At 36.6% G+C, this 106,285-nt stretch overlaps 1 protein-coding gene across 2 annotated transcripts; it reads left to right on the forward strand.

The window, feature by feature from the left end:
* The first annotated feature begins 499 nt into the window (after positions 1-499).
* LOC134552179 (sodium channel protein type 2 subunit alpha-like) lies at positions 500-66,977 on the forward strand. 2 transcript variants are annotated; one of them, XM_063400573.1, is made up of 27 exons: positions 500-636; positions 19,149-19,472; positions 21,166-21,284; positions 23,163-23,252; positions 24,152-24,280; positions 24,752-24,843; positions 25,885-26,121; positions 29,513-29,576; positions 30,776-30,917; positions 31,720-31,926; positions 32,656-32,943; positions 33,593-33,973; positions 35,461-35,593; positions 36,400-36,638; positions 38,450-38,623; positions 39,518-39,874; positions 41,776-42,225; positions 48,588-48,705; positions 50,475-50,629; positions 51,771-51,944; positions 54,961-55,083; positions 55,358-55,639; positions 58,408-58,461; positions 59,280-59,417; positions 62,030-62,134; positions 62,531-62,801; positions 63,174-66,977. In XM_063400573.1, the coding sequence occupies exons 2-27, from the start codon at positions 19,200-19,202 to the stop codon at positions 64,355-64,357; spliced, it is 5,979 nt and encodes a 1,992-aa protein (XP_063256643.1). In that variant the 5' UTR covers positions 500-636; positions 19,149-19,199; the 3' UTR covers positions 64,358-66,977. The 2 variants fall into 2 exon arrangements, with proteins under 2 accessions (XP_063256643.1, XP_063256642.1); XM_063400572.1 differs by lacking the exons at positions 500-636; positions 19,149-19,472; positions 21,166-21,284; positions 24,752-24,843 and adding an exon at positions 24,924-25,015 and having other exon boundaries at positions 23,168-23,252; positions 63,174-66,938.
* The last annotated feature ends 39,308 nt before the right edge of the window (positions 66,978-106,285 follow it).

Genomic DNA, 106,285 nt, shown 5'->3' on the forward strand with positions numbered 1-106,285 from the left:
AGGCAAATGTATTACGTTACTGCCTTGAATTGCGGCCAAGGATGCCATGACTTCCTCTCGGAACCCCTTTTAGCGCTGGACGTGAATGAACAGCAGAGGGAAGTGTGCCTTTCTGCCCTTACTGGGACGGACGCACGGGCGCCACGGGCAGGGGCGCCGGGAGCGGGGCCCGGGGCCGGCCCTCGCTCTCCATCGTCCCGACCCTGCCCCGCCCCGGCTCCCGCTGCCGGCGCGCCCCGGCTCTGCCGCCTCCGCCTGTCCCGGGCGGCGCCGCGTCACCCGCACCCCCGGCGGCAGGACCCCGCTCTGGCTCGCCGCGGACGGGAGGTCGGCGCGGGGGCCGGGGGTGGCTGCCCGGGGGACGGACACGCCTTCTCCCCCTCATGGTTCTGCCCGGCCTGCGGCCGCTCCCCGCGCGCTCCGCGAGGGGCGCTGCGGCGGCCGCTGCGGGCGGGGCCGGGCGGGGCTCCCGGGCCGGGGAGCGGAGCGGAGCCGGGACCGCACCTACCTGTGGCATGGCAGAGGTGAGTGGGGCTTTCCGCCCCTTTCCGCCCGCGGGTTGGCGGGGTCCTGCCCGGACGTGGGTCTAAGATGCCTGGGCTCTCCCTGGAGGTCGGCTGGAGCACTTGAGTAAAAGTAGGTGGGGTATTCTTTTAAGCCTCTTGTCTTCGCTTTTCTTTTCCCATCCCCGCAGTGTCGGAGATTTTTTTTTTTTTTTTTTTCCTTTCCTTATATTTATTTACATATTTATTTACCTGGCGTTAGCATTTGGGCAGCTGCTTTACCGACAAGTTTCGGGTTCTCCTGCAGCTTGTTAAGTTCTCTCCTGTGCACCCGCCGAGGAAAGAAAACCCGTCTCACATGAAGCTGCGTGTGAGGTCCCACTTGGTACCTGTGCGGTGACAAAGATAACAGATTCCTCCTAATTTGCTGTGAAATGTAGTTAGCTGCTCTGTAGGTGGAGCAGGGTAAGGTCTAGATGGAGGATTTTCCACCGTGTCATCATATCCCCTTGGTTGCTAAGCAGTGGTGACCACATCTGTGGAAAGATGGAAGAAGCACAGAGGAGAGAGCATCAGGAGAAGCCAGGAAGAACAGCAGAATTTCCTCTCGGGCAGCCTTATCTGCTGGGTATTCTTGTAGAGAGTTAACAGCAATGTATTAATCCTTCTTATGCACCTGTTTCCTTTAAACTTCTGGTATTCCAGTTTATAGTTCAGGTGCAGCAAATTTATTTTGTTCAACCAAATTGATTTGTCATAACTTTTATTCAAAGAGAAGACTTTTATACGAAGAGAATTTGTTTATAGGAGTGTGCTTTGTGCTTCCCATAATTGGCACTGCTTCAACCTCAATAAATAAAAACAAAAAAGTCTTGGTAGGAAAACAAATGATGGGAACAATCCTTACACAAAAGTGTGTGGTGATTTATGAAAAGGAAGCTTTTAGTCACAAGAAAAGCTTTTCCCCTTCTCCCCTCCTTTTGTAAAATCAGATTTTGCTGTTTAACTTGAGGACACCACTGTATTTAATGTTTCTTTGTTCACCAAAATATCTCACAGCTTCTGGATTATAAAAAAAACCCTTCTCATCTGAGTGGAATGCAAAAAGTGAAATTAAGTTGTGCAAGGGTAGATTTAATGTTATTTTTCCCAATTGAACTTGTTGAGCTTGAGCAAATATGTGCATATGATTTATTAACAAAAAAAACCCAAACCAAAACAAAAAACCCCCTCCAAATCTAAAAAAGAACAGCAAAGAAAACCCCAAAAGCCCCAAACCAAAACAAAACTAGTGAACAACCCCCCCCATTACTGTTGCTGTATGACGTGTTTACAAGGTGATGCGCAGCACCACAGCACCGTTAAGGTGTGAATTTTCATACACAATGGAAGGCAGTTCTGACACTGCCATTTGCATGTTAGCTGTGTGTGTGTCTAAACATTTTTCAGCTTTTAAGTGGACTGAAATTTTGCTTTTATTAGACTCTGATCTGTTGCTGTGTTGTTGCCACTGTTTGCCAAACAGGTGTTGTAGGCAAATAGGAGGACTCGGTCCTGTATGCTGGCTCTGATCTCACCGTGGGGAGCACAGCAGCCCTGGCTGGTCCTGCTGGCACAGGGTGTGTCAGGGTGGGAAGGCAGAGCTCTGTGTGTGCATCGCACCGAGATTCGGGATGGTCAGAGGTGTGAACAAGGTGCTGCAACATTTGCCAAGGACCCTGTTGGCCATTAGCCAGTCCAAGGGCTTGGATGTCACCCACCACTTTACCCCCACTCCGTCCCTGCCATTTCTCTGTGTTGGGGATTCAAGAGGATAGTTTCATGTAGGCTCTTGTTTTATTCTTTGTTACCTATATTTAAAAATACTGTGGTTTTTAACTGGCCATCTAAAGGTATGTTTAGCTAAGGTTTATATAAGTGCAGACTTCATGAAAATACAAGTTCTGTGTAAATCTTAAGCATTGATAATTTTATATTATTCCTAAGAGACACAAAAGCAAACATTGCCCTTTCCATATTTAAAACATTATTCAGTGTTTGCAGATGAAGTTCAAAAGAGATAAATGGAAGTGGGTAAAACAGGTTGTTGATTTTAAAACTGCACTTGTTAAAAGAAATGCTAAGTGCAGATAAATAGTATAAGATGTGAACAATTTTGTGGGCTTTTAAACAGATTTTGGTAGCCTAAGGTTTTATTGCCAGCAGTACAATATTGATATTGACAGCTTTTGCCTACAATATTTTATCATAGAACTTGTTTCTCTTATTTGAGGCAAGGATGAAGCTTTGGGGTAATGTTGAAAACCACTTTTTCTTCCTATAAGTAAATATAATTTATTGTTAATACATACTCATGTATGTATTATTAATACATACTCATAAGCAATGATAGCATGTGGAAGACATTCCATCTTATTCCAGTCCACAGAAAAATACTGTACCTGTATCTAATCCTTCAAGAATATGTGTGTTCATTTAATTATTTATAGGGACACTGAGTTGGGTGCCTTCTGCAGCATGTCCTTTGGGGCTGCACAAGTCCACGTAATCCAGAACACATAGCAACAGAACTGGCATAATTTAATCTTCGAAAATGTTTTCCTTTCCTGTTGAAATAAATTGTAAACTCAGCCCAGGACAAGGATGTATTTATCAATAATAATCACAGATGTCATGCTCCTTAGAGAGGGTTGAGTCATCCTCAATGATGAGTGATTGCACTGGTTGAAGCACTTGTGTTCAAAGCACACTGTCTGCTAGCAGAGATGATTTTCCATTAATTGTCTTTTTCCTCTTGTTAAGGTTTCTGTCACCATTAACTAGTTGATTTCTAGACAGGAGACTAACTCTTTCTCAAAATTTTAAGTTCAAGTTGTATTTTCCCTTGTGATTTAATAAGTTCAGTATAAATTTCCTAAAGGTGTGGAAGAAATCCATTCTAAAAGTTTAGTATCAAAGCAGAAGTTTAAAGTAAAAATTGTATAAATTATAATTTATACAAGATATAAATATATCTTGTATAATTATAAATTATCTTGACATACTAGAGAAGTCCCTCCCCCCCCCGAGAAATTTGAATATATTTTCCTATAAAAAAAAGATAGATTTAATACAGTTATTTCCATAGAAGTTCTGTCACGTTTTCTGTGAGGACTGGGCGCTCTCTTTGAAAATCTCGTCATGAAATTTTCTTGTCTGCAATTCAACAAGTTAAGTAAGGAAAAACAGCAACAATGCTCCAGCAAACCCTATTTGTGCACTTTTGTGATGTATTTGTGACATATATTAAGTGGAAATCACTTCTGTATCTAAAGTTTTAATTGAATCTTAGGTTATTACTATCTTGATGAAACCAGTGATGCATAGATCTAGGCTGTTTGGTTTTTTTTTTCTTTGAAACTACAGCTTTCTCAGCTGATGCATTTGCAGAATCATTATCTGGTGTTATCCTGTATGTTTAGACTTAAAATTCTTGTTTGAAGTTGCTGTATCTTAGTGGGGCCTGAGTGGCCAAGAGACCTGAAGTGTCTCTGTGTCCCTTGCAGTGTCACCTTCTGCAGCAGAGGGGTCTGAGCAGTGTTCTCCACTGTCCCCTGTGTGCCTGCAGGCGTGGGCAGTGCTGGGGTCCCTCAGGACTGGAACTGTGCCCAGGTACTTGCAGGTACAGAGAGATGATGCCATTTATGCTGCACCCAAAGCAGGAGCTGGCAGGTCATCTCTAATTTTTTTCTGTCTTGGGTGTTCCCGAGACTCCACCAAGTTCTGGGAACAACAACAGGCAACCCCTTTGTGTTTGACTCCCTCTTTTGGCTTTGTGTCTGGACAGCTGTGATTCACTGAACACATTATCCTGGTATGAAAATGAGTAGATAATCAGTGATGATATGCTGCAGAGGAAAGATAACCAAATACAAGCATAATCTTGACACTCGGATTTCATTTCAAAGTGCATGTAACTTTACAATGCTTTTATAGCTACTGATTTACCTTGCTATGCTATCATTGATAAGGGGTTTTTCTGTGCCTTAAGTGTGAAATATAAAATCTTACTGTGTTCATTACTGTATCTCTGGGACTATTTACAACATCCCTGGGAAGTCTTTTGCCCAACTATTTTTACTGTGTATAAAAAGCTTATATACCAGGGGTTAAGCTATTACAGACTATATAAAGGTCGCATCTTTCTTTTCCTCCTGCATTTGCTGTATTCCTTTCCTTTCCACAATTCCTTTATTAATTCTGGACTGTTTCACACTTCACCTCCCTTACCATAGCCACCCTTTCGTTCTGATGTCACCCCCCCTACCCCCAGCTGCCTCTACCCACTGCACTGGTTTCCCCCCAGGTGAGACACAATTCTGTTCTCATGCTGCATGTGTAGAGGAAATGTTTGATACTTGATCACACAGCAGCCAGGAAGGAGCTTTTTGTTTCTAGTACCCAAATAATGAATGTGAATATACTTCTTGACCACCTGGTTTGCTCAGCTACCATGCAAATTCTTTATAATAATGAGAAATGTGCCTCCTGAGCAGCTGGCCAGGCACCGAGGAAATGTTTATTTTGAAGGTGTGCCACCTAGTAGGGACCTGTGCTTATTTTCCCCTAATCCATCAGTGGCTTCTCTGGGACCTGCTGCCTGGGAGCTGCACATTTGCTTAGCATTGAGCTTGTGTTTGTTCATCAGGGGCTGTTGGATCTCCTGGTCTGTCTCAGAGGATATAAGAGAGCAGCTTGCTTGGCCTCTCCCTGCAGGCAGTCCTGTTAGGTCCAATAGTCTTGATCAATACAGCCTGGATTTCTTCCACAGCCTACACAAGAGATTTCCAGGCGTGTAAATACAGGACACAGCAGACTACTCTGTTAGATAATTTCGAGTTCTGTATTGTATACTACTTCTATTAAGAAAATATACATTAATTAACTTACATTTGGATTCAGATCCTATTTCTTGGAAGCTTATTTTTCTATTTGCAGGTTAACTGACACATTTTTAAGGAATTACTACACTTTCCCTTGTTAAAAAAATGATATGGATCTTTTTATAAGCAGAGCCCTTGACTTCTCTCAAGTTATTCACGTCATTAATAATATGACCCTCAGTTTTGGTGGGGAAATGTACTTTAAAATTGGAGTGATGCCTTGCATGACTTTTAAAGAATTTGTAAGGAAGTAAAACCAATGAGAATTTTTGTGATAATTTTCCTTTACAATCTTAAGGATTCAAGTCTTACTTTATGTCTTTCAAGTGATGTATCAATCATCAGGTTTTTTTAGACAGTCTGCCATAGGCAAGAACATGTTTAAGATGTTTCAGGGATAATATTTGATAATATTTTTATAGAAGCTTCTGTGGCCTAATAAAGATTATTTTTAAAATTAGATTAAATAAACTGAATGAAAGAAGAGTCCTTTTGTCTCAAGCACCTAACAGCCATGATCACCTATTTTGTCTTTCTTTCTTTCATTCTCTTTCCATCTGGTCACTGGAGGCATATTTTATTTTTTTATCTTGTTATAATTTTGTCCTTTCACTAAATTCAGTCAAAGTTCTCTCCTTCTTTGTAGTGAAGATACTACTTCATGAATGATGAAAAAGAATAAAATTACAGCCTTCAGAAAATAATAAGGATGATGTTCAAGTTTTCCTGTTAAGAATCTGTTCTCAGTCAGATTGAGGACAATGTTCTCCCATCTTTGGACAGATGTGTCAAATGATAGTACTTTGCAAGAAATTTAAGAGATGTAAATGTTTTTACCAGCACATCAGCTACCCACAAAATCCTTTTCCATGGTTTTTGCATCACATGTGCTCGCTGGTATCTTTTAGATATGGGTGTTTAATTGAAGAAGTCTCCAGTAACTGTTTTTCCAAAAATGGTGTTTTAGTGCCTTTCCTTTAGTTTCTTTCATATTGTGAACTTTCTGGCTCTTTTCTAAAAGCTGTAACATTATGTTTGTAATGGGTATGTATTCCCTTCTAGTTTTAGAAAGTTGTATGTGAATTTGCAAATACTAATTTCTTTTTTTTCTTAAACTCGTAGAGATATTTTTTTAGCTTAGCTAAAAAGAATGATGTACACTTCTGGAAATCTAGGAGATGCAAAGAAGCAAGGGGGAAGGAATGCAGACACAGACTAATAGGATATTCCCTTCTCCTGATGAATACTTGATTAAATTATTTATTCCTACTCTATGACTGGGAAGGAAGAAGCAGAAGGTTTTGAAGCTGAATGTCATTCTGCAGTGCTGACAAAGTACAGTGGCTCTGGTGGTCTGGACTGAAACAGCTGTTTTCTTTTTGTCTGAGATAGAAAATGGCAGCATACTATGTAAAAAAAAAAAAGAAAATTACTTTTTTTTAAACCAACTGCTGCACGTAAAACCCTGCTCTTTTAATGACTGTTCTCTCTGAAAGCCTTGCAATTCTTTTTATATTGCACAACCACAATATAGTCAATCGCTGCTTTCTGCAGCAAGACAGCAGTTCAGGCAAGGACTCCCTTGTAACAGGGAACTGTGTACTATTGCATGTGTATTGAGAATAGTTGTGTTCCTACAGCGAGGAACAAGATTAGAGTTAGGTTTTTTTGGGTTTTATTGGGTTTGGGGGTGGGGGAGGATTTTTTCACTCTCTGTCCCCTATATGCTAATGACTACTTTTAGTTACTGTTGCTGTAGGTATATTTTCAAACATCTGTCTGTAGATTGCCCATACTCACCTGGTGCTTGGTTGTGCAAAGTAAATGATTATCAAGTGTCATTTCTGGAAGTATTCCTAATGGCTCTAGATTTTATGGTGAGCAAACACTGATAACTGTCAGGCCATCTTTGGATGTTTCCTGTGCTGATCTTGCAGTAGTAATGAAGTGGGACTCTTATCAAGTGTGTTCATGTGTGGGAGGTGGGCCTTTAATGGTCAAAAGGGCATTTTACTCTGTACTGGGGACAGGGCCAGGCCTGTCATCAGGGGCACGCAGGGACATCTTTCACCCCGGCAGGTTGCCCAAAGCCCTATCCAGCCTGATGTGTTGAGCCACACCAAGGGTCCAGCTGGGTTTGTTCAGAAGGGTTATGGATCTCTGAGTTCAAGGCCGGTGATTCCAACCAATAGATGGTTCTGTGACTTCTGAATAAGCATTATTGGCAGACTCATTTCCATGCAGTTTTTTCCTTCTACCAAGTGGCACACCCTGATAAGGGAGTGTGAACTTGGCAGATTTGGTTTTTTTAGTCCTGCTGCTAATAAAATGACTGCAAACAATTTGAAAATTTCAAAATTTACAAAACCCGGGTCATTAAAACTACCCACTTTGTCTCCTTAGTCTTAATCATTGTGTTTTTAAGCACGCTTCTGGAAAATACAGATATCTGGCATTCTAACCTGAGGTGAAAAAGAAATTTTTTCAATTCTTTATATGTTGTCAATGACCAGAAGAGGTGATTGAACCAGAACACTACATTTATCTTTGTCTAAAGATTATAATGAAAAAGCTCATAAAAGTCTATCCTTTTCTTTCTGATCTTCAAGAATCTTTTATACGTAATTGCTGAACATTACTTCTCATTGTACAAGCAGTGACATCCTTTAAAATGGATTTTCAGGTAAAATTGGTTGTAGAATGTATTTCCCTGGCTAGATTCTAGTACTATTAATGGTAATGTGCCATTAATAATTGTCAATATTTCAGTATTTTTCAATAATCCAATGTGATATAGTGTTTTACTGCCTCTTATTCATTTTTCCACTGGCAATTTGTATCAGCCAGTGCAGTCTTGATTTTGAAACTCTAAATTCAAATGTAGAGGGTAAAATATGTTCAGTGAGGAAAATCAACCCAAATATTAAATTAGATTAATTCAGAAATGTCTTTCCTTTTCATTCAGCAGGTTTTGTTTCATTTTAGAGAATACTGTCATATCTGTTTGTTCATCATTTCCTCTGCAGGCATATGAGTAGCAATAACTTGGGGGTTTTGTTTTATAATAGCTTAATCTAATCCAGTTCACTTTTCTTGTCCATAATTTTTGTTTGCACAATCTAGAACAGGAGTGATTTTCAAAAGCAAGTAAATACAGAAAGTAAATGGGAACATAAGATGTGTTTCCAGCTGTCCTTTGGTCTCCAGTGGTGAGGATTTTGTATGACAAAGTCGCCTGTTGTATTCTTGCCAGCTGGATGTAGTGTCAAGAGACTACAAATACATTTGAATGCAGACCTATCTCACAATATAAAGCCAAGAATAAAAAAGAATGAAGGAGGACAAATACTTGAGAAAATGTTAAGACTTTGGATTCAAACCCCAGAGAAAACTACTGCCAAATTTGCCTTGAATTCCTTTGTTCTGGCTTATGATCACATGAATGTCTGAAAATGACTGATAAAGACTAAGAGAATTACCATTGTTTATAGGAAAGACTCAGTGCTCATAAGAAAAAATTTCCTTTTAAAAATAGTTACACCCCTGAACAAAACCAAGCAAAACAGACAGTGTAGTAAGTCCAGGGCTTATTTTTTTGTGAAAGAGGTCTGTGGTTATCAAACTAGTTTCACCTTGACGCTTTCTAACACTTGAAATTCAAGTAACCTGTTTTCCAAGTTTGTTTCACAATCTCTCAATCTCTTTTGCATTTGTCTTCCACTTGTGATAGGAAGCAATTCTGTATTAAACTAGTTCTGATTGTTAGAACATGGAGGAAAACCAAAGGAAATGTTCTCTAGCTCTTTACTTCAGCCACTGGCATAGTTGTGGATTTAGTTTGGTTAACAGTTGGCTTAAAAATGACGATGATGATGATGATGATGAGGGTGCCCGGTCTGTTTGGGTTTTTTTTTGTCATGAGCTTGGCATGAGGAAAAGGTCTACCCATGCTTCCCCTAATTCTGTTATGTCCACTCTAAGTGCTGTGCTGTTTGTAATTTTACCATGTTCTGCATGTTTCTACATTGCTGTTAAGATGTACATATTTTGTGTATATATCTTCTGCTTCAGCTAGAGGAGTTTCTTGCAATCTCTGAAACATTTTGATTTGTCTGTACCCTTCTGGCACCTTTGCTTGATGGGTATTCCTGTGGCTATTCTGTAACTCCTGTGTTAAAGGGAAGACATGATCTTACATTAGTTTTCATTTTTATAAAAACCTGTGGGTTTTGTAAACTCACAGAAATGCACATTAAGTGAATTTTTAATATTAAGTGAATTTTTAATATTAATTTGCCATATAATTTGAATTGGTTAGGACAGAATATGCAGATGACAACTAACCAGGTATAAACTAGTAACATACTATGGAACACAAGTCACAGGAGGTAAGGACCAGAGCAGACATGTAAGAGAAGCTTCATTCTGTGACAAAGCCTTGACAATGGACTTCCATTTAAAAGTTCTGTCAATAGGAATGAGATATTTTGGAGTGATGCTAATGCCACTATTTATACTGCACCCAATCCAGAAACACAGAATGGGTCAGGTTGGTCAACTGGTCAGTGGGTCAGGAAATGGTCAGTGGGTCAACTGGTCCAACCTCCCTGCTCAAGCAGGGTCATCCCAGAGCACATGGCCATCTGTACAAAAAAGAAGCCTTTACTTTCTAAGTTATTGAATCTCCACTAAAAGAGAAAAAAAACCAACCAAAAAGTGAACAAATGCAGTTTTAAATGCCATCATGGTGTCAAGTGCTCTAGGACATCCTCACTTTCTTTCTCATGCTCTCATGTTTGTTGGGAAGCAGACAGTGATCTTTGTCAGTGAGGCTGACAGCCTGGGAGTCTCTGGTACCAACACAGCACCGTGTTTCAGGCTGTTGAACTGAACAGAATAATTGGTATTGAACTCTCATTTCAGCTTTACAGCCTTATTCTGCTCTGTGGCTTTTCTAATGGATGTCATTAGTAAATAATATTTTCTGATACATACAAAAAATCAGTAATATACTGGAAGGAGCAAAATCCTTTTTGAACCTAACAGGTGAACTTTTTCAAGAACATCCTGCCATACATTTCAGTGTTGATGTATGCTGATGCCATTTTCCACTTTCAGTGTGTTTGCAGGAAGCTCTAGAATGGATGTGGGAATTTTGCCCCCACATTGCTATAAAATTGAGCCAGGTTTTTCCAGTCATCCTAGCCTGTATCCATTTGCAGAACAGTAGCTGAGTCTTTCTAGGAAATTAGACCAGCACAGAAAGTAGACTCAGATTACACTAATGAGACCATTAAATGAGATATAGGGAGCCTGTCTGGCCAGAAAGAGGAATGGAAAGAGGTCTGGCTGTACTCCTTGCTTTATGTCTTTTACATTCTGCAGGCTGTTTTCACATTCTCTGTGTTTACTTTGGTGGGAGAGTTGCTTTCTTCTTCCCCCTGCCCCCCCCCCCCCCCCCCCAATTTTTCCTGTGGTCTCTTATTTGCCAAAAGGAAAAAAAATCTTTTCAAAAATTTGAGGGAGAAGATCTGACATAAGTGGTGTTTGCAGGCTAAAAAGTTCATGACAAAGCACTAACAAAGCACATTGGCTTTTTAAAGTCTTTGAAATTACATGTCTGTTCAGTCATGCTCTCTGAACATTTTACAGAGTTCTTCATTTTCTTAGTGGAAATCAAAGTGCAATGAAATGGCTAAGTTTACAAATAGTTGTTAGAAACATCTAATAAAATTCCATCATGTTTATTAGGTCATAAAACAAATGTTACCCATAGCAGCAAATAAAGATTCCTTCAGAATTTTAGCAGTTTTCTGTTAATGGAAAAATTATTTTCTGTTATAGGTAGGTATGTTCTTTTCTGCTGTGCTCTAAATGATAATTTTTGGAGCTTTCTGGTAGATGAAAATCAGACAGTGTACATTTTAAGGATTCAAGAACATTTTTTACTGTTTCAAATCTAGTGAAACATAGGTTTCTGCTCTGTAGTATGTTACTAATTTATATCTTTTTGGTTTATTATTATTCAAGAGGACTTTTCAAATATAAAAAAAAATTTAAGGTTGTTAAACTTTGATTTGGGGAATCTTAAAAAGCTCGTTCAATTGAAATTCCGAATTCACTTTTGTTGATGGGGAGAAGCTTTCAGCAGCATTTTTTTTGAGCTGTACTGGGTTTACATCATTTGTTGCTTTGCAGTGGTGGCTTGTGTTAGTGGTGGCCCAGTATTGACGCAGAACACAAAAAGGAGAATGACATTTTGATAACAGGCAAGCAATAACCTACAGCAGTTATTCCAGAGCTCCACCTGCAGGAATATGAGCCAGAAAGTTGGTGCTGAAGGCTGACAGACAGCTGGTGTAAGAAGCCTGGGCTCCTGCAGGAGGAGCAGGTTGGAAGACCCAGTGCAAGAGTGTGGGGTAGCAACCTCAAACACATCCCTTGAACATACTTGTACTTATTGTAGATTATGTAAGGTAACCTTAGCCTCCTTTTGAGCTGGATTTTGAACTATCTACCTTGAAAAGCTGCCTACTAAGCTATATTTTCCTGTGATATCTACAATTTTATTTTACTTAAGTTATTATGAGTTCAACACCCAAACTTTTATTTGAATTTTGCTTTCTTTTCTTTCCTCTAGCTGCCGTTGATACAAACTATGCATTTCTACTTCAGACATGACTTACACTTTCCTTTTGTGGAAAAAACAAACAGGATGTTTTCTTCTAACTTTCATGGAATTGGTCATAAATCAGAATAATACTGCATTAATGAAAGTTATTTCTGTAACCACAGTGTTAGTACAGCCATAGGGATCTCAATACGTTAATCTGATAGAGGTAAGGCATCCAAGATAATTTTAATTTAAAATAAATTTTACAGTGAAGTTATTGGAATGATGACCAAACACAACCATTTCTCAATCTAGTCTAAAAAATTTATCGTGAGTTCACCTGCATAAGTTAGAATAAATGACTTAGAGGTGGTATCATGTACAAACTTTGAGTGATTTACTTGGAGCATTCTGGTAGATGTGGCTCAACAGATGACACCTCTAACAGTCAAAGTAATGAAAAATCCCGTGTACGTGGATGTGTGCAGTTTCTTTGCTGTGTGCAATGTTTGGGTCCTTTTTAATATAATTGCTTTTGATTTATTTAGTACTGTATTAATAATTCATTAATGCAAACTTACGAGGTCTGAACAAGTTGTGCAGCAATTCTGATTTGCTGCCGAGGCAGTCACTCTGGGGAGTAAATGAACTTTCAGGGGAAATGTTTTAATGGTTCAGCAGTGGATTCCCTGAGAAAATTCTAGCACCTAGCTATAATAAAATGAAAGACACTCTCAATTTCTTTCCATGTTCCCAGAACTACAGTTTTGGGAATCTGACTGTTACATCCTAATGAGTTCAAATAGCTAAAACAAATGGTGTACTCTGTTTTGTAACTAACAATTATTGGGTAATAAGAACTCTGTGTGAAGAAAATGAACTTATCCTTTGTGATGATTGACCTTCCTTCATGCTCTCTTTCAGGTAAGGAATGCAAGGAAAATAAACACTGCACAAGTACCATGATTATTTGAAAATACAAGTAGAGAGTATTGTTTCACAGCTTTATCACTAAGCAGCCACTTTGTTATTATGTAGTATCCATTGGGATATTTCTTTTTTCTGTTTGTCTTTTAAGCATCAAAACAAGGAGTTAGAGACATGCTCATTTCAGTCACAGATAGAAGTAATATTTAAAAGATTTTATGGTTGTCTTTGCTATGAATTTATACAGAAAGATTATCCAGACTTATAAAGATAAAGGTCCTAATGTAATTAACTTGATGTTATCATCTTTGGTGTCATAAGTGTTTTGGAGCAAAGGTCACAAAGCACACATTATCAAGTCTTTGTGATGGAAACTATGTAAAGTCTTGTTTTGTATTAAATTTGTTAAATGACACGTAAATAACAGCAGACAATTGAAGAAGGAATCTGGAGAAATGAGGAGGAAAAAACCCAACACATGGATAATGAAACCTTGCAAGGCTGAACACCAAGATTTACAAAAACAAATCCACAATATAACAAACACAAAAAATGTAAAACCAACTTTCAGTGACAGCTATCATTTATGTGACTCACAGAAAAGATTCACTGAACATATGTCACCAGGTGAAAATATTGAAGGAAGAATTTTTACTATAAATACATGAAAGTAAGAAACACTGATGGGCTATTGAAGTGAATAAATAACAGCCTAAATGTAGAAGCAAATCTGATATAAACTTGTCTTTAGATTGTAAGAGGAGTTAACAGGCTGAGGAAGCTTTAAATTAGGCTTATTATGCAGAGAATTGGCTGCATGACTTACTTGGACCTAACTAGAAGCAGGGTCTTGATGTTTTGAGCAATGTTTCTGTGGTCTGGAAAAATGTCCAAGTAGTCATGCAAATAACAGAAATATCATCCTTGCAAGAATAAAAAAAAATGTGTATATCACATTTCTGGCAATGTATCATGTTTTTCACAGTTTCTCTGCCTTGCCAGTAGTAAAAAACTCTTACAGTTTTTTATGTGCTGTGTTGGCTCTATTCCAAGTTGGCTGCTTGATACATGGGGATTGAATTGCTTGTTTGTGAGGACTGAATTTCCTAGATCTGCACCCAGTGAAAGCATTTTCTGACGTAAAGAAATGCCAAACTGATCTGCCTCTAAGTGGCTGAAGATTCTAAAAATGGATTTATATTAGAGAATTCTTATTTTTTAAGATCAGCTGAAGCGTACTCTATTTTTAAAAGATTTTTAATTCCTACAGTATTAATATTTTTGATGTCTTCTTTGTATTACCATAAGTTCATGAATTGAAATCAGAAGCTATTAAATTGAAAATAGCTAGTTTAGAATACCTTTGGAACTGATACAGGTCATGTAAGGCAAGTTTCATATAAGGAGTAGAATCCATTAAACTGAACAGAAATGCATTTTGTCTTCCATAAGCATTTATTTTGGTTTTAAAAACTGTTTTTATGGAAAAGCTATAGAGAATGAAATTACTTACAAAAGAATGACATGGTAAAATATTTTCTTTAAAAATCAGCTGTCCCACTGAGTGCTATTGCATTGGCACAATCTTTTGTTGGGAATTATCAGGGGTGAAATGTTGCATGGGTCTAATCTATTCAGTCTCAAAGCAATAAATAATTCAGAAACCTTTTAGTTCTTATTGATGTTTAGGAGCAGATACTGTCTAGATTAAACCACTGTCCAAAGAATTTTCTGGATTTGTCTAATAGCCTCCTGCTTGTTTTGCAGACAGTCACAGAATTGTGAAATTGATGTAGCAGTAATAAACCCAGCTTATTTTCTGTAGAAACTGAAGTCTGCATCACTGCTCAATGAAAATATATTAGTTAAAAGGGTCTTCATTTATATTATAGAATTAAATATCCATGGGAAAAAACCCTTATTTTTTTATATACAGAAACACATGAAAAGAGCAAAGTAAAGGAAATACCTGTGAATTTGTTCATGACTCGTCAGATTTGATCACTTGCCTAAATGAAGTTCACTGAACATCTTTACCTGACTGTCATGATGGTAGCTTGTTATTTTTAATGAAATTTCATACATGTGAGACTTAGATTTTTTTTGAGATGTAGTAATTTCAGTAGTATAGCTTCTTTAGCACACTGAAAGCTTTATTCAAGTGGCTCAAATAACACTGTGCAATATACCATAGCATAGAGAACATCAGAAACAATACTGTAAAAATTCATCATTATATTGTAGAATATATAACAGGAAGAGAAGATGTGTTATTCCACGTCTAAAAAATGTTAAGTTAAAACTATGTTAGGGAAACACATTTTGAGGGTTTGTTGCTGACTGGTTTGCATTTAAGCTGACCATTATTTTTGCAAATATTATAATAAATATAGAAACAAATACATTTATATATATATTTATATATATATATATATATGGAAACAATGAAAACTATATAGTCATGCTTTTTTTCATAGCCTGATGGACTCAAGCTTAAAGCCTCAAACTTAATATAAATGACCCTGATGCTTTTCTTTATATACCTATTAAAAATATTTTCTAAAAGATCCTTTAAAAATTATTCTTGTTCACTCAGCCATACTCCACAAGAATATATTTATGGTGACATAAGTATCAGGTTGTTATCTGGCTCGTTTCTGCTCCGGGAGTTTCCTCCTAGTATTGTGCTACTACATGGTCTGTGGTATACACCAGTTTTCTGTAATCTTCCATTTGTAATTTGAATTTTCTGTCCTGCTTAATGGACAGAGTCTTCAATCAGGCTTACATGCACAACATAGTCATAAAAGACTAGAAGCCTGTTTCTTAACAGTAAGCTGAGAAAATGGGGATTAATGTGTTGGGTTTTGTTTTTTACTGATGATGGATTTTTTAATGTTGGGTTTTCAGAAGGACCTCTGTGGGATTTTTTGGATGGAAGGGTAATAGTTGCTTCAGGATTCACATGAAGTATTGTTTTCTGGTTTGATTTACTACCTCTTAGTTTGTAATACAAACGCCATCAGAATTGCAGAGAAGACACACATTTAAGTCATTAAACCAATGCATCCTGCTTTATCTTTTTTTTTTTTTAATTAATCCATTTCTTTCTTGGGTACAGTGATTTCCATGAGATAACAGCATAAGCAGCATCACTTTTCCTCCACAGTGTTAGAACATTTTTATATTTGTAGTACTTTAAAAAAAGTCACGACAAGGAAACAGTCACTGAACTGTAACTCAAGAAGTGTTTAATAGGTGTGGGGTTTTTTCCCAATCAGGGGCTGTGATTAGGCTGCTAGAATAAGGCATTTATTGAAGAGATTTGTCATGTAGTGGAAAATAACTTTTTTTTTTGTTTTGTGTTAACACTGAGAATTGTGCTGCTGTTGTTGGCTGTGGTGTCTCTAGAGAGAAATGCTGGAGTTCATCTCAGCCCTAAGGGTGCCGCTTCAGCCTTGCTGAATAAACCAGCGGAATACGAACATCCAAGCAGAAAGATTGGTTTTCATTCTGATAACAACTGCAATAACTCAGAAAAACTGCCATAAGGCCAAAGTGGTATTTGGTAAAATGAACAGTCATGAACTTTTAGTTTTAAACATTATGGACCTCTAGAGTAAATTTAGCCAAAATGCATAGACAGACATAACAGTTAGTGACATTTTCAAGCACATTTTTGATAACAGTTTCTGTGGACATCATATTTGTCACTTTCCAAGTGTATATGCCTAACATTGACCAGAAAACTATTTTTAAAGTTTTGTAGAGTCTTTATCCAAGTAATGAAGACATCCTCTAAAAGGCTGGCTGAATGTTATGGTATATATTTGCATTCTCATCCAGTATCACCCTTTTTTTTTGTTTGGTTGTTTTTGTTGTTGACATGCTTGTTTCTGAAGATAATCATTGAAACACAAAGTTGCCTAGTTAATTTTCCCTCTCTTTTTGTGTCTATTGTGGTATGTGCCAAAGGCTTGGAGCCTGTTGTGGCTCCGCTCAGGGATTTGAAGCCTGCCCATAACCCCAGCTGACTAATTTTGAGGAAGAGATAGCTTGCATAATGGATTGTCTGTCCATGGCAATCCAGTGCCTGCTGTAAAATTGTTAAAAATAGAACATTTCCTCAACTAACATTAAGCTGACCTAAAAGTTGACATAGAAGAGGCAGCTATCTGGGATTCACTGTGTCATGGGTTATTTGACTTTGCAGATGTTACACTTCATGAAAAAGTCTGCCATCAGTGTTTTTCCTTCCCAATGCATCCTCACTGCACACACTGGGGTCAGGAGAACTGGCTCCCCCTGTGAATTCTGTGGTGGCAGGAGCCTAGAGCATTTGGCATTGCCTAAATCTGCTTTTTTCGTGTTGACACAGTGAGGCGTGTGGTCACTCTGGGCAGTGGTCGCGGTGTGTCAGGCTGAGGGGCTGCCGGGCAGGCTCCGTGTGGAGAGCCCAGGGCGGGCCTGGGCACAGCTCAGCCGGGATGGCAGTGCCTCAGGGAAAACACCTCTGGAGAAGAGCAAAAGGCCACAGGTCGATGTGAGAACACTCCGTCAGTGTGTGAGAAACAGCTCCGACTCCAGTGTCAGGGGAACAGGAAGGAGGGCTGCAGGTGTTGGAGCAGGTACTTCCCTGCAGTCCACAGAGCCGGCGGAGATACCCAGCCTGCAGCCCCGGGGGACTCCCACTGGAGATGAGAATATTCCGTGAGGGAGAGGCACGTGCAAAGCCCACATGGCAGCAAGCTTATCCTGAAGCTTCACAGCCTGTGTGAGGGACTCATGCTGGAGCAAGGGAAAAACTGGAGGGAGGAGTGACAAAGACGAATTACAATGACCTGACCCCAGCCCCCATTCCCCACCTTCCCATGCCTCTTGGGGAGGGAGGACATATAAGAGCTGAGAGCGAAACAGTAAAGCTGAGCCTGGAGCAAAAAGGCAAAGGGAATATGCTTTTAGGATTTATATTTTTTATCTTCCAATTCTGTTTTAATTGGTAGTAAGTTATTTTTCCCTAAGTGAGTCTGTTTTGCCCATGACAGCAATTTGTAAATGATCTGCTTGTCTTTATTTTAATACCTAGGCTTTTTCACTTCATTCTCCCCTGTGCAGTTCCTTCTGTGGAGCATGAGCAGGAGAGCAGCCAGCCAAGGTCAACTCGCCACAATGTACTGTTGACAAAGGCTACAACACTTAATGACTGTCAGCAAGTGGGACTGGATTCCATTTTGTATCTGTTCAAAAAATTGGTTTATTCTGAAGAGACTGCACCCATAGGTGTTAACTGTACACTCACTGTGGAAAATATTATCTAGAAAGAAATGATCAATTAATGATTGTTGTAATTTAATGGATTTATTATTTTTAAGTATTTTGAAAATACGCTTGGTTTCCATGAGAGTACTGAAATTTTGATTATGCAGTGCTTTTTGTATAAATCTAAAATACTTCATCCATCATAGCTCCCTTAATTAGAGATAGTGCCATCAAAGTTCCAGTTGAAAATCAGGCAGATACGAAACTGAAAGCCTAAAGGGGAAAGACTAAACTTCAGGTCAGTTGCCTTCTGCCTGTGAATATGGATTTAAATATACAATGTGTGTGTGTAGTACCTGGTAATGTAATATAATATAAACATTAGTTTGGCAATCATAGTACAAGCCACCAGATGGAGTAATGTTGCCATCAGAAATTGAGAGTAATAAAAATAGCATGTTTTTTCTTTCTATTTTGTAATATAAATGCAAGGGGTTTTAAGGTGGTGTGCCAAAAATGTATAAATCTGTATATTAGAGGTTGTAACCATTGACTGCAGTACGTAGCTGTGCTAAAACATTTTTTACTTTTTCACAATAAGGTAACTTAATGTTAGGCTAGGGAAAATGAGAAGGCTTTTCCTTTTTTTGTTGTAGGGTATTAACCTGAGTTGAGAAACTGTAAGAAAATTTGATCTCTTTTTTTCTTTCATTACTTTTTTCTTTACTTCTTAACTTCTATCTCTTTGCCATGAGTAGCCAATTTTCTATTAAATATCTGTCTGTTAATTGAAATACTTCTTGCTACAGGGCTTTATAAAAAGAAAAGAGGCAGATGCTGACTATGCCAAAAGGTTGTATTCGGGAACTTTGTTGGTGGTCTGACCTTCTGTTTCTACTTTCTTTTTCGTACATGCCCTCCTAGGATCTTCTTGCACAAGCATTTAAAAGCATTTAAAATCTGCAGAATGAAAAGATGGCACGGGCAATGCTGGTACCCCCAGGACCTGACAGCTTCTTCTACTTCACCAAAGAATCTCTTGCAGCTATTGAAAAACGTATTGCTGATGAAAAATTCCCTTGTGACCAAGATGAGCCTACAGACGAATCTGGTCATGAAGACAATCACCCAAACCCAAATAATGACTTAGAGGCAGGAAAGACACTGCCATTTATTTATGGTGATATTCCTCCAGAAATGATGTGTGAACCCCTGGAGGACCTGGACCCATATTACATCAATAAAAAAGTAAGTATTTTGCATTAAGAGTGTAATTAGAGCACTCCTGTTTAACTATAACCTGATAAATGCTCTGCTGGGGAGTTGGTCAGAAGAACTGTTTGAAAGTATTATGCAGCAGGTGCTATCATGTTAATTATTTTGATTTCACTATAAAGACAACTGTAACTATTGCTTCAGTTGCCTTTTTTTTTTTCTTTTTAAAAAGGGACGCTTTTCTTTTAATGTCTAATGTTATTGTATTTTAGTTAATGGATTTTGTATTAACTGTCCTGTAATCTCTTCGGATCTGATTTAATGCTGAATCATTTGAAAACTTCCCATCTCTCTGGCTACTCTCTGTTTTTTTTTAAGAAACATGATACCTGAAATCTAGTTCATTACAGAAGTCCTTAGAAAAGTTGTTTATTCAGCCATATGACAGAACAATTACTGTCGAACATTCCTGAAAATATAATAAAAAATACTTATTTCACAAAATTAAAAAAATATGTAAAGATTTAACCAATTGTTTTGTTTTGGTATTAGGTCTGTTATAGGCCCAATACAAACCTGAAGACAAACTCTAAACTGACATTTTCTGATTCAGTTTCATTTATAGATATAAAAAAGGAAGAAAAGAGCAAGATGTTTACTTTGGCAAGTACAGATGAGGAAAGTTACTTTTATATAGGCATGTGAAGTGAAATTATGTCAAGAAAGAAAACAGAACTTTACATTAAAAATGCAGAGTTTACATTAAAATACAGTACAAAATAAGCAGCAAGTAGTTATTTTATTGTGTAATCAATAAAATGCTTGTTGAATTAAAAGCAGAGAACAGGTTCTTGAAATTAAGTACTGGATAATCAACAAATAGTATCTTGCAAGATAAGAATTTTACCAAAGAGCTGGATTATTTCTGAAATAAGCAGTCCAATTATAACAGTGGTTTTTCTAGTATAAAATGTTGAAGACCAATAATCAAATGTAGATTTTTTTTTAGTTATTTTAGGTTTTGTTCTCTTAACTTCACAAACACTATTGACAAATGACCTATTTCTTTTATGGTAAAATGTCATTGGAAAACAATCATTCAGTGTTATAACCTGCTTATTTCCAGATATTAGATTTTGGGAGAATAATCATTAAATGTAGATTGAATTAAGATTTCATTAATGATATTTTCATTGTGTCTTCTATTCAAAATCAAAAATGGTTACGTTGATGGTACCAGTGACAACTGCACAAGCAATAAAGGCAGTAAAGCCAAGGATTTTAAAAGTCAAAGATGTCTCACCCCAAAAGCAGTTTTAACATGGTGAAATGGTTAAATAGTTCCTTGTGAGGTCCCGAAAATGGTTACTTAGGTGCTTTGTTTTGCATTGCCAACTTTGTTCTAAATGCAAGTAAAAGAGCTGCATTAAATGTAAATGTAAAAAAAATCACGTTTTTAATTATCGTTTTAATGGAATTACTTAATCCTAGAAAATGAAATCCGAAATGCAGATTTGAAGAGCACAGAAGCAAAGAATGTGTGATGTAGCATTTTCATTGCTCATGTGAAAATTTAGAATCTTTTATTTCCTTCCATATTCTACCGAAAATAAATTTTGTCTACTTAGATATGTGTAAGCAGCTTCTATTATGGCAAGATTAATAAAATGTAACCTTAATTTCCTAACCTCACTACCCCCATGCCCTTTCTGTCTATTTTTTAAAGACATTTATAGTACTGGATAAAGCGAAGACAATCTACAGGTTCAGTGCCACACCTGCCTTGTACCTTTTATCTCCTTTCAGTATCACTAGAAGACTAGCTATTAAGATTTTGGTTCATTCATATCCTTTTCAAGTGATTTTTTAAAAACTGTTATTGATCAATATTACTAATGTTAACACTAGGAGTTTTGATTTAGTGTTTGAATGTGTTCCTGCCTTTAATTCTTTCAAAATCATTCTAAGCTAAGCTTAGTCACTTATCCTGCTGATTAAATTCAGAAGAAGATGAGTCGTTAGTGGCGTTCCCTAAGGTGCAGTATTGAACCCGACTGTTGCAGTGTGGTTTTGTCCCCATGGTTTGCTCCTTTTCCCCCCTTGGATTGTTGGTGAGATGCTGTGGTATGTTCTGTTATTAATGGCTTGTTCTGTATCCTCCTGTGTTGTTGGTTCATCCCGAGATTGTGTCCTCCCACTGAGCTGTCAGTCTTACCCTGCTCCTGCCCCTTGTTCCCAGATGTTCCTTGTCAATTTTCTCTCAGGGCAGCCCCCTGCCTGGACCACCCCTTTTGGAAATCCTCTACTCTTCGATGCCCCATTGGTCCATGTGACCTATTCTCCTCTTTTGTTCCTCATTGGTTTATGTATTGTAAATGCCTCCTTATGTTCCTCCTCTGTCCTCCCATGATTGGATCCCTAACGCTGAGGTCCACCCTTATCCTTTCCCTTAAAACCCACTGCCCAGCCTTTGTTCTGGATCCGTGCCTCTGGTCAGCCTTTGAGTTAGTAAGTCCTCAGATTTCCAAGCAAGGCCTGTCTCGCCTGTCATATACAGTGACAGACCTGACCTGTGGTTAGTGATTGGGGATTGCAGGGCCCCGGGGGAGTGTTGCCCCTGGTTAAAGCACGTCGTTAGGGTGCTGCGACACCCAGCCTTGTCTAAAATCTTTATGGATGATCTAGATGAAGGGAGTGACTGTACCCTTGGTAAGTTTGTGGATATCACCAAATTGTGTGGGAGTGTTGATCTACTGGAGGGCAGGAAGGCCCTGCGGAGGGACCTGGACAGGCTGGGTCAATGGGCCAGACCAAGAGCAGGAGGTTCAACATGACCAACTGCTGGGTCCTACACTGGGGATACAATAACCCCATGCAGTGCTACAGGCTGGGGGCAAAGTGGAAAGGACCTGGGGGTGCTGGTCAGCAGCAGTTGAACACAAGCCAGTGTGTGCCCAGGTGGCCAAGAAGGCCGGCAGCATCCTGGCCTGTATCAGAAACAGTGTGGCCAACGGGGCCAGGATGATGACGGTCCCCTGTACTCGCCACTGGTGAGCTCACACCTCAAGTTCTGGGTCCCTCAGTTCAGGAAGGACATTGAGGTGCTGGAGTGTGTCCAGAGGGAGCTGGCAAAGTTGGTGAAGAGTCTAGAATGTTGAGTCCTGGGAGGAGCAGCTGAGGGAGCTGGGAGTGTTTAGCCTGGAGAAGAGAAGGCTTGGAGGGACCTCATCACTCTCTACAACTCCCTGGAAGGAGGGTGTAGCCAGGGGGTCAGGCTCTTCTCCCATGTAACCAGCAACAGGACAAGAGGAAATGGCCTCGAGCTGCACCAGGGGAAGTACAGGTTGGACATCAGGAGGAACTTCCTCACAAAAAATGTTGTCAAGCATTGGAGTGGACTGCCTAGGGAAGTGGTAGAGTGAATATCCCTGGAGGTGTTCAGGAAATGACTGGATGTGGCACCTAGTGCCATGGTCTAGTTGACAAGAGTCAAAAGTTGAACTTCGTGCTTTCAGCGGTCTTTCCCAACCTAAATGATTCTGTGATAGGTATATGCTCATCATTCTTGAGAAATATTTTTGCATTATTTATGGCATTGCTAGTGATAGTAAACTGATTTGTGTTGTATATGTTGTCAGTATTCGGTGTCCTGATCACTTCCTTGTATTTTGTGTTATGCAAATTTGACTTTTAAAAGGGGTATGTTCCTTAACTATGGTCAACATGGTTCAGCAAGGTCATTATGCTCACTATTTTGGCAAATTGTGTATTTATGACATGGAGGAAAATTCCAGAATGGGCGAAGAATGTAGAGTAAGTATACTTAAATAGACTAATAATTTTTAAAGTGCTTTAAAACTGAAAAGCAGATTAAGAACTAGATCATGCAGTTTTATTTATTTGTGTAATAGCAGTATTATCCTTTTTCCTGTTTGGAGTTTGATCCTAGCTGCAACCCAAAGCAGCACAGTCCTGCAAGCTCTGTGAAGGAGAGAAGCTGTGGCACTGTTAACCTTTTTCTCTGAACAAAATGCTGATAAATACTTTTCATCAGAATGTTCGTGCAAGCAATGTTTTCATGCATTCTCCCTCTTCAGCTGTTTTTTATTATTAAACAAAGAGAAAAGAAAATGATCATTCAACCCAAAGCTGCTGCTTTTCAGTGTGGAAGACACTTTCTATTGCTCCTCTGAAACACCTTCATGCAGCAATATCTAATTATGGGACACACCCACTCTTTAAAGGAGATACCTCTGCTGAGGATCATTGTTTATCATTCTTAAGTCTACCTGGTCAGCCATCAAGTGCCTTCAGTAAATACTAGGTTTTACTTACCCATAGACTTTATTTCTGATGTGGCAACTATGCTCAAATCTTATTTGAACAATTTTTTTTGTGTCATTCATGATTATTAGTGCTGGAATTAAAAAAAATCTTATGTACTAGGAACTGCAAAAATCTATTTCAGACAAAGAAAAAATTAATTAATATTTAATAATTAATAATTAACAATTATAATTAACAATTAATTTAATAATATTTAATAATTAATTATTTCACAAAATAATGGCGGGAAAAGAGTTATACTTTGTTTGAGTTTATAACTGCTGTTCAGTGCCTGTTCTAATTACTGGGTTTGAGTTATTTTCTTGTATGCTCATGATGTATCACCGAACAACACAACAGTCCTTTGCTTGAATGTTTTCTCGTAGGCACATTTTCACTGGGATTTATACTTTTGAATTTCTAGTAAAAGTCCTTGCAAGAGGTTTCTGTATAAATGATTTTACTTGCCTTCGTGATCCCTGGAACTGGCTTGATTTTGTTGTCATTTGCTTTGCGTAAGTATATTTTTTTAAGTAAAATAACAGAATTTTTTTTGAACCTGTAATAGTTTGTTTGGCTTCTATTAGTTCATGTGAAATTAATAGTAGCTGAATTGTGTTTCAAGTTTTTTCCACTTGAATATTTTACACATAGCAGAATGTAGCTATAGCAGAATTTTATGAAGCACACAGCAGAATTAGTGGACTATTCCACAGTGCAGAAGATACCACTGAACAATCAATTTAAAATAATATTTTAAAAACAAAAGCAGGTCTATAGGTTTCGTTTTAAATTTGCAGTTAATGGAAAATCTTAAGGTTGAATTTCTTAGACCAAACTTAATTGAAACAGGAAAATACGAATGCAAGTCTTTAATTTAAATGTATTCCTTGAAAAATAATAGAAAAAGGATTTCCGGATTTCAGGTTCAGGTAAGTAGTATAAACTCTGCCTCAATTCTGAATAACTGTGATTTAATCCTACAGGTATGTAACAGAATTTGCAAGCGTAGGCAGTCTTTCAGCTCTTCGAGCTTTCAGAGTATTGAGAGCTTTGAAAACTATTTCTGTAATTCCAGGTAAGAAGTAACTCTACATCACCTCCTTTTAATTTTGTGTGTGCTGTCATTGTGTTTGTGTGTGAACTCCCCCATTACAGATATGTGACAGAGTTTGTGGATCTGGGCAATGTCTCAGCACTGAGAACATTCAGTGTTCTCCGAGCTTTGAAAACAGTGTCAGTCATTCCAGGTGAGAATGAGGTTAAGCACTGAGGCTGACTGAAACTGCACAGAATCTGAACTGATATTTTTAACAGAAACAACCAGGTTTTTGTCTTAATTTCAATTTCATTTGCTTTCTAATTCTTTAAAACAGTCAGCCTCAGAGTTTCAGTCAATTGCATGAAGAACTCATTTACATAGCCTGTATATTCCTCCATTTAATTACGTCAAATTTTCTCTCCCACATTAAGGATCAAAATTAGGTCTTTTTAATGTGAAAGTTACATACATATATTTACAAAAGAAATTTGGGATTGAAAGTTTTAGTGTTTTGTAACAGTTGAATCCTTGAAAGAGGAACAGGATAATAATGAGGAGCATAGGAATTGCATAAAGTAGTTACTAGCTTATGATGCCTATCTTCACCAAACCCCACATCTAAGATGATCTAAGATGATGCATCAGAATGGAGACATTAAAATTACTACTGAAATAAAATAGTGGTCTATTTTTGTTTACTGTTACAGTACCAAGTGTTGTGTATTGGAATAGAATACTGGTAAAGGTTTGGAGCAAGAGGCATCAAAAAGAAAATAAAATTAACTATTTTCTTTAGATGTAGTGTACATGTATAGAGAGCATGAATTGAAAGCTCTTCATTTGAGGAGCAGTGCTTTGGAATGTATGCCATTCATTCCCGTTCATATTTTCAAATTATTTTTCAGGAATGATGAAACTTATTGGTAGCTTTTCCTTTGGAAAATGCTTTAAGACTGTGTTTTTGTGGTTTTTTTTGAAGCTGTGCACAGTATTTAGTAGTGTGTTGGAGATGTTTACATTGCATTTTAGCTTAGTTAATTATTTAATATTATAATAAAAATCTGCCTCTGTTTGCAGGCTTGAAGACAATTGTTGGCGCCTTAATCCAGTCTGTGAAGAAGCTCTCAGATGTGATGATCCTGACTGTATTTTGCCTGAGTGTATTTGCACTGATAGGACTGCAGCTGTTCATGGGCAACTTGAAGAATAAATGCCTGTTCTTGCCATCAGAAAATACAACAGCTTTTGAAAAATATGTACTTCCATACTTTAATGGTACAGAATTTGACTGGGCAGCGTACATTAATGAAGAAAGTAAGAAACACTGTTGTAACTTGGTAAAATTTTTGTATATAAACCAACACACAATCACAAGATAACTGTTTTATACTGCAGAATAAAGATAAAAAACCAATTAAATTGGATGGCAAAGAATGAGAATTTGTATATATTACATCCCAAACTCATGCTGATGTGATTTCTCCTTCCGTTAACTGCACTTAGAAATGTATGTAGAGGCTTAGATTAGTTTTAGAATGACAGAATCATGCAGGTTGGACAGGATCTCCACAGTCCAGACCAACTGCTGCTGAGCTGTAGGTTCAGTTAGAGCAGACTGCTCAATCCCTTTGTTCCAGTCAAGTTTTTAGTCTCTCTAAGGATTGACATGCCACAGGTTTGTCTGGGCAGCACGTGCCAGCATTTGACCAGTCTCAGAGAAACTTTCTGGAATAACATTTCAGAATTTCCTATGCACAAACTTCTATTAGTTTTCTCTTATCTTTCCAGAGTACACTCCTGAGATGAGTCAGGCTCCATCTTCATTACAGTCTTTCTTGTCATACTTGTAGGTAGAGTGAAGATGTTCATGCATCCCTCCCTCCCAGCCTACTCCCTTCCTAGTCTTCTCAAGACCAAACAAAACCAATTCTTTTAGGCTCTTTTTGTGTCTGTAGGGCATAAAGAAGACAGAGAAGCACTAGATAATTATGAGAGCCTAGTTAAGATGTGCTTTTATTGTTAGTAGAAGTAACAAACCAATTAGTTTCACTTATAATACAACTCCCCAGGCAGGCTGAGATCCTAGTAGGAAAAGAGATGGTATTCAGCTTTAGGATTTCTTGCTTGAGACTGAAAAATAAATTTTTATCCAGATATTTTCCAGCAGGCTTAATTCTGTAAACTGAAGAGACAACATCCAGGCTGGTTCAGAAACATGCAGATGCTTATGTGTTATATTTCTGTCTTTTTAAGTGATAGCATGAGTAATGTTATAATACACAATGAGCTGTGAGATGCAGTATAATAACCTCTCTAATTACCAAAAATCGGTTTTCCTGTGTGGGTTTGTACTAGAAGTGGATTTACAGGGCACTGCTTATTGATTAATTGTAAAAGTAGTGTATATAAGTAAAAACAAATTTATAGGATAATGGATGCTAACTTTCCTCCTCAGTGACTCTCACAAAAAGTAAAGGAATATAAAGTTATAGGCTGAGTTTTGATGAACCAGATTTTCTCCTATTTTTAACCCTGGACATTAAAGTTGTTTGCTGTTTTCTGCATTTTTGGATTATTATTCTATAGGTCTGAATTGTTGAAATTCTGTGACCGTGTTTTCTGTGAAATGTATCATTTTAGCTAGTTTATGTACCTAAAAAGGGATGGAGTGAAAATGGATTGGTGAGGTGGGGCTTTTGGGCAATTTTGGTTGGTAGTTTACATGCTGCAGAACATTTGTGAATTCTCACTTCAGATACAGATTACACAGTACATAGATTCTCTATTTCCAGTTTACACTAGGTGGCAGTCTCAAAGAAATAAAAATTCCCAGAGTATCAGTTGCATTTCGTGCTACATGTTTTGTCTTTTTTGGGAGTCTACAGAGTGCTGATGCAGACAAGGCTGTTTGGTCTGGTTGTGTTCGTATTCCTCCTTTCTTATATAACTATTCTTAATCATTTGTATCATGAATTGTCAGCTGCAGTATAAATACTCAGTTTGAATGGTAGATTTTGGCATCACTGTATTTAAATGCTCAGTTTAGAATCCTCCTATGTTCAGATATTATGGGCTATTTCTGACTATTTAAATACAGTAGGTTTTTACCCTATGAAAACCAAAACCTTTTTCAGCTTGGAAGGTACATCGAGATCATCAGGTGAGAATGACAACAGATTGATTTAGTTGAGATAAGAGTACTTTTCCAGATTTTTGTCTCTTTTCCAGATCTCAGTGCCCAGCTAGCTTCATGGTAAAAGGTTTCTCCTTATATCTAGTCAGAACCTCTCTTGTTGTAATTATGCCTGCTATCTGTCATTCTTCTGCCATGCACAGTTGAGAGGAACCTGTCTCTGTCCCCTCGATAACTTCCTTGTAGTTACTGGATGCTTTCTGCCAACTCCCCCCAGTGCCTTCGCTTTGCCGGGCTGAACATGTGCAGGTTCCTTGTCCTCTCAGCACATGGGGAGTGCTCCAGCCCCCTCATGACCTTGGTGACCCAGTGCCCCACTTTATCCATGTCTGCTGGCACTGTGGTGCCCAGCCTGGACTCAGTACTCTGGGTGTGGTCTAATGAGTGCACAGCTGAGGGGGCAGTCACTTCCCTCACTCTGTGAGCTGGCTTTCTGTTCCTGCTGCCCTTCTTGAGTGCCGGGGCACTGCTGACAGCCTCTCCTGGCTCTCTGTCCTGCCAAATTCCCAGTACATTTTCTGCAGAGCTGTTGTCAGCCAGTCAGTTCCCAGCCTGTCTCACTGCAAGGGCCTCTTCCTTCCCAGATACACAGCTGCCTTTGTCTTTGCTGAATTTTACATGTCTCCTGTCAGCCTGTTTCTCCAGTTTGCTTAGGTCCCACTGAATGGGGTCTACCCTCACTCTTATAAACTTCTTCAGTAATTCATTATTATCTTTCTCACTGTATTATTTTTCTATTTTTATTTTTATTTTAAGGATGGCACAATTGTTAATCATTAATAACAATATGTATTTCTCTTTTTTTGAAGGCTACCACTGTGTAATTAAAAGAACAATTCTGTGGAGTAGTTTATAGTACAACAGCTGGTAGAACATTGTAATTGGAACACCTGTCTTCTTTTTAAATGCTGCCTTCATATTTTCCCAGGATGTGAAATAGTCACAGGATGTGCTCTGACTTCAAAACTGCCAGAAAGCCATTATAATAAGTTCCATTTAAAGGGAGATAGGCTTTGTCTGATTCCAATGTACTTACTGAATAAGAGTTTAAGTTTTGTATTTTTTATCTCTTATCTATTTTGGAAAGGTATTCAGTGTGCAGTGACTCAAGAAAAGAATATATGATTTATGTTCTAATCAGTGTTCTAGGATTTTATTTTTGCAATGTGTTTTTATTTTGTTGCCCAGAGAGATTGTGGATGCCACATCCCTGGAAGCGTTCAAGGCCAGGTTGCATGGGGCCCCAATCTATTAAATGGCATTCCTGCCCATGGCAGGGGTTTTGGAAACAGATGATCTTTGAGGTCACTTCCAATCCAAGAAATTGTATGATTCTGCCAGTATTTGAACCCACTGTTGGGAAAGCATTAATGGGAGATTATCAACATTCAAAACAAGATGACTTGAACATAGGTTCATCCTCACCAAAATAAACCCAGACAAAACTCCTTTCATTTGTAAATATTACTTCATTACTTCTTTTTCCTTTTTTTTTTTTTTTTTTCCCTTTAGGTCATTTCTATCGCTTAGAAGGAGCACAGGATTTTCTGCTTTGTGGCAATAGCTCAGATGCAGGGTAAGGTACACTGAAAATTACATACTATCTGTCTAAACAACATGTCAGAGATATCAATCTAAACTTTAAAAAGCTAATCGGGTTACCTAACATCACAGTCAATAACAATATGGTCATTGTTCTTAGTAGCTAGACACTTATATGAGTAAAAATATTAAACGACAAAATACTTTGCTGGAAATTTCTTCAAAAGTTCATATGTAGCTAGAAAATTCCATTTAGCAGGTAGACCTTGTGTTATCAATGACATAACATTATTTATCATGTGTTCCCTGCCATTTCTCAACCCTAAGGAAGGCATGAAGCACTGAGACTCATGATCAGATTTTGGGAAGACATCTTTAGGCTTCCTCTATCTGGCAGCTGCATGGCAGTGTCTTGCTCTCTTTCTATGACTGCTTTTGTAATAAAATCACATAATTCTGTTTGCTTATGAATTATCAGTCCATCCCTTGGTTTTGGTTGGTAACAGCTTTAAAACACACATAGTCAAACTATTTTTGTAAACATTTATATGTAACTGTGTAATTTTTGTAAACTTATATATGTAACTGTGAGATAATTTTATGTATGTGTATGAATGCACATCAAATAGACATACATGAAAAGAAATCTTCTAATTGAAACAGTGTGTTTACACTTGAAATCAAGATTGTGTCACCTGCTCTCAAAAACAGTATGAAAAAATTTCACAAGATAAAAATAGCCTTGTGCTGGTATTTGCTCTTGAAAAATTGATAGAATTTCCTAGTTAGGCTCACAGATGTGAAGAAGCCAAGAAATCTGGTAGCCAAACTCAATGACAGACAAAGTTCAGCATAAAATGTGTGCTATCTCTTTTCTGCATGGAAATATCCACCTATTGAAATCTCTCTGTTAAGTACATATATTATTTTCATTTAGGAGATAGCTGCAGAGGTAATATCAAACTGTTGATAATGAACTTTATTTTGTTTAAAATTGTGAAAGGAAATAGGAAATATTGGAATTACTTGTTTGCTCTCTCTGGATTGCTCTTTATATAACACACTTTTAATTTCCTCACTAATTTTTGGATTGTTTTAAGCCATGAATAGCAGCACACACTCCACAGATGAAGCTTCATAAGAAGCTCAAGAAATAATAACTTAAAAAAAGAGATGTTATATGAAATTTGTGTATGGATTTTTTTGCCTCTTTTTATTTTTTCCTTCTCCTAGTAAATGCCCAGAAGAGTTTGTCTGTGTGAAAGCTGGTAAAAACCCCAACTATGGATATACTAGCTTTGATACGTTCAGTTGGGCTTTCTTGTCACTGTTTCGACTGATGACACAGGACTATTGGGAAAATCTTTATCAGTTGGTGAGTATATTTCAAAAATCGTGGTTAGTGTATTACTGGCCCCAAATCAATAATGGAAAGGCCATTCTTATTTATATTACATACTGTTGCTATTAGCTATTAAAATTTATCAAAGGAAGCAAATTCAGTTGAAAAACTAAGCAGACATGGACACTTCATACAGATTCTCCCATGATTTCTAAAGAGGCACATAAGGGGTTTTCTGATCCTTAATTTAATTTTTACTAGCCTCATGCTAGTTTCAAAAACGTCAATATTGAGTTTAAATTGTAAAAAGACTTCATAACAGCAAAACCTGAACCTTAATTTCAGTATCCTTAATCCTATTTTTTATAACTTAGAATGCATGACTTGATATAAATTAACTTTCTTACAGTAGTTTTTCATTATATGGTGTGTGCGAATATTTTAATTATAATAAATACTATCTTCTAATTATCTAATCAATTGTGCCATTTTTAATTAATTTGATTATTTCAAAGGGAAAGCGTGCTAATACATGGTAAGCATTCTAAGCCTCCAACCTGTGATATGTGACTTCATTAATAACTCTGATCCCACATATTTTTCAAGATTATTAGGCATTGAAAGAGATTTGTCACAAAGCAGAATGATCCTTAGGCATGTTTTTCACATACAAGAATGCCCCTTTTTTTTATTAATTTGTAATTCAGAAAACTTGTATGATTTTACTACAGGAGGAAAACCAACAAAGTATTTTGCACTTTTCAAAGTCGTTAATGCTTATGAACTGTAGAACTGATGCATTTCTTCACCAACTGGTTGATTTCTCCTCTTATAGACACTACGGGCTGCTGGAAAATCGTACATGATATTTTTTGTTGTGGTGATTTTTCTGGGTTCCTTCTATTTGATTAACTTGATTTTGGCTGTGGTTGCCATGGCCTATGAAGAGCAAAATCAGGCAACTATTGTTGAAGCAGAGCAGAGGGAGGCAGACCTTAAGCTAAAGCTTGAACAACTGCGGAAGCAGCAAGAAGAAGCTCAGGTATTTTCTAGCCTTAGTGGGCTCCTTTGCATGTTAAAAGAAAACAATTGAATTCACATATTTTAAAAAATCCATTCTTTAAAGTACCTCAAAAATACTTTAGACTGCTTTTTCTATGCTTCTTTATTACGAAGTGTTAATGAATGTCTGAACTGAGAACAAAGAGTAATCTCCAAATCAGAATAACAATTTTAAATAAATCTCTCATATCTTGGAGTAGTATCTAGTAAACTGTCATGATGATTTTTCTCCCCTTAGAAATAATTTCAATACTTTTCAAACCATGATTAGAGTGGAAAATACTGGCATCTATAGATTTCTGATTCATTTTTTACTAGTTGTGCAGCTACCAGTGAACCAAAGACTGGAGGAAGCTACTTAAAATAAAAGTTAGGATTAGTTTATTAAATTAATACAGACTGAAGTGTGACTTTGTTTAGCTCTTTTGTTTGCTGTTGTGTTCAGTCTAATTAATAAATCCATTAATTTTCAAATATTTTCTAATGTACTTTGTGGCTTCAGAAGATGCGGGCTGACTTCATGATACGGATGCAAAATAGAAGTCAATTCGAATTCCATTCATATACAGAATTTCATTTGTAGTTTTGCACAAATCCAACTATGCTATTTACTAGAAGTAATTTGATACAAATCTTAGTAATAAGGGCTATATCCTTCTTAAAAATGATGTGATTTATAAAGCATCTTGTTAAATAATTGCTGTGGCAGGCAATAGCAGCAGCAGCAGAGATGACTGAGTACAGCTGTGAAAGTGGGAATGCTGCACCCTCAGATAGTTCTTCAGATGCATCCAAGCTTAGCTCAAAAAGTGCCAAAGAAAGGAGAAATAGAAGGAAGAAAAGAAGGCAGAGAGAGCTCTCTGGAGAAGAGGATGACATGAAAGATGAGAAGCTTCCAAAATCTGAATCAGATGGCAGTATCAAAAGGAAAGACTTCCATTTTTCTTTTGATGGAAACAAACTAACTTATGGGAAGCCACTTACATCACCCCACCAGGTACTGTGAGTAATTCAATTGCCATTTTCAGATTTTGTGAGATTACTGTCCTATCCAATAAACTTCACTGCAACTTTGTGATGTAAGGTAACAAAGGAAGAATAGTGTAGCATTCTCTTAAATACCAACTTACTATTGGTATTATTTTCTAGAGTGTACCTTAAAAAAGTGTTTTGTTCTCTCTCACTTTATTAATTGGGACCTTAACATGCGCAGCAGCATTGCATTTTCCTAGTTAATCTGAAATAGAAATGCCTTCTTAATTCATAAAAGCAAAATTTTAAGTATAATGTATGAAACTTAGAAGACTAAAGGTACTGATAGCTTTTAATGTAATGCATGGTCTATGTGGATCATTTGAGTTCATGGAAATCTTGGGTTTTCTCTTTAAAGCAGAGATTGAAACTTCTATGGGTTTATACATGTTATTTTTTTTCTCTCCAGTTATTGGTTTAGGTGCACTGTAAATTTACCCATTCAGTTCATTTTCACCTACAATGCATCTTTGAGATCAGCCCAAGGCAGTGTGTTAAAGATAACACTGATAAATTCCTGGGGAATATAAATCATTATTGTTTTTCTTATACACTGACATGCATTTTGTATACTTATAATCTTCAGACTATCGTTTTTTATGTTTCCTTTGCAGTCTTTGCTGAGTGTTCATGGCTCCCTGTTTTCTCCCAGGCCTAGTAGCAGATCAAGTTTTTTCAATTTTAGAGACTACAGAAGAGAGAGAGGATCTGAAAATGACTTTGCTGACGATGAGCACAGCACGTTTGAGGATAATTTGAGCAGAAGAGGTTCTCTGTTTCTGCCGCGCAGGCACGGGGAACGGCGCAGCAGTAACATTAGCCAGGGCAGTAGGTCATCCAGGATGCTGACAGTCTTCCCAATCAATGGGAAGATGCACAGTACTGTGGATTGCAATGGAGTGGTTTCCTTGGTGGATGGACCTCCAGGTCTGTTGACCCCTACTGGACAACTTCTGCCAGAGGTGATAATAGATAAACCAACGACTGATGGCAGTGTAAGAAAGTTATAAATTACTCCAGGTTTCATGACCTTTATTTATTGCGTAGAAAATGTTTCGATGAAATTATTCCTTTGAAAATGGACGGGAAGTTGTGAATGCTTTTGCAGATCTTACTGTAATGAAATGGGTTTGAATTGATTTGGTCAAAAGTGAGAGGCTAAAGCATGAAAGAGAAGGAAGTAGCAAGGGTTTACATACCTGAAAGCAAGGATATGCATACATCTGCTTAATGAATCAGATTAGTAATGTTCCATGGCTGTTTTAGAGCCCAGAATAGGATGTTCAACTCTTCAGCTTCCTGTACATTATTAGATTACTTAATTTTTTTTCTTTATGGTTTTAGCCTCCTTTTAAGCGTATTTTCTGATTCTCTGTCAGTAATATGTTCATTTTGCTTTTCTCCCTTGTTCACACATTGGGTATTGTGCAAATATAGCATAGTCTTTAAGATTATGTTGATATTTTAAAAGTTCTGAAAGCATTTATTCCTCCTGGGTTTCAAAGACTATCTGAGTTGCTCACAGCCTGGGATCAGGGTATAATTAAAAAACCACAAAACCCCCAAAACAGCAAAACATAATAATTCTGCTTGGTTTTTCTTTTTGCCTCAGTCTGCTTCAGGAATGGAGCAGAGAAATCTGCATGTTTTTTCGTAAAAATGTCATTTTACTGAAACAGAAATTTCTATATGGGTCACAGCACATGCAAGTACATCAGCCAGCTTTCTTGCAGTTATCAGCCGGATGCCTTCCAGTTATAATCTTCTTGCAGTTTATTATACTTTTATTTTCATGCATTTATTTAATGTATTTTTAAAAAATCTACCCATCCTTATGCATTCAAAACTTCTTCATAAGTCAGGTGTGCTCAGTACTAAAGTTATAACACAGCTTTCATTTTTAAAAATAAAATCATGTAAAACAAGCATTCATTCGTGGGATCAGTAAAGTCAGTAAATAACCGATGCTGTTTCTTCAGTTGAAATGCATAAAATAAATGAGAGTTGATAACAATTCAATTTACAATATATAATTTAAATGAGTTTTGAATGAGTATAGAGATCAAAACTATTCTTTGAAACTTACTTTTATGGAATAGTTATTGCTGCAGAATCTTCCTACCATTAATCACTTGTTAGAAGTATCTTGTGAACGAAATAGTTTAGAACGGAAATATTGGTACACAAAGTATAGAACTGAGAACGGGAAAATTTTTTTACCCAACTTCTGCTGGTCTTGCTTTGTTTTCTTGGCTGTAGCCCCCTGCAGAATTTCTTGGTTTCTGAAGTGGAGTTATGTTATTTGAGTATAATTCCATGGAAATATGGGAACTAAGTATCCAAATGTTTTTGTTAATGTTTTATAAGTATTAATAGTATTAGGAGGTATATGTTGAAAATAATAATTTTAAAAACATCACAGTATTTCTAAAGTTGAATTTAATACACATACCTTTTTTTTCTTTCTTTGTTTTTTTTATAGAGCACTACCACAGAAATAGAAATAAGAAACAGACGTACAAGCTCGTATCAAATACCAATGGAGCTGCTGGAGGGTCCCGATTTAAGGGAAAGGGCCATGAGTCTAGCTGATGTTATCACAAATAGAATGGAAGGTGTGCTATCACTGTAGATATTTGAACTTTCTTTCTTTACATAGTTTTAGACTTGCTTTAAGCTATTATATCACAGTGCAAATACAGAAGAGAAAAAATACGTATCCATTTCAAATACATAAATTGAGTAACAAGAAAAAAATGCGTGTACATAGTGAAAAAAGAAAAGAAGGAATCTAATAAGCAGGCTGATGTAAAAAACTCATTATAATTAAAACAGATAATATGTATGTGTTTTATGCTAGTTATTTATGCTTAACAATGCAGTTATTGGAAGAAATGCCTTGTGATACATTTTGTACTAACTATACCATAAAAATATTGGAGAAAATTAAAGGCCAGGCTTTAATTAATAAGGAGAAGAAAATTTGTACAAGGATTCCTTGGAACAGTGGAATGACTACTAGTGAAAATCATGAAAAAAAGCTTGAATAATTTTCAAAACCCTATTAATGTTATTTTTTCCTGAAAATAAGTATTTAGACATTTAAGAGGACTTTGAAGTAAAGTTTTACTGATCCCTAATCATAAGCATAGTTTTTATGGCTTCTTTGGGTTTGTTTAAACAAGACCATTATTAAAAATAGACAAGTTTTTAAATTAGTTGCTCAGAACACCTGAGGTTTTCCTTTTGGTCTTCTAAAACGTTTTATGTCAGAAACAATAAATTAAGTTCCTGGAAATCTGAGGATGTTCCTCCAAGTGTCCTTAGTGGTTCTAGGTGTAAAGATTAAAACCTGAAAAAGCAGATAAAAAATTATCTTCACTTTCTCCAAAACTTGCTAGAAATTTCTCTTTTTCTCCAGAACTTGAAGGATCCAGACGAAAATGTCCACCGTGCTGGGATAAGTTTGCCCGCACTTTCTTAATTTGGGATTGTTGTGAGCCCTGGTTAAAAGTGAAGAGTGTAGTTGAATTTATTGTAATGGATCCATTTGTTGATCTGGCTGTCACTGTTTGCATAGTTTTAAACACACTATTTATGGCCATGGAACATTATCCAATGACGAAACATTTTGAAACTGTACTTACAGTAGGAAATCTGGTAAGTCCTTTAATCTATAACATTTTATACAGTTGGAACCTGGTTTCTCTTTCGAATAGAATTGCTTTTATTGTTTTTATTGTCCTCCTAGAACATAAATGTTAAAGGTTTAATTGTACTAAAAATAGTCTAAAATACCATTTGGAATATGTTGTATATAAAAGTATTTGAGAGATGTTGTATCTTAAAATTTGATTTTTGTATTACAACTTCTTCCATAGAGTTTCCAAAAAACCAGCACTTGAATTACATGAAAGAAATCTGACTTGTTTTTGGTTAGTATTACAAAAAGAAGTAGGAGCTGAATTAGATCCTTTTTAGTGTAGTGTAGTATAGTGTTTATTGATAACCCAACAAAAGAGCTGAATGCTATTTTGGATTATTATTTTTCACTGCTATTTCTGTGTGTAGATTTTTTATTTCCTTAAAGACCATTTATTTGATTAGACCATAAGAATTTGGAATGTGTGACCTATTCTGAATCTCTTGATTCAGCTGAGTTTTGTTCCTTAGTGATCACAGTCTGTGGGTCGAGTTTGGTGAGGTAGCTTTGTTTGGTTTATAACAGCAATAATACAGATATGTTATTCTTCTTAACCTATGCTTATTCTAAGTAGTTATTCTGGTGATTATGATGTAGAAAAATAATAAAACAATTTGATTATTAGACTATGTGAAATTCTAATGCAAGTTGGTAACATACTCAGACTTAAGTACAGAGTTAATGTGTCAACATTTAAATTGTATGCTGGTATTTTCAGTCAACACAGATACAGTTCAGTGTTTTCACCTCAACCTGGAATTAGCGATCATTATCTGTGGCAGATAAATATCTCATGTTGCTGCTTAAAATATATGTAGGATGTTTTTGAGGAAGAGATAGGGAAGACAGGTGAGGATCAGAGGTTGTGTCAGAGGGCTGTCTTGTGATCACGTGTGTATGGACACAATGCTTTTTTCCCAGGAAACTCCCATTTCTACCTTTCCTATGTAAGGGAGTAATTTAGGATGTGTGAGTGTAAGTGTTCCTTCATGCCAAGAATTTGTGTGTGCTCCCAGTCAGCCAATATGCCACTATGCCACTGGTATACTTTCAGCACTTGCTTTCTTCCTTTTTGGACTCTAGCCCTACTTTTTAAAGACTGTAAAATGGTTCTGATTTTCTTGAACTCTTTTTCATCTTTCTTGTAAAAGGTAGTAATTTATGCAGTTTTATAGATACTGGTTATCATATATCAGTAAATACAATGAATTTATTTCAGAGGTGTTTTTTGCCTTCTGCTTCAGATGATGTCAGAGGCATTCAGAGTCAGAAAGGAGTTTACTTCAAATGCAAGCCTTGTCACAATTGACCTTTTTTTTGGCAGTTAGAGAAGATAAGCTTACTTGTGAGTTCTTATATAGACTTCATTAATAGTACATCACTCCAATTTATGACCAATCCATGTTTTCCCGCACACCTTTGTTGAAGCAGCTTCCATTCTAACAAGAGCAAGTGTATTATCTTGGTGGGGAAAGTTCCTGGAATTGGATGGATGGTAGATATAAGGAGGAAGCAAGGCCTGTTAGCAATAGCTTATTCTTCAGTAGACACTAAATGTATCTTAGCTTTAACTGATGTTACATATTTATGCTACAGCTCATTTTGATGTTGCCACTTACCTTCTCTGTGAGGTTCAACCTGTGATAATTTTGCTTACTAACAATCCTGCTGTAAGAGGGATATTATTTCTTACTACAGTTGTTCCTTATCTGCTAGTTTGACTTCTTCATATTCATCCATAAAGTAACAATAAATTTTTTTTCTTCAGGTTTTCACTGGAATTTTTGCAGCAGAAATGGTTCTCAAGATAATTGCCATGCATCCTTTCTATTATTTCCAAGTTGGCTGGAATATTTTTGATAGTTTTATAGTTACTCTTAGTTTGGTGGAGCTTTTTTTGTCAAAAGTGGATGGATTATCCGTTCTCCGATCATTCAGATTGGTAAACAATATGTCTGCATTAATTAATGAATTATGTTTGTATTTCAACTCTATCCATATAAATAAGACACCTTCTAGCATTAGGTATACTTTTTAGTAAGTAATACAGGATATTTCTGCAGGCATGTCTTAAAAATTATTTATCATTGAATACTGTGTGCCATTTTATTGTTCAGAAGCAAATATTCTTTCAAGAAAAAGAGCTGTAATTTTACTGTAATTGTTTAAACATTAATGGGTAAAGCTCAGTGAAATGTAAAATATGTTTAGTGTATATTGAGAAGAAGAAAACATTTGTAGTCTTGCTGACTTTCATATCTGGAAATAGCAAGAAGGGTAGAGGTGTTCTTTTAAAGTGGAGGAATTATAAAATTCATGGGTTTAATAAATTTTAAGAAGATTGATTTTTCTTTTCCCCTTAGCAAAAAAAAAAATCTTTATTTTATTAGAAAAATATTTTTATTTTAATTTGTTTCTACATGTAATGTCCAAAGTGTATAACATGTTCAGAATCCACTGTGAACAAATACAACCAGTGTGCTGTTTCTTTCATGTGGAAAAGAATAAATGTGCTAAAAAAACTGAACAAAAAAAGGCCAAAACCCCAAAAATAACCCAAAACAAAAACATACACATACACACACACACACACACACAAAAAAAAAAAAAAAAAAAAAAAAAAAAAAAAAAAAAAAAAAAAAAAAGGAGGAAAATCTAAAATTTATGTTTTAAAAGTGTGGGTTTCATGAAATGTTGTGAAAGTCATGGTTGTTGGAATCATGTTGAGGTTTCTTCGTTTTGCTGTTGCTGAGAGTCACTAGTTTGTAATACACTGTCATGTTTACAGCATTTTTGTAACTACTGCAAATAATGCCTGTATATTTTTTTTTTCCAGTTGCGAGTTTTCAAATTGGCAAAATCTTGGCCAACACTAAATATGCTGATGAAGATTATTGGCAACTCCGTGGGGGCTCTGGGGAACCTGACCCTGGTGCTGGCCATCATTGTGTTCATTTTTGCTGTGGTTGGGATGCAGCTGTTTGGGAAAAGCTACAAGGAATGCGTCTGCAAGATCTCCAGTAACTGTGAACTTCCTCGCTGGCACATGCATGACTTCTTCCACTCTTTCCTGATTGTATTCCGAGTGCTGTGTGGAGAATGGATAGAAACCATGTGGGAGTGCATGGAGGTTGCTGGCCAAACCATGTGCCTTATTGTTTTCATGATGGTCATGGTGATTGGAAACCTAGTGGTATGTAACCAAAATAATTTTACAGTTAATTTAGAATATGAAAGGTAAGAGACCCACTAATTAATTATAAAAGTATTACTAGATGTGATTTTTAAATATAATTTTTATTATGTTGGATTTTTTTTATGAGTATGGGTTTTGAAATGGAGTTTTCTGTTTGTTAGATTTCAAATCCTATCTAGAGTCCTCAGCTTGGAGGATGACCCCCCTCAGGGCCCACAGTGCAGTTCAGAGGATGTGGATGAGATCGTGCCACACCGAGTGTTCAGGGTATTGTGGACTACTCCTGGTTACCTGGAGAGGGAGAGAAGAGCAAAGGCACCCCCAGTGTTGGACTTCCAGGGTGGAAGTTTCCTATTTGCAGAAGAGGCTGTAGCAGGGCCATTTCTCCCTAACCAATTAAGTCATTGCTTCCAGTCACACATAGGCAGGTTATCAGGCCTTTTTAAAAAACTTTTTCTGATCTCTCCTGTCTAAATGCCTGCAATTGCACTCTTAAGACTCTGAAATGTATGCCATTTTGAGACCTGCTTGCTGCACAGCCAGCATTTTACACAAATGGAGTAAGGAAACTTGAATTAGAAGGAAGTTTTTATGCAGAAAAAAAACCAGATCCAATTACTTCAGTTTTTCTTTTGCTTCTTCACATTTTTGCTTCCTATTTTGTAAATAATAAGCATCTTTCTATAGATGCTTCTAACATGGCCTGTATTATATCTGCTTTTTTCTTTTTCAGAGGAAAGCATCAGGTTTGTGCTAGTTTGTATGAGTATAAAATTCTCTTTTAAATGTTTTATGTCTTTTAACTCGCCAGTATTTAAGACATTCATTGCTCTGCCTATTGCTCTGCTTTTCTCATTCCTTCTGTTGTTCTACATCTCTGCTTTAAAGAACTGTCAGTAGCAGGAGATTTTAAATTAGCCACCTTGGAAGTGTTCTTTAGGAATAAAGTTTCTAGAGAAGACTAAGGTAAGTATCTTTAAACCAAGCCAGCACTGCTTCTAGTTGCACAGCCACTTGCTTCAGGATTTTCTATAAATCTATTGTCTTACAGTGAGGAGATTTTCTATAAATCTATTGTCTTACAGTGAGGAGAACTGTGAAGTTGTTTGATTAAACACCATAACTAGTTTTCTAAACCAGGAGATTGAACATTGTGCAATGAAGTATCTACCTATGTGAATATTTCCACAGTGTTTACTATATTCTGATTTTATTCCATAGCTCCAGGAAAACTTTTTATGTGAGAAGACATCCCTGCTGTATGTTCAGGGCTGTTTTATCCATTTGTCTTTCTGTGTTCCCAACACTTTTTTTTTTTATTTTATTTAATTTTTTTTTATTTTAATATCATCCAAGCTGATAGAAGAGCTGATCTGAAGATTTTAAGAGCTGGTACTCTGCTGCTTTGGCATTTGAGTTCCTGGTAACCTCTGGGCTTTTATAACTGATATGTTTTATGTTTCCTCTTGCTGTGGGAAAAGGATGACTTGGGGTTAAAAGACAGGGTGCATTCCTCATTTTTTATGTCACATACAAAAAAATGTTTGTGTGAGTTTGGACCAGCACATAGAAAATGTGTTTTCTCCACAGATCAAAGTGCTTCAGTTTGCCTGAAAAGTAAACATGTTGAATCTGTTCAGACAGTACCAAAGAATCATTAATTTCTGACCTTCTACAAACATAAGCAATGTAAAGCCACAAAATCTCCTTTGCTGAGGTGTAGGGAAGGCCTTGTGCTTAAATTGCATTTGCATTTTATTTACTGTGTACTTCCAGAATCGTATAGTGTAAATGCAAACACAAAGCTTGTGTTCATAATGGGCTCCTAAGAAGCAAGTGAATGAAAAATGAAAAAAAAATCAGCTCTGTTTTCTTTGCTTTTTTTTTTTTTTAATTAGGTACTGAATCTTTTTCTGGCCTTGCTGCTGAGTTCATTTAGTTCAGACAACCTTGCTGCTACAGAAGATAATAATGAAATGAACAACTTGCAGATTGCTGTTGCAAGAATTCAGAAGGGAATAGATTATGTGAAGAAAAGAGCAGGTGAATGTGTCCGAAAGTCTTGTTTGGGAAAACAAACTGCTATAAATCAAAGGACAGCAACAGATCAGTTGAATGATGAGAGAAATCGCATTTCCAACTGTACTGTCACTGAACCAAGGATAGATACGAACTATGACAAAAACGAAAATGGAATGGCCACTGTTGTAGGTGGCAATGATTATACATCATTCATAAACAACCCAAGCCTTACTGTCACAGTACCAATAGCTGCTGGAGAATCTGATTTTGAACATCTGAATACAGAAGAGTTTAGCAGTGACTCAGATTTGGATGACAGCAAGGAGGTAAAATTTAAATATTTTATATTTTGAATGAACGAATTATACTAACTGTGTTGTTTCATGGTGTAATTCTTCCTGCTTAGAAATGCAATTGTAACTCAAGATTCTTGGACTGTACAGAGAGTCAATAATCTGAAGTAGGAAAGTGGAGTTCTAGAGAGTAAGAAATCCTGGAAGAACTGTGTAAATTTATGTGAACCCATTTATAAAGATGTTTGAAAAGCAAACTTTACCAAATTGTTAGTTGAATAGAGAAATAAGTATGTATGTACAGAATAAACAGTGTGAAAAGACTGGGGTTTTTGTAATTGTAATGTTTCTGTGAACTACGAACGTGAGTAAACTGCTATTTAAAAAAATTAGAGAAGATATTAATAAAGAATATTAATACTCTTTAAGGAAAATCAGCATTACTTTTACTGGATAAACTTAACAGAGGTGCTGACTCAAGCTAATAAGAGCAGTAACAACAGTTTTCATGTTCTGAAGTGAAAATGATGGGAGAAAGCCAAGGACCAATGTTTGTATTATAAGGTGAATGTATCAACTAAAAATTCAGGGAAAAAAAATAGAACTATTGAATGAAAAAATATTAATTTCTTACTTGTTTTTGGGAGTTTTAAACCAGTCACTTCTAAGACAACTGCTGGATTTTAAACTGGGTCAGCTCTAGGACTGTAGTCATTTGTCAGCAGCTTCAGTCTGAGGGGAAATGCAAAATCATGGATTTCGGCAGGATTTTGAAAGAGACTAAAAATTCAGATTGCAATCTGTGGCTCGAGCCGACTGTGTCTGGTATCACCACCTCTGGCACCTGAAGACACGAGGACATAAATAGAATATCTTCGCTTGTGCAGACAGCTGTACTCCAGTCTGGATTGCTTTGGTTTTTGGGGGGCGGGTTGTGTGTGCTTGGTTTTGGGGCATTCAGTTGATGAATCTGAGACATTTCTGATTGATTGTGGGCTTTTTAGGTTTTCAGGTGTTTTGTTTCGAACTGGCAGTTAATTTGCCAGTATTACTTCCAAAGTTTAGAAAGTAAGTTTCTTCCAGTGAGGTGTAGTGGAATTTAGAAAGGTGTGAAAACATACTCTTTGTGTGTTCCTTTTATTGCAGAGTACAGTAGTATTACACTTATTTTTGTTATTTCAATAGCTTGTTTCCTGATCCTTGATTTGTTCCATGATTTTACTTTTTGAAGATTGTGTTACTGCAGATACTACATTGACCACTCAATTGAGAAGACTGTAGATTCGTTGAGAAGCTTCTTTAAAGCAAATCAAACAGTATTAGTAACCTGTTTAAAATATTAACTGCTTTATCTAATGAAGCTATAATGTTTGTTGAATAGCTACTACAACTTTTGCATATTATTAACCTGACTGAAGGATACTGGATTTCCTAGTGTTTTAATAAAATTTGGTTTTGTGGAAGGAATATTTAATAAATCCGGGTAATTTAATTTTAAATCTACCACTTGCCTGGAAATTAGCCTTCAGCTGAAGACATCTATTCTTCAGTATTGTATATTTTAGAATTGAGTGACAGAATCTGTGCCTTCTTACCTCTGATATTCAAGATGATACATAAGCACTAGCTGTTTATAAGATACTGTTAACTAATATCATTTTTGACTTGCTCAGGTATGGAAAACTGGCAACCACAGGAGATACATAAGCTAACACAACCCAGCATCCCCCCCTACCAATTTTACGTACACTTGTTCAAAGTCAGTAGGGAAATTGTCTTTCATCTTGTAGATTAGTTCAGCTCTTCGCTTCAGACTTCCCCTTTAAATGGAGCAGTTGATGTTGGAGTTGTTACATGGCTACATTGTTTGATGAATCCTTGACATTGCTAAGAAGTGAAATCAGATTTATACCAGAAGACAATTGACAAATGAACCTTACAGGTTTATTACTAAGCATGAGGTTTTGGTTTTTATTGCTATGTCTGCTACAATCCATAATGCACCTTAAACTATATGAATTTAAAAAAAAAAATCATTCAGTTAAATATTCAAAGATGCTGGGAAAAAATTTCTTATGCAGAAATTTCTGTGTTTAACATGGTATGATTTACTTTTTGTTTTGCCTGCAGCTTTTTCCTAAAAGAAAGAACCTAGATGTGTCTTATTTATCGTCTAGTGAAGACCATGAATAACCTTGAAAATGAAATGCAAGGAGAAATATATTTCTGTTATTTTAAATGTTTAGTTAATACCACTTAAATGATACCTAAGCTGAAATACCCACACTGTGGGTGTCACTGTATGTCTTTTTTGTTTGGGTCTTTCTTTTCTTTTTTTCTTTTTCTGAGGAGGATTTGAGGGTGAAGGAATTTTTGGTGGTGGTTTGGTTGTTTGTTTGTGGGGTGTTATTTATATTCAGGCCCAAGTTCAGTATACATCTATGAACTGCAGGTGTTCTGCCGATCTTACCTTTTCCGTTATATATTTGGCTATGCTTAAAGCTCTAATCCACACCTAAAATGCTATGTTTTACAAATGTGTGACATATCTAGAGAACACATATTTTACGTAAGTAGGAATCCACGCTTCTGTTTCCAGTACTCAAACAATTTCAAGGGTACCATATTTTAATTTCATTGCGTACCATTCTTCTCACAGGACTAAAATCCAGCTGGATCAGTCAAGACTGGTGCTTTTAAACCAGGCAGAGCAACGTGTCAGCATGTTTACACAGGTTACCTAAACAAATCATACATATTTGATCACTTCTGAGATTGGTTGGCCTGCATGCTATACTCAGCTACAATACCTTTTTTCCCATATGTTGCAATGTAGTGGGAACACGCGCAGCCGCTCTGTAAGCTGAGTCCCATGACTCACATCACAGCATGACTCAGGGCAACACCAACATGTTCTTCTCTCCTTGTTACATCTTTGGTATTTTCTGTACTATTTTGTGGCATAACCTGCATGCTTTGTAAGTTTTATTATTGTTAACTGAATGATTAGGCGTCAGCACTTATCAAGATTAGAAGAGGTGAACAACCTATGATTTTATAACAGTGGAAAGGTTGTCCTCTCTCAATATTTTCTGTTCATCTGTTGTACCATGTTTTTAGCTGTCATGTAATTATGAACATTTTCTGATCACATTCATTTGACCAATGCCTCTGTAATATTACATATATACAGTTACTTCTATGCTAAAATGTTTATATCTTTGATATAAATTGTTTTGTGTTTGTTCACAACATTTTTGTAATTCACATTTCAGTTTTTCCATAGAAGAGAAGCTAAAATATAGTATGAAAGATACATGCCTAGGAACAATCAAATCTAGTTTTTATGCATATGCATAGTTTCTTTGAATATGGATGTACATATGTTACATTATGTCACATATATGTTACATTTTAGTCATGAAGTTTATACATGTCTACAAAGTTGGATATAGGGAATCATTTATGTAAGTTTTGTTCTTCATCATAAATAATTGTTTCTTAGTGAACTTAATCCATTTGCTTTATTTTTATAAAGACAAACATAAAGCATTAATCAAAATTTCTATGCAGGTGTCTAAATAAATCTGGATGGTTTAAAACGATATAAACAATGATGTTCAAACAAGAAAGTAATATCAAATAGGAAAACTCGGATAAGGGTAAAATTAAGTCAATTTTTTTAAAGACAAAATAGGAACTACTACACTGCCAAACCTCTAAATTCAGAAACTCTAGAACCCTAAAACTCACAAAGTTTTTTATTTAGCTAAATTGTACCAAGCTATGCATTTTTTATTCCTGATGATCTCTTGTCAGTGGTTTGATAGTTCTACTCTTTACTGTTTAGGAATCATTGAGATAATGCTTTTACAAATACAATTTTTTTTGTATGGTTGGTGTGGAATCTTGCATTATAGTCCATGTAGTCTTTTGCACTGTATTATATATTGAAAGTATTTAGGTCTTTTTTTGTGTCCGAGGGCACGGTAAACTGTTAAAAAGGAATAGAAAAATATCTTTCTAGAGATTTTTTGAAGCTATTTTTGAAAAGGCACTTTGGTAGGAAAGAGTGGAATGTGGTAAAATCCCATCCTAGTGGTCCCAGTTATGAGGGAGTGAGTCTTATTTGAGGGATAATCATTATGTGACACTGCTCCTAACTCAGGCTTCTGCTTGCATGAGTCTGGACAAGCGAAGAGCAGCGTGCAAACCAGTAAACTGGGAGCTTCCAATTGTTTGACTGAAAAATGCACCAATCTTTTTCATTTGGATGCCACTTCATCTTACTTCCCTCCCCTGCATAATAAGGCAATGCTTTTTTTTAATGCATTTAATGCAGTTAATGCATTTAATCCAGTGCTTAGTGTACATACAGCGTGGCCTTCTTACCTCTGTTTAGTGAACTGAACAGCAGCTAAGGGCCCTGCAACTTGAAAGATGAGCATTTCTGTCTTTCCTAAGAGTCCTCTTCCTGGAGTGATTCCCCAGATCAGTTACACTTCTGCAAAGACTTCTGTTGGAAATAGCAAAGAAACTAGCTTGCTAATGTTTAATTAGAGGGAGAAACTCTTCTATGCATATTGATTTTTTATGAACACTTTTTATGTTGTTGTTGTTTGACACCTGCATCTTAGTGAAAAGTATGAGCCCCTCACATAAAAAAGAGAACCAATGTTTAATTAAATGTGTAACTCTTCAAGCAGTAGGATTATCCTCTACACCATCTGTGGAAGAAAGAGGAAACCAGACCACCTCATTTATATCAAAATAGTTTATGGAATCTCTAGTTTTATTTCTAGTGTAAAGAAAATTGACTTTTGTAATTAAAAATAAGTTTTAAAAAGCTCTAATCTCAGATTCTTCTACCATGAAATATATAACTTCATTCTAAACACATTAATTCTTTTCAGTTCCTTTTGTGTTTGTGGTTGTTCATCTTTTATACTTTCATTTGAATTAGTGTCGTCTGCCCAAACGGTGTACTTAGCTTACAGTTCAGATTACTCAGGGTACTTCACATTGCTTTAAATTTTTATTAGTAATATGACACAAAACTTCTTTATTCTTAAAATGTATATATTTTAAAACTAATGATTTGACTTACTTAATTTCATATTTTAGTTTACTCACCACCACTGCAACATTTTGCAATATATATGCTATGTCATGGAATGATGAAAGCAACATAATAATGGAATTGTGGAGGGCATATTGTGCTATCCCTGGGTTAAGTAGAAGTAATGATAGGAAAAGTTGTTTTCTGTGAATATTGCTATTTTAAAATTATGTTGCTGAAAAAGAAGAGACATGTTTACTGTTAACATGAGTAATATGGGAGCTCTACTCCAGATAATCAGTTTGTAAAGTAATAGCAAAGTAAGAAATGTAACAAAACCATTTTAATGAAAGTTAATGCAGAATGCTAGGTTACTTATTGTTATCATATTGTCTGTCTTCTTTCACAAACACAAAAAAAAAAAAACTTGTCCTTTTAGAGTTTACAATTGAGGTGTAAATACAACTTGGATAGTAATTTGTCTGCATTTCTCTCTCTGAAATATCTCTTAATCATAAAAATTTAACTAAATTAGTAAAAGTGGTGTCGATTTGACAAAACCAAGGGTTTTTTATAAAACGTGCTTACATCATTCCCTACAGACATTTACTTGTGTGACTTCATTACTGATGTTATATACTTCTTGATAGTAACACTGTAAAATGTCAGAGAATGCTGTGACCAAAACTACTCTGATTTAGTTTGGTACTCATACCTAATTAAAGTGTACAGGACACCACATCTTCCATTAAAATCTCCAGATCTCTGCCATACACAGGCTGATTAAAAAATAGTATATTAAGGCTTATTCTTGTATTGGATGGGGGGTTTTGTGTGTGTGTGTGTGTTTGCTTTTATGTTTGGGGATCGTTTTAATAATGTGACTTATGTAATATTAATTATTTTTTAAAAAACCCAAAATTTATTTCTGGGTGTTGACTGTACAGGTATGTGTACCAGAGTAATGGGTAGTTTCAGAATGCACAATGTACTACATATGTGCATTGGCAAAAAAGAATGCAAATTAATGCCAGTTGAAATGTATAAGAAAGTAATGGTAGAAAGCAAAATAAATAGAATATATATCAGCAAATCAACTTGCTAACAGTTAACTTTCTACAAATTCTGAAATTCCATGCTCTGCAATCTCTAGATAGAAGGTGGACGATTTATGCACATTTCAACAGCATTGACTGCTACATGTGGGTGTTTTTTTGTATTTTTGGTGAAAATTATTGTTCTTATTACTTGCACATGGTGTTGCATGTTTAGTTCATTACACTTCTAACAATATAAATATTAATAAAGTAAAAATGTAATTGAATTTTGTTTTCAGAAGCTAGATTTTTCCAGCTCATCAGAAGGAAGTACAGTTAATTTAGCTGTTTTTGGAGAAGAAAAAAGTGAAACTGAATCAGAAAAAGCATCAGAACTACAGGCATGCTTTACAGAAGGTATGGAAATGAAATTTGGATCTAGCAATTACATTTTGCTTGTTTACAATAAACATTGGCAGTTCAAGGGAGGTATTTGCTACAGCAGTCCTGGATCCTAGTTCATCGAGTCTTAGGGTATGATAATTTTACCTGTTGTATATAGCAATACTGATATCTAGGAAGTACTGTTTGTTAAAGCAAAGTTCAGTATGTGTGTATTTTATAATTTATAATATTTTAAAATAATCACTAGGCACAATTCTAGAAACTTATTCTCAGCAGACAGTAATTCTGTTGATTTAAATTACTTTGTCAGTTTTAAAATCTGCAAGATCAAACCCTACACTTGGCTCACTTCACTGAGAAATTTAAAATGGAATCATGGGATTATTCATGGTCGCTTCCTAGTGCAAGAAAGCAATCCAGTGGATGATTCAGGTCATCCACCATCATTCAATGGAAATTTTGACTCAAACAATAAACTTGCTGTGTTGACTTTACACCATTAATGGGGGGAGAGACTATATAAATATTCTGTGGGTTAAAATTTGCATGTCCTTAAATGTTTTGATTTATTTTAGTTCTGTATAGCTGTGTCTTCTAGGGGAATACTGAATTTTACTATGTAGGAAAGAATTTCTGGTTTTCTGTGATGTTACAGATCTTAATTTCCTTTTAAATAATGAGTAAAATAATTCAGAACAGAATATGGTCCAGGATCAACTCTCCTATCCTGTCCATGCTTTTTAATTTACTGTTTTGCAGACATCTTTGATTTAGGCTAGGACTTTTGTCCTTTGCCAAAAAATCCAACAAAAAAATGTACCTTTCTCAAGTGATTTGACAATATATTATAATTCTTCCTTATCCTTGTGTTATGTGATACTAATTCATTCTTGGGTATAAGATTCATTTTTTCATAATGTGAACATTTTGAGTGGTTGAAGGTAAGGTAGTTCATGTTCTTCACAGTGGCAGCGGTTTCATCTGAGATACTGAAATATAGTGTAACTTACTTGTAACATACGAACTTAGTGACACTTAACAGGAAAACTAGAATGCCTTTGGGACCCCTTAAGGTGATGTCAACTTGGATTTGTTTCTCTAGGATTAATAATTTTTAAAGAATTAAGGAGGCTACTCTTGGCTAGGCAGATACTGAGGTTCATTGCTAACAATGCCTTGAGGCCTCATGATAAAATGAGGAGGTCTCCAACGTGAGGCAAATTTCTGTGGACAGTTGCCACAAATCTATCTCACATTGGAAAAGCTCTCATAATCTCCTGTTAAAACATTTGTTTATGTAAAGAGGTATCCTTAGTCAGCCCCTGGAGCATTGGTTGTTCCTCAGTATAGTAAAAATAGTATTTATGTCTGATTTATTTATTGCCTTTTCTAAAAGGCAAAAGTTCTTTTAAAAGAAGAAGATTCTGTATTTTTAAACAAGTTCAAGTGAAAGTTGCTATGTGTGCTCTTTGTTTCTACTCCCTGACAATTTGCATATGTTCTTTAATTATCTGTATATAAACAGAATAATATAGATTTTTAAATGTGTTTGTAAATGAAAATTAGCTCAATTAGATGACTGTCCTTTACTAATAGCTTGTACTTACTCAGAGTAGAGAAAAAATCATGTACACTCAAGTTTTCCTATATCTGAAGTATAAAATTGAAAAGATAAGTAGCAGGAAGTAGCTTGATCTGCATGGAACAGGAGCTAGCTAAGAATGATTTGATTTTTCAGGATAATGACAATTTCAACTGTTTCTTAAATTTTATGCTATTAGGCTGTGTACAGAAATTTAAATGCTGTAAAGGCAATAGGGAGAGCACAAAAGGAAGAATCTGGTGGAACCTTCGAAAAACCTGTTACAAGATAGTAGAGCACAACTGGTTTGAATCATTCATTGTCTTCATGATCCTTCTCAGCAGTGGTGCTCTGGTAAGTAGAGCTAGCACCCATAGAAACAGTACCTATAAAAATGTTCTATCAAAGTTAATGTTATAACACGTGTAATCATTAAGAATAAACACAAAGTTGTCTTTGAAAAGAACTTGGAATTAAATTCCCAGAATATTTTGGGTATTACATTTAATTTACATTACATTAAAATTCTGATGAATTCAAGGTGATGTGTGTGTTTATGAAAAGGATTATGCTAAAAATCTTGTTTAAGAAATTATAAAAATCATGAAAAAGGAAATGTATGCATGAAAAAATTATTCTACTTCAAATAAAAATTGTCCTCAAAAGTAGATACTGAATTCATCACGTTCTGAGTTAATTTTTTGCTACAGTTTTAGTTGCAGTATTTCTGGACTGTTACATAAGAATCCTTGAATTTCTTTATACTGTTCTTAGTGACATTTAGTGCTTCACATATTTGGGTTCATTTTGGTTGCTGATTGACATAGGATTTGCTGTATAACGTCTTGGTCTCTGCTCCAAGCACCATGTACTTCCCTTCCTTCTCTGACCTTGGTGTGTGCAGGGTAGTTTCTCTCATGTTTTTCCTTCAGTACTCGTTCTGGCATGCAGTGTTTTGTCCTTAAATATGTTTTCCCAGAGGCACTATCAGCTTCATTGTTGTGCTTGGCTGTTTCCTGTGTGGGATCGATTGTGGAGCTGGCACAAAGCAGTCCCCCGGTCTCTTCTCACAGTGGCTGCATCTACAGCCTCCCACTACTAAAACCTTGCCATCAGCACCTACGACTGAAATTCACTAGAGATCATTAACATAATATTGGTCTCGTTTGTTAATTGAAGTTGATGTGATAATGAGGCTGCCTTCTGACAGAACCTGGCTGGGCTTTTCAGGCTGAAAAATTGTAATTCTGTGTTGACTATTATTGCAATTTCTAAAAACGTTTTTGACAACCTCAGACTTGATATTGTAATTCCAATTTCATACAATAATAAAACTAAAATGCAGGAAGAAGGTAATTGTAATTTCTGTTACTTTGGTTTTTCAAGGTAAAACATCTAGAGCTGAATGATTTTGCTGTTTTCCTTTTGTTCTGGCTTAATTTGTAATTTTCAAGGACTTTTCAATAGCTGATTCTATGTAACCCGTTCTTTACAGGCTTTTGAAGATATATATATTGAACAGCGCAAGACTATAAAAATCGTGCTGGACTATGCTGATAAAATCTTTACTTACATCTTTATTCTGGAAATGGTGCTAAAATGGGTGGCCTATGGTTTTCAGACTTACTTCACTAATGCTTGGTGCTGGCTGGACTTCCTGATTGTTGATGTAAGTACCATGCTTTCTAAGCAGTCTGTTTCTGTTGTTTAGGGAGGTCATTTTGTGTAACTTCAGTCTGATAGAGATACATGCAGTGAATAATATAAATTTGGTTTAAAAACCAGAAAATTACATACTGTTGAACAAGATCCTGCTGCAATTGTCCAGTGTGTAACTAAATCTGCCTTTGTGTTGTCATTGACACCATGTGTTCTGTGTTTTACTGTGTGGGGTCCTAGCTGGTGAGGGAGCAGGGTTTACTGGTTTGACTTCAGTCTGCTGGATGTGGCAACAGAGAGCGAGGAGGATGCAGACATAAGGAAAGGAAGGGAAATTTAAGTGAGCACATGGAGTAGGACATTTGGTTCTGGGCTTAATGAGGCACTGACAAAGAACTGCAGGGGAGAATTTTTTTTCAACAATAACATTAAAAACTAGTGTTGATATTGCACTCCAAAGAAACTAAATTAGTGACATTGCATTTGCATTTAAATGAGTTCTTTCTTTTTGTGAAGATGTTCAACAAATGGACAAAAGAAAACTCTGTTGATTGGTTGGTATCTGAAATCTTGGGCAGAATCTAGGACATAAGCTACTACTAGAATTCAAACTTACCTAAGGCTCTTTTTAAAGTACATTTTTTGGAGGGAAAGGCACAAGTGGTATTTGTTATTTGTCTTCCTCATTTACCTGTGCTTCTCTTTTCAGTGAATCCCCATTCTTAGCAAGTGGACTAACTCAGTGACATGAGATAAAATGTGATACAGCTTTTCTGGGATATGCATTTTCCTGCTTTTTACTTTCATGCCTCTCCATTTCTTCTGTTGTGAACTCCCGGTCTATACTTACACCAAGTATAAAGTCAGCATATATCCCAGAACAGATGTACTGACCTGTAGGGAACTTAGCAAGTATAAGGGTCCTCCCCTAAGATTAAATTTTCCAAAACAAGATAACCTCAGCACACAAAAGGAAAAAAAGTTGAGACTGTCTCTGAGTAAGGCAGAATGTATAATTTTTGTATATTTGCTGTCTTTGTGGATACTATAGAATTCTAATTTTTCTTTATTATAACTTAAGTGGTAGGTGAAAAATTATGACAGCTTTATAATTGATAGGAAATCAGCAGCAATCATCTAGATAGATTCTGTCACCTTTGCATAAAATTGTTGATACCATGTTTTAGACACTTTTCATATTATGAATAACCAGACAGTATGTTTCCAGAACCTTGTGATACTTAAATTTGGATTTTTTTCCCATTACAATGGTCATTGGTAAAAAAGAAAGAAAACTAAACAGAAACAAATAAATAAATCTAATACTATTTAAGGAGTATTCACAATTAGTGTCTCTGTATGAGCCTGTACTGGGAAAAGTTGATCTTGAATTGAGTTTTAAGAGCAATTCTTCTGATTAGGCATAGCATACATCCATGTGGATAGGTATGGGCTCTTCATTTTTCAGTGGTTTCAGTGCTTTCATGTAGCCATCTTAATCTTTTGTTTAGAGTATCTACATTTCGTGGCCCTATAGCAGCAGATTTTGTAACAATTCATGTAAGGAGACACCATTGGAGGTGTTCAATTAGCTCTTAACCTCAAGATTAGATTAGACAGCTCAGGCTGATATGAGTGGAGTATGCCTTACTTAGCCATCAATTTCCAGTGTTTGACCTCCTGTATTGTAAACCCACTCCTTCCCACCCCTAAAGTCATGGTGGTCTGCTTAGTTTATTCTGACATTATTGCCAGACATACTTGTTATTGTTTTCAGCCAGTAACAAGGAATTTTAATTCTTTCTCTTCCTGCTGCCGTTTTATCTGCTGGTTTAGCATGTGGGTGCTGCCCTCAACTGCTTAAATAGATCTTTGTTTTATCTTTCTGTCCTATGCCTTTATCCAGCTAAACATTGAACAATTTGCCATACCAGCACCAATCAAGTTAAATTATCACCGTGAGACATTTTACAGAATCTTTTCAGTCGAACTCTTCTGCACCTATCAGCCTACACTCTCCAGCTGTTCCCTGTTTGGGAAAGAACTTACAGTATACAGAGAGAAGTTCTTACCCATTGTGATGTTTACAGCTATTTCAGCAACAGATAATAAGATCTGAAACCAATAAAAAATGCTTTTTTTTGCTCAGCTTTCCATGTGCAAGTAAAAATGGTATCACAGAAAAGAGCAAAGATGGGATTGTACAGTATTTGGCAGCTTGCTTGAGCTACCCTTAGAGGAAGGAAATCTGCAGAAGACTTCCTCATGTAAATACAACAGGAGACAGGAAGAGGGAGAGGGAGGCTCACTGAGGACAAAAGTCATTGACTTTTGTTGGAAAATAGCAGGAGAATCAACTTCTGAGGTCTTAATCCAGCTGTACTGAAGGTTTCAAGAGTTCTTGTGGATTTCTTTCTTCCACAAAAGTAATAATGTTAAAAGGCAAACTCTCAAGGCACATTAATTGTCCAAAATACAAACCATTTTAAAAATTCAGCTTATGATAACAATGTGCTGCTTTTCTGCAATTATACTGTTTAGTAGTTACAAGAACAGAAAGTTGAAATAAGGGTGAGGTTGGGATTCTGTCTCATGTGCATCATTGCAGGGTGTTTTGTAATATTTCCCACTCTTTTTTAGCAGTACACCTTTTGAATTTTCTAATTTTATATTTAAAATTTATATTCTTATATGTAGAAGTGAGTTTATAGCTGGTATCACAGGTTGTCCAAACCACAATCAAACACACGGAGGGAGAGGAAATTTTTTTTTTAAATAAAGATGCACACACACACATATCCACAGATAGTCTTATGGATTAAGGTATGTTTTGTTCAAACTGTTCTGAAATTTACATGCAATATTAGACTAATTTTTTCCTTTTCCTTTTCCTTTTCCCTGAAAGACGAGGGACCTTATGAAATTTTTTCTCGATATCCAGATCAAAATTTTACCCCTCAAGGCGTTTATATTTTGAAGCCACTTTAAAAAGAAAAGTACTTTTGTTCTGTTTTGTTTTCCTCTAGGTCTCGTTGGTTAGTTTAGTAGCTACTGCCCTTGGCTTCTCAGAATTTGGTGCAATTAAATCCCTCCGAACATTAAGAGCTTTGAGACCTCTAAGAGCTTTGTCACGCTTTGAAGGCATGAGGGTAAGGAAAAAAAAAGGAAATAATGTGTAAAATAAATCCTTAAAAATATGCCAAATTATAAAATCATGGAAGAAGACTAATTGCATGTCTTTTAACAAGGCCAACAGTAGCATAATGCATGTCATATTACCAACTGTTTGGTAATATGACATGCATTATTCCTTTTCTATTTGCATTACTTCAGTCTAATATAATGTTTTACATTAAATTATCTTCTAGATTTTTTAAAAAATAACCCTTTTTTTTTTTTTTTTTTTCTGTGTTTATTGACTAGGTGGTTGTGAATGCTCTTACTGGAGCAATCCCTTCCATTATGAATGTACTTCTGGTTTGTCTTACGTTCTGGCTAATTTTCAGCATTATGGGAGTAAATTTGTTTGCTGGCAAGTTCTATCACTGTGTTAACACCACAAATGATAAGGTGTTCACACCACAGGAAGTCAGCAATAAAAGCATGTGTGAAAATATGAATAGGACTACTGGAGAAGTTCGGTGGAAAAATGTGAAAGTAAACTTTGATAATGTTGCAATTGGTTATCTTTCTCTGCTTCAAGTGGTAAGTGCATAAATTTTCTAGCTTTAATTTTAGTAGAAGTATCATTTAATTCCATTATTTTCAGTGTTACTTTAAAATAAATGAATGGATATGGATTTGACTTTATAGTCAATTCTGTTTTGTTCATTCAGTTTTGTTCTGTTGAGCTAATTGTTGCTTATGGTAAAGATGTGATACATTCTCCGGTCATTTTGGGAGAGGAGAAGTATCTGATATTTACCTAATGGATATAAAGTTGCTTGGCACCCAACTGCTAGTACTTTTCAAGTGCTACAGAAATACAGTATATAGTTAAAATATCTGGTTAAAAACTGCAGCTAGGTTTCATTTTCTTTTATTTTTTTTATCTTTTAAGGCACATTGACTAATACTCTTGCCATGGTTGTCATAGATACCTTCTAGGACTTACCTGATCTTCAGACAAGAAGAGAGCTACATTTCTAGGCAGGAGCCTTTGTTTAGAGCAAGTGTCTGTAACTGCCAATAAGACAAACATATATTCATAATCAGGTTCATCTGACAAATTGCTTTTGGGGATTATTTGTACTCATAAGCAGTCGGTAATTAGGGTGTTTTTAAAAATTTCCAACAAGTGGAGTTTAGTAGTTCGTATTGTGCTAGCAGGCTACCCTCTGATTGCTTCAGGGAGTAACAGTAGCTCTTGCTAAACAGTACTGGCAATTGCATAAATGACCAGCTTAGAGAGTGCTATTAGCATTTGTATCATGTCTTGCACCTACAGTTCACCTGTGTAATGGTTGCAATAAACATATCATTCACAACTTTCATATCCTCAGTATCAACCAGAGCAAGTTTGCTGAGGGCCCTCTAGAGGGATAAGAAATTTGTTGGATGGCTGTGTTGAAAGACTTACTGTCAGTGCCTTAGTGTCCAAGAGGAAACCAGTTCCAAGTGGTGCTCTCAAGGATTTGCTCTAGGACCAGTACTGTCCAACAGCTCCACCAAAGACATCGATAACGGAATTGAGATGACACCAAGCTGAGCTTTGTGGTAGGCTTAGAGGGGATGCCACCTGAGGGACTTCACCCAGCTGAAGGTTGAACTCCATGAACATCACACAGGTCACACATGCAAGGTCCTGCACCTGGTTCAGGGCAGTCCCTAGTATCAGTACAGACTGGAAAACAAATGGATTGAGGTCACTCCCACAGATGTGGTCTTGGAATACTGGTGGAAAAAAATTTGACATGAGCCTGCAATGTGCGCTTGCATGTAATTGCACAGGATTTGGGTGCAAAGTCAGTCATATCCTGGGCTGGCCAGCAAGAAGTGTGGCCAACAGATAGAGAGGTGATTCTCCCTATGCACTCCATTCTCATGAGACCTGATCAGAACAAGAGGATGTGGACCTCTTAGAGGTCCAGAAGACAGCCAAGGAAAAGATCAGAGGACTGGAACAATTTTCCTTTGAAGAAATGCTGAAAGAGTTGGGGTTGTTCAGCCTGGAGAAGAGAAGGCTCCAGGGAGACTATATATAGTGTTCTTCCAGTGTTTAAAGAGGACTTGTAAGAAAGACTGAGGGAAATTTTTTCCCCAGGGCCTGTAGTGACAAGACGAATGGCAATGTTTTTTAATTGAAAAAAGATAGGTTCATATTGGATATAAGGAAGATTTACTTATTTTTTTAGTCATAATGCATTGAGACATTCAGGTTGCCCAGAGAATGTGGATGGCCCATCATTGGAAATTTTTGATGTAGTGAAAGATGTCCCTGCCCGTGGCAGAGGGTTTAAACTAGATAATTTCTGAAGGTCACTTGCAAGCCAAACCATTCTGTGATTCCATTATTTTCTTAAGATTTCAGGGGACGACTTACTTACCTTTTAGAGTTTCTTCTAGGACTATTTCTTTATTCTTTCTGAACAATGCCAATAGATGATGGCTAATTTTTTTTCGTGGAGAAGTCCTCCAGGTTTTAGTAGTCAGAAAGTTAGCACTGAAAGCCTTATTATAACACCTTGAGGAGAACCAAGCAGTGTTTGGGAATAGCTGGTGTTGACACTGTGTGCTGCACTCAGGGCAGAGGAATGGTGCCGTTCAGATTGGTTCCATCAATAATGCAGTTACAGGGATGCCAGAGAGCTGGAATGTGCAGGGGAGGTCCTGGAGGAGCGGATCCAGGCTGGGTTCTGCTCAGGAAGGTGCACAGAGCTGCGTGTGGTCCGTGGCCCACCGTGGCCCCCGTGGACACCATGGCATGCGGTGGACACTGTGGCACACACTGGAAGGATGGATGAGCTTCTGAACCCTTGGGCAGCTTCACTCAGTCTCTTCTTGGAGCTCCTGCTTTCTGCTGCATTTGAACTAGATGCCATCCCAGTGCAGCTGGACTAGCTGGTGGTGTAGGTTCCCTGTATCCTGCCATCAGGGACTTGGCCTTGCTGGGATGCCAAACAGCACAGTGCCTCTCCTCTCCTGTTGAGGTAGTGCTTTTCAGGTGGCAACCAGCACATCACATTTCCCTGGGACATAAATTGCTGTCTATCTGGTATGGTGATACTGATTGCAACTCATCACACAGAGAGTTTATATGAATTTCCATGGAGATTAGTATGTATTCACTATTTTAAGTATTAGGGGGAAATATTCCACAGTAATGAACTTCCTGCGTATGCTTCACTTGTAACTCTCCAGACTTTTAATATTCTCTTTATTGTTATGAATAGAAATACCTTGCAGAATACAGTTCTATTTAGAATGTTCTCAGAACTGGAGCTTTGATGGAAAATATTAACTCTTTTTTTTAGGCAACATTTAAAGGATGGATGGAGATTATGTATGCTGCAGTTGATTCTACAGAAGTGAGTGCAATATAAAATCTACTGAGTAAAAGAAAATTTCTGAGGGAAAACAAAAGTAAGATTGATGTAACACTTCTTGAATGGCAGTTGAAATGAAGTAAAATATAAAAAATTAAATGTAAAGCCCTGATGAATTTCCTATATAAATCTATGCCCACAAAGTGCTTACGTTTTTAACAGGTAAAAAAAGTATGGCTGTAGAGCTACACTAACTTATTATTAATTTAATAATTCTTCTGTAAAAATCCAAACTAATCACATGCAGTTTCCTATTAATTTATGTCTGAGATTGTACAGGTCAGGAAATAAGTTTTTCCTGTGTCTTCAGAATTAACCCAAATAGTCAAGAGGCATCACTGCAAAAGCTAATCCAGAGCTGTAGACTCTGATGACATCAAAAACCAAATTTGCTAAATTTTGCCTATTTTTCTTTTAATCTTGATATTTGTTTGGATCTCTCCTGAATCCAACTCTTGATTCACATATAGTCTATAGGAACTGAATTGCTTTTGAGATTTGTGTATTTCTGTCAAATTTAGTAGGACCTGCATGAAATGTCAAATGTCATCAAAGAGAACGGAGAGGGAAGGAATGGCAAGTCCTGCAATATGTGCAATTATAGAAACCTGTATTAAATAGCTTTTCAAGTTCAAATATAAGGCAAGTGTAGTGTATGCTCCAAAGGAGTTGGGTTTACCCCCTTGTACAGTTGGGTTTAACCCCTCTCCATCTGGATGCAACTTCTCTTCCTGCTCGGGAATCTTTCATTTGTTTTACCTGTTATTTGTGATGCTTTGCTGTTTTTCTGTGTTACATAGGCAGGGAAACAGCCTCAGTATGAAGACAACCTGTACATGTACCTTTACTTTGTGGCCTTTATTGTCTTTGGATCGTTTTTCACCCTAAACCTATTCATTGGTGTCATCATAGACAACTTCAACCAACAAAAAAAGAAGATAAGTGCCACATGCTTCATTTTCACAATACTTCATTGTTACTGAGCATTCAGCAAATGTATGTAGGGATAAATAAGAGTTTCTGAAATTTCTCACAGTAACAGAAAGAAAAAAAGAATTCAGGTTTTAAGATTTTTGTTTATTCAAAATAATGAAATAACAGTCCTTTCTTTTTAAGACATTTGAAGTAATTTAAACTTAGACTGAGTGTCTGAGTGTTCTCCATATCCCTGTACAGCCCAATGATTTGTTGTCCATCAGAAAGTTAGGTCTTTTTTTTTTCTTAACCTTACAGTGCTGTGACCAAGCTATGTGAAAGTACAGATGATTCAAGCAAATAAAAAGCAGGAAAGAAGAGAATATGCAAAACTATAAATGTCAAAAATTATAAGGAGATAACATGTGGCAGTATTGTGAAGGCCTCAATTACAGACACTAATACAGACAAGCTGAAAATGCTGCTATGTATTGTAAGATGAGAGGGTTCGGAAAATGTCTTGAGTTAGTGAATTTGCAAGAAAAAGAAGATGGGTGTCATTTGAAAATATGTATGTTTTCTTTTCAACATAAGCTGTTCCTATTATTTAAATGGGCACAGGATTGTGTCAAGAGCTCTAGGAACATTTAAATAGATGAAAATGCAGGCTATGATGGCAAATTAAACGGTGCTTGCTATTTAAACCATAAATGGTGGCATCTTCGTCCTTTGAGATACATACACCTTCCTTGGAGTAACCTTCAGGGGCATCCAGTAGTTAGCAGGAAGGTGGTCCATTTCTCATCCTTGGAGACCAAGGCTATATGCAATATTATTGGCATTTTTGTCAGTTGCTATGTACAAGGTGACTTTACTCATTAGTGAGGTAATTATAAGGTTTATTAAGTTCACTTGGCAGATACTGTCTACTGGAATCATCATGACTCAGAAGGCAGATAAGGGTTCCTGCTAAAGGGCTTTTTCTGGCAGTGTGGTAAACACCCCCCTGTACATTTGAAGCTGTTGTAAGTCACCAAGGAAGTAAAATACTGGATGTGCGACTAGGCTGGGGAAAATTCTATCTGTGCAGTATTCTTCAGTTTTATGTAGCAAATTAGCAAGCATTAGCTGTCTATCTTTTGAATTTATAGGTGTACCTGTGTTCCTAGAAATGTGCAAATCAAACAGTTCATGGCTATCCAGCAGTATTTTTCTTGTCTTTGTTCTTTCTTGATATCACTGACATTTGGGCATGTTGGGATATGAATGGAAAAAGACCTCATGTTGCAATATACTATCTCTGTGTGGTTAAACTGTGCTTCTCTATGGTTCCTGTGTGGATCCTACTTTCAGTATTTAGTTCCATGAGGGAGGCAATGTTCTACTGCCAATTTCCTAACTGTTCCTTAAGGATGTCTTGCCTTGAGGCCTATATTCTCCTTAGGGACAGTACACTGAGACAAGGATGGCTTGTTCACTCGTGGTAGCCATTACATCAGTGAGACAGCAGAAGAAATCTCACCCAGTCTCACTTTCCTTATGCCTTTTTGTTTTTATTATTTATTTCCCACTGAGTGAAATCTTCCAACAGTCACAGCACATTTCCACCATAATTATTAAATCAACTTCTTGTTTTTCTTCCAAAAGTCTTATTCTCCACGAAGTTAATTTTACTTGAATATTTGGTTTATGAGGAGAGTTTGTTAAAGACAGTCTCTTTTGACTTCTAAGTCTTCATGTCAATATATAGCCACAGCTGAAAGTTAAACACACCTTCATTCAGACTTATCATTACTTTGTTTATGAGATTGATGCTACGTTTGACAAATTCTCAGAACAACGGTAGGACAAAGTCACAGAATCACCCCTGGCTCTGAAGTTCATTTACGAATGTCACTGCTTTGATATCGTGCACACCTGGAATGTAATTACAAACAAATGCATGAAAGGAAGAAAAGAAGTTACTTGTCAGTATAAATTGTATTTCTGAGGAGAGTTTCCGTATGTGTATTGTACATACCAATCTAGAAATCCTTCTATTCGAACAAGAAACACCAGAGTAAGGCCATGCTTCTGATGATCTTGGTACAGTGTAGGGGGATGATCAAGCTACATATACGCTGTTCATGTATCATCTGAACTGGGATACCTATACTCAAATGCTAAAATGCACATCCTGAAAAGTAAAATCAGTAATTTCTTTCTCCTTGTATGTTTTACCTGAAGGCATATCTGCTCACAGTGTATCTTTGCACCTTTGAAGCTTTTTTATTTCTGGTAGATTGATTTACAATGTGGAGTTTATGATGCTAGATTTATAAGTGTCTATGAAATGTATATTTCACAAGTTTGGTTTTTTTTGTATTTATTTAACTGAATTAATCAAGTATGTATTTTTTAATAAGAAATAGATAGAAGCTGTGGGGATTTTCTTTGTTCCTTAATTTCTTTCATTTTTCCTTCAAGATTCATCAAATATTTTAACAATCTTGGAAATAGTCATTATGTTTTGGTTTTGGTAACAATGTATAAGGATGAATAAAGGGTTCATTAAAATCATGTTCTGCAATGCTGTGAATTAATGCATGTAAAGGCTTGACTGTAATCAGATTTGGGGTTTCTCTTATTAATTTACCTTGGAGGTCAAGACATTTTCATGACAGAAGAACAAAAGAAATACTACAATGCAATGAAGAAGCTGGGATCCAAGAAACCACAAAAACCTATACCTCGACCAGTGGTAAGAATTGTGCTATTCTTATATCATCTGTGTTTGAGGAGAAATCACAGCAGTACCTTAATTATAATCAAATTCTTCATTTAACTCTAAAATGGTTTCAGCCTTATTCAAATTATCCCTTCATTCTGAATTGAAATGTACATACACCTGTTCTGTGGGAAAGATCTCTCATATTATGCCTGAAGAAGAAGAGAATCAAAAATGGGAAGAAATATAGGCTTGTTGGGTTTTGAGGGGAAAACTTTGAACTGGCAAATAAGTTACTGTACTGTGGTTTCCTTAGATTTTTGTGCCTTTTGCTTGTTACATTTTGGGAGAGGAAGAATGAAATGGGAGGGAGGAAACAGATGTTTATTACATGAAAAGACTATAACCTTTTCTTTTTTCTCCCCTCAGAACAAATTGCAAGGTCTGGTGTTTGACATTGTAACACAGCAACTATTTGACATCACTGTTATGGTTCTAATCTGTCTTAACATGGTAACAATGATGATAGAAACAGATGACCAGACTGAACTGATGCAAAGTATTTTATATTGGATTAACTTGGTCTTTGTTGTCCTTTTCACTGGTGAATGTGTCTTCAAAATATTTTCACTCCGTTATTATTACTTCACCATTGGCTGGAATATTTTTGATTTTGTGGTTGTTATTCTTTCAATAATAGGTAAGAAATTCTTATGTTCAAAATGAAATATAGTTATATGTGTATTTAATGCTTTATCTGTGTCAAATTGTGCAAATTAGAGGAGTTACTTAATTTTAATTTCTCTTGCTTATTTAGGAAATAAAAAGCATACCTGAGAGTGCTAACTTCCTTAATAATTCTATACCAGATGTAATACTTTTAGGTTTGGGGTTATTTTCTAGAAGTGTGGGGAAAAAATTCTAAAATTATCCATAGCAGACAAAATTTATCTCCAATTATATTTTCCACTAATTCCTCAACTAGAGTTGGGGGGAGCTGTTTATACTTTTTTGTGGAAAATGTAATCTGTGTTAAAAAGTTACTCTCTTAATTTATTTTTGTGTTTCACAGGTATGTTTCTAGCTGAGGTGATTGAAAAGTACTTTGTGTCACCCACTTTGTTCAGAGTTGTACGACTTGCCAGAATTGGTCGAATCCTGCGCCTCATCAAAGGCGCCAAGGGGATCCGCACGCTGCTTTTTGCTTTGATGATGTCTCTTCCTGCTTTGTTCAACATTGGGCTGCTGCTCTTCCTGGTCATGTTCATCTACGCCATATTTGGCATGTCCAACTTTGCCTATGTCAAGAGGGAAGATGGGATTGACGACATGTTCAACTTTGAAACGTTTGGCAACAGCATGATCTGCCTGTTTCAGATCACCACGTCCGCTGGCTGGAATAGTTTGCTCAACCCAATCCTCAACAGAGGGGAGCCAGACTGTGACCCTAACAAGGCTCATCCGGGGAGCTCTGTGAAAGGTGACTGTGGCAACCCTTCTGTTGGGATTTTCTTCTTTGTCAGCTACATTATCATATCCTTTCTGGTGGTGGTGAACATGTACATCGCTGTGATTTTGGAGAACTTCAGTGTTGCTACTGAAGAAAGCGCTGAACCCTTGGGCGAGGATGACTTTGAGATGTTCTATGAGGTTTGGGAAAAATACGATCCTGATGCAACACAATTCATACAATATAGCAAATTGTCTGATTTTGCAGCTTCTCTAGAGCCTCCTCTTAATATACCAAAACCAAACAAAGTCCAGCTTATTGCAATGGATCTACCTGTGGTGAGCGGTGACAGAATTCACTGCCTTGACATCTTGTTTGCTTTCACAAAGCGTGTCTTGGGGGAAAGTGAGGAGATGGACGCCCTCAGAATACAGATGGAAGATCGGTTCATGGCATCCAATCCCTCTAAAGCTTCCTATGAACCAATTACAACTACATTGAAACGAAAACAGGAAGAAATTTCTGCCACTATCATTCAGCGTGCTTACAGACGTCATCTTCTAAGACAATCAGTAAAGAAGCTTTCATTTATGTATCAGAAAGATGGGGGTGATCAGCTTATCAAAAAAGATATGATCGTTGGTAAGCTGAGTGAAAACTCATCTCCAGAGAAAATGGATATGTCTGCATCCACCACAGCTCCGCCTTCTTATGATAGTGTAACAAAACCAGAAAAAGAAAAATATGAAGATGACAAATCAGAAAAGGAGGACAAAGGAAAAGACAGAAGAGGAAAGAAAAAGTAAAAGGCAGAGATTATCCATAATGAATGTTCGCAAGCTTGAAAATATGATGTTTTTGTCAGTAGCACTCTTACTGGAGTATTATGCCAAAATTATAAGTTTTTATGTATTTACCCACTGCTGCAGTCAGTGCCTGTCCAAGACAATGATCCTTCACTAGTAAACTCTTGGTCTGTAGTAGGGAAACAAACTTGCAGAGCAATAGTTTTGATTATCAGCTGTTACTAATGAGAGGAGACAAAATTTCTACTTGGACTATTGGAACCCTTAATGGGTCCTAATAAGCCTCTACTTTTGTGGAATAAGTGTGTCCACTGTGAACATTTCATCTCCTATCTGTGTTCCATGTGTGCCAGTTCTTTTTCATGATCTTGTTTGCTTTAATAACATACTGCTTTATTAATTCTGCTGTGCTGAGAAAACAAAATCTAAATACTCTTTATTTAGGTAAACACTAAATAATACTCTTATGTGCAGAGGAATGCAAATGTCAGGAATACGTAATTATGGCATCATTATATGAACATAGTTCTCTTCTAAATGCCACTTCTAAATGCAAAAACAACAAGAAATGCAAACAAAAACAACAAGATTGCAGATTATCGAATCTCAGGATGTAGATCAAAGAAGCAGCAAACTAAAAAAAAAAACAAAGTGCAGATAGAGAATTTGTCAGTAAATCAAACAAGGGAATAATTCCCACAGAAAAGAGGTTGGTAACTTAGTCTTTTAAGTTTAATATATTTATTTTTATTACCTTTTACTAGTTCTTAATTTATTGTACTGTCCATTTCAGATACAATGGTTTAAATAGATGATGCTACATAGAGCTACTGTTTGGAAAATAGTGAAACTATGAAAAAAATTACTTTCAGACTACAAGATAGCTCATAATTCCTGAAACATTAAAGCAATGATTTTCACAGAAAAGCTACAAATGCCAAATTCTGCCTATGGGAAATTATAATTTTTTAAAAGTGTGGTATGTTTTTACCCTGTGATAGCTTGAGTAACTTCCATACTTTATTCCAAAGTTTGTTGCTACACTTCTTATTTCTCATGAGTATATCCCTCTTAGGAAAATAATCAAAGCTATGGGAATAAGTTGATAGCAGTGTACATTTGGGGACAAATACTACCTTAATATATACCTCAGATTTAAATTTCCTGCTTTGGAAGGATGGATCATAGAAACACAAAATATGTACATGAGAGAGGTGGTTTTGACACCCCCTTGGCAATTTAATCAGGTTCCCACTGTAATGTAACCTTTTGTAGAGAGCTGAGATGACCAGAAAGATGACCTGAAATCAGCTTTGTCCTGCACTGGGGTTTAGGTGATGCTTTTTTGCATTCAGGCTGACACTATACATGTAAGTAAAATACCCTCTGTTATTTAATCAGTTGTTTTACACAGTGGTAACTTTTTGAACAAAGAGACAATGACCTAATTACTGTATATGTGTCAAATAGGTACCATATTAAGTTAGCTTACAACATTTTAATAGATATTATGATATATTCTATGATACTTCAAATAATTGGAAGCTCTAACTGATGCATGCTTGCTGCTATTATTCCACAGCTGTTAAAATTTAGCATGGGAAGAGATGTGAGTGGTAAAAGAAAAACTGTTTGACAAGACCATCATTCCTCATACCAGTAAGCAATGGTTTGCTGCTATTAAAGATTTTGTTTTATGTTAAAATCCGCAAATATGCAGTAAAGTACTGGACTATACAGGACAAATGGATGGCTTAAAATATGAGTGGGACTAGAAGAAAATTATAACATATATTGATTATTTTTAAAGTATCTTTATTTTATAAAATTTTATACATACTATAAGAAATTACAAATATTTTCCTGTTGTTGTTAATTTTTATTGCTGTCTTTGACGCTTTACTGTTCAGAAACCTAAGATACAAAGTGAAATTGAAAATTTCTGCAAATTGCTTTCAACAGCTTTTACTAAGGAATAATTTAAAAGCAAATGGACAGTACAGGTTTTTTTCTGATCCATAGGTAGACCTTTTTATCTGAAACAAGACAGAGGATCTTTCTTTGTTATCATCCTGTCTGTTGATTTTCAGGTAATCTTAGTCATGGAAGCATTGCTTTTTCCCCAAAGTTAATCTCATAGTGTCTTCTTTGCTTATTGGTGCACACTGCAGTAGAAACACTTTAAATATAATTTGTTATTCAAAAATCTTCCTTCATGAGGATGAATAGTGAGCTTGTGCAATGGGCAGTGAAACACTTTGCATTTCTTACAAAAGAATTAGAATATTGATGGGCTCCTGCTTTAATAGAAATTATTGGCTCATAGTGTACTGATGAACTGCATGCAGGAAGTTGTTTTACCAAAAATGACTATATCGCTAACAACCTAAAAGAATAAAGATAACCTTTTTATGTAATTATTTTAGTCTTTGTCTTTTATTGTATGAAGTTTATAAAGATTAGCAAGGTTGCTAAAATTAAGGGGGAGCCACTTCAGCAGTGAGGTGATTTAGACATCTAGATCACTTGTTGCTTCATGACTTAGATCAGTATCAACTTGTCACCATCAAGATAAAATGAAATGCTGATGTTGTCCTCACCAGAGGAGATTTTCTAGAATTCAAAAGAACCCCTCACATTTCAACTATGTGTCTTCTTGTCAAATTTTTGAGTTGCCCAGGAAGAGATCCAGTGATACTCTCTGTTGGGCAAGTCCAATGCAGGATGGCTCCACAGCTGCTCCTGTAGACACTGCTCGCTCTGGGATAGGTGACCTGGGATCTGTCACAATAACGCCATGGGAGCATGACAGAGTTGCTTTAATCCCTTTGCCTCTAAAAGCCCGTGCTTGCCGAGAGCAGGGAAGAAGAGCTGTTGGAGGTTTTAGTGGCCATGTCACAGCTGTCCTCGGGAGCTGATGCCTTCGCTGAGGCTCTCGGGCGTGGTCTCTGGCAAGAGGTTGCTTCACACAGGTGGCGGGATAAGGGACGTGGTGTGTGCATTGGACCTGGGCATGGGGTAATTAATCCTTTTCTTCTTTCTTTTTTTGTATTCTCATTTCTTTTGTGAAGAGTAGCTTCTGTACACTTGGGCCAATATGACTAACAGGAAAATACCCTGTGGTTTGAAGGACAATGTGCATGTTTTTAGTAACTGCACGTGATTTTAATTAGTACACATGTTTTTTTCAATCCAGAATTGCTAGAGTTTTCATATTGTAGTTGCTAACAATAATTATGTATTAATGTAATGTAAATACTTTTTAAAATATTAGTTATATTCTTAAATTTCTATTTAAAGAATAAAGTCAGGGCTGGGCAGCTGTGTCATTAACTTGAAAATTCTATGTGGAATAAGCATAAAATATGTATGTAATAATTTTTGTACCAATCTGGTAGTGGACAGAAATATATAAAGTCATTTATAAAGTCATTTTATCCTATAAAATCTCTATTATTTTTAAAATTATGACTATTAAACCAATAATCCAGCTGGAATCAGTCCATTTTTAATATCTCACATCCAATATCTTAGACCTTTACAAAAAAAGTAATGTATTTTTGGATTCTGAGTGTATATATTTGAATAACTTTGGATACTTCTATGTTTCTTTGAAATTATTCCAGTATACCTTGAAGGTAAAAAGCTTATAGAAAACACAGTTGATTTGCAGACTTCCTCCTTAACCTGCAGGTATAAAAGAAATCTGTGTTTTAGTTTTAATATAAGACTGTTTTCAGGTAATGGGTCAGTCATATATCATTATGCAAAACCTTAAGTAAAATTCCTAGAGCAGTAGTACACTGCATCCTCTTATTGTCCCAGCTCACAGAGAAGGAAAAATTAATAACAAAAGCTCCCTTAAAATAGCCTAAGAAATGGGCTTTCTTTAGTCTCTCTTAGTTACCCAGGAATGTAGGTGTATTTTACTTTGTGAAGGTGTCATCAGCCTCCAGCTCCCCTCCCCACCCTCTAAAAAAGCCCCCTGTACTCCAAACCTGTACAGGAACATAAAAGTGGAGCATTTCTGGGATTTTTCAAATCCTGGCCTGGGTCAACCCTGTAACAAAACTCCTATTTCACTTCTAAGGACAAGACGGTCCTGCATCCATCATGCGAAATCACTTGTGAAAATGACAAAGGGAGAGATAGCCGGGGGAATGGGTGGGTGTTGCTCACTGGCTCGTTCTCCTGAAGAGGCCTTGCACATGTTCTGGGCTGGCTGCTGTTCTCAAGCAGGAATAACTGCGGCTGCGGGCGGTGGGAGCCTCTCCCGGCTGCTGGCGCGGCTGTTCCCGGGCTGCCCCGGCAGAGGGCACGGGGCGGGCACCACGGGCAGCACCAGCAGACACAGGCTGCAGCCACCGCACCGGGACAGCTCGGCCGCAGCGAATGGACAGAGCGCTTGTTAAAACCTCGTAATTCCTCTGGCTGGGTAAAGCTAGGTTCGTTGTCGATACTGTTGGGACTGAAACAGCAGCTTCTTGGATTTCAGTTCTGTACCCTGTAGGACATGGGGACCTATATCCAGACCTGATACCACGTTGGCTTAGAACTGCCATGATCATCAGGGCTTGCTAAACTACAGCTGAAGGGTTTTGATGAAACGGGGAATTCCTCAAAGAGCTTTAGGTTTACTTTTCTTAAGAGGTATTATTCATCTAATCCCCCATTGCAGAACTGAAACAGCCCCAGCCCTCTAGAAGAATCATGTATGAAAGTGTCTGTGTTGTTTGCATGGCAAGCAGTGATACATATATATATATATATATATATAACATATATAATGAGGTATTATTAAAAACGCACGGGATTTTTTGGGACAGAGAAAATCCTTACGATATTCATTGTATATATTCAGAAAGGCTTATTTAGCTCATATATTTAGTATATATTCAGAAAGGCTTATTTAGCTCAGTAAGGCATTAGGAGATATAATCTGAAATCTCTGCAGTGTAGAATATTTAATGTCTCACAAACCTCTGCATTAGCAACATCTTTTTCGGCGGGGGATGGTACCATTTCTTTCATTTGCAGAGCACAACTAGGTTTTGTCTTTGTGATACAGCATGCAGGCCCTGTCACTCAGCATATTTATTTTTCCTCACTGATTAGTAGGAGCTGTTGCACAGTGGAAAGAGACATATTCTACTGCTTGCCTTAAAAAAAAGACACTGCAGTGTAACCCAAGCAAAGTAAACTGCGGCACATTTTCATCCCTCTGGAGAGGGAAAATTGCATGCTGAAGCACACATGATGTCTGCTGCAAGAAAAGCTTTTGATGAAAATAAGGAATGATGCTTCATAAACAATTTATAACAATCAAACCCTGCAGTTCCAGACATGCTCTGCACTTCCATTTTCTATTGTCTTAAAAGCATGTTACATTCTCTTTAACAGCAATCTTGATAAAAATCTTTGTGGAATGTTAGAGCTGATTAAAAACAGCACAATCTATTTTTCAAAAAAAATGTGTGTCTGAAATGGGATGTAATAGACTGTTTTCATTTCCAAAGTAGTAAGTATCTGTAACAGTCATGTTTAAAAATGGTCGGAGAATTACATGCTGTATTGCTATTTGCAATATTGCTTTATAAAAAAGTCATGCTTGCAGATACCATAGCAACCCATCATGTGGTACTTCTTGATTGCCAAGCTGTATAGTAGCTTTAAGTTCATATTCTGTAGCCATACTTGCATTGAAATCTTTATATAGTGTTTAGGAAAAATTGCAGCTGCATCCACAACATAATACAAACTGAACTAGGCCAGTAGTGGTCTCAAATTCATGGTCTCAGGCAGGCAAAATACTGACATTTTCTCTCCAATAATTAACATTGTGAATACAATTTCTCTTGTCTTAACTTCTTCATGGCCGTGGTGGTTGTCAAATGTGGTCTTACAATGATTGCTGCAGCATTGCTGCAAATTCTAGTAAATTTATTTATACAGATGGAAAGCAGCTGCTCATGCTCTAACTGTGTAACATTGGAAACTGGATGTGATTTATGTGATGCCGAACAGGAGGGCAGATAAATACAGGCTCCTGATAGCCTCTGTCTGGAATTGCATGTACATCCAAGGAAAAAAATTTCAGATTTATGCTAAAGAGCTCTGTGAATTCACCAGCTTTACCACTCTTGCTTTCTCATTTATTTGAAAACAGTTACTTGAAATTTCATTTATCTATACTGCACCAATCTTTTAGAATTCTGTTATTTTTATATAAATATTAGAAGAACAAGGAAAGGAAAATGTTTGGTGTGAAAAGAGTAACCAATGACATATGAAGACAATGTAATACAGTGTTGACATGATTTTTCTGCTTGTATTTCAGGATTTAGACTTTTTTTTCCCAGTTAAATTCTACTACATATAAGGAGAGCATCCAACAGGAAATTTCAAAAGCTACATAGAAGAAGTGACAGGGAAAGAAATTGCAGTGCTGGTATTACCGACAGGTTATAAATATAAAGTCTTTTGCAGAAGTTAATTGGAAACTGATGAACTCTGAAAATCAAAGATTGTGCCACAGAACATGGAGTAAGAAAAAGCTGCAGCAGAGTATGATTAGAAATTATTGTCTTACACATGGAACTGTTTTACTTTTGTGACCAGAGAGAATGCTTCATACTAAAAGCTAGGATCAAAAAATACATATCATTTAATATCCAAAACCCATCTATGTCCATGTACTCTATTTATTCACATCTATTACTATATAAATGTGTTTAATAATTTTAAAGTTTAAAAATTCTCAAAATTTTCTTAAGAAAAAAAAGAGAAAAGACGTTACAGGAAGGCCTGTGGGTTCAACCTTTATGTATTACTTGGTACCTGTTCACATTCCAGCTTCCCTTTCCCTGTTCCCCTATCAATCCCTTTCCATGAGATGAAGGTTTCACATGCCCATTCAGACTGATGTGGTGTAATGCACTCCTTTTAAAAATCCGCCTTGAGGTAAAATAAAATGGCTTTTCTCCTCTGAAGGACAGAAAAAGGTTGAGTTTGCAGGTGTCCCTAGCACTGTCAATAATATACTCTCCAAAAAGCACTTATGCAATTCTTGGCTTTTTAAAAGTTCTGCATTGTTAAGTCAAAGGAACTTCATTTCAAAGGTTTCCTCAGTGTTTTCTCAGTATTTCTTCATACATAGGACATAGAATGAAAATTAGGTTCTTCAGAGCTGCATTTACAGCTACAGAGTCTACAATCTCTTTTGCCTCTGGTTTTATGGAAGTATGTTTGTGGAAGTCTGAAGGAAGAGAATGTAAGTAGGTAGGTAAGAGCCTATGCCTGTTCCTCTACATGTAGGTTCTTTTCTGACTTAAGGGCAGCTCTAGTAGAACATAATTGTGTCTCCTTTCCTTTTCCTTCCTGCTCTATTCCCAGTCTGGAAGACAGAAGCATTGCCTTTCAAGCAAGAAGACCACAAATCAATGTATTGATTCAAATGGTGGAGCTGAAGAGTAACTGGATCAGCTGCAGCAGTTTTTTAACGTATGACAGCACCAGCAAGTGATGGTAGGTAACCTCATTAGCAAATAGACTTCAGCAGCAATTAGAATAAATGTTAGAGTGAAGAGAGAAGATAATCAGTGTTGAAAAACAAATATTAGAGACAAGGTCTTTTATGTTTTGTAGGTAATTTTGTTCCGCACAAAATTACCTATTTGTGTATGAATTCTTAAAGAAACAGATGCATATTATTCAGACCTCCCTTGTGGAGATAAAGGACATTCAAAGGTGATTTTAAATAATGTTGAAATTTGGCAAAAATACCACCTTAAAATGTCCCATTTAACTGCAAGCAGAGGTAGATAAATTAGATAGTCAGTGACTGATAAATGACTTACTTCCTCCTTTTACTTATATTTTTCATACAGAGACCTTGGTTCTGTCTCTTTAAGAAGTGTCCCATCTGATGAAAGTCATAAGGACTTTTGTAAAGTGTCTGGTTTGTTCATAACCTTGTGAGAGTTTATTGAAGAGTGACTGCATTTTCTTAGCACTTTCAAGTATACAGTTAAATGTTAGGACAATTTCAGTTATGAACTTCCCTAGCTCTTTAAAAACTTTCTCATGGTGCTTTAGGGCTTCTATGATATCTTGCTAATATCCAATCTGGCAGAATGTAATCTAAACTTCTACTAAATTTCTAGTCATTCTGAGCACAACTGGGATATGCTGGTCTGGAAAACCTTCCTTGAATATTACTGGCTGCTGGCCATTCTGACAGTGAAAAAAACATTAATGCCAAAAAGTCACCAGAGGTATTACCAAGCTAATCCAAGGTTTATGTGATTCCCAGGGTGAGAGACTGACCACCCAACTGCTTTCTGATTCTTTCCAGCCTGTTGATTGCACATGCACTGGATAAGTCATGGTAGTTACCCAAGCAGGAGGAACGTTCTTTCAGCACGCCATGAGCAGCTACTCAGCATCTTAATGCTTCAATAAGTCTGTAAAAGCACAACAGTCAACAAGTCCATTCTCTACCCTGCACACTGTGGTGAGAGCTTTGAGTGCATAACTGGCCATCTCTGTTGTAGATGAGGCAGGGTTTCTCCATCCCATTTTTCTGCTCTGTTTACCAGGCTGGGAGACGAGGGAAATAAGTAAAGGTATGGAAAGGACGTGGAGAAGCAACGCAGTTCAGAAAGCTGACAAGGAGCTGAAAAGAGTAGGATAAAGACCAAGGAAAGGAACAAAATGAAGTGGGACAATAACTTCTGTTCCAGAATGTCAAAAGCTGAATTAGCTTAACTGGTTTAATTTAGTGTTAAGAAAAAAATGTATCAGAAAATCATGAGTCCACTGAAAATATGATCTTGATATCAGTGAGGATTCTTTAGTGTAAGAGGTAATTGCACAGCTTTCTTTGTGTTTATAAAACATGCATGGTTAAGAGTTTCTGCCTGCTTCTGCTTATCAGTTTGTTTATTAAGGGATTACTGCAGATTTGTCTGAAACTATCTAGATCTATTACTGTCAGTTACACTGACATGTTATGAGGAATTGTTACAATCACAGATAGTCGGTGTATTTCAGTTAGCATTCCATATAATTACCCTTTCCTGATCTTAGTTGTAGCAGAGGAGTTGGTTCAGCTCTTCGGTTTTTTCAGTGCTGTCCCCTGATACTTCTAGAAACTGCAATTGTTTGGGATCTTGAAAGATGTTTTAAAACCATGGGCACATTTATGTTCCAGTATAACAGAAGAATACTGCAAGTGGCTCAGGAATTTGCTAGGATATAATGAAAATGTAGCAGTTCCTTCACAACTCAGCTGTGAAAGGCATTGCAGGAAAGCAACGTCAGTTTATGGAAAGAACTTGTTACAGTGCTGTTAGGTGCTTTCCATGTTCAGGGTTTATGTAAGAGATATATTAACACAGCTGCTGGATAGTGAATGGGCACAGGAAAGTTAGGGGCAAATCTTACTAATAAGTGAATTTTCCTGATCTTGAGTGATTTAGAAAAAAATGTCATTCTTTACATATTATTAATGCAAAATAATTTTCTTATTTTGTATACTTAGATCAAGTTATTTTCAGCATTCCAGTTTCCTTCCCTAAAATGCAATGCATCAATCTTGGCTCTCCTGATTCAGAGTGAATATAGTAAAAGTAGTACTGACAGCTGTAATGTTTATGAACTAGTTATCATACAGTCAGAATTTCATTTAAGTAAGTATATTTTATATCTCTGTGGCTTTCTATTTCCCTCCTTAGAATTCTTGACATCTCTGTTGAATAAGCTCTGGTGCTGGTGACTCACTGTGATTTTTGTTTCAGTAGCACTTCTGACAGCTGACATCTCTGAAAGTGGCTTATCCTTACTAATTGTCAAGTGGAAGGTCTAAATTAGGCCATGGTTTCACAAACATTTTTAACTGCCATAAGGTGGCAATGCAAGTGAAAGAAGTAGTCCTTTCCCTCCGGTTAGACCATTTATACTTTCCTACAGCAGACTGTATTGGGGAACTAAAAACTCAGCGAGAACAGAAAAAGTTTATCCTTAACCTAAATAATTTTTCCATTCAATTCACACTACTTCAAGTACTGTGGTGTGTTTTATTTTTCTGATTAATTTGTCTTTACCATAGTTTCTAGGTTATGAAATAAATCTTATTAAAAAAACACCCCAACAATAAAGAAACAAACAAAAAAACCAACCCTAAATCCCAAGAAAAAAAAAAAGCACTCAAAAAACCCACAAGTAAAGATGCAAGAAGACATGTACAGAAACTCGGAAACTCAACACCATTATATTAGAACTTCCATTATTTATGAATAATGGAAAACTTGTCTGTGTACACCTAATATTTCAAGTTTCAGTTTATTTAAAAGTTTTTGTTTCTGCTAAGTTTTTTTAGAAAACACTTTTGTCTGGTACTGTATCACTCTAAGCTGTGTCTGTAGTTTAGGTGTATCACCTCATAGCAAGTCTTATGTTCTTCCCTAAGTTTAATCATAATATTTAAAATATACTCAGGACCAGCCTTTAATTCCATAGCTTTATTTTCCATGCCTCTTCTGCTGGTAGTTTTATAGCCTCAAAAGTTTGATGCGAAATTTCTTAATTTTGTTCTTCAGTCATTGAATTTTTAGTTCAGGCATCACTTTCTTTGAAGTTTTGCCCAACAGAAAACTGCTTTCTTGTTCTTTCGAAGTCTTAGTCACAGTCATCCTTTAACTTGTCACCTCCAAAGTAGGCTATCCCATGTGTAGCTACTGATTTACCAGCGAGTCATCTAATCTGCCCATAAGAGAAGTAAAAGTTGTGTGGCTGATCAGCCTCACTTTTGATTGATGATTTTTTAACCTGAATCCTTTGTAACCCTTCTTGGGAGATACCTCTCTCTACCCAACGTTGCCACAAATAATTAGACATAAGTATGGCTACTATGCAGTCCATAATTGATACGAAGTCCCACCTCTTGAAGTGTGCTCATTCTGGTTATTCCAGCTTCCAAAAACGCTCTCTTCTACCAGTGAATGTCAAGGGGTGTTGAGGTAGACTAAGTCAGCACAGGCTAATTCCATTTCAGAAGAGGGCTGTGCTGCAGTTCTGGGTAGAGGAATTCCATCTGTTACTCTCATGTAGTATATTCAAATATATTTTTGTCTGACATGAAAATGTGCCTTGGCAGAGGCAAAGTGAGATGGCAGCAGGGTGGGTGTGTTAAGGCAGAGGCACTGACCTGCTGAGGAAGGAGGAGGACCCAATATTGTGGTTTGGCAAATACCATAGACAAGGGATATGGTAACTTGAGTGTGTGGAATTGTATAAAATCTGGGGTAAGGAATAAGATGACATCCACTCAGTGAATTTACTTCCACTTTAAAGCTGATTTTCACCTTTTGGTTGTGTGTCCCTGTTTTATTTATTCTGTAAGGATCTGTGAATTTTAGACTCAAAAAAAATTAAAAATTGTTTGGTTCCATTGCTTTCTGTATTTTGAGTATGCATAATAAGTGATTAGTGAAGAATGCATAGAATCTGGGGATTAATATAATTTCCTCATGAGGATTTGCATAACTTGGAAGTGCTTCATGCATAACTGCCTTTGCCGTAGCCATGTTGTCCAAGGATCAGAAGAGATTTTTTTAAGGAGTCTTTATTCAATTAAAGAAAAATCTTTGATTTCCAGAAATCTTTTTATGAAGCGAATGACTCCATGGCTTTTTTTTTTATATAAAATAGGCTGTGTACATGTTTATTTCCGTGCAGTTGATTTTTTTTCAATTTTATGCTAATTTTTCTTCAGATATTCATAGTCAAATTAAGGATTTTTATTTTTTCAATCACTTCTTAATGTCCCACAGGACATAATAATAATAATTTTAATATTAAGATGTAATATCCCTTGAGGTAGGGCTTTTTCATTCTAGCATGCTGCCACCCCACCTCTAATGGCTTTTTATCACTTTTGGCTGCCTCAATTTATCAAACTGAGTCATGCCATCAGGAAGCAAATTCTACCTAAGCTGAATGGAAGGATTCCCAGATGGTGATTTTTTTAAGTCAACATGGTATAGTTATTTCACCTTTGTGAACGACTTTGAGAAATTCTCCCTGTCTCAAAACCCATATCAATCATTAAATTTCAGAAACACAGTTTCTAGCAGCAATATACCTTTTGATAAAGAATAAACATCAATTTCCTTCTTTGAATAACCATTTTTTCTGGTATGAATATGTAAGCCATATATTTGAAAATAATTGTTAAACTTAATTCATACATATGTCATGCAATTATACATGCCTCAGTAAGAGAAAAAAAGGATAATTTTTTAGCTATAAAGGATTTAATCAGAACAGGACTCCCTTGCAAATGAATAGAATGATCCTTCTTCATCTTTGGGCTTTCTGCCAAGATTCATAAGTATGGCAAAAAAATTAGACTGAAGACTTTAAAATTAGATCTCACCTGTCTCTTCACAAATGCTAATAAAATGGAAGAAATAACTCACTTGTATTCTGGGCTCAGTGCCAAGATTTTGGGGGCTAAAATGGGAAGACTGGGTTGATTCTGCAGTATGCTTTGCTGAGCAGGGGGTTATATTTTGGAAGCAGGCTGCCAGCATGCTCTGCAGCAGTTTGCAGGTGTAAGGATAGCAACCTTTCACAGTTTGTGCTCTCAGAAATCCACTGATATTTTTGATGCCTTTAAGAGGATATTGAGAAAGTCAGTAAATTTCTGCTTTCTTAGAGGCTTTTGGAATAAATTAACTCTATGAAGTCCAGAGGTATGAACTGGCTAACGTGTCTTCTTCACTACACAGACTGAGGGAAGTGTCTATGTTACTGTATTTAATAGTAACAAACCTGCTAGTGCTGTTTCTCACATATATGGGAACAGGTACTGATAGTGACTCTTCGGCTTTTGTGGGGTTTGTTCCAAGTGCAGAATGTAAACTAATTGAATAATGAGCTTCAATAATTAAAAAGAAGAAGAAGAAGAAAAAAACCAACCCAGTAGTATTCACAGTCACAATACTTTGGGGATTAAATGGGAGCAAAAAAAGACCCAGAATAGTACCTGTGAATTTATTATTTGAAGGTGAATGGTAGACGTGTGCTTATTAGTTATGTTTTGCTGATTTTTTTTTCAGGGCAAAATTGAAAGGCTGATTACATGTGTCATGCAAAGCAATGCTAGTGCATGGTAACTTGAGGAACAGCCAGGAATGGTAGCACAAAGCTGCGGGCTGGTGGCTCCTCTGGTGGGTAATTGAGCGAAGTGTGAAGTTATTCCCCTGTAAACAAAGCAGACAGACATCACTTTGAGCCGTGTTTTATTGATATTTTAAAACTTACATAGGAGGTCAGCTGGAGAGGTGTGCATTTATACTTGCCATGTGGGGAGGGAGGCATCAGGTTCAGAGAGGCTGAGACTTCTGTGTTATAAAAACACAGGCTGGTTCCAGTAGGTTCAGCTATGGGGAGGAGCGTGGGGGTGGCAGCAAGCAGTGCAACATCCAAAAAGCCAAGTGCCATCAGCATTTGGTGACATAGTTAGACCTAGCTATGTGTGAATCTGTGCCTGGACCCATCACACTCAGAGTACACAGACACGTGGGAGCAGGTCTGCAGGAGCTCATTTCAGTCACATTGATGTTATTTACCTGCCTCAGTGCAAAAACAGATGGCTACCTCTACAGAATGCTACCCTACTATTCCCATTTCTTCTATTATTTGCCTAATGAGAAAGACTGTAGTTTGATTTTGGTGGCTGTAATAGAAATAAGCCTGATTTACTGCTGCTTTATTAATTGCAGAGCAACTGATTGAAGGTTAACCTGTAGTTCTCTGGAATGATGTAGACACAGGAAAATAATTTCAGGTTTGGATTTTTTTTTTTTTTACTTCAGCATAAAATTGAAGAAGTTCCTTCTGTCTCCTGACTCTGCCATCCAAAGAATTGCTGGTGAGTACAACACTGAATGAAGTATTGTAGTTTGTTCAGGTTTTCTTTTAAAAGATTTTCATACTTTTCATTTTATTACAGAGTTATTTTAAAGGGGAAGTTCAAAGAGGCTGATTAGACACTACCTGAGCATTCTACATACTGTCAGTTATACTATGCCTAGTTTCCTCATAATTTCAGAAAATGCAAGACATGCTAAATGAACTAAAAATTATGGGGCTAAAATGCAAACAAGTTACTTTCAACTCACTTATTATGGCACTTAAACAGAGTTCTGGTAAATAGCATTTCCTCTAATACAATTTTATTATTTCTTGGCATATCTTAAAAGCCTTTGATTTCCTGAATTAATATTAATTCCAATTAAAAATAGAGGATGCTACTTCATTCCACTGTTTGAAAATGAGATACACCCCTTGTTGTAGCTTTAGAACATGAGGGCAGCAGATTAAATCTCTCTAGGACTTCAGTGATTTTGAGCAGTTACCATCTGATGGTGGTTCAGCAGCCTATGTGAAGTGAATTAGTAAATTTTTGGAGCAGCATAAACAAGTCTGCAATGCTGTGCTGCCTATTCTTTACGTAAATAGACAGGCCAGTTCTCCAGAGATGGCAGTCTGGCACCTCTCACAAGTTTTGCTTTTACTTACAATTCATTATTAATCGTTAAGTGCTTACAGCACACTTGATATTGTAAAAAGTACAAAGATACAGCCCCTGCCTGGAGGAGCTTACTTTAGAAGATAAGCAGAACCAACATGTTCTTTACCTACACAACAAATACAGTTTTCATTGTGTTTTGTTCAAATTCTCTTATACTCGGAGAATATGGGCTTCAAGGCAGGTTACACAACATTTCTTTACTGACTTTCCTATTACCCAGTTCAGAGTGAAAGAACTGTCAAAGCATGCCTGGCTATATGCAGTGTGACAGGTTTCACTGTTCAGAACAATTGGTCCCAACTGCTCTTATTTCTTGTTTAAGGTTTCAAACCACTTTTGAAAGCTATCAAATTTCACGTTAATCTCCTCGGGAGGAGAAAGAATGAGTTTCTGGATGGGAAGACAAGCCAGAACTGATCCAAAGTGAATAGCATGAGAGGCATAATATTACTTGGAAGGATCTCTGACAAGTCTGTGCCCTCTTTTCCATAAGGCAGAAAGTTTTATGATTTTTCTTGGGGGTTTGGGACAATAGAGAATTAATAGGTTAGGCAAATGTAGCATCCTCTTGAAGAAAAAAAAAAATACACTGCCCTGCATTTTATAAATAAAATGTGTATGATTTTGTTTGTATGATATTTTTTTTCCTCAGGTAAGAATTAATACATGGCACATTTGGGTTTTTTATGTCCATGGCTATACTTGTTCCAATCCCTTTCCTTCCAGAATCTCAAGCACAGTCATCAATTTTTGGAAGGCTTCATAAATAGTAACAAAGTGTTAAATGTTAAGATTTGGGTGAATGAAGGAGAATTTGTAACTAAAAATAAATGATAAAATGGAAAGAAAAATAGGCAGTAGGAAGTGAATGACCTGAAGCATGTAGAGAAAGAAAGAGATATAAAAATATTCTGAAAAAAGATAGAAAAGATAGAAAAGAAATGTGATCGAATCATGACAAAGCACCTCTGCAACTGTTTTTGGATAGTGTATGTTTTGCTTCTAATAGTCTGGTCTATGAATGAGTCAGTTGCTTTAATAGGACAGCAGATTATAATGAGAAAAGAGAAAATAGGATTGGAAGCCATCACTCTGGGGGCTCCTAACTAGAGGTCACAGCAAGTGAGCTGGAACTCTCCTGGCTTTGCTGCCTCCAGGTCCCACTGAAGCTGACCTTGAGTCAGGGCCTGGAGCTTGTCAGGACTATGGAAGTGCTGGCTGCAAGAAAGGGAACTGCCTTCTGAGAGGGCTGGCAGGTGTTAAGAGCTGCTCAGCTTCTTCTTGATCACTGTGTAGGAACTTCAAGATCTTGAGATAATATTTTTAGCAAAACAGGTGCTCCATGTATGCGGTTCTAAATATTTCCCCTTCTGTTAAATCAAAATGTCTAGTCATGATCCTCTCAATAAATTCACAAATGGAAGACATACAGATGCCAGGTTCAGAAGAAATTGGGTAAGCTCAGCTCAGAAGAATTAATACACAGCCACTCAGCTCACTAAAATTTCACTTTTCACTTCAGGACACCAGAAACTCCTCCTTGACATTATAGCCCTTTCTGTTACTTTTGGACCCTTTTACTGGCATATTCAAGTCTACGTATCAATAATCTATTAGAAAGAGACTGAAAGCACCACCAGTATCAACAAATACTTTGCAATAAGTGCAGTCCAAGGGGATCTCGACAAATTTACATCTGTTTTAAGGAATAGGCCATGAGGAATACCAAGCTGATCCATGTGTAGCTTCTTTCAAAACATGTCTAATGGGGGAATCAACTGAAGAAAAAGAAATTGAACTCAGAAGGTACATTAGAATAGGCCACAGAAGCAAATAAGAGGTCTAGGATCAATATTTCAGACACTCCAGCAAATTTAAGCAAAACTAGCTTAGATACTGAATACTCAAGACAATTTCAGTGTAATTATAAAAACATAGATAATTGAAAGTATTCTGCATGTTTGAAGCTCTTGAATGTGTAGTCAGTTCTAAAATTAGGCATTCTAGATACCATCTGAGCAACATAAATTGTAAGTGAGGGGAATTAATCTTACTTTAGTTGTAACCATTTAGGCAGAGTACTGAATAGCAATCAACATCTACAGAGTGCTGGAGAAAGAGTTTTGAATTCTCTAAAAGGTGGTAATTTGTAAAATTAGGCCTAGGCTTTTTTCCAACACACAAGCTTTTTATTTTTTAGTTCCAAATTATTTTTACATTAAAATGGTTGGGGAAAACTTCATGCATGGTGATCCATCAACCCAACTACTTCATATTTGCTGACAGATTTTTCAGTTGCAGGCTACCATCTCCTGAAATTTACTGTGCTTTGTCTTTCAAGTTACTGGAATGTATAATGCATCAATCTTTTTGAAAACAGAAATGGAGATGCCAGGCATATTTGAAAGATGAAGAGATTCTTATGGTAAACGTAGCATGCTTATGTGCTTTCCTCTAGGGACCCTCCTAAACATAAGCTCACACATATGCCTTTATAGCAGCTATAAAAACATGTCTGTGTTTCTGATCAGTCCTTATGCCTCATGATGAAAATGTTCCCATTGGCAGCATATTTCCTATTCTGTGTTGTCTGGATTTGGCTTAGACAGGATTTTATCTCCAAATCATTTGGGTACAGGCAAGGAAACACTAAGAGGTGAGGTCATAGAAACAGAAATACTTCCTAGGGTTCCTGTACTACAGCATCTGCAGGGAACTCAGACTTTGTAACCATGAACTGCAACGTGTAAGTACTGAGTGACAAAGAAATACCCATCTGCATGTGTACCTGCCATATGAAAAAAAAAAAGGGGTTGCACAAGCTTATTATTTGGTAATTCCCTGTTAAACTGAATAATTTGGAATGTCTGTTTCCAAGCATAGTAGGTTCCCAGCTATACTGGTTGAAAGAATTGCCAATGTAAGCAGAAAAGCATACTCCCATCACTTTCATTACTGAAAATCATTGTGCTCTTTTCTGAAAAATGGTAGGAAAAAAAAATTAAATTTGTGCTTGTAATGGTTTCAGACTTCAGCCTGCAAATGCAATCCAGAAAGCTAAATGTAGCAGTAACAGTAGGCAGCTTCCCAGAGGTGCACACTGGGAATACCTCAGGAAGTAGTAAATACTTCAATAGCAAAACCTTCAAGATAGATTAAAAGTGAGACACGCCCCTACAAAAACCCCATACACAGTTTTATGCAATGTTTTAAATTATTTGTAATTATAAAAGAAAAAATACAATTCCATGAAAACCCAAAACAAACAAACCAACAACAACAAAACAAACACAAAAAACCTACCACACCACAAACACAAAAAAGGCAATCTTTAAATAACAAACTCAGGAATTTTAATTTACCCAAATTAGTACAATTTTAAGGCATAAAAGTTAACATGTTTTACTATAAGACTTTTTTTTTTCAGCTACTTATTCTGGTTCTCAAAAACAAGATTTATTTGGTGGAATATATTTTTTTGCTACTGGTGTTGCTACTGACCTGATAATATTTTAGACCAAAGATGTTATCATCCTTCTAAAAATTATTATTTTGCTTTCTTTCAAAAATTTAATAATTTGTTCTAGACTTTGCTTGCAGGATTTTGGTTTAAAATTATCTGAAACCACTTTGATAATTATTTTTCAAGAGATTATTGTAAGCTTAAGGTCTTTTGAGAGAATGTCAAATTATGTCTATAATTACTTCGACTCCCTCCAGTTTCTGTTCAATAAAAAATTAGGATCAATAGCTTTTGGCACACAATAGCTATGCAGAACTCCTTGGCTCTGCAGGCAAGAAGTTCCAGCCTATATAAATGATGAATTCTCATCCCCACAAAAGCTTGCATTAAGTCGTCTGTTATTTGCCATTCATCCACAGATTGTGTGAATCCTCTTTCCTTAATAATTATATATTTATATCAGATAGAGTGCAAAGATGTTTGGAAATAGGAGAAAGCTATTCTCAGGAGCATGCTGAAGGAATATTGGACATGTTCCATAAGCTTAATACATTCTAATGGCTGTTCCTAACCAAGGGAACTGGTGAGTGTAAGACTTCAGGCCCCTGTTGAATGTGAAGCATGCAAAGCACACTAAATCAGCATTTGAATTAAGGAAACATTACTGAGGTATTTTAAATCATTGGAGGAGCTGGGCTTTGTAGTGTGATGCCATCTATGTAAGAACACATGCCATCTTTTGCCATCTTTCATACTGTTCTGAGTAGCTTCAGTGTGACTTTGGGCATTTTTGTGGCACACCCTGGTTGTGTGTTGGACTTGGGGAAATTAAAAATACACAGCTTGATGCTCTTTTGCACCTGCTGGGGTGCACCAAACCCCACTTCATTTATGATTCAGTTTCATTGCTGAATTTTACCATCTATTGCTTATGTTGGCGATGTCCAAAACATTTAATTACCATGTGTTTGTAACACATCCAAAACAATACCTTTGCATATTCTTTTCCTTAGATCAGAAAAGAACTTTTCTGTAAAAAAATTATCTTTAATGAAAATTTTAAAATTTGAAGCATTACCAAAATAGCAACGCAAATATAACCAGGAGAGTAGAGAATAGTTTAACTCCAAATTATCAGGAGTCGTGTCTTAGCCACATGATGACTTGCACAGGCCTGCTGCTGGTGCTTCTTTCCTGTTTCAGATCTCAGTTAAAATTGCAGAAAATACTTTCCTACTATTGCCATCTTAAGGAGCTGCCACATTTCACTGAAGCCAGTTTTATCATTCCTGATGGGGTGCCATGCAGTGAGCACAGGATGTGACCCCCCAAAGTTTATCCATAGAGATATGTGCTCAAATTATAGTTAAAAAGGGGTTGAGAGCCACAAAGCATTTTGTGAGAATATTCAGTGTGGTCCAAAGGTAAACATTCAAATACACACTCAGTATTTATGGCACTCACAGTAGTGCTTATGACTCTTAGGGGTGGACTGCATCTTACTGAAACAGCAGAAGAAAGATAAGCAACATATCAATAGGACAGATGAGATGAAAAGGAGTTAAGCAATACATTATTTTTAATGTTCTGAATGCTGTCTGTTGGCATACCAGCATTTTTATTACTGTGTATCAAAAGTTGAAATAAATGAGGTGAATCAGTGAAGACTTAATAAACAGCAGTAATATTCCCTTATTGTTAGCAAAACTAACAGCAAGTTTCTGAAAACATGACATTAGGAATACTGGAGGATTTCCATCTAACTCCAAATTTATAAACACTAGAAATGAGATTCTGAAGAACTATTGATTAGTTACATGAATGTCAATTCCAAGTAAATTACTGAAGGTATTTGGATTTGAAGAACAAAGAATTAGAAGATAAAGTGCTAATTACGGTAATGAGCAGAAAGATAAATCTGTTCAAATTACTCTCTTTTTTGAAAAGATCATAAATCTATTTAAAAAGGCAAGTGTAGAAGCATAGTTTGTGGGGTTGTGGGGTTTTTTAATGTTACTAAATATCATATACTTTAAACATTTAGTTTGGATGCAAGTGATCAAATTAGGTGGGCTAAAGGCTGGGCTGATAGATTTAAAAGTATTACTAATATTCAAAAATATCGCCAATGAGGAGTTTCTGAATGGTATTATTTCTAGGAAAGACCCTCTATAAATAGATTCTTTATTTGGTGTAATTAATATTTTTGTCAGTTATGCACACTATGCTGTAATGGTTTTCATAGTAAGGTTTGCAGATAACATGGAAGAAGGAACAAAGTTGATAAGGTTGGTATTTCAAGGCAAGCTGCATGGTCTGGTTTAGATATTGGAGTTGAGAGCACCAAATTTGAATGCAGTCAAATGAAAGGTACAAGAACTGGGACTTCAGAATGTAGGATAAGAAAGTTCATTTTCAAATGAAACAAGAATGAAAGATTTAAAAGCTAAAACCACCTCAAAGTGTATTGCATGGGTGAGGAGGTCAGTGTACTACTGTGATGATGGGAATAGAAATCAGCAAGTAGAAGCAAGGACATGAGCATGGTATGAGCTGGAACATGTGGCACTGATGAGGTTTCTTTAAAATACTCTGCCCTTTGTTCAAGAAGGAGTTTAATGGTCTATTAACATATTGTGGGAGATGCAAAAAAGTGTTTTGAGGGACTAGCAATGAGGTTTAAACTGAACTTAAGTAATTCAGCTTATGAACTTGATGGAAAGAAAATTAAGAAGCACATAGTACTGTTGGGTGAAGATACTACACTGGGAACTTCCCAGCTTGTCTGACAGTGGAATAATATTTTCTAGAAAACAGCAGTTGATACTAGATGAGTTCACCTTGTAAAATGCAGTTTATTTTAAGTAAGTGTTGGAACAGCTGATACAAAAGGCAGTGGACATAGAACTGCTCTGGGCCTTTAATTCAGATTCAGATCAAATTTAAATTCTTCACTTTCATCGTACAATTTGTCAACTTAGCAATTCCTCTTTTCCCTTCATCATTGAAGTTTTTCCTATGATTAATAGGAACAGTTCTGCTTTAAGATTATTATTATAAACAAATTATGTCCTTTAGAGGTCATGAAACAACTTCTCCAAGATGCATAAATTAGTCTATATTCTGTTTATTTTTTTCTCTGAGTTGCTTTGAGGAAGTTTAAATTAGCACTGGGAATTAGTTTTCAGATTATACCTGCAGTCTGAAGGACTAATGGGAGTGATCCAGCTGTATCTTTCTCATGAACTCAGCTTTAAAGTGGTTGTTGAGCTTAGGGCTACAGTTCAAGTCAGCAAGGAAGGAAGGAAGGTAAAAGCCCTTGAAAACCTTTCTTCTGCAGCACAGGACATCTTGATATATTTCATCTAGCAATCACTTACCATAGAGGCTCTTGCTGTGTGACTTTTGTCTTCATTCTATGGCCTTTGTCACCAAATTATTTAGTTTCTTTCTGATTCCAGTCAAAATAAATAAATAAATAATGGTTTCATTAGAGGAGTAACTGAGCTAAATTCAGTGGAATGAAGCTGAGACTAAACATTCTAGCCCATGAGGCCTGAAGTTCTATGCAGTAATGTTGCTTATATTTTCCATTTTTTTTGCCTAAAATCACTGCTTTATCTGAATGCAGCTGCAATTGAGTAAACTTATAATGGATTAGCATTCCTTTCTCTATTGATGTTAAAAATGCTTGAGAACAGCTCTTGGCAGTGGCAGATTTTATCATACTGCTCTAATTCTAGACTGACATGGCTGTTCCAGCAGACTCAGAGTAACAAATGGGGGTGCACAAGCTGCAGAAATAAAATATCAACATAGCCTCACAACCAAAATCAGGGTAACCCTCCTGAAGCTCCAGCATCCTCACAGAAATGCTATTTTAAAAAGGGAAAAATAAAAAATTACTCATCCTCTTCTCTGAGTCTTAAATGAGGAGGTAATGAAAGTTCAGTGGAAAACTCAGTGTTTCCAGGAAGCTGGTGAATCAAAACAGAAATCTAGAGGAAGGTTTGAGAGCTGCTGTTACGGGCAGAAAGTCTTATAAATGCTTCTGTTCTAGTTTCTATTCTAATGGCACTTGGGGTCATGGTTTAGTGGTGAACACAGTGGTGCTGGGTTAATGGTTGGGTGCGATGTTAGAGGTCTTTTCCGGGCTAAATTCTATGATTCTATTCGAGTTCCACAGAAATGCTGACGTGTTGTGAGAGAGAGCTCACTCTCCTTCCCAGAGGACTCTGTTTAGACCTGGAGCTTTCAGAAGGCTTCGGCCAGTTGTTCTTAGGCAAAAGAATAGAGAGACTTGTATTGCTTGATTTCCTTTGCAAGTCCTTCTTTGGGCACAAGGAGGCCAAATTCTGCATTTTGCAAGGCAATGATTCAAAGCTGACATAAATTGAGATACTGGTTCTGGGAGGAAGATGGTCTTTGTGAGGACTGTGACAGGCATCCCAATGCTGCACTGTAAGCAATTGAAGAAGGAGGAGTAGAAACATCTTTCCCAAGGTCACAATGCCACAGCTCCCAATAAAAGTTAAAAACTGTGAAAAGTAAATACAATGAAGGAAAGAATTTTGCTTCAATGAAGTTAAACAATAGAATTTGCTGAATTCACGTGAGGTGACCTGTTAAAAATAGGAACAGAGAAGTATTTTCCCTTACTGACCTCTAAGGACTTAGTGATTTGAGTATATACATCTTGAAGAATTACCCAGTAGGAATGATTGAGAAAGGGAGAAATTCTTCAGTAGATTTCTCTGAGATATCATTGCTTTACAGAGTGGAATCAGTTTGAAAGACATTAGCAGAATGATCTAATATCATTTGATGATGGACATTTTAGGCATTGCTTTTGTCTGTTCATGGCTGGTTTTGTTTGTTGGTTTGATTTACTCTGCCAGAAATCAAGCCATAGTGGCTTACAAGGACATTCAGTGTACTTTCTCACGTAAGGGGAGGAAAAAGAGACAGCTACGTCAAAAAGATGAGCAGCATAAGCAAATATAACAGACTTTCATGTCTCCTGTCCTGCAAACTTCAAAGTACTATTCTTGATTATGCAATCATTGTGTTAATTGCTTTTATTTCAGAGTTTACTTACATGAAAGATCAAATAGTAGTAGCAAAAATAATACTTATTCTGACAGATAAAACAAATATTTTAGAACAAGGCATTCCAGAAGTTGCTGAATTCTCTTTAGATGAGATAATATTCATATCTTTTTTAACGCTTTTGTGCAGTGCTGCTAAGCTCAGCATTAAACAAAGGATCACTTAAGTATCAGTGAAATATGTATGCAAACCTAAAGTGTTGGCAAGGATGTGTCTTGCTATGTAAACAACAAAACACTGGTTATCAGTCAGCAAAGGACTGGACCCTCAGAACCTGGGAATTGCAGAATATCACTGACAGCCCCTGAATCCTCCTGCTCTGCAAGGGGCTACCCTGAATGCACAAAGATTTTGGACATCTGGTGCGTTGGACCACTCTGTCATTCAGCACTGCATGAAGGTTGATGAGTTTAGTACAAAGGTATTTTCCTAAAAGACTTTAGTAAGTAATGTCTCATTCTTACTCAGCTTTATGTTTGGGTTGGTGAAGGAGAAGTGAAGACAGAGGCATGCCCTGACCTAGATGCCTGAGCACCATCCACATTTAACTCTACGTAGTTTGAAGGCTGAACAGTCTTTTGCGTATGAGAGCTTGCAGTGTGCAAGTTCAAAATTTGGATGTGGAATGCATCCTGAAGAGCTTTGATTACTGCTCAGTAAATCCTCTGTGGAAAACACCTACAGACACTAGAGACTTGCAAAGTTACCTGGGACACAGGCATCTTATTTAGGTAATTGTGAGCTCTTATATTGTAAACTGTGCCCAAGTGAGTAGGAGCATCTTGGGAAGAAAAGCAAGAAACCAAAAGGGAATCAGTATTGTTTCCTGGAGGCATCCAAATGATGGAAATAAGAGGAACAAGAATACAGGAGCTGGAGCAATTTCTTTGATGGGAACCAAAGATATCTATTGAAAATATTTAACAGGTCACCAACATAAAACAGGTAACCTTTTGTTACCCTGCAGTTATAATTCATATTTCTAAAATTTGTGGTAAAGCAAAATACAAGAAGTATCACTTTTCTATAAAAAACTACATCTGAATTTTTTTTCTTTTCTTTCCCAAAATATAGACATTTCAAAGACTTGAAAAGACATTAAAACTTAATGGAAGTAATATAGTTTGACTGGTCTGGGCCCAATTAAAAAAAGACAAAAATAAAGTACTTGGATCCAGAATGAAATTGAAGTGATGAATTTATGCCTTTTAGCTAAAAGTGAGCACTGATTGTATCTTCATGTGTTGCTAGAGGGGATAACCAGTCTTGTGAATGTGTTCGCTGTCGTAGGTCCTTCAGGGTTTTGTGTTAGCCAGTTCTGCATCTGTGTTAAATCAATATCACAAATGGTGCATGCTGGAGGCTATTTAGGAGGGGTTTGGGGAAAAAAAAAAGAAGAAAAGAAAAGGCACCTTACTGCTTTTAGTGCTAATGGTACATTTATTATGCTGAACCATAAATCTGTTTTGCCTGATACTGTTCTTAGGCATCAATAACTCATGGCTGGGAGTTCAGGGTACTAGCTTGAACAATTTCTAGAAATGTTCTGATGGATGACTGACAACTTAACTTCATCTCCAAACCTAAGTGTGGTTCTGTTCCTGCTCTTAAGCTCATAAAAGCTAGTTTAGGAGATGCTAAAAATAATTAAAATTTAAATTCAACATCCTGGAATCAGTGACAGAAGAAAATCCAACAGAAAAGCCTGCCAGTACTAATTATTTTCAGTTGATAAAGATCATTCATTTACTCAAAATAAACAGGCATATTTATTGAATGGTTAATTAACTGCGTTTTCATTTTTCAACTTTTTTCTTTCCTCCTATTTTTGCCATTCTCTTTTAGTATTAATATGCAAAACAGCAGATGGTTTTTTATGAGATAAGTGCAAAAATAGTCACTTGGGAAATCAGTTTATAGGCAACCCTATGAATCTTGCAAAGAATCTTGAAAAGGAATTTTAAGGACTATCATAGCTAGTTTTATTGTAGAGGAAGAGATGTCAAAGAGAAATGAAATAAAAGTCCATGAATATTCAGAATGCTGTGACCTTGACCTATTTAATGTTCATAGTTTAATTGTAGAAGGTTTTTATGCTTAATTGGATTATAATTTTTCAGTTATTTTCTAAGATAATGTATATTGTTAAATATCAGAAAGTGCATGTGAATACAAAATTACAAAATTAGTGATACCTATCTGAGAAATATCCACTGAATTCAAGAATTCAGTGTTGACCTTTCATGACTGGAATACTTCATCATTTGAAGGAAAATCAGGGACCTTCTTGTAAATAGGTACAACACTAAATATTGTCAAATACTAAGGAAAGAGAGCTTAAAAACATTGACGCATCTAAATGTTACAATTTAAGATGTTTGGAAATATGACTGCTTTTTAAAATGCTATTTAATTCAGTTGCAGCTTTGATGAGGTATCATTTAAGGACAAAAGGGTATTTAGAGATGTTTTTCTGCCTGTTTTAATATTGACATTTAGTCAAATACCAGGAAGTTTAGTCAACTAAAGGAGAAAAACATTCCTCTTTGACTAGTCCTCCAGTGGTCTTCATTGTGATATGATCACGTCAAATAATAATAAAAAATATATGCAGAGTAAATTGAGGTCTTGAGCTGATAGATAATATTTGAATACAGAAATGAAAAGCTTTTGCTACCGACCAAAAAGGAAGCATGTCATATGCATTTATAGGTTTTGCTTACAGAAGTGCACATGCAGAGAAATGGTCAAAGTCTTTAGAGAGACTTGGGTAAAGGACTCCTATAAGGAATCCCCCTCCTCCTCCTTTTATAAGACTATGTGTTATTGGGTCTAAATACAGGAGTTTGTTTTTTGAAGACTTTGAGCCACTGTTTACACATTTCAGCATGACTCACTTGTGCAGGTTGTTCAGGAACACAAGGGATAAATTATTTTGAGAAAAGAAAGAAAGGTCAGAGAAGGACAGAAAAAATGCCAAAAACCTGCACCACAAGGTACTGTAGTTGTCTTTCCAGTCACTGATACCAGAGCATTTTAGTGTTTCAGCAGATCCCAAATGGAATCTATATTAGTATGAACAAACCTCAAACAATGATTTATTTATGTGCAAGGCATCTTAAGAGCAAGGTGTCTAAAAAAAATTGTCCTGTTTACTCAAGGTTGTTGGCAGGAGTAAGGTCTATGAGATACTGCTTCCTTCATTTCAGCATGGACTAGAAGGGATCTTGAGGAAATAAACTCAGCAAGGGCAATTTAGTGACAAGCATTGCAAACCTCTATTGCCATATTTTCCATAAAAGAAAAATTCCAGAACTTGTTTTACAGGCTTACAATCTTCTGTAATAATGACTAGCATTTTCTTAGTAATATCTGTAGCAAAAGAGTTTAGATTGTTCTTTACTCCACATATAAAGCCCTCAGACATGCATATTTTCATCTGCATCCTCATGAGGGGTTGTCTAGTCCATTCTTCTTTTCTGATCGGAAGATTTTTCTGCAGTTGTTTTCAAAAGACTACAGTTTTTAAAAGGATTTTTTTTCAAACTGCATTTACTTTATTTACTTTGACCCTCTGTCTGCCGAGGCATCAGAATAATTAATTTGCTAGTTGAGCATTGTATAAACTTGACTTATTTTCTTACCACTGTTAAGCATTAGACATTAATATTCACATTACCAGTGCAGCTGGCTCAGAAAGTCTTTTGCTGAAAGTCCTACATCTCAGCAATTTCTGTATCAATTTGTGTTTGGATAGTCTTGACTTGCCAGCAGATCAGACCCAAGGAAAAATGCTTATAGGAGTTACTGTAAACTTAAAAAGTACTGTGGCTCAATGGAAGAGCAATTTGGCTACTAGTGGAGAGAAGTAAAGAGTATTTATACTCCAGAAAAGAGCTATGGCTTTCAGGTGTGTGTTGAATGGCAAAACTTAATGTTTGCAAACTATTACACTGGATTTACTTAGCCTCATGAGTACAGACTGTGATGAGGTTGTTCTCTGGTTAGATATACAGTTAAAGGAAATATCACACAAAATAAAACCGGAAAACTTTGAAGGAATATCTGATTCATTGTTTAGCCCAAAGATGGAACCAGCTGTATCAAACTTAGACAAGTTTGCCTGAACTGCAACATCAAGCAAACTGTATATTGTCTTTGCAATGCTGCCAGCCAAATTTGCATTCTGTTCATTTAGGTAGCCTTTCCTACTCAATTTCTGTGTATTGGGTTGGGTAACCTGTAGTTTACCAATGATCTTTCTTTATTTTTCTACCTGATGCAGCCAACATTTGGTTCTCTCTAGTCAGACTGTCCTGTCCAGTGCCATGGCTGTGGAGGCACCTGAGCTTGCTTTGGGTGAGTACTTTGTCTGCTTTGCTCTTTGGAGTGCCATGACCAACAGAATTGTTGGGTTTGCACCTTAGTTAAACTGTCCTTTTGTGTTTCCAAAGCCTAATACAGGTCATGATATTTTCAACTCTTGATTAACCCAGACCAAGTATGTAAACAGATTATTTCTAAGGCAAGCACTCCTATTTAACACTTGAAACACACCAAAAGTAGAGGTTGGTACATACAAATTATGTAAAATTTTGATAGGGACTCCTCATTAGCAGTCTAAACCAATATGTGAAAGAAATAAATGCACCAAGGTATTTTTAATGTTATTTTCTCAAGACTGAAAAAACAGTTAGTGATTTCAAATACAGAAATAATTGAAATTTTAAAATAATTTTTAAATTATATTGTCCTTGCTTTTTTTTTTTTTTTTTTTTTGTTTTGTTTTGTTTTGTTTCTACATTCTACTTTACTCAGAGTATTCTAGCTGTAGGTCTTATTAGTGATCTGACTTTTATATCAAATGCTTCTGATTTTTTTTTTTCCTTTTTTTTTAAATTCTCAAGAAAGGAAAAAGAAAAGCTTTCAACAACAGACAATGGAAATATATATTCCAAAAACCAGTTAAAACCAAGCATTTATATTAACTGATCAAATTTGATAGAAAAGTTATCTCAAAAGGAGAAATATAAATTAAATAGATTTGGAATACAAAAATTTGGATTATTTTTCTCTCTTTCATCTTGATTTTCCCTTTTGAGATCAGAGCTCAAGTAATGTTTAGTCTGCTAAGGACATAACTAATATTAATAGGGTCTGCTCCTAACCTGACTTCTGTTAGCCCCAGTCAATGTTCCACATTGAGACTAAAAACTTTCCTTGCCCTGTCTTTTAATGTTGCCACAGAATTTTGTGTCCAGTTGCATTTACTCTTGATTATGTCTAATCAAGCAATCTCAAATATAACCACAAAACATCTTAGTGAAACCTTTGCCTTCTTTTGTAAAGACAAACTTTATCAATCAAAATATTAATTCAAGAATAATTTGTATATGCATTATATGCATTTAAGGATCTTTAGTGACTACTGAAGCATTAAAATGAAATAAATTATGGAATACAAGTTATATGCAGTAGTTTTAATTTACATAAAGTGCTTTTTTTAAACAAGGTTGTGTAGGTTTTTAATGGCTAGCTAGGTCTGAATACTTGTTTCTCCTGCTGTTCCCTGCACAGAAGTGCTGATACGACCCAAACAATAATAAACTACGAAATATACCAAGGTTTCTTTAAAAAAAACCCAAACCTAAAAACAAACAAACAAACAAAACCCCCAAAACAAAAGCAAAGAAGCACCAGAAATGACTGTAAATAATTCATTACAGAGAATGTATCTTACCCATCATTTTCCTAAAAAATCAAACCTCTGTAAGAGAAGCAGTTTAACCACTGTAATAACACCATGTACAACAGGTAAAAAATGGTTACTTTCCAGACACTAACCAGCATGCAGCAAGATTTATTGGCGAGAACAGCGATTCCCTTTGGAAATGAATGGCAGAGTTTATCTGCTAGCAGTGCTTTCCCGTACTCACCACGGTAAGCAGTGCCCAGGCAAGGTGTGCAGCAGCAGCGTGTGCCCCTCGGAGCCGTGCCCTGCTGTTGCTGTGCTCCCAGCTCTCCTGCAGACACCGTGTGACAGGAGCTCTGCTGCCTGCGAGCAGGTACAGCTGCAGCTCCAGCGCTTGTGTCTGCCTCCCATTTGTAACACCCTCGCTCCTTCCGGTCATTCGTTCCAGGGGAGGAATGACACCAGCATTTCTGAGCTGTTCTTGTCTTTTCTCCCAGAACAGTCAGGGAAGGCAGACTTCGTGATCTCCATGCTAACTACCAGCCTGCCTGCTGCCAGTTCTCCCTACTTCTGCCAGTGATGACATTCAGCTTGCTCCTCCACACAGGATACAGCACTGATTCCTCATTATGTAAGGCAGTCTAGGTCAAGTGTAGGAGAGACACTGCTGGCCTGAGCAAGCTACTGGATTGCTCCCTCAGCTTCATGGGGTCTGGAAGCTGGATCCTGATCTTTGCTACATCTTCTTGGGTGAGTGTTTTTGCTTGATTTGAATGGTTACTGTGCTGCTTTTCTGTGCAGATAGCTGTCAGCCATGCTGTGAATTGCAGAGATAATTTCTTAGGTAAAACCAGCTCTGTCAGCATGATTGAAATAACACAGTAGTTCTTCTAGGCATCTCAGCTTTAAGACACTTTGCGAATAAATAAATCATAAATTGGGTTTGTTAAGAAACATCCTTTCTAACCATATGGGGATTAGTGTTAATTTGACTGATTAAGCAGTGAATTAAATCCATTTGCTTGAAGATGGTGTGGGAAAGCATTATTGGATATTGCTATTAGCTCTGAGAGGTTTACTGCAGTTCTTGGCTGTTGCATTTTTTTTTAGCCTTGGAAATTATGCTTCTCCTATTAAACGTAACAAAAGAAACAAAACATGTATTTAGTTTTCTTATACTCTATGGTTATTTTTTGAAGCAGCAATTAAACCCAGGATGCTATTTGCTATGTACTGCATGAATGAGTGAATCTTTATGCTTCTGAGATAAGTAAGGTGAATACTGCAGATAAAATTACATTTAGTGACTGCTCTGCAGAATGCCAGAAGAGTACATGGGAGCTAGATTTATATTAGAGGGTAGCTTTTATTCACACACCATGTCGAATTCAAAGACATTTCTTTGTGTTTCAGCCCTGCTGAAAATCAGTCTGTAACAAACAATAGAACAGGTTTGTCCTTAATTATACATACTGGGTACTGTCAGGTGCTGGAATGTCTGATCATACTGGAATGCAGTAGAAGAGGCCCTGGAAAGTAGCAGCATAACACTGATACTGCAGTATCTGTAAGGAATTTCGACAAGGCTGGCTTGCTAAGGACAGCTAATAAATCTGAAAACATTTTTAACACAATCGAGAGATGAATTGGAACATTTGTCTTTTTGTGCAGTACCTTGGACAGCAACTTTTTTTGTTCTGTGCTACGGGGAGTCTCCTTCATGGGACTCAGCAATTTTTGAAAATTAATACAAATTTAAGATACATAAATGAATTAAAAATACTGGGGGATGTATATTAAAAATCCCAAACCATAGCTGGGAGGAACTTTGGTCAGCATTGTATCAATGCACTGTATTTAACAGCTTACTGCCAAGATTTCTTTTAATATTAACTTTAAAGTAGTGGTGTTTGTATTGACTTATGTTAATGAGTTTCAACATAGTAAATTAAGAAGGCAAAATTGTTGGCAATTTACAATAAGACATTGACAAAATTTTCATCACTAATAGGTAACTTCTCACTTTAAGTGTAAATGCCAAGGTTCCTTAAATCAAAATAAATTGGATATTTATATAAGGTTATTTATTAATATCGGATTAAAGCTAATTTTGATCAGAAGAATGGAAGCCTTTTAAATGTGGGGGTTTTTTTCTCCCCGTAAAAAAACTAGTTGCTTTTCACATTGTTCTGGAAATAACTAATAGACTAATTTCAACACTTGTTCTGAAGTGAGGTGAATTGTTTTATCATTTTCTTATTGTCTTTGAAAGCTCTCTTTCTCAGGAAAAGAACTGCCAAGGAGTCAACTGTCTTTTCATCGTGTTCTTACCTTACTAGTTAACTAATTTTTTTAATCGTTTTTGTAATGATAGTCATATAGATCTATGCTGTGATTTATTAGATGTACCAGGCTGCTGCCTTCATTAATTACATTGTGAAAGTTAGGCTCAAGAAAGTGTAGCTCATTTTTGCTATCTTGATAACACCTCTGTTGCAATGCAGCATATTTCATTGTATAATATTTTATAGATACCACCTCAGACTTCAAAATACAAAAGTATGTCTTTCAAATAAACTTAAAATAATAGCATAGTATAGGAACTTAAAAAAACCTGCTAGATACCATGAATTATTGTAATGATGTACTTCACATTCTTTGTCTCTTGCTGCATGAATGTTCTAAAATAGTTACGCTATTATATATGAGTACACTGTGTTCCATCCCATTTCAAGTGTGGGTGCTTGAGGTATTTTCTTACAGGCTCAAGGAGTATTAATAACATATCTATTCAATTAAAAGGAAAAAAAAGCCTTATTGTCTTTAAATGTCTTCTGGAAGTCTTATTTTTATTTTTTGCATCATGGTTCAGAGCAGGACACAGTACTTTTCAGCATAGCAAGCTGTAGATACTACAGCAGGATACAAAGTGATAGAAAATGGTGTTTCCTATGTGTATTCATATATCCCATATTCTGGTGTATCACTTTGGGTCTGAGAAATTGAACCTGAGCTGTTAAATATGTTTTGAACCCACTACAATGCAGGGTATTGCTTGTTAGTGGTCAGTACCTCCTCCTGGTATTTTTCAGTGGTTTACTGGAATTGTACAATCCATGGCTACATCAGTAGCTTGCTTTCAATATTCTTTATATTTCCTCAAATCACAGTATGCACCTGAATTTTTTGACAAACTTTTCTGTTCACTTTTTCTCAGAGCACCAGAATTTTCTGTATTGAAAAGAAGTTTCTTTGCTCTCTTCTTAGTTATGGAAATTACGCTAAAGCTGAGGAGCATGGAAATAATACCAAAGTGTGTCAAATACGTTATTCAGATCTCAGGTTTTATCTGTCCATTTTAGTTGAGTAGTTGAGATACATATGTGATGACACACATATGCTAAATTGGTGCTAAATTGAAAAGGAAAGACTTAAAGTATTAGTGGTTTAGTTTATGTCGTGTAACAACTAAATATTAATGTAGTAGTACAGTTGACAAGCTTTCCATGTAAGGTTGGGGTCACAAATGCAGATCTTTCTCTGTCTAGGACTGCCAACTTTTATTTGCATCTAGTATAAAAAAATATTCCTAATGTGCCAAAAATCTTTTGCTGTAGAAATGTGCTTTACCTATTCTGAACACAGCTGTTTAGAAGCTGGCAGATGTGCTTTTTTCCTTGTACAAAAAGTTACTATACTTCTTATTCAAAGGTTTTCCTTGCTCTTCCTTGAAAGTGGTTGGATGCAGTCTTCTGTGTTGCTACAGTTTGTCTCATTTTTCAGATCCTGGGTCTCCATTATGATGTTTTCCCATCCTTAACTGCTTGGATAGCACTTCTGTGACTGCAGTACAATTGGTTCACAAGTTTAGAAAGAGAAAATGTCCCTTGGATCATGATGGTCACCAGCGTGTCTACGGAGGATCTTGGTTGGCTAATCCCTTCTCTATTAGATGAATTACTCCATTAGCTCTTTTCCACACCCACTGTAATTCAGAGAATTCATTGCTAGAACACGAGAAAAGACATACTGTAAAGGATCAAGGGAGATTTTTAAAAAATGTTTTGGTAAATAAACCAAATATACCTCGTAAATATACCTCATAAACTTTCATTAAAAGACACATATATATTGCTCTTAACACTATTAATTGAGCATACCATTCTGCATTGTTGTTTATGTCATTTACTTGCCATTGCTGAACATCTGAACTTCTAAGGTTAATTTTGAAGGTTTCTCTAGATTGTACACAACTATCTTTGCAGCAAAAAAATGCTGAAACATAGTTGTTCATTGCAGCAAAAAGGCTGAAGGATAAAGACAAACACATTCCTTTTTTAATTAATTTACAGTTCATTATAAGCTCTTTTCAGAAAGGGAACTGTAGAGGAGCACTAGAGAAGGACTTGCAGATGAATCCTTTCATGTGCTGAAGAATAACAGACTCTCCTAATGCCTGGTGATCACTAAGGCTCATGAGCCAAAAACTTACTGGGCTGTTCTTCACGAGTGCTCTTAAATATTTACACTCTGTTCCTGAGGTAGGACTGGTGAAAATTTATATAAGGACAAGTGAACCACAGATCCCCATTAAGGCAAAGTTACCAGGTCTGCAGAATGCGAAGTGTGCAGGATTGCAAGCTCATGGCTGCGCTGGAGCTTTGCCTGGCAGCTGTGTCCCTGCTGTGCGTGGCACGGAGGGGCTCTCTGCGGTGCCTGCTGGACGGTTGTTGCTTCAGCCCATGGCCATTTTCTCCTTGGGCAGTCAGGGAGGGATTTGTCACCACACCTGCACAAAGAACTGCTCAGAGATTTCCAAACAGAATGCAATGAGTATCCTGGGCTTAGCTGGTTTCAAAAATGATTTCACTAGCTAGTAGCAGTTTACTAGTTGTTTACAGATGGTAAGAAAGGCAAACAGATTTTCAGGAGAAGAGGAATGGGAGACCATATTTTATTTAATAACTTCCCATCTATCTTAGAATTGGAGCAGCTCTGGTTGAGAAAGCTATACTTTTTTTTGTTTTCTTCAGTTGTGGTGCAATATATAATACTATAAAAATACAAGAAATCATGGGATGTAGCTCTTTAGTAGCTGGAAAGAAGTTGCTGTTGTGTTGATCAAATCTCTCTCAAACCCCTTAACAGAAAACAGTCTGATTCAAGAAGCCACCAAAGAAGCTGGTTAAGATAATTAGAAACCCCATCAATTTTCCTGACAATGTAAGCTGCTGGAGCTGAATTTGAGCACCTATAGTTATACTGTGAGCAGTGAAATTGGAGCCATGAGAAACCTGGTTGGAAAAATCAGCTTACAGCATTCTGTTTATACTTGGAGATATCTCCAAGTCAGTGGTCATATTAAGCATCCTGTGCTGAACCTCTCATGATACTTAAGGAAGGATGTCTTCATTTATTCGTTCCTAGTTTAATGTTTAATTTTGTGTTGTTTATTTCATTTCAAAGTGCAACATTTGAAAGGAGCTATACTTGGAACATATCAAATGTGTCCAGCTTTTAACAAAGACTGGAGGGACTCATACTAAAACATCAAGCTGAGGAGCAAATATTTTACCTTTTATCCTTGTGATAAAACTGTGTTTATAAACCCCGGACAATCCATAATTTCCAGAAATATCCTCCCTGAACAGAAAGATTTCTGGGAATGATCAGTTGGTATCAGCAATCGTATCTGAACATCTGTTTAGTATTTAAAAGTTTTAGGCTTCTGAGCCAGGTGTTGCTAGTGCTACTAAGTCATTGGTCACCTGCAAATGCTCTACATAGTCCCAAAGAACTTTGCACATATATGAAAACTACACAAATTTGCATTTAGAATTGTACCTAAGAAAGAACCAAACAGTTGAACTGTGTGCTACCAACCGCTAATATTAAGATAATGATTTAAATGATGATAAGATAATGATCTTAATGATTCATTAAGATAATGTTCTTTCTACCTGGAGATCATAGATTCAAAATGCTTTTGGGTAAAGGGGAGCTGCCTGAGCCATTTAGCAACCTACCAGTAGTGCCAGCAGAAAAGCTAAATTGGAAACTGGTGATCGTGACAGCAGTGAAAGATGAAAGCATGTGAGGTCTTTCTAAATCAGAGCTCAGATATATTCAGAGGAGACATATCGAGTGGTTGTGTCCGGTTTGGTCTTGCCATTTCTATGTCAGCATTTTAGTATTAGCAATTGAATCTATTATGGTATGTTTTACCTAAATATTTAGTATCACAGGCTTGCTTGCTGTGTCCTTTTAATCACTGCGATATTTGAAGACAACATATTTTAAAATTGTGCAATTAGATTTCATTATTAGAACAATTGTTCATAACATTCTGTACTGATAAATGCTTGAAAATTAGGTGTTATACTGAGAGAATTCCAAGTGCTTCTTGTGAAGGGAGAAGAATTTCTCTACCACTAGGATGTGGAGAAATTCTGATTCACGTAGCTTGGATTCAAGCAAATTTAAGCAATCAAAACATCATGATGTAAAAATATTAGGAAAAACCCCATATCAGAATATTGGAATTGACTCTAAGGCATAAAATTCATTAAAGCTGCTTGGGGTCACTGAATCAGAGGTTAACATTAGGTGTCTGTTATATCATGGATATGCCTCATTCCATACAGGTATTAATCAGATTCATATTCTTCTGTCTTTACATGCAGAAATGGTATTGAACAATGAAAGAAATGCAATGTTATTTTTAGCCCTCCTTCCATGCACCTCTCACCTTCGCAGTCACTGCCTCCTCTTTCCTTTCCCACCATCTGCACCCACCCCCCTCCAGCATGGCAGGCACTGGGGCTTTCACAAGTGCTCCTTCATGGCCATCCCCACGTTTACTTTTGTTGGTCAGTAAAGCCAAATGGAAGTATAGAATGCAGTCTGATTTAGCTCCAGCTGAGGCTGCTCCAATGCAGATGGGGTTCATTGTGCTAGCAGTTACTGTCACTTAGCAGTCTGAATTTTAAAAAGGAGCCTTTTTTTTTTTTTTTTTTTTTTTTTTGTCTGGGTTCCAGATTTGGCTGCGCAGCTGCCATCTGCACCCAGGGAAGGTATAGAGCTGACGTGGCAGTCGTGTACCAGGCAGTGGGATTAGCTGGAGATGGGCACCTCACGGGACTCGGGCACAGGGACCCTTCGTCTGGGTGACCGAACCCACGAGTGACGAGGTTGAATCTGCCACCCCTCCTCAGGGGGCAGGGGTAAAACGAGGCACAGGACAGGCAGCTTTTAGCTGAGACGTGTCAGAGGCTGACCTGGAAAGGTTTCTGGTGCTTTCCTAAGGGCTGACACTAACACAAACTGTTTCCTTCACACGTTTCGGAGACATGTAATTAACTGAAAAGAAATTAAAATTACTGAAAACTTTAGCTCATTTAACACTGGATAGAGAAATCTACTTCTCAGCACTATCCCTGCCCTTTGTTCCTCCCTGATGGAAAACGGGGTTGCAGATTTTCAGTCTCGTTTAGGTCAGGAAATCTCTAAAAAAGCGGTCTTTTACAGAAGGTGCTTTGCTTTTGCCGGTAGATGGGGCTGTCCTTTAAGGTGATGCCTTAGTATATTTTTTTTCCTCTTTCTTTCTATCTTTACCCTCCTCTCTGTCTCTCTTTACCCTCCTCCCTCCCCCCCACCTTTTTTTTTTTTTTCCCCTGCTATTTGCTGATTTGTATTATGTACCATAGAGTGAGCCTCCGAACAGGAAGCCGAGAGCAGAGCACAGGATACTGCAGAGGTCTTTTTTTTTTCCCTTCTCGATGAGAATGCAGCAATTTATAAACACTTTGTAATCTTTTGGAACTGAGAATCTAAGCAGCTTTATTAGCATTTCAAGCATTTCATCGTCACTATCTCTTGGGGTTTTTTTTTTTTGGCTTTTTTTTTTGGGGGGTTTTTTTTTTTTTTTTTTTGGTTTTTTTTTTTTTTTCTAATTCTTTTGAAATCCCAGTTTTAGCAGGTAAGCCAGGAGGATGGTAAATCCTAGACTTCAGTGCAATTATGTCAGCAGTCAGCATGGACCCCCCACCCCTTTTTTTTTTATGCTTGCTTTATAGCTATTTTTAAGCATACAGTTAGGGAGAAATTTCAGGGTTTTGCTTTAAAAATGTTTTTCAAGCTGCAGTCAGGGTTTTTTGGTGTCTCAGCATTTTGTTACAAGATATGTTTCAGTGGCCTTATATTTTTGAGTGTTTGCCTTTTTGCTGAGGAGTGATTTTGATTAAATTATTATTCCATATTTTCCCCTGAACTTTTTGGAAGATAACAGAGGTCTTGTTGTTCTTTATCATGGAAGACATATTAAAGTCTAAAGCAAGCACTTCAGGTTTGTACAGTTTTCCTTCCCATAGAGAAGCTCTGCTTAAAGGCTAAATGCCTCACACCAAGGTTTTGTCAAAGGAAGAAAGGCAGCCCTCTCTCGTCTCTCTCTCCCCCTCTGCCCTTATTCTTTCTGATCAGGTGCACTGCTAGCAGCTCTTGCTTTGATTTACATCCTGACCAGGACTGGTTCTAATGCTGTGGATATGGCTCGGTTCGTAATCTGAACCGTCTTGCTTTTTCAAACAGCACAAGAAATTTGCCAGGTGGACTTCAAGCTCTTTCAGCACCTTTTCTCAAATGGATTTCTTCTCTGCTGCTTGTCTGAGGTATGTGCTTAAAAGGATCCCACTGTACTAATTTACCTGGGATTGGGCTGTTTGTTCAGCCCCACATTGAGAAAGCTGTTACTCACTCAGCAGTATTTGAAAATGGATTGATTTTTCTGTCACTATTGAAAACCTCTTCAACTGTATTTTTTCCAGAAATACTTATTTTTTGGTTGTGGTGTCAGACTCCTGACCTATATTGGCTGATATTAGAGTTGCATTTTTTGTACCTACCATGTTTATTGTGTCTTTCATGCCTGACCAATGTGTTGATGTCAAGTACAGAAGAAAAAATGCTGTGCTAAAAATTACTCTGAAATCTAATGCAAAACAATAACAGGATTGCTGTCAAGACTGACACCCTAATACTTTATTCTGTTGAGCCTGGTTTGTGTGATCTTGAATATTTGCTGAAGTATTTAGACACAGGGAAGCAAGTTAGAGACAAGCAGCTTTAAACTGGTTCTCCTCACTTTGTCAGAAAGTTTCCATTATTTTGAAGGAAGTATCAAGGGGAGTGGGACAGGAAATTAGGGGAATTAAGAGCTTGCATAAGGCATAGTCTAATCAGAACAATTCTAGTGAAATTCTTGGAAAACAACAGCAATTTGCATACCATCTGGTACCAAAAATAAAGAATTTTAAAAATCTATGATGACTTACAGAACAGTTATACAGATCAATGCATATCAAGAGAATAGGTATCCTATCAGCTGTTTGAAACAATACTTTATATAGGGGCAAGGGTAGTTTATTATTGATCAGTTTTTTACTGAAACCTTTGTTGAAATTATCACAGAAAAACCTAAATTTGCTTTGGAGTTTCAGAAGCTGTAATCATCAGCAGCTGAGAAGCCAAAAGCAATTACAGGTTCAATGAAGATGGCCTTGAGACAGAAAACCTTCACAATATTTATGAATATGCACTCAATGCCCTACCCAATGCCAAGCAGTTTAAAGGACAGCTGGGTGTTGTTGACTTTTAAGGATGGCAGTGCTGCTGCTACCCACAGTGCACTGCATCCTTCCAGCATGTGAATTCTAATTCCAGGGTTCTGTACATTCATGACAGAACACAGCATATTTAAGGGCAAACCCACATAGCTTAGCATTGAATTTTGTCCCTTAAATTATATTTTACAAATCCTTCTCTATCATTTTTGGCTGTCTGAAATTGAAGAACTGAGATAAACTAAGTGTGAGTGTTCTTCTGCCCCTAGTTATGAGAAACAGTCTGTTATTAATCAGGAGAAGTGGTTACTTTGCAAATTCTTTTGAAAAGAGGCAGAAATCTTGATCTTATTTTTCTGTCTACATTTAGAACTGTGACACTCGTCTGGATTAATATATTTTCCTTAATTTTATTCATTTTCTGAGCTCCAATCTCAGCTCATCTGTGGGAAAACATATTGGATCTTTGGGGGCTAAATATCATGAAGAGAATTGAGGATTGTTTTCCAGTAACAGAAACATATTCTGCCTTCTTTTTCTCCATTGATGACAGCTGATGTAGGTGGGCGGCAGTGGGATTCCTCAAGAGTCCTGTGTTTGACCTGTAGACTCTCTGTTGGTGCCAAAATCAGCAGAAGAAAAACCAAATTAAAAATTGATCAATATTTATTCACACTTCTCAGCTGAGACAATCAGTGTTATGGAGACAGTATGACATACTAGAGAAGGAATAACATTAGGCTTTTTTTAGCATACTTTAGAGCACTTAAGAGATCACATTGCTACAAGAGAAAAAAAACCCTAAAGCTGAAATATTCTAAGATGTGGGAAAAAAAGAACCTTTGAGTAAATTCGAACCATTAAAATCTACAGCTGATATTTCTGATGTAATATTGTAGGGAGATGGGGAATGTAATGCAAATTCTCTAGATGTTTTTCCCAAAGCTCAATAGTTCTAGTGCGTTACTTCCATTTTTCTAGTTGTAGGTTTATTCTTAGTAGATTTCTATCCATAAAAAACACATAGAAGTTGGATGGAAACAACTGCAAATTTGGAACGAGTGAAGAAATTAATGAAATAGCAAATGTGGACAGAGAAATCATCACTCTTTCCATACTGGGGTTAGTCCACCTTCTGTAAAATATACTGATCTCTTTTTATTCAATAGTAGTAATATTTATTGAGACAATCACTGTGATGTTTTATAAATATGTATAAATACATGGGTGTTCAGTGTTTCTAGGATTGCGATCTTTTACTGATTATTGAGTCATTATTTCTGTCTTCTACATTTTCACCGGTGAGTGGTAGTTTCAGGTCCCCTTTTGTGCTCTTCTGAAATTCTGTTTAGCTCTGAAAAAAATAATTGATTTTATTTTGCACTTGTTAAAAAATCTGGGTAGAAACCTTCCTTGCCATATTAAATATCACTTGAAAATCCACGATTCTGATTCATCCACCCTGCTATTTATTGTTGCAATTTATCAACCCCAGAAGTTCTCTCTCTCCTTCCTCTTTCTGCTATGAAATTCTCATTACATTGCATTTTCAGAACCCAAGTTTCCATTGCTTTCTGTCTCAGCAGTATCCAGTGGATCTCTAACCATCCTTTCAGTGCTCTATTTTAAAATGTTTCCATCCATCTTTTTATTAATTTCCTTTTTCCCACAAGTCTCTGAGAAAAGGAGAAAACCCCTGTATTTTTAGTCTCAGAAACATCCAGCTCAGTTTGAGCTTTGAGATCTATTCCTTCCAATTCCCTCTATCTTTGTAATTTATATCAGTACTTTGTAAACATGCAGACCAATATTCATCTTTCTCTTACTCCTTCAAGAGACTCTCTAATTTGCTTCTAGAACTCGCTTTTTAAAATTACTTCCTAACACAAATCAAAAAAAACCCTGATAATCATCCTCCTGGTAAAACAAAGCAAAACCAAACACAAACTCAAATCCTGTCAAGGTCAGAAATAAAAATTGAGGAGTAAATGCAGAGGCTTATGTGATTCAATTTTTTATTAACTCTATTTAATGATGGCATTGGTCAAAAAGGACAAATCTAAGTAGCAACTACAATACCCTTAACAAATACTGTTTTCTTCAGAATGAGAGCCTTCATTTTTTTAATTTGAAGTGTTTAACTTCTCTGTTTAAAATTATTGGTGAATTTATTTGTTAAGAGGAAATTGTGGTGGAGGTATTTCTGAATGCAGATGATAGGTGCTCCTCTTAGGAATGTCTCAGCAGGGCTCTTCAGTAGCTTTGCAGCAGCCCTGGAGTAAGTCCACACATGAACACAGGAGTGAAGTGGCTGCTGGAACTTTAGGAGCTGAATGCTGAAGATGATTTTTGTTCTCTGTGTCCAGAGTGGGTGGGACAAGAAGAGAAGATTGAAGAAATGGGCTCGCCCAGATGGATATGAGAACAAATATTTCACTGGAGAGGATAGTGCAGAGCTGCAGTAGAATGTCAGAGGAATCTGTGGAATTTGTCCTGAAGGTCTGTAGGAAGAGGTTAGATGAAACATCTGTTGGGAAATAGGTATAGCAGTCTTGCCTTGGGCAGCGAGATGAACTAGGTGGCCTCTGATCTCTTTTTTCCAACCCAGTTTTTCTGTGAGTCTACAAAAGTAGATTTCTGAGATATAACAGACAAGGTACAATAAATTATATAGGGTCCAAAATAGACCCACTTAAATCTGTCATCACTAGGATTGCCTAAAAGCATATAAACATTCTCTGAAAATATTTATCCTGTGATATATGCACTCTGCAATGCTTCAAATATATCAAGAAAGAGCAGAAAATGGGTCCTAAAAAGTTACTTAATTTCTTAGTGTTTTAGATTACTAGCAAACCATAGCAAGTGTGTGAATACAAGGGATAGAAAAAGGATATTGGCAAATCTGATCAAATTTCCATACTGTCTGGAGAATAGTACACATTTAATTAAAAGATTTTTAAATTGATAGTTTTTCTTTCTAGAAAGAACTAGGACACTTCAGAATCTGATTAAACAAAGTGAGTGTACCGGAGCCATTTCAAAGTTCTATTTTTAATGTTCATATTCAGTATTTTTCACAGCTGAGAAACTCAGTCTGATACATTTATTTTCTAAAATGAAACCTAAATAATGCCATATATATATATATGTACACTTGAAATGTGCAGTGATGGACAGAGACAGAGAACTGTTCAGAACTCCATGCTGGGTACATTGACAATGCTTAACTGAAAAAGAAGTTATACAGCAATTTAATTTTTTTTCTTAAACAAGAAGTATGTGATCCAATTGTAATCTAGAAACCTTGCATCTGAGTATTTTTGCCTTCAGTTAGATTTTTTTTTTCTCTTTACACACACTGAATGGGATAAACCAGAAAGGATGACCCTTTATTGTGTTTCCATAACTTCATATCTCCTCAGAACAAAATACTGCCAATCAACTA

Source organism: Prinia subflava, chromosome 6, assembly GCF_021018805.1.
Source record: "Prinia subflava isolate CZ2003 ecotype Zambia chromosome 6, Cam_Psub_1.2, whole genome shotgun sequence".
Lineage (NCBI taxonomy): Eukaryota > Metazoa > Chordata > Aves > Passeriformes > Cisticolidae > Prinia > Prinia subflava.

Bases quoted from the DNA above. Each gene is read 5' to 3' on its own strand.
- LOC134552179 (XM_063400573.1), top strand. From the start codon at position 19,200: ATGGCACGGGCAATGCTGGTACCCCCAGGACCTGACAGCTTCTTCTAC. The intron at 58,462-59,279 runs GTGAGTGCAATA...TGTGTTACATAG, and splicing joins CTGCAGTTGATTCTACAGAA to GCAGGGAAACAGCCTCAGTA. The intron at 62,802-63,173 runs GTAAGAAATTCT...TGTGTTTCACAG, and splicing joins TGTTATTCTTTCAATAATAG to GTATGTTTCTAGCTGAGGTG.